The sequence below is a fragment of the Beta vulgaris genome, chromosome 9 (genome assembly GCF_026745355.1).
Source record: "Beta vulgaris subsp. vulgaris cultivar EL10 chromosome 9, EL10.2, whole genome shotgun sequence".
NCBI lineage: Eukaryota > Viridiplantae > Streptophyta > Magnoliopsida > Caryophyllales > Amaranthaceae > Beta > Beta vulgaris.
Genome location: NC_079210.1, coordinates 3,973,633 through 4,117,217, shown reverse-complemented (window position 1 = coordinate 4,117,217; position 143,585 = coordinate 3,973,633). Strand labels below are relative to the sequence as shown.

Here is a 143,585-nt window from a genome sequence, read left to right as displayed (position 1 = left end):
TATATATATATTTATATATATATAGGGATATTCCATTTGGTAGCATTGAATTTTTGGCTTATCCATTTGGTGCCACTGTTATTTTAAAATTCCACATGATACCACTCTAATTTAATATTAATCTTCATCATACCATTTTTTATGTAAAATGTTAGTTAATGGTTGAACAAGAATACAATTTTGTTTGGGTTTGCATGTTTCTATTTACAGTTGCAAAAATTTAATAAATTAAGATTTTAGGGTGTCGTTTTAACCCTTAAAGTTCTATTTTTCAGTCAAAATTTTCATAAAAATGATCATTATTCTATGTCTTTTTATTGTCAAATATGACTCAACTTTGACCTTAACGACTAAAACGATTATTTAAAACTTAACGCAATTAAACATGTAAATCGAAGTAAAACTCTAGCCTATTCTAACTTAAATTAACACTTTACTAGTTGAATGCTACAATAGAGAATAAAATCAAATTATAGGGGTACCATGTAGAATATCTGAAAAATAGTGGTATCAAATGGAAAAGCCAAAAGTACAATGGTACCAAATGGAATATATATATATATATAGACACACATATAAAATCAGTAATAGAATTGGTAATAAAAAAATACTTGAAAATTTACGATTATTGCTTATATAATTATAAGGCAATACGTGAAAAATATTTATAACGTGTTTATGTATATTTTAATTTTAAATTTTTTCTATATTTGGATGTGCATAGTTTTGATTGTCCTGTGCAGTTAACTATATAATTTATTGGATTATAGGTTTGATCGTGCAAATTAAGAAATTTCTGAAAAAGTTCGGGGAAGAAAAATTCTTATGTATTTACATATAATTGCAAATTGCTATAACATTTTGGCAACTTCCTATCAAACATTAAATAAATAATAGAAGTATGTAAAAGAGTGTTCATTAAATAAACTATAGACCTATTAATTAGTTTAGTAACTTAAACTGAATTCTCTAGGAAGCTTGCTAAGGGTGAATTGAGTAATCCAAAGCCTGCTAACGGTGAATTGATAACTACCATTTGACACAACTCTCAACTTAGAGTTAATCAACTTATTCTGAGCAATATATGTGTTATTGGTCTAGTTAAATTTTAAGAGAATAAAAATTATGAAACTAATTATTATAAAGAAGATATAAGTCATAATCATGCAACGAATGGGTAATAGGTCATTTTTAAATTATTCTTAATACAAGATCATAAAATTTAAAACTTAGGCTGATACTTACACCATGATCTTTGGCGAATCGACATGAAATATTAGAAATTCATAAAACAAAAAAAAAAAAAAAACCGTAAAATTTGCACGGGTCTTAGGATTTTCTTTTAAAATAATGCGGTTTAGTAAAACTAGATGTTGGTTCAGAAAAGTAGTGTGGCCACTGCCTCCTCTCTCCTCCTTTTTCTCTCTTCTCTCTCCTCTCCCACAAAACTCTAATTTTCAATCTAGGGGCTACCACTCTTTTGGACGGTGGTAAGCCCCTTTTCTGGTTTTATTACTAGCTTTTTACGTTTATGTTTCCAATAAATCTTGTCTCTCTCTAATGGAGAGTTTTCTACCCATATATTGGGTTATGTCTACCCATATATTGGGTTTTATCTCTCTCCATGTGAGAGTTTAGAGAATTTATTTTTGGGTTTTTCTGTATTTCAAGATGTTGATTTGTTATCAAAATTTGTGCGGAGTTGCAACAGATGTCAAGACTTCGTTTACAATCACTTGATTGAATCCGATTCTACTTCAAAACTACAAAAGATCGATAGACCCCTTGCAGAAGGCTGCATCAGACAGCGATGTGAAAGACAAGGGTTTTCAGAAGTGTTAGATCTACTCAACGATCGTGGTTTTATCATATTAGAATTGTATTTATTTCATTTGATATGTATTTGTTTAGTATTGACTTTTATTGTAGATGTCGTATGACTTTGAATCAATGAATTAATGTTACTTTCAAAAAAAAGATGTTGGTTCAGAAAAATAACTAGAATGAACTACTATACTTTATCTTCAAAAACTACTATATATAATGCATTAAGGGTGATATAATAAAAGAAACTTGAAATCCTTTATCTATACTAATATATTAAAAGGCGTTCCTAAGCAATGAACGATGCCATGCGGCGTCTTCACTTGGAGTATTTTATGCTACATAATCTACATACACTAAAAACATAGAAAATGCATTATGTAAGATTTGATCCAAAGATCACAAGCATATATACTAATGTCTTAACCACTAAATCAAGTGATATTTGATGTTATTATTTTAAAGTAAAATATTGATAAATATGAAAAATAAAATTATCTCATGCGCAGACTAAAAACTAATTACATATACATATCTCAACATTTGATCTATAAACGATTTTTTTTAAAAAATATATCAACCTTTGTCATTAGCAAGAATACAGAATTATACATGTGCATAATATATCTTGTATAAGTCTTCCATTTTCAATTTTTTTTTGTCTCAATTTGAATAAATAAATGATTATAGTACTATTAAATTCCTTAATATACTCATTTATTTATTTCAAAGTTAAATACTTGAAAATTTTAACCATGAATTCTCAACAATGTATGATAAAAGGTATAATGTGGAATATCGTTAGATCTATTTAGATTTTTTATTTCTTTTTATTCGATAATTAATTAATTCAAGTAAGGTCGCCCTCATGAGTTGGAAGTAAGAAGAGGGACTCCAACCCATCAAAACAAATCAAAAAGATCGAAAATGGATATTTTATACCCATAATCAAGAATCAAGATAGGAGGTGGGAGCTCCAACCATTGGCCGGGCTCCCACCATGACCTCTTAAGCTTAACAATCTTCTATATTTTTACTAATACATGTTTAAAATATATGAAATCGTTAAAGATTTTTTTTTTTTTTTTTTGAGATTGTGAGTGTTTCACAATCCTTTTTGTTTCTGTCTAGAAATTGAGGGTGATCACAAATGCTGATATGTGCTGAGAGACTTGATGTAGGCCCCAAGAAGGTATGTCTGAGCTCCGTTGTTCGTACGTCGGAATCCTGCAAAACAAGGTTAGCCTACCCCGGGGGTGGTCCCTGGATCGCCCCTCCGACGCTCAAGTCAGTTGATGATTGAGGTAGAGAGAGAAAGGGATCAATGTAGAGAGAGATGCTCTCGTTTTTGTAGCTTAGAATTGCGTACCTTTGTCTGATGAGACAACCCCCTATTTATAGAGGATAGGAGCCCCAATAAATGAGGGTAGTATTTTAGTCAGCTCCAGCTGGTGGAGGATTTGCTTCCCTATATGTAGGGGTATTTTAGTAACTTTGCCATAGGTGGGTTGGTCCAAGAAATGGGCCCAAACACTTTTGAAAGAAGCTTTAGAGTTTATCAAGCCAAAATTTACTAATGGTGAAAAATAGTACTTGAGTTGAACTTACTTGTAGTGGTTAAAAGAGTTCAAAAAAAAAAAAATAGCGTTTGGGATAAAGAAATCTAGAATAATTATTAAAAATAATATAGTCCTTTTTTTTTTGTAAGCCAACAACTTGTTTTATCAAATTGTAATTGTTTTAAAAGAGATTGATATTATATGCAGTGACTCATCAATGCCTAAACATCATAATGTGAAATTATTTTTGTGGATACTATACAAATGGGAAATTATTTTTATTTAGACACCATTTTTTAAAAAAAATTTCAAACCAAAATCCAAACCTATGCAGAGTATGCAAACACCATACCATAGAATTATTCTTTTGTTGAGCACTAAAACGAGATTTCGATGTTTTCCGACATCATTTCAAGAAATCATTGAAATTCACTACTTATTTTCGTTTTAGGTAGTACATTTATATCTTAAGAGTTCATATAACATAACCGATTATTTAATATTCCGTTGCCAGAGATGATTTTGGACATATGCGGAGTGCACGACCGCATAGGGCCCCAAATAAAAGGGGCTCCTATATATATATACTAGCCTTCATATGCACGCGATGCGTGCGTTAATTTCAAAATTTGTTATTCTATTAGATACTCCATTCGTACTTTATTTATGATTAAACTTAAATGTGAAAAATTCAACAGTTAGATGAATTTAGATATATTAATTCGCTAACGTAAAAAAATAAAAAGGTTTTGAGTGATTGTTAACATTAATTTTTTGTGAATGAATATTGAACAGAAAGAACAAAAATAATGAGTTGGTTTAACTAAATTAAAGAGTATCAAAGGTAGTGAATGTTCAGACTTTTCATGTGCACGTTATGTATGCCATCTTTTTTTATAAGGTATAAATATTTTGTCCATTTAATTTTCGATTGAAGTATTTGATGCATATACCATTTTAAACTTGTTTTAAATGGCAAGTTGGAATGAGAATTTTTAAATGATTTTCTTTTGTAATTTTTTTCATTCCATTAATTAGATCATTAAGGGTATTTTAGTCACTTCAAAAGAGGACACCACACCTCCTCTCTTGGCTTATATAATAGAGATATATTTTTTTTTTGGGTTGTAATTTTCCACTACAATAAGCAGAAAACAATCTAGAGCAGTGGTTAAAACATTTGGTCATCTATTGCGTGGTTAAAGTTAAATAGCCAACTAGTCAAATACTAAAACTCGTTAACATTGAATTTCATGTCTGGGCTAAATACACTCGAAATCTGGAATCTTGTATGTCTTAGGAAATCAATGCAACAACAAGTTGGCAATATCACCATGATCTTTTATGGTAATTTGTAAATTTTTCAGTTTTATTTCACTTCCATTATTTTTTGTAGAATAATCTTATTGATGAATGATTGAATAGTGTATTTCTTTTCTACAATGAATCAACTACTAAGGGCCCATTTTGTACAGAGCTGCCTTAATTTCTTATCTTCTTTAAAGGTGGTGTGTAGTGAACTTAGTGGTCACCATTCACCCACCATTCCTCATTCCTCATTCCTCAATCCTCAATCCTCAATCCTCAATCCTGAATCCTCAAAACTTTGATCCCTTTTTTCTCTCATTTCTCAATTTTGTCTCAAAAATGGACATTGGATCAGCTATGTCTGTTGTCCAAACACTATCTGCCGCATGTTCAAAGCTGAAAGAAATATGCTCCTACTTTGGCTATGAATCTCAACTTGCTGACCTCCAACGTACAGTTTCCACTGTCAAGGCTGTTCTTCGTGATGCAGAGACCAAGATAGAGCTCTCCAATGAAGCACAGTTATGGATTGAAGAGCTCAAGGATGCTATCTATAATGCTGATGATTTATTTGATAAGTTTGTCACTCTCACTGAACACAAGCAGAGGGAAGTCATGGAAGATGGTAAACTCTCTAAACAAGTGCGTCGCTTCTTTTCTCGTCACAATCCTTTTAGTTTTGCATATAATATGTCTCATGAAGTTAAGAAGATTAGGGAGGAGATTGATGCTATTGCTAGTAATCATACTAAGTTTGGCTTCTTAAGTCTTGACTCTCAGCCTATTAGGAAGAGAAGAGAGGATACTTGTTCTTATGTTTATGAGGATAATATTATTGGGAGGGAGGATGATGTGAACAAGATCATTGCTATCTTGCTAGATAGTAATAATGTTGAACGCAATGTTTCTTTCTTTTCTGTTGTCGGCATTGGAGGGTTGGGGAAAACGGCTCTTGCTCAGCTTGTGTTTAATGATGCAAGGGTCTTAAGTGCCTTTCCGTTAAGGCTCTGGACTTGTGTATCTGACCATGATCAGAAACAGTTGGATGTCGAAGGCATTCTTCGTAAGATTCTAGCTTCGATTACCGGTCACCAGCCTGATGGATCCACCAAGGAATTGGTGCAAAGGCAGGTTCGAGAGAAACTAGCAAGTGACAAATGCTTGCTTGTTTTAGATGATGTATGGACTGAGAACCGCAATCAGTGGCTTAACTTGGCCGAGTTCTTGTTAGGAGCCCAAATGGGAAGTTGGGTTCTAGTAACTACACGTTCACAGGAGACTGCAAGAATTATAGGAGATGGTTTTTCGCATAAGCTGCAAGGATTGTCAAATGAGAATTCATGGTATTTGTTCGAAAAGGTAGCCTTTGGATCGGAACAATCAGGCCATCATGATGATGACTTGGTTAAAATAGGGCAACAGATTGCTAAAGGGTGTGCTGGAGTCCCTCTCGCTCTCAGAGTAGTAGGGAGTCTTCTGTATGGTCAAGAGAAGAGTAAGTGGCTATCGGTTCACGAGATAGGGTTAGCCAACATAAGAGAATGCCAAGATGACATAATGCCTATATTGAAGCTAAGCTACAATAATCTAGAGTTCCCTCTACAGAGTTGCTTCAGTTATTGTGCTTTGTTTCCTAAAGATTATGTGATTCACAAGGAAATGTTAACTAGTCTGTGGTTGGCACAAGGTTACATTGTTTTATCAGATGAACATCAAAGCAGCAAAGAAGATGTTGCGGAGGAGTATTTTTCTATTTTGTTGCGCAGATGTTTTCTCCAAGACGTAAACAAAGATCAATTAGGTGAGATTAGAACATGTAAGATACATGATCTAATGCACGATCTTGCTCAGAAGGTAGCAGGAAAGGAGATTTGCGTAGGTGATTGTATCAACGAAAACATGCATAAAAAAGTTCGGCATCTAGTCCTTAAGAGAGGTGAATCTAAAAGAAATATTTTCACTAAGACCCGTATTCGTTCGTATCTCCAGATTCAGGTTGGATGGAGGTCCAACAGGCCCATGATGGACCAGCTCTATTTGGAGGAATTACTAGCGAATTTCACGTGCATGAGGGTATTGGACCTAAGCGGGTCAAACTTTAAAAGCTTGCCAGGCAGAATAGGTGAACTGCTACATTTAAGGTACTTAGATCTCTCACGTAATAAAGAGTTAGAAGTGATTCCCACGTCAATTAAGAAACTGTATAATCTGGAGACTTTAAACTTGAATTCCTGCGACAAATTGAAAGAGCTACCAAAACATATAAGCAAACTGGTTAAGCTTAGGGTTCTAGATATTGGGGCATGCAATCATCTGAATTATATGCCTGCTGGGTTGGGTATGTTAACCAACCTTCATAGCCTACCAGTGTTTGTGTTGCGTGAAGTTAGTTTAAATTGTAAGCAGTGGTTTGATCATCTGGAAGACTTAAAAGCCCTCAAGAAGCTGAAAGGTAGTCTACACTTGAGTATCCAACTCCCCCAAAACGCTAAGATAGATATTAAAAGGGAAGGCGGATACCTGAAGGACAAAGAACATCTTAAGCATATATATTTTTTTTTTAGTGTGGCAAAGGTTGACGGAAGGCTAATAGATAATGAAGAAGCATTAGTGGAAGACATGCAACCGCATTGTAATCTCAAGAGATTAGAAATGCGGGGATACCAGGGTGTCAGAATGCCAAGTTGGGCAAAGTCTCTGCAAAATCTTGTTGACCTAAAACTTTGTGAGTGTCGGGAGTTGAAGCACCTAACATGTCTTGGAAACATGCGTCATCTCAAAGTCCTTAAACTTGATAACTTGCCTAATTTGGAGTACATAATTGAAAATTGTAGTGCATCCCATTTGGCCCGAGCTGTACTGCCAAATGCAGAAGGCTTGTCAGTCCTTCCCTCCCTTGAACGGATTACATTTCAAAGTTTGCGAAAACTGAAAGGATGGGTAGCAGATGGTCATCAGCTTGAGTGTAGCAGCAGCATGGAGATGGAATCATCGCAATTACTGTGTCTTTCAGGATTAAAGTCATGGTACATCCATGAATGTCAGGAGCTTAAATCTATTCCGTCGTGTCCTGGTTTGGAAACTTTATCTCTTATAGGTTTCAGCGAAAGATTGAGAATACTAAAGATGGATGAACAAAGGGATTTACCCTCTCCTACTACCTCATCTTCACCTTTCGTATTGGATCCCATTCCCAAATTAAGAAATGTTACAACAGACAACTTGACATGGCTGAAATCACTCCCCATGGAGTCCTTTCAGAAGGTCGAAAGTATGTCAATATGGGAGGACAAGAAGTTGGAGGGTTTGGGAGAAGTTGAGCAAGTGCTGCGTAGCTGCTCGTCTTCCTTACGTTACTTGGACATAGGTGATTGTGACAATCTAAGGAGTGTTATTTTTGTCTGATATCTTGTCCTTAGTGACTGTTATTTTGTCTGATCCTAGGAGATCATCATGGCAATCTGTGCCAATGATCAGCAGCCAGCAATCATCAGTAATTATTAGTTTTTTGTCCTTAGTACAGCTGTCATAAAAGAGCTGTTACTCTTGTCTTTTTGTAAGGCCTCTAGGGCAATGTTTGCTGATATTTAAGCTCAGCTTTAGCTCTGTAAACGGCACCACAAAATGAGAGAAATGAAAGAATGCTGCTGAATTCATTCTCATTTATGATAAGTTCTTAAATGTTTTCACAATCTAAGGAGTGTATGTGGAGGATTAGAGCATCTCACTTCCTTGGAGGATTTAAGGATAGACGGATGCCCTAATCTGAAGCTATCAGAAGAAGAAGAGAAAGAAGATGGTGACAGCATTAGCATGCCATGGCGATCCTTTCGTCACTCCCTCCACTCCTTGTCTTTGAGAGATCTTCCACAGCTCATAGATCTACCTAGTTGGATACAACACCTGACTGCTCTCAAAGAATTCACGATTCACAGTTGCAACGAATTGAATTCCTTGCCATCTTGGATGTCCAAACTCACCTCTCTCACGACACTTCAAATCCGGTATTCTTCAGAACGCCTCCACGAGAGATGCCAGAATACCACTGGCGAGGATTGGTCCTACATTAAACACATCCCTAGGATTACTATTAATCACAAAGATGTAAGAAAATAAATATCCTGATTGGCTCTAACATTTTCATTGTAATCCTCCTCAAAATTGTAATTTAAATTATGTATCTAATTTGTTATCATCTCTACTTATATGGGATGGCAACCTGGCTTGCACTGAAGCACTTTTATGATTATTATTATAATATCAAGTTATTTAATATTTGGTGTGCATATTTCACTTCAGATCTGCTCTTTGTCAAGTAAGAAACATATGTTGTCTGTCTATTACCTTGTCTTACAGTATGAATAACTGAAATGAATGATACAAAATAATAGCTTTTATTTGCTCGTGAACAAATTTCCCACCAAATTTGCAGCATAGCTGCTGTTTTTGTGTTTGAGGTCTGACTCTATGTAGTTTGAAGCTGCTTAATATCTCTAAGATTGGTCAAATTTACAGCAACATTAAGCACCTCATTCGGCAACGATGTACAATTTTTTTCCTAATCTATCTCTAGAGAACTTGAAATCCAGACACTTTAATTTGTGCAAAATGTGATGTTTGTCTTTTCACCTTTTCAGATTCATGGCTCGTAAAGGCTTAATCGATCATGGGAAAGCTGGACTCATTTCAAGGCTCATTGATGTTATTCCTCCTCTTAATTTTAGCTCAAGTACCCATATGTGATACTCGACTCAGATATTGGTATGCAGTTCATCTTGGATATAGATTATGGAGGTTTAGTTACACCATTCGTCATTCAAACCATGTCCTTTTGGGTACTTAATAGTGAGTGTTTATAAACATTTTCTTGCTAATGGTTTTCTAGCCAGAACCCAGAAGTAGTTATACTGGCATAGTTCTACAAAATCACGGGTTTACATCTATACAATACAGTGTTATTTACTAGTTCAATTTCGAACAAAGAAGTTGTGTCATCTAGATTTGTTTATGTAATTAATGTTGCACCTCTTTATTTCTCCTGTTTACCAAATGCGACGAAATGCAGATATTTGATATTATTGCCGGAGACTGTTTAATCTATCAGCCTTTGTCAGAAAACAAAGTCTGTAATCTATCCACCACCTCTCATATGGTATCTGATACAAAAGACAGAAGGCAATGGCTTGCAACTGTTAATTTGTCTAATCCTTAGGCTTTTAAGTTGATCAGTTTACCCATGAAACTATTCAGTCTATGATTCAGTAAATAGAGTCAAGTGATTTGTTGACATATTTAGATGTAGGCTGTCAAATGTCCTTAAAATTATAAAGATGGTTCCTTAAGTTTACCCTTGTAACTATGCATGACTTCAAAACCATTTGGTTGTGCTATATTGTTTTTTAGCTCTTCATTTTTTATTAGTTAGATGCAAATCACGTTGATGAACCAAAAATTGGAGAGTGGAGTTTGTTGGTTACACTCCCTTGTCTCCCACAAGTGATAACACCTTGTTAATCTCATTCCCATTCATTAAGATTGAAAGTGAAGAAAAAAAGACCCAAACTATTTTATCCTTGAAATTCAATACAGTATCACTTTTTTTTTTACCTTTGTTGTGTATGTCAAATTTATTTCGATTTAAACTGTTGTTATTGTGTATAACTTTCACATTTGTGACTTACTTGGTTTTTTCCCTTTTGAATTCTCAAGCTTTTCTCGATATCCGCTGCTAACGGACTATTGAAATGGTATTACTACTTTTGACAAAGTACTTATATTGTAAGTTTGTATTGATTATGCCATATAGGACTCAAGAAGGGAGAATAATTGAGGGCATTAAAGTTTGCAGGTATATTAGTTGTTCTTAAATTAAAATTTTCACATATGACGTCAAATTCCTTGTCTAATTTTTTTGAAGAATCTCACGCACGTTAGCCACGATCCATTTCATACATCCAATACAAGCCGCTTCTCCGATCACGATCATATCCATGTTTTTTTCTATGTGTCAGAGCCTTCACATGCATTCACGATTCACCTCATTCTGTCATTCATAATTTCCCCTTTAACCTTTTCAGACAAAAAAAAAAAAAAAAAGTGTCTTAGTATTACCAATTCTAAAATAGAACTTATTGTGTAAAAGTTCCAATATATAAGAGCTTAAAGATTATATATTACAATGTATTAATAAAGATTTTCAAATCACCTGAGCTGGAAGGTAAAATCTGGTTAGAGTAGCGCAGGAAATGGATTTTAATTAGATTAAGGGAGTAGTCAACTTATATATGGGGGTGGAACAACCTACCCTCTGGCCTCTAGTTCAAAAACTCAGAAGAGCTGATTGTAGTACCTGACTGCCAATATGGGTTGTAGGTGTACTTTCCTGAGGGCGTAAAAACTTAATATGTACACTCTTCTCAGTACAATTTAATCCTTATATCTTCAACCAATTGTGAAACTGACCAAAAGCCTGAAGAAACTTAATATCCAGAATCATCTTAAACAAAAATTTGTCCAGATTATTCAAAGTTTCAGACCAAAAGACAGAATCATCCAGAAGTATATTTTGTCCTGATTATTCAGAGTTTCAGACCATCTTTCGACTTTGAACTGGCCTGGTAAATGCAGCTTTAGGCTATTTTAGCTGCTCGGCCTAGCCTAAAGTTTACAGGTTTGGGGTTTGGGTAGAGCCCAAAAGGGAGCATGATCAGCTTACCTTTCACTTGTGGCATCAATTGGATAGTTTTTATTACTAAATCATCTTTTTGATTCGGGTGTACGATGGACTTACATGGCTGCTTAACCCTTCAAACCAATCCTTGGCATTCATTTTAGCAGAAAATGGTTTTAATGTTTGGATTGTCAACTCTCGTGTTACCACATAGAGCCTCGGCCACATCACATTAATTAAGCTCTAATCACTGGGCTCTCTCTCTCTTTCCTATTCACAAAATCTCACAATCTATCTTCCTTCATGATTTCGTAGGTCGCTTTTTTTCCTTAATGCTTCAATCATTTTGTAGGCATATTGGGATTGGTCAAGGGATGAGCTTAGGGCATATGATCTTCTAGCAATAGTCCAATATGTATATGATCAATCTGGTGAGCAGAAGCTGCATTATGTCGGGCATTCACAGGTGAATTTTACTTGGGTTAATTGGTTAGAACAGCACCAACTTTGGACCAAGTGCAAGAAACAGCACAACTTTAAACGGGTGCAAAGCATAGCACCAACTTAAAGGTGGGGTGCAGGAAATAGCATAAATGATGCCGGAGAACGGAGATTCCACCGGAACTAGGGAATCTCTATTATTTTAATGTTTTTGTTAATTCCCTCCCCTTTTTTTAGTAAGTCACGTGTTCTCCTTGTTTTTCCCTCTTCTTCTTTAACTTCCAACTCCATTTTCAATCCCCTTTTCTCAATTATCAGAAATCCTAAATTCTCAATCTCATTTAATAAAAATCCCCAATTCTCTCTCTTCTCTTCTTCTTTAACTGTCAACCTTCATCATGGTTGAAAGACATGGGAAAGTTTACTGCCACCATGGCTTGCCAGCCATGGCGCAAACTGTGAGCAAGAGAAATGGGAACCATGGCAGACGGTTCCATGGGTGTTCAAAGTGGAAGGTTAGTTTGAATTTTTTGCAAAAAACACAAAAGCACAGAAAAAAAAATACGATTGAGCAAAATCAAACACAACCATCACACACATTCACTTCAAGTACAAACATTTTTTCAAGCAATTAATCTTCCACACATGTTTCAGCCCCCTTTAATTTTATCTAACTTAACCCTAATTATCACACATTAGAGAATTACCCAAATTAAAAAAAAAAAACAATGTAAGCAAACTCACCAACTTGAAGTTCAGATTTTGCTTCGCGCGTAGATGTTCAATTGATCTTCGTCTTCCTTGTCTAAAATGGCGATTTCCAGAGAAGTTCATGGGTGCAGAAAATAGCTTGGAGAAAGAAGAAGAGAGAGAGAAACAGAAAAGAAATGGAAAGGAGGGAAAAACAAGGGGTCACGTGACTTGCTAAAAAAAAGGGAGGGAATTAACAAAAACATTAAAATAATAGAGATTCCCTAGTTCCGGTGGAATCTCTGTTCTCCGGCATCATTTATGCTATTTCCTACACCCCACCTTTAAGTTAGTGCTACGCATTGCACCCGTTTAAAGTTGTGCGGTTTCTTGCACTTGGTCCAAAGTTGGTGCTGTTCTAGCCAATTAACCCATTTTACTTCATTGTACTGTTAATCACTATCTGTGACACCCTAACCCCTTGTAACCTGCAAGTTGTTATCAAATGCTCATCTAGGGCCAGAAAGTGACGCCACAAACCACCACGTCCTTCTAGCGCATTTTGTCTTCGCTTGTGTACAACCCTTGCTAGCACGCTTAAGAAGGTGCACCTTGTTGGTATCAGTAGTACCATCAAGTATTCTTAAGCAATCATGGTTATTGCACTATTCTTTTTTTTCCCCCATTTTCTATATAAAGCTTAGGATTCTTTTTAAAGCAGTCTATGATCTACAGGGAACCTTAATACCCCTGACTGCGTTTTCCCAGAAGAAGTTGTTGAACATGGTGAGATCAGCCGGCTTGCTCTGTCCAATCGCTTATCTTAGTCGAATGACTTCCCCACTTGCTAAGAGTGCTGCTGAAAACTTCGTCACTGAAGTAAAGACATTATATCCTTAACTTTTCCCTTTTCTTCTTGGTTATTAGTTTATTACTGAAAACTTGCTGTATTATCTCTCTTTTCTGCGGATTCTGTACTGGTCCGACCTGCATGAATTTGTACCCCGTGGGTGAGATATGCTTTGGAATTTCTCGATTTAGTAGTGACTGCTGACTAATTATTTCTGTGATTCTGTCTCATCATCCTATAGATTTATATGCATATGCTGGAATCTGGATGTCTGACTTAACCTGAAATCCTGTATCAAATTCACTGAAATGTTTTTTATCCTGGTGCTGATTGAACAGAAAGGCTGTAATGAAGTTTCTGAATGATATATGCAGGAAGCAGGGAATCGACTGCACTGATTTTGTTGACATCTTTTACTGGTATCATAAGTCATCCTCGGACTCTATTCCAGTAGTACTTTTGTTAGCAAGCTTAACGGAATTAGTGTCTTCCTGCTGCTGCTTTTCAGAGATCTTCGCCAAATCATCTGAACTTTTCACCTCAGGATCCATGTGACCAATTACAAACAAAGGTTATTTTCCTGTGACATAAATAAAATCTAAAAAGGCACCTCCAGCATCTACTTTGATGCCAAACTGGTTTAGAATGAATTTACTATACCTGAAAGTATTGCATCCATAGTAGCATCTAATCTGTGATGGACACGACATTCAAATCTAGATATCATTTCAACAGCACATGTAAATGTGGGAGAACCTTTTTCTCTCAAGAACTGTCTTCTGCACTTCTCTTTGCCTTGCTTCTTCATCGCCCAAGGTGACACTCTTCAAGATAAAAAAAAAGATATAGAATTGAAAGACAACACAATGAATGTCGAAGTTCATTAAATGAAAATCACACACTGCACAACAATAGTCAATAGTCAATAGGGAGAAGAAATTTAGTAACACACCTCAATGCCACTAACCAGCAGCTGAAGAGAAGGATTTTTCATAATGTTATCTATGGTCATACCATGTGCCATTCCAACAAGTTGAACTTCCCTTCGAGCAATAGTACTAGCAGCCAAAGCTTCAAGCTCTGTTCCAATTTCTTCAATGATATTTGTCTCAGGCATGTGATTTTCGACAGCTCCAATCATCACCTATACATCAAGTACACAGGAGGAGAAAGTTTAAGATTAAAAGTTGAAAAATGTAAATTATTGGCTAGATATCGAGCTATTTAACACCCACATTATGCTGCATATTGACATTAGGCACTTGCATCCTCCTTGCACAACCTATACCCGAATGTCGGACATCACCATCACCTCCAATCTCATTTGATGTGTCGACAATTACCACCCGTTTGTTGTGCTCATTTGCCAGCATTCTTGCAATCTCTTTGCAAGAAATATTTCTTACAATATTATGTTTGGATTTTGTAGACAAGATGACCTACAAGTAGTACAACTTCATTTTCATAGGAACTTGTAATGAAATCAATCACTATAGCTCATCACATATAAATGATAGTTGCATGATCCATTACATTATTGTATTTATGCAAACAAATTGCAATCCCATACCACGCATAGTAGGGTATAACCTTCAAAGATAAATCAAGACAGAGGAATCTTTCAATTTCTAAGTAGAAAACTCATACCTCTAATAACCATTCATGTCGCATAAGTAATTTTGATATCACACAATAAGTAAGTTTGATAATGATTAGTCACAAACCATAGAAACATTAAAAAAGGAACTACCTGATCAAGGTCGTTTTACCAACTCCAGGAGGTCCTATAACCAAAATTGATCCCCCCCTGTTAAGGGAGGAAAGTTAGTTAATAAGCTGTTAAGCTTAGCTGGCAGTTATAGCTAGTATTCAGTTACAAATCAGTTAGCTCAGCTGATTACAATTGTATAAAAATAACTGAATGTATGTTTTGTATACTCATTAATGACAAAACATATCTCTCTTCCTCTCCTTCTCTCTCTATCTTCTAAATTCTTTCTCTCTGTTCTTAGCTAACATCTTGCAGAGACTTTGATCCTGCAACATTGGTATCAGAGCATCCGATCAAAAACTCATTCAAATTGATTCATTTTCAGTTCATAAGAATCTCTATGAGATTGCGATTCTATTGAGCTAAAAATTTCGATCATCATATCATTTTTTCTCAGTCAGAATTAACACCCTATTCTGTCGAAAATGAAGAAACTGTTGTTTCTCATTAATTCTCTGATCATATGAATCTTTGTGATCTTCTGATCTTGTTGAACAAGAAATTACAGAATTCTGTTGCATAAATTGCAGTCAATTTACACCCTATGTGTTTCAGAAATTTGAGAATTTCTTTTGTAATTGAGTGCTTAAAACTGGCACCTGCAACTAGAAGTCGTGTCCTATGGATGAACAAATTAAATCCTTAGAGCAGAAATTTCATGCTCAATCACAGAAGGTGGATGATCAGTCCAAGAAGATTGATGATCTGATGACAGTAGTTCTGGAGTTGAAGAACCAAATGATTGAGAATGCTACTCTAAGTGGTGATGGAGGTCAGGGGAGTCCTAGAACTCCTAAAGCAACAGGACCTAAATCGTTGGGGTATGTTCCTAAACTGGAGTTTCCAAAGTTTAATGGATCTCATTGTAGATTGTGGATTAAAAAATGTAGCAAATACTTTCACCTGTGCAAAATAGCTGATGATCAAAAGGTTGATTTCGCATCACTTTTTATGATTGACAAGGCTGAAAAATGGGTAACTAGTTACCTTTCTGTGAGGAAGAATGTAGATTGGGCTGAATTTGTGGTGGACTTATCCGCAAGATTTAAAGATGATACAACATTTAATGTTGTTGAACAGTTTAATAAACTACACCAGATTGATTCATTAGAGACTTACATTGATGAGTTTGAAGACTTAAGTTCTGTGATCTTACAACATCATCATTCAATACCTGATGAATACATTTTGGAGAGCTTTGTAGGAGGTCTAAAACCTGGAGTTAAGCCCTTTGTGAAGGCTTTAAAGCCTACAACAATTTAAGCAGCAGTAGAGATTGCTAGGCTACAAGAGGAAACTCTTAAATCTCTTCAGCCAAAATCAACAAAATTCCCTCCATTCTCACCTAAACCTCTGCCTCCTTTACTACCTACACCAAGCCTGCCAACTCACGATTCTACTCCCTTGTCAACATCCAAGCTAAATCCTAAAAATGCTAAGAATTTTAAGTAAATTCCAGCTGATGTGAGAGCTGAGAAGATAGCTAAAGGCCTTTGCTACTATTGAAATCAGCCATACAGTAGAAATCATAAATGTCAGTTTAAAGAACCTCAGTTGTTTCCAGTGGAAATTGCTGCAAATACTGGGCAACAAGCTGACACTGATGAAGAAAGTGAGCATGAGGTTGATATTGAGCCTTTGATTTCTGTTAATGCTCTCTCTGGCAATCAGAATTTTCAGACTATGAGAGTACAGGGCAAGGTGAAGGATAAACTCTTCCATATTTTAGTGGATTCAGGTTCTACTCACAATTTTTTAGACCCGACTCTAGCTAAGAAACTGGGGTGTAATATTGAGTCCATTCCTTCTCAAGCATTAGCAGTGGCTGATGGCAATCATTTACAATGTCAACATGTTTGTAAGTGCTTTCAGTGGAGTATGCAAGGTCAACAATTTGAAGCTGATGTTTTGTTGATCTCATTGGGGGGTTGTGATATGGTGCTTGGAGTACAATGGTTAACTACTCTTGGCCCTATTTCTTAGGATTTTAAAGCATTAATGATGGATTTCATGCTGAATGGTAATCAGTTTGTTCTGAAAGGAATTCATCTTCAGAAGGTTAAGGTGGTTGAAGGATCACCATCATCAAAATTGATGCAGCATGCTGTTCAGTTATGTGTCTTACAGGTGAGGGACTTATCTTTCATGTCTATGGAGACAGATATGCCTACCAATCCTTCTATTCATTCAGGTTCTACTGACCTGGATAAGTTAAAACAACAGTACCAGGACCTTTTTGCAGATCCTCTTCTTCTTCCTCTACATAGGGGAGTGTTTGATCACACAATTCCTCTGGATCCTGGTTGCAAACCAGTGAACATAAGACCTTATAGGTATCCACTTAAGCAAAGAGACATTATTGAACAGTTGGTCCAGGAGATGTTAGATAAGGGTATTATACAAAATAGCTCCAGTCCTTTTGCTTCTCCAGTTGTTTTGGTGGGGAAGAAAGATGGAACATGGAGGCTCTGTGTTGATTACAGAGATTTGAACTCTAAAACTATCAAAAATAAGTTCCCTATTCCAGTGATAGATGAACTTATTGATGAATTGGCTGGAGCTACAATTTTTAGTAAGCTGGACCTTAGGGCTGGATATCATTAGCTGAGAGTACATGTTAATGATATTTACAAAACAGCCTTTAAGACACACACAGGTCATTATGAGTTTCTTGTAATGCCTTTTGGCCTTACAAATGCCCCTGCTTCTTTCCAAGGGTGGATGAACAATGTGTTCAAACCATTGTTAAGAAAGTGTGTGCTAGTCTTCTTTGATGACATCCTAGTGTATAGCAAAGATAAGGATACTCATTGGACTGATCTGGCTGCAGTTTTTGAATTAATGAGGGCCAATTCAATGTTCATCAAAGAGAGCAAATGCAGTTTTGCAATAGATAAAGTTGAGTATTTAGGCCATTATATCTCAGCTATGGGTGTTGAGACTGATCCTAATAAGGTGAAGGCCATAGACAACTGGCCTACTCCCAAATCTGTAAAGGAGTTGAGAAGTTTTTTAGGTTTGGCTGGGTATTACAGGAAATTTGTAAGGCATTATTCACTCATCAACAAGCCCCTTACTGATTTGTTGAAGAAGGGAGCTTTTACTTGGTCTGAAGAGGCTGGTCAAGCTTTTGCTACTCTTAAAAAAGCTTTAGTCACTGCTCCTGTCCTTGCTGTACCTGACTTCACTCAACAATTTGTAGTAAAGACAGATGCTTCAAAAGGGGGTATTGGTGCTGTGTTGATGCAAAATAATCACCCTATAGCTTTTATTAGTAGAACATTGGGTTCTAGGTGGCAAAAGTTGTCTGTCTATGAAAAAGAGTTGCTATCTATGGTGTTTGCAGTGCAAAAATGGGAGCAATACTTGGTTGGTACTCATTTTGTGATACATACAGATCAAAAGAGCTTGAAGTGGCTCTTACAACAGAAGATCTCAACACCATTTCAGCATTTCTGGTTGTCTAAGCTCATGGGCTTTAATTATGAAATCAGGTATAAAAGTGGGAAAGAAAACCAAGTGGCAGATGCCTTGTCTAGAGTGCAAGGGTCAGATTTGTTGTGTATGGCCATTTCCATTGTCTCTTCAAACCTAACTGAGCTTTTGCAAGCTAGTTATCTACTGGATGACAGTTTGAAAGATGTTGTGCATCAACTACAACAGTCTCAACATGTAGATAAATTCAGTCTTTAAGAGGGGCTCCTAAGGAAAAATGGAAAGTTAGTAGTGGGTCCAGATACTTCTTTGAAGACTAAGATCATCACCTGGTTACATTCTTCTCCAGAGAGTGGTCATTCTGGTCGAGATTTGACTATTAAAAGAGTCAAGAACTTGTTCCAGTGGAAAGGATTGAGCAAAGATGTGAAGCAATTTGTGAGAACTTCCAAGGTTTGCCAGGCATCTAAGTATGATCCTTCTGCTAGTCCTGGGTTGTTACAACCTTTGCCAATTCCAGAAGCCATCTGGGTGGATGTTTCAATGGATTTCATTACTGGATTGCCAAAATCCAGTGGTTATGAGGTGATTTTTGTAGTGGTTGATAGGTTGAGTAAATATGCTCACTTCATTCCTTTAGCTCATCCATATTCAGCTTTGCAAGTAGCCCAAGCCTATTTGGATAATTTTTTCAAGCTTCATGGGTGGCCAAGAAGTATAGTCAGTGATAGGGATGTTATCTTCCTAAGTCAATTTTGGCAAGGTTTGTTTAGCTTGCATGGTACAGAGTTCCTATTATCTCCCTCTTACCATCCTGAGGCAGATGGTCAGACAAAAGTTGTGAACAGATGTGTGGAGACATACTTGAGATGTATGACTAGTGAACATCCCAAGGAGTGGCATGCTTGGCTTCCACTGGCAGAATGGTGGTACAACACTCACTTCCACTCTCACTACTACAAAAAAGGCCAAAGATAACTGTTAAATAAGGCTTTACATAACAGTTTTGAGGTGTTATCCAAGTCAATGTAATGTAAAGTATACATAACACCTGACAAAAGTGTTATGTTTGCCAGAGAAAACATAACAGTCATCTATAATACACGTTATGCCACTAGATAACACATTTTGTAAATAAGTGTTATGTTTGCTATTTATATGACAAATTGAAAGAAGAAAAATTTAACACTTATCTTGAATAACTGTTATGTTTTCCTATTACATATGTAACATATATTACCTATAACTGTTATCTATGATATTTTTTTTAAAAAAAAAAATTATCATTTCACGCATATATTATTGGTCGTAGGCAGCACGCAGCACAACAATGCCGTACAATATAATTTCTTTTTTTCACAAGACAGTACAATACTTGTATCCGTTGTATAATTAACACTCAATCCATAAGATCTTACAACCAATAAATTGAATTGATATTCCAAACTTCCAAAATTCTTTATATCACAAAATAATTCAACTAATAATCATAAATCTAAACTTCTAAAATAACTACTATATATACATATCAATATTCATCTAAATCATAAACAAGATCAAATTCATCCTATAGCCACATCCACGATATCAATATCCAAATCCAAAAATATATTGTATGTCCAAAAGTGGATTAAAGTTTAAAAAAATTAGGCGAAAAGTTAGAACTCATTCATCATTTGTGCTTCGTGTTGATGCAAATGGCGGGTGCTTGGGTGCTTCAGCTCTGTCAAAGTAAAATCCACCAGAGACCAACTTTTCTTTTGGTTGTAAAGCCAACCATATTATGGTGTCCGCGCCTTCTCCCCAAGTTCGAAATTTCCCAGAAAACCTAGTATATATAATTATGACTTATGAGCAACTCAATATATTAGATGATAAAACTATAATTTGATCAATTTGATTGTGGTAACACTAAATTTTATAAACCATATGATCCACATCTATTTTCACATTGAACTACCTTATCATAAAAGGAAAGAATAGCAGATTAAATCGGGTTTTACATAATTCTCCTCATCCCCATTCTACTCCCTCACCACCATAAACAATGTCACCACATTCCGCATAGAAAGAAAGATCACCATTACAATTACTATCCACATGTGTTGAGCTGAGAATTGCTGAATATTGTCGAGGAACAAGAACGCAACTCAAACACTATTAATTGAACTTCTCATTCCAATCCATAAAATTACGACTAATTAGCATCCTAGAGCTTCTAACGAGGGTTAATGGTTGATTACTTTAGGTTTTTAAGCCTTCAACATTACTTTCCACCATGCATAAGATTTATGCATTTGAAGATAAATACTAATAGCACATTATACATGCATTTATTTATATTTTGGTAACATCTTGTTGTGAATTAACACAACTGGACCCCAAATTAGAGGAAGAAGAAAGAATTTCGATTCATATTATGGAAAACAGAAAGCTATGATAGTTTATCAAGCAATTAAGTGGCCTGATTCAATTCCAAAAGGTAAACAAAACTAAGATAATAACTCAATAATCTGGATGCCTTACTCCTTCCATACTCTTGCATATACCAATATTTCATTTTCACTTCCCTCTAGTAAACAACTATCTTTTTTCCCAAGCTATCGTTATAAGACTAGATATAGAAAACCGACACTACACCATGCTAGTAGGCTAGTTCGTTACTGATATGCAGACATTTGAAAAGCAGTTGAGCAGAAGCAGATGAACTTCCTAAAAAGTAGAACTGTCCTCAATGTCTAACAGCACTTGAAGGTTCCATACCTGTTTTCTTGTCCATGGATACAAGTAACAAGGACATGTACTACATACAAATTTTAGTGTCAACATATATTTTTCAATTATCAATCCAGAAGGCAAATGCTAGAGTCTAGCACACTAAAAACATTGTCAAAATTAAGATGCAAATCATATAAAGTCGCAAGAAAGCAGATAAAACAAAAAAGGCTTTTAATGTGTCAGAACCAACTCATTCCTTCTAGAGTTAGTAAAGATAGGATGCAGAAATGGCTTAAAGCAAAGTAGTTCAAAAGTGTGAATGCTGTACATAGAAGCTCCATAAAATCACTTGGTATCGGTTATTAGCCAACTAACGTGCAATAGCACTCAATCCGATTCAAGGAAAATATACAACTCATATAAGCTATTACCTTTCTGAAAATTCTGGCGAACTTTTCGCAACTCCGGGTGTCTCAGCCCAACCTGGATACATAGCATAGAATCCAATTCCCTTATCCTTGTACATTTCAGCCCATTTTTCTATTAATGCAACCTAAAACAGAAAAATGACGCACATTATGTGATCCTTGCAAGATAAGGACTAGCTATTGGTTCCAATTATTAGCTTGTACAAATACAACATATCATCCAGCATCTAAGCTTTAGAGTTCATCGCCTAAGCTGTAGGACCAGCATACTAGGAATTCTTAGATGGCATAAGATACATCTCATTGAGATGAGATTAACAAAAGTCTTTCAGAGGCCAAAAGAAATGAACAAGAAAGCTCTTTATTTATGACTAACTATATAAAACAAAGGGCGCCTTTTCTCATTATGTGAACGATACATCTAGCTTTTTAGGTTCTCGGACAAGTGATGAACATGATGCAAGAGAGTACTATATCATCACTAGAGAATTTTATAGATGGAACATTGGAGCACTACAGGAAACATACACACGTATGATCATAATACTGAAGATCAATGTCACATGGGATAACTTGAGCAAAATCATACACCATAATAAAAACACTTTGTATATGGAAGTTCACATATGAAGAATTGAAGCATTTAACCAACTAACACCATTCACCATGAAGAGAACAATGACATCAAAACAAAGATACAACTGTTAGACTATCAAATTAGCATATTAACTACTCATATGCCAGAAAAAAGAGAAACGCTGACAATAAAAGTTTAACTGACCTGCACTCTCTTGTTTCGAGCGTACTGCATCACCCCATCAAATTTTCCCTCATTGAATTTTATGAGAAAGAAATAATCAGAAGCTATAGCTGGTTCATGTTCATAAAATAGAACCTAATATACCTTAACAATCAGTCACCTGCAAATCATTTGTCAAAGGAGCAGTGTACATTCCACCAGAAGAAACTGTAATCACTCGCGCATCAAGTGCAGCCTTCTCTAATAGGGGTAACATGGACTCTGTGATGATATAAGTTCCCAGCACGTTTACAGAAAAATTCAGCTCGAAGCTAGTAATAAAAGCAATTGAAAAACATATTAATTAAAGATACAACTAAAATTTATGTACGTGTATACACTAGCACATATACATCTAGACAAATGGAAATGCTTTATGGGGAAGCGGGATAGGGGGGTCTGCAAGGACAAAATGATGTTAGCATGAAGGAAATTGATTCCGTGACTTCTATTGATTTACCAAGAGAGTATGTATACAAAGTTACATGCTGACGTTTGCTATCATACAGCTAATTAATTGCTAAATTAGAGGGATTAGCTTTGACTATTCTAAGCTGAGAGCTACAAGTTAGGAAACTAGATATATACAAATAATATTGACATGATATAGAATATATCCTAAGATATATTCTAACACAGCATTTGTGCTATCTAGAAGAAGCCAAAAATTTACCCTTCAGAAGTTGTGACACGGTTAGTCTCAAGACTGCCAACATTATTGACCTATAGGCTATAGCAGTTATGCAGATCAGACAAGTAACATTTAGTAAAGTCATAGGTAGTAAAAGGAAATGGTTGTAATGCAAGTAACACCAAATAAAGTATGATTTTGAACACATAGATAAATCATAATTTACCTAAGAATCAAGCTTACCAAAACATGAAGAGGAGCACCCTTTGAAGAACATTTGGCAGTGAGCGCCTTGATTTCACTCACACAAGACAGATCACATACCTATACAAATAATTTTGAAAACCAATTGCAATCAGCAGAAAAACTACTAGTGCCAAGCAATAAGTTAGCAAACAAGAAATCTCAAGGAGAACATAAATAGCAGATATGTTTCTGAAAAAAGATCATATATTGACTGTGGCATTCCACAATAATGGTTACACAATGAATGATCTACACCTCCAAGTAGACATTCTTGTTTTCGGTTTCCTGATACATCAGGCAAGTTTCTAATGAATGAGTGTGGGTCAAAATATTGTGTCTTATATGAGTCATCACAAGATGGACGATATGCTTCTTGTTCACCAGGGCGTATCTGATGAATAGCTAACAAGAAGCTTGAATTATCAGAATCCATCCTTGCTTCTTTAGATGGTCGCGAATGGATTATTTCCTTAATTATAAAAATTCATCAAGGAATGGCATTTTCAAAATTTCAAAAATTCTTGTCATTTTCAGAAAATCAATATAGTAATTAAATACTTTAATTCCAAATTACCAATCTAAGAAACAAGAAAATTGATTCAATTAACAAAAGTTGAATAATAAAGCCACCAAAATCAATTTCTTTATGTTTTAGGGATAAACAAGGACTTGAAAATTAAGAATTACCTGTAAATTGAAACGGTTTACTAGGTAGATTGGAATTGCGAATTTTGATGAACATCGTCGGAGATGAGCGCCGAAGGTAGAAACGTCGTCGGGCGAAACCTTGAGGGGGGACCGGAGGTAGCAACCTTGAGGGGGAACCGGAGGTAGCAACCGTGATGGGAACCGGAGGTGGAAATTAAAAGCAAATAACCTCTGCACTACCAGTACCAGAGGAATACTTGTTGATATTAGAAGAAAAAGGGTTTACACAGCCGTAGTAACTGACAGCTTGAAAAGGGCGGGTATTGAGAAAAGATTCAAGGATACGTAATAAGTGCTCCTAATTTTTAGCCGTGACAGTTTTTTTTTAATTTAATAATTTTCACAAAAAAATTAAAGCATTGCTTAATAATTTCATAGCAAAGATAACACACATCAATATAAATGTTAAGTAATATATTATCACTGTAAAAAAAAAAAGGTAATATATTATCAATACAACCTAAGATAAAAGTTACACGGTTAAAACGTTAATTTAGACATAACATAATGTTTGCTTAAATAAGAGTTAATTTAGGGGTGTTATGTTTGCCCATTTTTGTAGTAGTGTCTGTCACTCAGATGACTCCTTATGAGGTAGTTTATGGACAATCTCCTCCATTATATCTACTATATCTTCCAGGGGAATCTAAGATAGATGAGGTGGATAGAAGTCTGCAAAGAAGGGAAGAAATGATGGCTATTCTTAAATTTCATTTAGGCAAGGCTCAGGCCAGGATGAAACTTCAGGCTGATAAACACAGATCAGAAAGAGCTTTCAGGTTGGGTGATTGGGTGTGGTTAAAGCTACAGCCATATAGGCAGCAATCTGTGCAACAAAGGAGCAATCAAAAGATATCTCCTAAGTATTATGGGCCTTACCAGATTCAAGCAACAATTGGTAAAGTTGCTTACAAGCTGAAACTGCCTGCTACAGCTAGAATCCATGATGTCTTTCATGTTTCTCAACTGAAGGCTTTTCATGGAAATTTGCCTATTGCCACCCACATTCCTCACTGGTTTCATGGGCAAGATGCTAGTAGTGCTCTCAGACCTCAAGTATTGCTGGATAGAAGAGTTGTCAAGGTTCATAATCAAGCTCAAGTCCAGTATCTGATTCAATGGGAGGGAGCTACTGAGTCTGATGCTTCTTGGGAAGTAGCAGCTGATTTTGAGGCTAAATTTCCTAATTTTGATTGTTCAGTTCATTGATTTGAGGTCAAATCCTTTTAAGGGGGAAGGAATGTTAAGGGAGGAAAGTTAGTTAATAAGCTGTTAAGCTTAGCTGGCAGTTATAGCTAGTATTCAGTTACAAATCAGTTAGCTCAGCTGATTATAATTGTATAAAAATAACTGAATGTATGTTTTGTATACTCATTAATGACAAAACATATCTCTCTTCCTCTCCTTCTCTCTCTATCTTCTAAATTATTTCTCTCTGTTCTTAGCTAACATCTTGCAGAGACTTTGATCCTACAATACCCCCCCCCCCCTCAAGTCACAGATGTTATTAGCACTCCCAGAACCGCTCTACCCACCCGACAAGTAAGCCCTATTATTTGCATCTTACGATTCCGAATGGCACTTATACGATGCAGTAAACGATCGATACCTGATCGATTGACATCTTAAAAATTAACCACCTGAACAATGCAACTTACTCATAAAATTCAATCATAGCGGCAAAGATTCAAGACGTTCATATGTAATTGCAATCAAAGAAGAGCATGACATTATAGCCAATAATAGCAAAGTTTTAGTTGCACTAAACGAAGAACAAAACCATGGTGGTTTGCGTGGTTCCGGTGGTGCTGTGCGTGGCTTCAGTGGTGGTTTGCGTGGTTTCGGTGGTGGTTGTGGGAATGGAGGTTGTGGTTGTCGAAAAGAAAGAAAAAAGGGAAGGGTAAAGTTGGAAATATTTGGAGGGACCGGGCGATTTTAAGTAATTTTGGGCCAAGTTTAACAATCCCCTAGGCATTACTATTTACCGTCCGTATACTTAAAATTGCCCGTATTTTTTTCAAAATTTTCCTAAACTAATCCTATATATACTCACTCTCTCTCTCCTCCTCTCACTCTCATTCTCACTTTCTCTCACCTCACCCCAACTACCACTTGAACCACCACCACTATCACCGGAACCACCTCAATTTTTTTTTTCGTTTTCTCGGTGTAGGAAACGGAAAAAAAAATTCACGGTGGTGGTTCCGATGTGGTGGTGGTTCCGGTGTGGTGGTGGTTTCGGTGGTGGTGGTGGTTGAACTTTAAAGTGAGGTGAGAGAAAGTGAGAATGAGAGTGAGAGGAGGGGAGAGAGAGAGAGTGAATATAGGGGGTAGTTTAGGAAAATTTTGAAAAAAATACGGGCGATTTTTAGTAAATACGGACGGTAAATAGTAAAGGGCAAATTAATTATATTCTCATGGCTTATTCTCTTCGGCATAAAACAACTGAATTGAAATGAACTGAACTGAATTAAATTATAACTCATTAATAGTAATGATAATTATTTAGGAACTGAACGGAACTGGATTGAAAATAAATTGGAGTGAACAAGCCTTACTCTACACAAGAAAACACAACACTCAAGTTATTTCTCATTCTACACACCAAAACGATACAAAACTCACCCTTGTCTTAACTATTTACATTTTCAACCTCCCCCCCCCCCCCCCCAAAAAAAAAAAAACCTAACTCAATCAAAAGCAATCACCAAATTAACTAACCAAAATTAATCCAATCCCTAAGCTCAACAAGAAGAATAAGCATTTTTTAAAATTCTACCCACTATCAAATCCCACCACATTTTCAACATGTAAAGCATGATTAGTTTCATGATGAGTCTCACAACAACATGATTAATTTATTAAATAGTTTTTTTGTCAAACACAACCTTTTATATACTCTTTTTTGCAAAAGATAACCTTTTAAAAAAAATTGGGCAACTTCAAACCTTGATGAAATTTTTTTTTGTCAAAAAGAACCTTGACCGATATTCCGACGGTTGACTCTCCGGAAACCGGTGTTGACCTTATTTAAATGATCATGTGGCCCGCACATGATTTCTTTTCTCCCTAATTTTACCCATTTCCCTCCCTTTCCCCCCCTCCCCCTAATCACCCTCCCATCTTTTCTTCCATCCCTTATGCATCTTTACTCTCAACCCCAATTCCTCACCTTCTCTCTTTGTAATTATTGTCGAGCAAAATTCACCTGTAATCGTGAGATGCCATGATCTCATCTTGCTATTTCAAAGGATTGGTTCTGAATTCTGAACCTCCAAAAACTCTCATTCCAACTCCATTGTGAAGTCCTCAAGTCCATCTCCACCAGCACCACCTTTCCTCCGCCGTCAGATTCTCTCTCATCAACTGCGACATCCATAGCCAACCTCATCTTCTCCATAGAAGACCCAAAAACCCTGCTCTCATCCCTATATTTCATCTTCTCTGAACCTCTTGTCAATCAAACCCTAAAACTCCTCTTGAACCATGGCCCAAAAGGCCTTTAATTCTCCACCATCCTCGAAAATCACCTGCATTACTCCCACTCTCTCCGCTGGTTTACGCGACTTCACCACCTGCAATACCCTTCCTGATATACTCTGTAAATCCAAAAGCGTTGAGAAAGCTCATGTTTTGTTTAAGTAGTTTAAAGGGAAATTAACTTTAGCCTTAGGAAAAAGACGATCTGAATTTGCAAACTCAAGAGAGAAGATGAGGAATTGGGGTTGGGAGTAAAAATGCAGAAGGGAGGGAAGGAAATATGGGAGGGAAGAAACTATGGGAGGGTGATTAAGGGGGAAAAGGGTGGGAAATAAGTAAAATTAGGGAGAAAAGAAATCATGTGAGGGGAACATGATTGTTTAAGTAAGGTCAACGCCAGTTTCCGGCGAGTCAACGTCGGAATGTCGGTCAAGGTTGTTTTTGACAAAAAAAATTTCATTAAGGTTTGAAGTTGCCCAAAAATTTTTAAAAGGTTGTCTTTCGCAAAAAAGTATATATAAAAGGTTGTCTTTGACGAAAAACTCTTTATTAAAATAAGGGTTCCAAATCATGCAAAACCAAACAAATGTATGTCATCGAGTAATCGTTTATAAATAACCAATAACATTCATAAGCTCGAAATTACATAATAAAAAACAACTACACACAAGTAATCATGAACTTAGCATCAATTCATTCAAATTAAGTTTAAAATTTTCAATGAAAAACATTATAACCACACCTAGGGTGCTAAAATAAGCTAAGAGTTAGAGAGGGAGTTCAAATTAAATTGGAGACTTAGCTTCTTAGCAATGTCACACCTTCTTTAGAAAACATCCTCAAGAGAAAGATAACACCCTAAAGAAGGTATTTTTAATGTTACATAATAAAGTATATGATAATAATGTAAGCATCTTGTATAGTATCGTTATCTTTAATTGTCTTGTGCACTAAACTTTTGAATTGAAATAGATTTATAGAATATTATTTAATAAGTAGTTAATAGTCGAGCTTAGCACTAACATAGTTATATGGTTAAACATTTGGCGGAAAAAACATATATATTAAAGGATATTGACAAAAAAAAATTAAGGACCAATTTTGAATTCAGGACCCGCTAAAACCAACTGATCTGCGTAAGATTCAAATGGATCCAAGGGGTCTGGGGTGATTCTAGTTTCATTTCTGGTTAGACCCGTCCAAACCCGAACCATTGACATGAATGACATCCATATATGTGAGTCCTACCACCCAAAAACCTAAGTCATGGCATTATGGTTCACGACTCTCCCCCCAATTCATCATTGACCAACTTGATAAATAAAGGAAGAAACTACAAATGTGGAGGAGCCATCGGCTGGAGTATCAACACTCATTTGGGAACCTTAATCGTATCAAGTGCTCAATACATCTGTGGTTCCTAGCCGCCTTGCAAGCATATAAATTTATATTCTCCGCCATATAGTTAAAAAAAACGGCGAGTTTGTAATAGCCCAAATTTTAAACAGGTTTTATTAAAGGATAATTTTATTTTATTAGATTAATTGTATACTACTCCCTCCATTCCAAAATATAGTTCACATTTCCATTTTGGGTGTCCCAAAATATAGTTTCCATTTCCATATTTAGTTTCACATTTGTCCGTAATTTGTCTAGAAAAACCGTGTCCCATCATTTATTTGCTTCTTGAATTTTGTTGTTTATTCAACCAAAATGTTACAATTAATGCTATTTTACCAATTATTCTCCATTCTCTCACCTAAAATCATCTTTTTCCATACAACATTTATTTAAATACACAAAAAATCTTTACTATTTCTCATAGATTTTACTTGCATAAATTAGCGTAAAAAAAGGGAAATGAGAGCTATATTTTCATTTGGGACAGAGGGAGTAAACTATAGTAAAACATCTTTGATGAAGGTGAAACTCATTTTAATTGTAAAGAAAATTTTTGTTGTCAAATTTCCATCTTCCTTGCAGGCCAAAATTTTTCCTTCACGGGTCACTTCGTCACTCCATCATGTTCCTTGAGTTATTCTCGCTTATTTTTCATAGAGTGTTTTAATAAGATTTCGTGAGTTTTTCATAAACTTGAGTGTGTTTACACAATTCTCTTGATTGCTGGTGGCCTTGCCTTCATGCATCAAAACACTTAGGTTATTCATTGTGGTGGCTTTGCCTTTAACATTAAATAAGCTAAGAACTATCTTGTTCTTGGTTTTTCTTTAATTTGTTCGAACATTGTGATTGAATTACATAACTTCCGCAATTGTTGTTTGATCTTAGAAGATTAAATACATCAGTTTACCCTTATTGTTGATCAAGTTATGAAAAGATTTAGTTTTTAGAAGATATCAAGAAGATTTTCTCACAAATTCTTGTACATGTTGCTCAACCCTAGTTGAATCTGAATCTCTAGAAGAAGATGATGAAAAAAGTATGGGCAAAAAGTGAGGATATTGAACAGGAAGTTCATGATCCAGTAGAATAAATAAATTTAGGGGATAATGAGAATTCACGTGTTACTTACATAAGTAAGCTTCTCACTAATGAAGAAAGACATGAAATAATTGAAATTGTAAAAGAATTTAAAGATTGTTTTGCTTGGAAGCATCATGAAATGCCTGGTATTGATAGGATAATAATATAACATAAATTACTTATCAAAGAAGGATATAAGCATGTGGCCCAAAGTCCTAAAAGACTGGCGCCAGAACTAACATAACCTATACAAAAGGAGATAAACATATGTTGACTGGATTTCTAATATAGTCCCAGGATTTAAGAAAAATGACAAGATAAGAATCTGCATCGACTTTAGGAATTTAAATAAAGCAACACCTAAAAATCAGTATCTTATGCCTGTAGCTGATCTTCTAATAGACGCAACTTCAGGATATGAATACATATCTTCTATGGATGGTACGCAGGATATCACCAGTTAAGGATTGCACAAGAGGATTATAATAAAACAACTTTTAGATGTCCAAAATCACCAGGTTTGTTTGAATACGTAGCAATGTCATTTGGTTATTTAAAAAATGCTGGTGCTACATACTAACGAGCCATGGACGTAATTTTTAAAGATACGATTGGTAAGATTATTGAAGTTTATGTGGATGACATACTCGTAAAGTCAAATGATTTTCTAAGACATAAGGAACATTTGGTTAAATCATTTACGAGAATGAGAGAATATCACCTAAAAATGAATCCACTTAAGTGTGCATTTGGAGTTAAGCCTAGTAACTTTTTAGAATTTCTCATCCATACGGAATGGAAATTGATCGACCAAAATAAGACAAAAGCAGTATTGGTAGCTAAGCCACCTTCCAATAAGAAGGAACTGCAAAGATTCCTTGGACAAGTTAATTATGTTAGAAGATTCATGGCCAATCTAGCTAGGAAAACTAAAAAGTGTTCACCTTTATTGAGCTAGACTAAAACATGAATCAGATTTCAAATGGAATGAGGAGCATCAAAAGGCTTTTGATAAAATCAAACAAGATTTAGCAAGTCCTCCTGTATTAATCCCTCCAAGGCAAAATGGAAAATCATTTAGGTTGTATCTATCAGCCTGTGAAGATTCCATTGGTAGTCTCCTTACTCAAGAAAACGAGAAGGGACATGGCATGCCATTTTCTATCTAAGTAGAATCCTGCATGGCGCAGAGCGAAAATATACCATGGCAGAAAAATGGTATTTGTGCTTATATGATGCATCCATCAAGCTCATACATTATTTCATGGCCTTTACAGTGGAAGTGTTGTCTCCAACATATGTCATAAAATATATGATATCCCAACCTTTCATAAAAGGTAGGTTGAGCAAATGGAGCCTACATCTACTACAAATCATATTGGAATATAAATACGAGTGAAAGGATCAAACACATCAATACACAACAACGTGCAATTTACTTACTTTCTAGCGTAGCCTTAGCCTAGCCTAGCCAACCCCCTTATGGGGTTATAGTTTAGATTCTTAGTTCTAGAGCATGTACTAAGTGACAAGTTTGTTCATCTTCAGTTTTAGCCGGAACTCATGAAGGTAATCATCTTTGTGTTTTCCCTTTAATTGTCCAGCCTGGATTATCCTTGTGTATTATAAAAAGTTGTTCTAGAATTTTGTGATTTAATGGGAATGATTGGCTCTAATTAATATATTAATTATTGCGCATCTGCTTGTTCTATTAATGTTTTTCGCCTGAATTAATTAGGCGTTGTAGTTTCATTGATTAAATTACAACAAATACGTTAGCAAGATTTTATCAAATTAAAACCGATAACCCCCCCCCCCCCCGGTGAAATGAAATATATGGGGTATAAGGGGTATCCTTTCACGTGGCAGCGTGGCAACTCTCCTTCTACGTTGATTCGTGAGAGATTGGATCGTATGTTGGCAAATGAGGACTGGTGTAATTTTTTCCCTTCCTGGGAGATTATTCATCTTCCACGATATAGGTCGGATCATGCACCATTGTTACTGAAAACGGGGGTAAATGATGCTTTTTGTAGGGGTCAAAAGTTGTTTAAATTCGAGGCGCTTTGGTTGTCAAAGGAGGAATGTGGTAAGATTGTGGAGGATGCGTGGGGTGACGGAGTTGGGGAGGATATGGTCACTCGGCTGGACCTGGTCTCTCGACGTCTCTCAGATTGGGCTGTGGCTACGTTCGGTAATTTAAAGAAAAGGAAAAAGGAGGCGCTGCAATTGTTGAATAGGCTTCAGCAGAGATCTCCTGATGCTACCACTCTCGAGCAATGTAAGGAGGTGTCTACTAACCTGGATGAGATACATAAGCTTGTGGAGTCTTACTGGCATTGTTAGGGCAAGGGCGAATGAGCTTTGGGATGGAGATAAAAATACAAAATATTTTCATCACAAGGTGAGCCAGAGGAAGCGGCGCAACACAATTAAGGGCCTGCTTGATGAGAATGGGGTTTGGAAGAAAGGAAAAGATGAGATGAGTGAGATTGTGTCTAACTATTTTCAGAATCTTTTCAATTCGGGCAATCCTACGGAGATGGAGGCAGCACTGGAAGGACTGCCGTGTAGTGTGACTGAGTCGATGAATGTGGAGTTGATGGTTCCCCCGACTGGGGAAGATATTCGCTTGGCGCTCTTTTCTATGCACCCAAATAAGGCCCCTGGGGTAGATGGTCTTCATGCGTTATTTTTTCAGAAATTTTGGCACATTATGGGGAGAGATATTATCTCGTTTATGGTGCAGTGGTGGAATGGTGATGTTGATTTGAGCTCGATTAACAAAACGTGTATAGTCTTGATTCCCAAGTGTGCCACGCCACTTTCCATGAAGGATTTTCGGCCGATAAGCTTGTGTAATGTATTGTACAAGATCTTGTCGAAAACGCTAGCCAATAAACTTAAATGTTTTTTGCCGACTATTATCTCTCCTAATCAGAGTGCTTTTGTCCCCCGTCGTCTGATAACGGATAATGCACTTGTGGCTTTCGAGATTTTCCATGCAATGAAGCGCAAAGATGTTACTCATTCTGGGGTGTGTGCGTTGAAACTAGATATGAGTAAAGCATATGATCGGGTAGAGTGGTGCTTTCTGGAGAAAGTAATGGAAAGGATGGGGTTTTGTGCAGAATGGATTGTTCGTGTTATGGCTTGCATATCAAGTGTGTCGTTCACTTTTAAGATTAATGGTGTGGTCCAAGGATCCCTGATTCCTTCACGTGGGCTTCGTCAAGGTGACCCTATATCCCCCTATCTATTCCTTTTGTGTGCTGATGCTTTTTCTACTCTTATTACTAAGGCGGCGAATGAGAAAAAAAATACATGGAGCACAAATCTGCAGGAGTGCCCCGAGGATCTCACATCTCTTTTTTGCTGATGATAGTATATTGTTTACTAACGCTTCTGTGCATGAATGTTCTGTGGTGGCTGATATAATCAGTAAATACGAGAGAGCATCGGGACAACAAGTTAACCTAAGCAAAACAGAAGTTGTATTCAGCAAGAATGTGGGGAGTGATGTCAGAAATGATATTGTGAATGTTCTTGGGGTTAAAGAAGTGGAAAAGCAAGAGAAGTATCTGGGTCTTCCCACGATTATTGGGAGATCAAAGAAAGTGACATTTGCCTGTATTAAGGAGCGCATCTGGAAGAAGTTGCAGGGTTGGAAGGAGAAGTTACTTTCTCGCCCGAGGAAGGAAGTGCTTATCAAAGCTGTTGTTCAAGCCATTCCAACCTACATGATGAGTGTATTTTGCTTACCTAGTGGTCTCATTGATGAGATACATTCACTGATTGCTCGTTTCTGGTGGGGTTCTAAAGAGGGTGAGCGAAAGATGCATTGGCATAGATGGGAGGCCCTATGTATGCCAAAATCGATGGGTGGACTTGGGTTTAGAGACCTACATTGCTTTAACCAAGCCCTACTAGCAAAACAAGCATGGCGGCTGTGCAACAATTCTTGTTCTTTGCTTTCTTTACTGTTGAAGGCTCGATATTACAAGAAAGTGGAGTTTATTGATGCGAGGAGGGGCTACAATCTCAGTTTCACATGGAGAAGTATATGGGGGTCAAAATCTCTCTTGCTTGAGGGCCTGAAGTGGTGTGTAGGGTCGGGCAACAGTATTCGAGTGTGGGACGACGCATGGCTAATGGGTGAGGGGGCGCATCTCACGCCTACCCCACGCTTAGATAGCGATAAGGAAATGCGAGTGAGCGCATTGATGGACTATGAGGGGGGAGGGTGGAATGTGGAGCTTGTACATCAAACTTTTGTGGAAGAGGAGTGGGATATGGTTCTTAAAATTCCCCTTTCCCGGTTTTGGCCTGATGATCATTTGTATTGGTGGCCTACATAAAACGGCATGTTTTCCGTTAAGTCTTGCTACTGGCTAGCTCGCCTTGGTCACATCCGGATGTGGCAGCTGCATCACGGTGAGCGAGAGCTCGAGGTATGGAGGAGGGTGTGGAGTATTCCGGGGCCACCCAAAATGGTCCACTTTATATGGCGAGCTTGTAAAGGTAGTCTGGGTGTTCAAGAAAGGCTTTTTCATCGTCATATACGTGACTCTCCTAATTGTCCTATATGTGGGGAACATCAAGAAACCATCTGTCATGCCATCTTCGATTGCACCCAGGCAAGGGCCATATGGCAGGTTAGCGCATTCTCGGCGTTTATTGCTGAGGTGCCTCGTTCCTTTTTTGATGGAAGTTTTGAATGGCTTGTTAATAAGGTGTCGAGGGATGAACTGAGTGTGGTGTGTGCATTAATGTGGGCTATTTGGTTTTGTCGTAATACGTTCATCTTTGACTCTCAAACTTTGGGTGGAGTAGAGGTGGCAAGTAACTTTGTTAAAATGGTGCGGGAGTATGGCGATTATGCTGGGAAGGTGTTTCGACAAATGCCGAGTGGGGTCCCAAGCCCGACGAACTGGACTCCCCTGCTGCTGGGTGGTTGAAAGTGAACTTCGATGCTCATCTGAGTGATAATGGCGAGATTGGAATGGGGGCTGTGATGCGAGACAGTTCTGGCGTGGTGAAATTTGCGGCTACCAAGCGAGTTGGGGCAAGGTGGGATGCAACGCTTGCCGAGGCTATGGCTGCGCGTTTTGTTGTGGAGGTGACGTTGCGACTTGGATATGACCATGTCATCTTTGAAGGTGATGCTTTGGTTGTGGTGCAGGCTGTGAAGAATAATGTGGATGGGATGGCTCCTCTTTTTAGAGTTTTTTATGACATTCGTAGGTTTATTCAGAATTTTGTTGCTTTTTCTTTTTTGCATGTTAAACGAGCAGGTAATGTTGTGGCCCATTTGTTAGCTCGTTGGGATTGTTCCCGTAATTCTGAGATTGTATGGCTGGATAACTTTCCCCAAAGTATCACTACTTTGGTGGACATTGATTTAATATAAGGTCCCAGGTTTCTACTCAAAAAAAAAAAAACCCCGATAACCCCCGAGGACCAAGACTCATGTGGCGCTCAGTATCTAACTATTGGGTGTGCATTGACTTGTTTGCAAAGTCAACCAACTGAATTTGCACCAACAATAATAAACTATATGATAATAATGTAAGCATCTTGTATAGTATCATGTTTCTTTAGGGTGCATTCTTTTCACCTTATTGGACCTGAACTTATCTGAACTGAACTGAACTTATTGGACATGAACTAAACTTATTAGACCTGATTGGACCTGATTCAACTTATTGGACCTGATTGAACCTTATTGGAACTTATTGGACCTGGTTGAAACTTATTGATCTGATTGGAACTTATTAGACCTTATTGGACCTGATTGAAACTTATTACAACTTATTAAACTTGATTGAAACTTATTACACCTTATTGGACCTAACTGGAACTTATTTGACCTTATTAGACAAAATTATTGATGAGTTATAACATAAATATTACCCCTAACGTACTACCCCTCAAAATTTATTATGAAATAATAATTATTAAAATTTACCCTTTAAAAAAAAATTTTATTATTAATTATCTCTTACGATAAACAATTTAACAAAAAAAATATACTATTTATATACTTGCCTATCTAAACTTTCACCACTAATATATCTAATATCTTGTTAATAGTAATATGAATAATAAAATAATAGACAATAATACAAGTATAATACGTACTATACATTGTGCTACTTTAATTCAAAAAAATTAATAATAACATAATCAGCTAATAGTAATATGAATAATAAAATAATTGACAATAATACAAATATTTAATAAAATAATAGACAATAATACAAATCATTTAGGTTGTATCAACACTCATTCGGGAACCTTAATCGTATCAGGTGCTCAACACATCTTTGGTTCCTAGCCGCCTTGAAAGTATAAGCTTATGTTCTCGGCCATGTAGTTAAAGAAGCGGCAAGTATGTAATAGCCTAAATTTTAAGCAGGTTTTATTAAAAGATAACTAGTTATTAGGCCCGGACTATGTCCCGGGTAAGAAAAAAATTTCATTTATTAATATAATACTTTATGATAATAACACTAAATACGACTTAGGGCCTGTTCTCTCCAGCTTATTTTCAGTTCACTTCAGTTCAGATCAGTTCAGTTCAGCTCTTGACAATACTTCTACTCTCACATATCACTATTCATTCCAGTTCAGTTCAATTCAATTTAGTTTAGTTCAGTTCAGTTCAGTTCAGTTCAGCTGTTTTATGCCGAAAAGAACAGGCCCTTAGCGGCTTAGCCTAGTGATTAAAACTTTAGTATATGTACTTGAGGTCTCGAGATCAAATCCTATACTATTCAATTTCTTAATTTTTTTATTGTACATGGATTATATTTTATTAGGTTATTGTATATTAAACTATAGTAAAACATAAAAAGGTGAAATTTACTTTCTAAAGAGAACTTTTGTTGTCAAATTTGAAATTTCCATCTTTCTTGAAGGCCAAAATTTTTACTTCACGGGTCAGTCCATCCTGTTCCTCGGGTTGTTCTTGCTGATTTTCGTCGGCGATCATTCTGCCGCGTTCCACCGTCCTCCGGCGTCACCGCTCCTCTGTTTTCCGACTTTTTGTGCTTCGTTTCTCCGGTGGCTGCGGTGTTCGGCAGTGTTTTGGTGTCGGTGGTGGTGTTTCACATTCTGGTATTTGTCCGATTTCACATATTGTTGTTCTTGGAAATCTGAAATTGATTATGCTTGTTTTGTTCCTTTGATATTTAAGGGAAGCAACATCTACTTTATGTTTACTCAATATACAAATAAGGTGTACTCATCTTCCTCTTCTTTATTGCATAAGGCCTCCTTCATAATCGATCCGTATATGACTAACCATTAGTATTTTATCATGTATAATCTCCTTTTTAGGAGTGTTAATATTTTTTTTCCCATTAACTCTGTACTAGGTTTAATATTTTATAGCTATTGTGAGTTGTGACTACCGACTAGTCTGCCTCTAAAACTGAGTTGTGACCTTGATTCAAGAAATATGCTTTAATTTGATTCCTATATTCACGTTGGACCAAATGTGGCATTACTCTTGAGCAATCTCTTGCCCTTATTATTTAATGTTCCCATGTTTAGAGATTTTTGTCCTGTAATAAACACTTTTGTACTTCTATGTATTATTAATTATGATGCCTCACTTTAATTTGTTATGTTCACTTTACGTTGTCACTAAATCACTATTATAAAGGTGGTGTGCAGTGAACTTAGTAGTCACCATTCACCACTCACTCACCCACTATACCTGAATCCTCAAAACTTTGATCTCTTTTTTCTCTCATTTCTCAACTTTGTCTCAAAAATGGACATTGGATCAGCTATGTCTGTTGTCCAGACTCTATTTACATCATGTTCAGAACTTAAAGAAATATGCTCCTACTTTGGTTACGAATCTCAACTTGCTGACCTACAACGTACAGTTTCCACTGTCAAGGCTGTTCTTCTTGATGCAGAGACCAAGCTAGAGCTCTCCAATGAAGCACAGTTGTGGATTGAAGAACTCAAGGATGCTATCTACAATGCTGATGATCTATTCGATAAGTTCGTCACTCTCACTGAGCAAAAGCAGAGGCATGTCATGGAGGGTGGTAAAGCCTCTAAGAAGGTTCGTCGCTTCTTTTCTCGTCATAATCCTTTTAGTTTTGCATACAATATGTCTCAAGAGGTTCAGAAGATTAGGGAGGAGATTGATGCTATTGCCAGTAATCATACTAAGTTTGGCTTCTTAAGTCTTGACTCTCAACCTATGAAGAAGAGAAGGGAGGATACTTGCTCTTATGTTTATGAGGATGATATTATTGGGAGGGAGGATGATGTAGACGAGATTGTAGGTGTCTTGCTAGATAGTAATAATGTTGAACGCAATGTTTCTTTCCTTTCTGTTGTCGGCGTAGGAGGGTTGGGGAAAACTGCTCTTGCTCAGCTTGTGTTTAATGATGCAAGGGTCTTAAGTGCCTTTCCATTGAGGCTGTGGACTTGTGTATCTGATCATGATCAGAAGCAGTTAGATGTCGAAGGGATTCTTCGTAAGATTCTAGCTTCGATTACTGGTCACCAGCCTGATGGATCCACCAAGGAATGGGTGCAAAGCCAGATTCGAGAGAAACTAGCGAGCAACAAATGCTTGCTTGTTTTAGATGATGTATGGACCGAGAACCGCAATCACTGGCTTAATTTGGTCCAGTTCTTGTTAGGAGCTCAAATGCAGAGTTGGGTTTTAGTAACTACACGTTCACAGGAGACTGCAAGAATTATAGGAGATGGTTTTTCGCATAAGCTGCAAGGACTGTCAAATGAGAATTCTTGGCATTTGTTTAAAAAAGTAGCCTTTGGATCGGAACAATCAGGTCATCATGATGATGAGTTGGTTAAAATAGGGCAAGAGATTGTTAAAGGGTGTGCTGGAGTCCCTCTCGCTCTCAGAGTAATAGGGAGTCTTCTGTATGGTCAAGAGAAGAGTAAGTGGCTATCCGTTCAGGCGATAGGGTTAGCCAACATAAGAAAATGCCAAGATGACATAATGCCTATATTGAAGCTAAGCTACAATAATCTAGAGTCCCCTCTACAGAGTTGCTTCAGTTTTTGTGCTTTGTTTTCTAAAGATTTTGAGATTGAGAAGGAAATGTTGATTAACATGTGGTTGGCACAAGGCTACATTGTTTTATCAGATGAACATCAAAGCAGCAAAGAAGTTGTTGCGGAGGAGTATTTTTCTATTTTGTTGCGTCGATGCTTTTTTCAAGACGTATATAAAGATGAATTAGGTGAGCTTAGAACATGTAAGATACATGATTTGATGCACGATATTGCTCAGAAGGTAGCAGGAAAGGAGATTTGTAAAAGTGATTGTATCAACGAAAACTTGCACAAAAAAGCTCGGCATCTAGTCCTTGAGAGAGGTAATAAAAGAAATATTTTCACTAAGACCCGTATTCGTTCATATGTCCAGGCAGAATTGAATAAGCTCAACCGGCCCATGATGGACCAGCTCTATTTGGAGGAATTACTAGCGAATTTCACGTGCATGAGGGTATTGGACCTGAGTTGGTCAAACATTGAAATCTTGCCAAGCAGAATAGGTGAACTGCTACATTTAAGGTATTTAGATCTCTCATGGAATGAAAAATTAGAAGTGCTTCCCACTTCAATTAAGAAACTGTATAATCTGGAGACATTAAACTTGACTTGCTGTATGAAATTGAAAGAGCTGCCAAAAGATATAAGCAAACTGGTTAAGCTTAGGGTTCTAGATATTGAGGGATGTAATCTGAATTATATGCCTACTGGGTTGGGTAAGTTAACCAACCTTCATAGCCTACCAGTGTTTGTGTTGCGTGAAGCTAGTTCAAATTGTAAGCAGTGGTTTGATCATCTGGAAGACTTAAAAGCTCTCAAGAAGCTGAAAGGTGAACTAGGCATCTGTATCCAACTCCCCAAAAATGCTAAGGTAGATATTAAAAGGGAAGGAGGATACATGAAGGACAAGGAACATCTTAAGGGTATTTGTTTTTCTTTTAGTGTGTCAGAGGTTGACAGAAGGCTAATAGATAATGAAGAAGCATTAATGGAAGACATGCAGCCGCATTGTAATCTCAAGATATTACAATTGCAGAAATACCATGGTGTCAGAATGCCAAGTTGGGCAAAGTCTCTGCAAAATCTTGTTGACCTAAAACTTTGTGAGTGCCGGGAGTTGAAGCACCTAGCATGTCTTGGAAACATGCGTCATCTCAAAGTCCTTGAACTTGACAACTTGCCTAATTTGGAGTACATAATTGAAAATTGTAGTGCATCCCATTTGGCCCGAGCTGTACTGCCAAATGCAGAAGGCTTGTCAGTCCTTCCCTCCCTTGAACGGGTTACCCTTCGTAGGTTGCCAAAACTGAAAGGATGGGTAGCAGATGGTCGTCAGCTTACGTGTAGCAGCAACATGGAGATGGAATCATCGCAATTACTGTGTCTTTCAAGATTAAAGTCATGGTACATCTATGAATGCCAGGAGCTTAAATCTATTCCGTCATGTCCCGGTTTGGAAACTTTATCTCTTATAGGTTTCAACGAAAGATTGAGAATACTAAAGATGGATAAGCAAAGGGATTTACCCTCTCCTACTACCTCATCTTCACCTTTCGTATTGGATCTCATTCCCAAATTAAGAGATGTTTCAACAGACAACATGACATGGCTGAAATCACTCCCCTTGGAGTCCTTTCAGAAGGTCAAAACTATGTCAATATTGTGGGACAACAAGTTGGAGAGTTTGGGAGAAGTTGAGCAAGTGCTGCGTAGCTGCTCGTCTTCCTTATGTTACTTGAAAATAGGTCATTGTGACAATCTAAAGAGTGTATGTGGAGGATTAGAGCATCTCACTTCCTTGGAGAGTTTAAGGATAGACGGATGCCCTAATCTGAAGCTATCAGAAGAAAAGAGAAAGAAGATGGTGACAGCATTAGCATGCCATGGCCATCATTTCGCAACTCCCTCCACTTCTTGTCATTGGTAAATCTTCCACAACTGATGGATCTTCCTAATTGGATACAGCACCTTACTGCTCTCAAAGAATTCACGATTCAGAGTTGCAAAGAACTGAATTCCTTGCCATCTTGGATGTCCAAACTCACCTCTCTCAGGAATCTTAAAATCTTTAACTGTTCAGAACGCCTCCATGAGAGATACCAGAATACCACTGGCGAGGATTGGTCCTACGTCAAACACATCCCTGAGATTTTAGTGATTTGAAAACTGTAAGAAAATAAATATCCTGATTAACTCTTCTATTTTCATTGTAATCCTCATCAATTGTAATTTAATGTGTATCTAATTTGTATCTTCTCAACTTTTATGGGATGGCAACCTCGCTTTCATTTAAGCACAATTCTGATTATTATTACATATTAAGTTCTTGATATTTTTTGTGCATAGTTCACTTCAGATCTGCTCTTTGTCAATCTTTGAGTATAAACTACTGAACTGAATGATAAAAAGTAATAGCTTTTATTTGCATGTAAAAAAATTTCCCATCCAAATTTGCAGCATAGCTGCTGTTTTTGTGTGTGAGGTCTGACTCATATGTAGTCTGATTCTGCTTAATACTCTAAGATTGGTCAAATTTACAGCAACATCAAGTACCTCATTCAGCAACGATGTACAATTTTTTTTTTTCCTTATTTGTCTCCGGAGAATTTGAAATCTAGACACTTTGTGCAAGATGTGCTGTTTGTCTTTGCACCTTTTCAGGTTCAGAGCTCATAAAGGCTTAATTGATCATGAGAAAGCTGGTCTCATTTCAAGCTCATCCATGTTATTCCTCCTCTTAATTTTACCTCAAGTACCCATATGTGATACTCGACTCAGATATTGGTATGTGGTTCATCTCAGATATAGATTGTTTTTGCGGTATATATTGATGACCAATTGGTTGTGCTAGGTTGTTTTTTAGCTCTTCATTTTTATAGTATCAATTTGCAGTACCTAGTTATGTTATGGTGTACTAGTTAGATTCAATATACTCCATTTTGATAGCCATAAATCTATAACTTGTAAAGCAGCAGATGCCATAACTCTACATAATTGGAGAGTAGAGTTTGTTGGTTACACTCCCTTGTCTCTCGTAAGTGATAACACCTTGTTAATCTCATTCCCACACATTAAAATTGAAAGTGAAGAAAAAAAGATCCAGACTATTTTATCCTTGAATTAAATTCAATACAATATCATCTTTTTTACCTTTGTTGTGTATGTCAAATTTATTTCGGGTTTGAGCTTCTGTTATTGTGTATAATTTTCAATTTTATGGCTTAATTGTTTGGATTTTTTTCCTTGTGAATTCTCAAGCTTTATTCTATATCTGCTGCTGAATGTCTATTGATATGGTATTACTACTTTTGACACATTACTTATATTGTAAGTCTGTATTGATTACGTCATATATGATTCAAGAAGGGAGAATAATTGGGTGCATTTAAGTTTGGATGTATAGGAGTTGTTTCATATATTATGATGAAGAATACTTCTCAAATTATAAGTTTCAAATATGACGTCAAATCCCCTTGTATCTGATTTTTTTTTTTGAAAAATTGCACACCAAGTTAGCCACGATCCATTCCATACATCCGATACAAGCTACTTAATTCTGTGATTACGGCCTAATGCGTGTTTTTTTTTCTATGTCTCACTTGTCAGAGCCTTCATGTGCATTCATGGTTCACCTCATTCATGAAATCCCCTTTAACCTTTTGAGACAAATAAAAAAAACAGTGTGTTTGTATCATCAATCCTGAAATAGAGCTTCTTGTGTAAAAAAGTTCTTATATGAGCTTAAAGATTATAGATTACAATGGAACAATAAAGATTCTTAAATCAGTAAAAACTGGTAAGAGTAGAGCCGGAAATGGATTTTAATTAGATTACGGGAGTAGTCAACTTATTTGTGGGTGGAACAGCCTATCCTCTGGTGCAGAAACTCGGAGGAGCTGATTGTAGTACATGACTGCCAATATAGGTTGTAGGTGTACTTTCCTGAGGGCGTAAACTTTATGTCACTCTCTTCTTAGTACAATTTAACTTCACTCAATACTGAAACTGACCAAAAGCCTAAAGAAACTAAATATCCAGAATCATCTTAACCAACATTTTGTCCTGATTATTTAGAGTTTCAAACATCTTTGGGCTTTGAACTGGCCTGGTAAACGCAGCTTTAGGCTATTTGGCTTCTCGGCCTAGCCTAAAGTTTACAGGTTTGGGGTTTGGGCAGAGCCCAAAAGGGAGCATGATCAGCTTATCTTTCACTTGTGGTATCAATTGGATAGTTTTTACTAAATCATCTTTTTGATCCGGATGTATGATGGAGTTACATGGCTGCTTAACCCTCCAGATCAATCCTTGGCATTCATTTTAGCAGAAAATGGTTTTGATGTTTGGATCGTCAACTCTCGTGACACCACATATAGCCTCGGCCATATCACATTAAGCTCTAATCACTCGGTTCTCTCTCTTTGCTATTCACAAAATCTCACAATCTCACAATCTATCTTCCTTCGTGATTTCATAGGTCGCTTTTTTTCCTCCCTTAATACTTCAATCATTTTGTAGGCATATTGGGATTGGTCATGGGATGAGCTTATGGCATATGATCTTCTACCAATATGTATATGATTAATCTGGTGAGCAGAAGCTGCATTATGTCGGGCATTCACAGCCATCACAGGTGAATTTTACTACATTGTACTGTTAATCACTATCTGTAACACCCTAACCCCTTGTAATCTGCAAGTTGTTATCAAATGCTCATCTAGGACCATAAACTGACGCCACAAACCACCTTCTAGCGCATTTTGTCTTCACTTGTGCAAACCCTGCGAGCACGCTTAAGAAGGTGCACCTTGTTGGTATAGGTGGTACCATCAAGTATTCTTAAGCAATTATGGTTATTGCACTATTCTTTTTTCCCCCATTTTCCATATAAAGCTCAGGATTCTTTTTAAAGCAGTCTATGATCTACAGGGAACATTAATAGCCCTGACTGCGTTTTCCCAGAAGAGGTTGTTAAACATGGTGAGATCAACCGGCTTGCTTTGTCCAATCACTTATCTTAGTCGAATGACTTCCCCGCTAGCTAAGAGTGCTGCTGAAAACTTCGTCACTGAAGTAAAGACATTATATCCTGAACTTTTCCCTTTTCTTCTGGGTTATTAGTTTATTACTGAAAACTCACTGTAGTATCTTTCTCTTTTCTGCAGATTTTGTACTGGTCCGGCCTGCATGAATTTGTACCCCGTGGGTGAGATATGCTTTGGAATTTCTCGATTTAGTAGTGACGGCTGACTAATTATTTCTGTGATTCTGTCTCATCATGCTATAGATTTACATGCATATGCTGGATGTCTGACTTAACCTGAAATCATGTATCAAATTTTATCCTGTTGCTGATTGAACAAAAAGGCTGAATGAAGCTTCTGAAGGATATATGCAGGAAGTAGGGAATCGACTGCACTGATTTTGTTGACATCTTTTACTGGTATCATAAGTCATCCTCGGACTCTGTTCCAGTAGTACTTCTGTTAGCAAGCTTAACGAAATCAGTGTCTTCCTTCTGCTGCTTTTGTGAGATCTTCGCCAAATCATCTGAGCTTTTCACCTCAGGATCCATGTGACGGATTTCAAACAAAGGAGATTTTCCTGTTACATAAATAAAATATAAAAAGGCACCTCCAGCATCTACTTTGATGTCAAACTGGTTTAGAAAGAATGTACTATACCTGAAAGTATTGCATCCACAGTAGCATCTAATCTGTGATGGACACGACATTCAGTTCTAGATATCATTTCAACAGCACATGTAAATGTGGGAGAACCATTTTCTCTCAAGAACTGTCTTCTGCACTTCTCTTCGCCTTGCTTCTTCATCGCCCAAGGTGACGCTCTTCAAGACAAAAAAGAAAAGTATAGAATTCAAAGCCAACACAATGAATGTCGAAGTTCATTAAATGGAAATCACATACTGCACAACAATAGGGAGAAGAAATTTAGTGACACACCTCAATGCCACCAACGAGCAGCTGAAGAGAAGGATTTTTCGACAGCTCCAATCATCACCTATACAAGTCCAGAGAGGAGAAAGTTTAAGATTAAAAGTTGAAAAATGTAAATTATTGGCTACGTATCGAGCTATTTAACACCTACATTATGCTGCATATTGACATTAGGCACTTGCATCCTCCTTGCACAACCTATACCCGAATGTCGGACATTACCCACATTCGCTCTCCTTAATAAACAATTCATAAAAATTACCTACTTCTATATTTAATTATGATTTTTTTATGGGATATTTAATTATAATTTAATACCACTAAGGTCCGACACATGATTTTTTTTTTAATACTTGTTCCCAAAAGAAATGGGCACTCTATTATTAAGGGACGGAAGGAGTATTTTTTAACGCAAAAGTTAACAAGCATCCCGGGGCGTTAGATAAGATAATTAAAAATGGAAATATTAAATGAATCTAAATACTAATTATACCGATTGACGCGTGATTTTGGAACATATTCCAAAATTTATACCATTTCAAGAAATATATTTAGTGTTTATCAAACGCCCCTGAGCTGTCCGTTTACGAGATCTTTTTTTATATTAATAGTTGTTTAGTTATTATATAAATTATTTTTCATTGTTGGTGTTGGGCTCATTTATCGTATATGCACTGTTTTTAGTGTAGAGATATGATGTTACGGTGGGACTATTCTTTTATTTTATAACATAAAATTAAAATTTTAAAATATAAAACACCTACTATTGTCACTATTGCATAAGGCCTCCTTGATAATCGATCCGTATATGACTAACCATTAGTATTTTATCATGTATAATCTCCTTTTGAGGAGTCTTAGTATTTATTGTTTCCATTAACTCTGTACTGGGTTTAATATTTTATAGCTATTGTGACTACCGACTAGTCTGCATCTATAACTGAAATGTATACCTCTTGCATTTTAAAAAAATTAGAGGATCTTGATTCAAGAAATATGCTTTGATTTGATTCCCATATTAACGTTGGACCAAATGTGGCATTACTCTTGAGTAATCTCTTACCCTTATTATTTAATGTTCCCATGTTCAGAGACTTTTGTCCTGTAATTAACACTTGTTTGTACTTCTATGTATTATTAATTATGATGGCTCACTTAAATTTGTTATGTTCCCCAATGGCATGGTTCACTTTACGTTGTCACTAACTCACCAAGTCACTATTATAAAGGTGGTATGCAGTGAACTTAGTAGTCACCATTCACCACTCAGTCACCCACTATACCTGAATCCTCAAAACTTTGATCCCTTTTTTCTCTCATTTCTCAACTTTGTCTCAAAAATGGACATTGGATCAGCTATGTCTGTTGTCCAAACTCTATTTACAGCATGTTCAGAACTTAAAGAAATATGCTCCTACTTTGGCTACGAATCTCAACTTGCTGACCTCCAACGTACAGTTTCCACTGTCAAGGCTGTGCTTCTTGATGCAGAGACCAAGCTAGAGCTCTCCAATGAAGCACAGTTGTGGATTGAAGAACTCAAGGATGCTATCTATAATGCTGATGATCTATTCGATAAGTTCGTCACTCTCACTGAGCAAAAGCAGAGGCATGTCATGGAGGGTGGTAAAGCCTCTAAGAAGGTTCGTCGCTTCTTTTCTCGTCATAATCCTTTTAGTTTTGCATACAATATGTCTCAAGAGGTTAAGAAGATTAGGGAGGAGATTGATGCTATTGCCATCAATCATACTAAGTTTGGCTTCTTAAGTCTTGACTCTCAACCTATGAAGAAGAGAAGGGAGGATACTTGTTCTTATGTTTATGAGGATAATATTATTGGGAGGGAGAATGATGTAGACGAGATCGTAGGTGTCTTGCTAGATAGTAATAATGTTGAACGCAATGTTTCTTTCCTTTCTGTTGTCGGCGTAGGAGGGTTGGGGAAAACAGCTCTTGCTCAGCTTGTGTTTAATGATGCAAGGGTCTTAGGTGCCTTTCCATTGAGGTTATGGACTTGTGTATCTGATCATGATCAGAAGCAGTTAGATGTCGAAGGGATTCTTCGTAAGATTCTAGCTTCGATTACTGGTCACCAGCCTGATGGATCCACCAAGGAATGGGTGCAAAGCCAGGTTCGAGAGAAACTAGCGAGCAACAAATGCTTGCTTGTTTTAGATGATGTTTGGACCGAGAACCGCAATCACTGGCTTAATTTGGTCCAGTTCTTGTTAGGAGCTCAAATGCAAAGTTGGGTTTTAGTAACTACACGTTCACAGGAGACTGCAAGAATTATAGGAGATGTTTTTTCGCATAAGCTGCAAGGACTGTCAAATGAGAATTCTTGGCGTTTGTTTAAAAAAGTAGCCTTTGGATCGGAACAATCAGGCCATCATGATGATGATTTGGTTAAAATGGGGCAAGAGATTGCTAAAGGGTGTGCTGGAGTCCCTCTCGCTTTGAGAGTAGTAGGGAGTCTTCTGTATGGGCAAGAGAATAGTAAGTGGCTATCGGTTCAGGAGATAGGGTTAGCCAACGTAAGAGAATGCCAAGATGACATAATGCCTATATTGAAGCTAAGCTACAATAATCTGGAGTCCCCTCTACAGAGTTGCTTCAGTTATTGTTCTTTGTTTCCTAAAGATTTTCGTATTGAGAAGGAAATGTTGATTAGCATGTGGTTGGCACAAGGCTACATTGTTTTATCAGATGAACATCAAAGCTGCAAAGAAGTTGTTGCGAAGGAGTATTTTTCTATTTTGTTGCGCAGATGTTTTTTCCAAGATGTGTCAAAAGATGAATTAGGTGAGATTAGTACATGTAAGATACATGATTTGATGCACGATATTGCTCAGAAGGTAGCAGGAAAGGAGATTTGCGTAAGTGATTGTATCAACGAAAACATGCATAAAAAAGTTCGGCATCTAGTCCTTAAGAGAAGTGAATCTAAAAGAAATATTTTTACTAAGACCCATATTCGTTCGTATCTCCAGGTTGGATGGAGGTTCAACAGGCCCATGATGGATCAGCTCTATTTGGAAGCATTGATATCGAATTTCACGTGCATAAGGGTATTGGACCTGAGTAGGTCAAACATTAAAAGCTTGCCAAGCAGAATAGGCGAACTGCTACATTTAAGGTACTTAGATCTCTCAGGTAATATGGAATTAGAAGTGCTTCCCACGTCAATTAAAAAATTGTATAATCTGGAGACCTTAAGCTTGACTTACTGCGAGAAATTGAAAGAGCTCCCAAAACATATAAGCAAACTGGTTAAGCTTAGGGTTCTAGATATTACGGGATGTCATAATATGAATTATATGCCTGCTGGGTTGGGTATGTTAACCAACCTTCATAGCCTACCAGAGTTTGTGTTGCGTGAAGCTAGTTCAAATTGTAAGCAGTGGTTTGATCATTTGGAAGACTTAAAAGCTCTCAAGAAGCTGAATGGTAGTCTACACTTTAGAATCCAATTCCCCAAAAATGCTCAGATAGATAGTAAAAGGGAAGGTGGATACCTGAAGGACAAGGAACATCTTAAGTGTGCTTATTTTACTTTCCGTGTAACAGGGGTTGACGGAAGGCTAAAAGATAATGAAGAAGCATTAATGGAAGACATGCAGCCGCATTGTAATCTCAAGATATTATATATGTGGCGATACCATGGTGTCAGAATGCCAAGTTGGGCAAAGTCACTGCAAAATCTTGTTGACTTAAAACTTTCTGAGTGTCGGGAGTTGAAGCACCTGGCATGTCTTGGAAACATGCGTCATCTGAAAGTCCTTAGACTTCTTGTGTTGCCTAATTTGGAGTACATAATTGAAAATTGTAGTGCATCACATTTGGCCCGAGCTGTACTGCCAAATGCAGAAGGCTTGTCAGTCCTTCCCTCCCTTGAACGGATTGATTTTTATGATTTGCCAAAACTGAAAGGATGGGTAGCAGATGGTCATCAGCTTGATTGTAGCAGCAGCATGGAGATGGAATCATTGCAATTACTGTGTCTTTCAGGATTAAAGTCATGGAAAATCAATAATTGCCGGGAGCTAAAATTTATTCCGTCGTGTCCCGGTTTGGTACGTTTATCTTTTAAAGGTTTCAGCGAAAGACTCAGAATAATAAAGATGGATGGGCAAAGGGATTTACCCTCTCCTACTACCATTCCCAAATTAAGAAAGGTTACAACAGACAACATGACATGGCTGAAATCACTCCCCATGGAGTCTTTTCAGAAGGTTGAAAGTATGTCAATAAAGGAGGACAAGAAGTTGGAGGGTTTGGGAGAAGTTGAGCAAGTGCTGCGTAGCTGCTCGTCTTCCTTGCGTGGCTTGCACATTAGTTGTTGTGACAATCTAAGTAGTGTATGTGGAGGATTAGAGCATCTCACTTCCTTGGAGAGTTTAAAGATAGTTGGATGCCCTAATCTGAAGTTATCAGAAGAAGAAGAGAAAGAAGATGGTGACGTCATTAGCATACCATGGCGATCATTTCGTCACTCCCTCCACTTGTTGTATTTCAAAGATCTTCCACAACTGATGGATCTGCCTAATTGGATACAACACCTGACTGCGCTCGATAACTTCATGATTGTGAATTGCAAAGAATTGAATTCATTGCCATCTTGGATGTCCAAACTCACCTCTCTCACTGATCTTCGAATGTTGGTGAATTCAAAACGCCTCCATGAGAGATGCCAAAATACCACTGGCGAGGATTGGTCCTACATCAAACACATCCCTCTGATTATTATTGATTGGAAAAATGTAAGAAAACAAATATCCTGATTAACTCTTGTATTTTCATTGTAATCCTCCTACATTGTAATTATTATGTATCTAATTTGTATCTTCTCAACTTATATGGGATGGCAACCTCGCTTTCATTTAAGGATAATTCTGATTATTATTACATATTAAGTTATTGATATTTGTTGTGCATAGTTCACTTCAGATATGCTCTTTGTCAAACTTTCTACTAAGAAAATTATGTAGTTTGTTACCTTGTCTTTGAGTATAAACTACTGAAGTGAATGATACAAATTTCCCATCCAAATTTGCAGCTTAGCTGCTGTTCTTTTTGTGTGAGGTCTGACTCATATGTAGTTTGAAGCTGCTTAATATCTCTAAGATTGGTCAAGTTTACAGCAACATCAAGTAACTCATTCAGCAACGATGTACAATTTTTTTTTCCTTATTTGTCTCTGGAGAACTTGAAATCTAGACACTTTGTGCAAAATGTGTTGTTTATCTTTTCACCTTTTCAGGTTCATGGCTCATAAAGACTTAATTGATCATGGGAAAGTTGGTCTCAGTTCAAGGCTCATTGATGTTATTCCTCCTCTTAATTTTACCTCAAGTACCCATATGTGATACTCGACTCAGATATTGGTATGCGGTTCATCTCGGATATAGATTATGGAGGTTTAGTTACACCAATCATCATTCAAACCATTTCTTTTGGGTACTTAATAGTGAGTGTTTATAAGCATTTTCCTGCTAATGGTTTTCTAGCTAACCCAGAAGCAGTTATATACTTTGCATAGTTCTACAAAATCACGGGTTCACATCTATACAATACAGTTTTATTTACTAGTTCAATTTCGAACAAAGAAGTTGTGTCATCTAGATTTGTTTATGTAATTAATGTTGCCCCTCTTTATTTCTCATGTTTACTAATTGCGACGAAATGCAGACATTTGATATTATTACCGGAGACTGTTTAATCTATCAGCCTTTGTCAAAAAACAAAGTCTGTAATCTATTCACCACCTCTCATATGGTATCTGATACAGATGACAGAAGGCAATGGCTTGCAACTGTTAATTTGTCTAATCCTTGCGCTTTTAAGTTGATCAGTTTACCCTTGTAACTATTCAGGCTATGATTCAGTAAATAGAGTCAACTGATTTGTTAACATATTCAGAAGTAGACTGTCAAATGTCCTTAAAATTATAAATATGGTTCCTTAAATTTTACATAATTTGACAGTGATTTGACAAAAATGAAACATTTTTTACCCTCTCCTGAATATACATGTTCACTTCTCTATGCATGACTTCAAAACCTTGTCTAGGCTGCCAGTCATTGATTAGGTGTTATTCTTTTTTAGCTCTTCATTTTTATAGTATCAATTTGCAGTACCTAATTATGTTATGGTGTATTAGTTAGATGCAAATCATGTTGATGAACCAGAAAAATTGATTCCTTATACTCCACTTTGATAGCCATAAATCTATAACTTGTAAAGCAGCAGATGCCATAACTCTACATAATTGGAGAGTGGAGTTTGTTGGTTACACTCCCTTATCTCTCATAAGTCATAACACCTTGTTAATCTCATTCCCACACATTAAAATTGAAAGTGAAGAAAAAAAGACCCACACTATTTTATCCTTGAAATTCAATACAATATCTATCTTTTTTTACTTTTGTTGTGTACAAATTTATTTCGGGTTTAAGTTGTTATTGTGTATCACTTTCACATTTGTGACTGACTTGGTTTTTTTTCCTTCTGAATTCTCAAGTTTTTCTCGATATCTGCTGCTGACTGACTATTGAAATGGTATTACTACTTTTGACAAAGTACTTATATTGTAAGTTTATATTGATTATTGCCGTATATGACTCAAGAAGGGAGAATAATCGAGGGCATTTATATGAGTTTTTTCATATAAATATGATGAAGAAATACTTCTCAAATTATAAATTTCACATATGACGTCAAATTCCTTATAAGAACTTGTTGAGTAAAAGTTCCTATAAGAGCTTAAAGATTATACTCAATAATGTAACAATAAAGATTTTCAAATCATCTGAGCTGGAGGATTTTAATTAGATTAAGGAAGTAGTCAACTTATATATGTGGGTGGAACAACCTATCCTCTAGTTCAGAAACTCGGAGGAGCTGATTGTAGTACCTGACTGCCAATATGGGTTGTAGATGTACTTTCCTGAGGGCGTAAACGTTTAATATGTACACTCTTCTCAGTACAATTTAATCCTTTTATCTTCACTCAATAGTGAAACTTACCAAAAGCCTGAAGAAACTAAATATCCAGAAATCATTGAGTAGCAACAAAGATACTCAATAGTGAAACTTACCAAAAGCCTGAAGAAACTATTCTATTGGGCACATAAGACACCTAGATTTTATTATCTGAAATATACAAGTCTACCAAAATCTCCTCTGCGCAATAGTCAAACAATCAAACTAGATCCCAAATTCATTGAAAGATTTTGATTTTTGAAAGAAATGGAAGTACCTCTAAAGCATCAAGTTGTTCCAACGCGGGTTTCCTTTGAGGTGCATCATGCGAATTGCCTTCACCATTTCTGCCGTGGTATTTGACTGCAGTGGTGCAATGAGGAGCTTTTAAGATAAATTGCTGGAAACCCAGATTTTGGTTACATTAGTGGTCAAATAAAAAAAACTACCTTCATAACAAATAATATACGAATTTGGTGAAATTTGGCGACACCATGGATCCATGGGTTCAGCTTCGTTTCTGAACTGGGCTACGATTGCATCTGCTGTTCCAATATCATCTGTAGCATCTATTACATCCTCAAGTCCCATTACCAAATTAGCATCTATTACTTGCAGTAAATCAGCTTCTAGTATCTAAAACATGGAAAACTGATGCAAGTACGGTATTACATATTTCCTTGCACAACCTATACCCGAATGTAGGATATCACCATCACCTCCAATCTCATTTGATGTGTCGACAATTACCACCCGTTTGTTGTGCTCATCTGCCAGCATTCTTGCAATCTCTCTGTAAGAAAAATTTCTTACAATATTATGTTTGGCATTTGTAGACAAAATGACCTACAAGTAGTACAATTTCATCACATATAAATGATAGTTACATGATCCATTACATTATTGTATTTATGCAAACAAATTGCAATCACATACCACGCACAGTAGGAGGGTATGACTTCCAAAGATAAACCAAGGCAGAGGAAGCTTTCGATTTCTAAGCAGAACATTCATACCTCTAACCATTTATGTCGCATAAGTAATTTTGATATTACACAATAAGTAATTCTGATAACGTGTCACAAACCATAGAAACATTTAAAAAAGGAACTACCTGATCAAGGTGGTTTTGCCAACTCCAGGAGGTCCTATAACAAAAATTGATCCTCCTCCCCTCAATCAAATCATGGATGATCTCAGCACTCCCAGACGTGCACTACCCACCCGACAAGTAAGCCCAATTATCTGCATCTTACGATTCCGAATGGCACTTATAGGATGCAGTGAACGATCGATACCTGATCGGTTGTCATCTGAAAAATCACCCACCTGAATAATGCAGTTTACTCACAAAATTCAATCATAACAGCAAAGATTGAAGACTTTCATATCTAATTGCAATCAAAGAAGAGTATGACATTATAGCCAATAACAGCAAAGTTTCAGTTAGATTAAGCGAAAAACATTAGAGCTTAAACAATGATATCCTTGGTGTAAATCATATTCCCCCAAAAAAACTAAGTCAATCAAAAGCAATCACCAAATTAACTAACCAAAATTAAGTCAATCCCTAAGCTCAACAAGAAAAATAAGCATTTTTTAAAAATTCTACCAACTATCAAATCCCACCACATTTTCAACATGTAAAGTATGATTAGTTTCATGATGAGTCTCACAACAACATGATCAAGTTATTAAAATAAGGGTTCCAAATCATGGAAAACCAAACAAATGTGTGTCATCTAGTAAGCATTTATGAATAACTAACAACATTCAGAAGCTCGAAATTACATAATAAAGAACAACTACAAACAACTAATCATGAACTCAACATCAATTCATTCAAATTAAGTTTAAAAATTTCAATGAAAAACATTATAACCACACCTAAGGTGCTAAACTAAGATAACAGAGGGAGTTCAAATTAAATTGAAGACTTCTTCGCAATGTCACACCTTCTTCAGAAAACATCCTCAAGAGAAAGATAACAATTTCAGACACTTGCAAATTTTGTAACTCTTCACCAGAATCCACCAATCATATGGTTAGAGATTGCTCTTTTTCGAGCAAAATCTAGAAATCAAGTACCTTAGGCCTTAATACAGCCCCATATACAAACATTAGTTCTTGCGAGTAGAAACTGGAAATCAAGTTACTTTTGTTTCAACTATGTTGGACGTATGACCTCACGAAAATGAAATCCTATTCCGCAATGCATCTACGTCCTTAAGTTGCATGAAGACTCAGTCAACATATGGTGTCATTCTTTCAGAAACACTCGGGATGGTTGTGGGTCCAAGAACCGATCAAGTCCTTGTTGGATCCGCACCATTTTAAAGCGTGTGGGTCCAAGTTTTTCAGATTCAAACTCGCCCCAAGTCTGACCTATGTACACATTTATAATTTGCGAAAAAATGTTGAAATTACACATTTTTACATGCTCACAAATAAGTAATGATGAAATGGAGAAGATTATACAAATGAAGTTTTTAAATATTATTGTTACATAATAAAGTATATGATAATAATGTAAGAATCTTGTATAGTATCGTGTATTTTCAATAGTTTTGTGCACTAAACTTTTGAATAGAAATAGATTTATAGAATATTTTCTTGAGTTATAAGTTTATTACTTTATTGTTCAATAAGTAGTTAATAGTCGAGCTTAGCACTAATATTGTTATATGGTTAAATATTTGGCGGAAAAAACATACATATTAAAGGATATTGATCTTTACTATATAAGCCAAGGGGGCTACGGTGTCCCCTTTTAGAAAGTCTTTTATGTCCTTAGTTTAATATATAATTGGATATTCAAATCTTCTACAATATATCATTTCCTAATTTAAAGATGAGATCAAAATTCTAATGATAAATTAAATTAAATAAGCATTAATAAAGTAACTTGACACAATTAGAAAAATGGTTATTTAATTAAAAAAAAATTACAAATTTAAATTGATTACAAGACCTTATATCTAAATGTTCATTACAAATTCTAATCACTTTACATTAGTTTGTACAACAATAATTATAAATCACACTTCTAAGATTATATATAGATAAAATTTATTAATAACAAACCCAAACCATCGACGCATGCATCACGTGCATAGAAGACTAGTAGTAATAAAAATTAAGGACCCATTTTGAATCCAGGACCCGCTAGAACCAACTGGTCTGGGTAAAATTCAAATGGATCCAAGGGGTCTGGGGTGATTCCACGTCCACTTCTTGTTAGACCTGTCCAAATCCGAACAATTGACCTGAATGACATCCATATATGTGAGTCCTACCTAGGGATGGCAATGGGTGGGATTTAGGTCGGGTGAGCCATCACCCGCATCCATCACCCGGTTAGATTGACTCTCATCCATCCGTCACCCGCTTTACTCATCACCCGAAATCCATCCATCCATCCGTCACCCGATTTACCCATCACCCGAAATCCATCCATCCATCACAACCGGGTGATTCGGGTGGGTCGGGTGATTAACGGATGAAAAATCTAAATATCAAATTTAGATTATAACTATTAAAAAAATAATGTACTCAATTTCCACCTAAACTTTCCGAAATCATAAATGAATATGCCGATGTTTTTAGCATAAAGAAAAGGTGACGTCGCACTATACAAGTTTTAAGAAGTCGTTTTCACAATAATAAAGTCTCGACAACAATACTTCAACAATACGAGTTTCAAAAATACGAGTTTGAACAAAAAAAATTAAACGGATGGATAATGGGTCGGGTGCTTAAACAGGTGGTGGATCGGGTGATGGGTGAGAAATGGTCACCCGCATCCTACCCGCATCCGTCACCAGGTTCATCCGTCACCCGGTCTTCATCCGTTTATTACGGTTTTCCACCCTTTTATTTATACAGGATGGAGCGGTTAGTGGATAGGATAATGCCATCTCTAGTCCTACCACCCAAAAACCTAAGTCATGTCATTATGGTTCGACGCTCTCCCCCAAGTCATCCTTACCAGCTTGATAAATAAAAGAAGAAACCACAAATATGGAGCAGCCATCGGTTAGAGTATCAACACCCATTCGGGAACCTTAATCGTATCAAGTGCTTAACACATCTTTGGTTTCTACTTTCTAGCCATCTTGCAAGCATATAAGCTTATGTTCTCCGCCATGCAGTCAAAGAAGTAGCGGGTTTGCAATAGCCCAAACTTTAAGCAGGTTTCATTAGGTTAATTGTATATTAAACTTGAGTAAAACATTTTTATTTATTTATTTTATTAGGAAATTAAATCAACCAAGGGCTGACTCTACAAGGCTACTAGCTTACTAGCCTGTAGAAAACACTAACACATTAATTGGTAAGGCATGTATAGCATGTTAAGGAAATACCTCATATCGAACCCCTAACCTTTACTCACTTGAGCTAACTTGAATCCTTTATTAAAACATCCTTGATAAAGGTGAATTTTAATTTCTAAAGAGAATTTTTGTTGTCAAATTTCCATCTTCCTTGAATGCCAAAAATTTTCCTTCACGGGTTACTCCATCCTGTTCCTCGGGTTGTTCCGGCGTCACTGCTCCTCTGTTTTCCGACTTTTGTGCTTCGTTTCTCCGGTGGCAGTGTTTTGGTGTCGGTGGTGGTGTTTCACATCCTGGTATTTGTCCAATTTCATATATTATTGTTCTTGGAAATCTGAAATTGATTTTGATTGTTTTGTTCCTTTGATATTTAAGAGAAGCAACATCTATCTAATTTATGTTTACTCAATATATAAGATGTACTCATCTTCCTTGATAATCGATCCGTATATGACTAACCATTAGTATTTTATCATGTATAATCTCCTTTTGAGGAGTCTTAATATTTTTTTTTTCATTAACTCTTTACTTGGTTTAATATTTTATAGCTATTGTGAGTACCGACTAGTCTACCTCTAAAACTGAGGTGTATATTTCTTGCATTTAAAAAATATTACAGGATCTTGATTCAAGGGATATGCTTTGATTTGATTCTCATATTCACGTTGGACCAAATGTGGAGTAATTAATGACATTCTGGCATTACTCTTTGAGCAATCTCTTGCCCTTATTATTTAATGTTCCCATGTTTAGAGATTTTTGTCCTTTAATAAACACTTGTGTAGTTCTATGTATTATTAATTGGAAAATGTTTGAGTAACTCTTAGGGTTGTCAACCCTCTTAGATACATTAGAATAAAATATTAATATGTATGTAATAAATGAGGAGAGAAGAGATAAAAAATAATGTTTTAATGTATTCCTAACCAATGAAAATTCAATAATAGGAGGGTTGGCAACCTTTAGAGCATGAGCAATGGGGTTGGTTTTGGTTGGTCTAGCAAAAAGTAAAGCTAGCTTTACTTAGCTTTACCATTGGAGCAATTGGCCCTTGGAGTTGGTTGATCTGGAATTCTAGACCAACCATGCCTTGGATGGTGTCCATAACAACAAATGGGGTGTTGCCACATGTATCAATATTGCTTTATTGTTGCTGTTTTTTTTTTACAAGATTGTTTTTTTTTTTTGTTTTAAAGTAAATAAAATCAGCTTATAATTTTTAAAAAAAAATTACATTACAACTATAAAAAAAATTATCTATAAATTGAGCCTAAATTTGATATATTTTATCATATTTTTTCACAACCTACTTTTGTTTCTAATAACTTTCTCCTACCTAAAATTATTCAAAATGTATATAAATTATTTAATATATCACTAATTAAAACATGAATAAAAATTATCTACTCTATATAAGAATAAGAACATTTTCAATAGGAAAGAGATTTTTGTCCTTTAATAAACACTTGTGTAGTACTCCCTCCGTCCCAAAATATAGTTCCCATTTCCCTTTTTTCACGGTAATTTATGCAAGTAGAATATAAGAGCGATAATAAAGATTTTTTTGTTTATTTCAATAAATGTTGTATGGGAAAAAATGATTTTAGGAGAGATAATGGAGAATAATTGGTGAAAGATCATTAATTCTAACATTTTGGTTGAATAAACAAAGGAAAAAACAAAATTCAAGAAGCAAATAAATGATGGGACACGGTTTTTATAGACAAATTACGGAAAAATGTAAAACTAAATATGGAAATGGGAACTATATTTTGGGACACCCAATATGAAAATGGGAACTATATTTTGGGACGGAGGGAGTATTATGTATTATTAATTATGATGCCTCACTTGTTATGTTCCCCAATGGCGTGGTTGACTTTACGTTGTCACTAACTCACTAAATCACTAGTATAAAGGTGGTGTGCAGTCAAGTTAGTAGTCACCATTGATTAATCACCCACTATACTTGAATCCTCACAACTTTGATCCCTTTTGTTTCAACTTTGTCTCAAAAATGGACATTGGATCAGCTATGTCTGTTGTCGAAACTCTATTTACAGCATGTTCAAAACTGAAAGAAATATGCTCCTACTTTGGCTACGAATCTCAACTTGCTGACCTCCAACGTACAGTTTCTACTGTCAAGGCTGTGCTTCTTGATGCAGAGACCAAGCTAGAGCTCTCCAATGAAGCACAGTTATGGATTGAAGAGCTCAAAGATGCTATCTATAATGCTGATGATCTATTTGATAGGTTTGTCACTCTCACTGAACAGAAGCAGAGGGAAGTCATGGAAGATGGTAAAGTCTCTAAACAAGTGTCTCGCTTCTTTTCTCGTCACAATCCTTTTAGTTTTGCATATAATATGTCTCATGAAGTTAAGAAGATTAGGGAGGAGATTGATGCTATTGCTAGTAATCATACTAAGTTTGGCTTCTTAAGTCTTGACTCTCAGCCTATTAGGAAGAGAAGAGAGGATACTTGTTCTTATGTTTATGAGGATAATATTATTGGGAGGGAGGATGATGTAGACGAGATCGTAGGTGTCTTGCTAGATAGTAATAATGTTGAACGCAATGTTTCTTTCCTTTCTGTTGTCGGCGTAGGAGGGTTGGGGAAAACTGCTCTTGCTCAGCTTGTTTTTAACGATGCAAGGGTCTTAAGTGCCTTTCCGTCGAGGCTGTGGACTTGTGTATCTGATCATGATCAGAAACAGTTGGATGTCGAAGGGATTCTTCGTAAGATCCTAGCTTCCGTTACTGGTCACCAGCCTGATGGATCCACCAAAGAATGGGTGCAAAGCCAGGTTCGAGAGAAACTAGCAAGTGACAAATGCTTGCTTGTTTTAGATGATGTATGGACTGAGAACCGCAATCACTGGCTTAAATTGGTGGAATACTTGTTAGGAGCCCGAATGGGAAGTTGGGTTCTAGTAACTACACGTTCACAGGAGACTACAAGAATTATAGGAGATGGTATTTCGCATAAGCTGCAAGGACTGTCAAATGAGAATTCTTGGCATTTGTTTAAAAAAGTAGCCTTTGGATCGGAACAATCAGGTCATCATGATGATGACTTGGTTAAAATAGGGCAAGAGATTGTTAAAGGGTGTGCTGGAGTCCCTCTCGCTCTCAGAGTAGTAGGGAGTCTTATGTATGGTCAAGAGAAGAGTAAGTGGTTGTCCATTCAGGAAATAGGTTTAGCCAACATAAGAGAATGCCAAGATGACATAATGCCAATATTGAAGCTAAGCTACAATAATCTGGAGTCCCCTCTACAATGTTGCTTCAGTTATTGTGCTTTGTTTCCTAAAGATTATGTGATTCAGAAGGAAATGTTGATTAGTATGTGGTTGGCACAAGGCTATATTGTTTTATCAAATGAATATCAAAGTAAAGAAGTTGTTGCGGAGGAGTATTTTTCTATTTTGTCGCGTAGATGTTTTTTCCAAGATGTGTCAAAAGATCAATTAGGTGAGATTAATACATGTAAGATACATGATTTGATGCACGATATTGCTCAGAAGGTAGCAGGAAAGGAGATTTGCATAAGTGATTGTATCAATGAAAACATGCATAAAAAAGTTCGGCATCTTGTCCTTGAGAGAGGTGAATCTAAAAGAAATATTTTCACTAAGACCCGTATTCGTTCGTATGTCCAGGTAGAATTGTATAAGTCCGAGAGGCCCAGGATGGACCAGCTCTATTTGGAGGAATTACTAGCGAATTTCACGTGCATGAGGGTATTGGACCTGAGTTGGTCAAACATTGAAAGCTTGCCAAGCAGAATAGGTGAACTGCTACATTTAAGGTACTTAGATCTCTCAGGTAATAAAGAATTAGAAGTGCTTCCCACGTCAATTAAGAAACTATATAATCTAGAGACCTTAAACTTGAATCGCTGCAAGAAATTGAAAGAGCTACCAAAACATATAAGCAAACTGGTTAAGCTTAGGGTTCTAGATATTGAGGTATGCAACAATCTGAATTATATGCCTGCTGGGTTGGGTATGTTAACAAACCTTCATAGCCTACCATTGCTTGTGTTGCGTGAAGCTAGTTCAAATTGTAAGCAGTGGTTTGATCATCTGGAAGACTTAAAAGCTCTCAAGAATCTGAAAGGTAGTCTAGGCATCTGTATCCAACTCCCCAAAAATGCTAAGATAGATATTAAAAGGGAAGGAGGATACCTGAAGGACAAATAACATCTTAAGCGTATTAATTTTCTTTTAGTGTAACAGAGGTTGACAGAAGGCTAATAGATAATGAAGATGCATTAATGGAAGACATGCGGCCGCATTGTAATCTCAAGATATTACAAATTTGGGGATACCATGGTGTCAGAATGCCAAGTTGGGCAAAGTCTCTGCAAAATCTTGTTAATATAGAACTTGTTAGCTGTGAGGAGTTGAAGCAACTGGCATGTCTTGGAAACCTGTGTCGTCTGAAAGTCCTTGGACTTCTCGACTTGCCTAATTTGGAGTACATAATTGAAAATAGTAGTGCATCACATATGGCCCGAGCTGTACTGCCAAATGCAGAAGGCTTGTCAGTCCTTCCCTCCCTTGAACGGATTGAGTTTAATAGTTTGCCAAAACTGAAAGGATGGGTAGCAGATGGTCATCAGCTTGATTGTAGCAGCAGCATGGAGATGAAATCATTGCTGTGTCTTTCAGGATTGAAGTCATGGGACATCAATGACTGCCCGGAGCTAAAATCTATTCCGTCGTGTCCCGGTTTGGTAAGTTTATGTTTTAATGGTTTCAGCGAAAGACTGAGAATAATAAAGATTGATAAACAAAGGGATTTACCCTCTCCTAGTACCTCATCTTCACCTTTCGTATTGGATCCCATTCCCAAATTAATAGATATTTCAACGGACAACATGAGATGGCTGAAATCACTCCCCATGGAGTCTTTTCAGAAGGTTGAAAGGATGGTAATATGGGGGGACAAGAAGTTGGAGGGTTTGGAAGAAGTTGAGCAAGTGCTGCGTAGCTGCTCGTCTTCCTTGCGTTACTTGGAAATACGTTTTTGTGACAATCTAAGGAGTGTATGTGGAGGATTTGAGCATCTCACTTCCTTGGAGAGTTTAATCATAGAAAGATGCCCTAATCTGAAGCTATCAGAAGAAGAAGAGAAAGAAGATGGTGATGGCATTAGCATGCCATGGCGATCCTTTCGTCACTCCCTCCACTATTTAACTTTACAATTTCTTCCACAGCTGATCGATCTGCCTAATTGGATACAGCATTTGACTGCTCTCAAAAAATTCAAGATTGTGTATTGCAAAGAATTGAATTCCTTGCCATCTTTGATGTCTAAACTCACCTCTCTCAGGGATCTTCGAATCTTGTTGAATTCAGAACGCCTCCATGAGAGATGCCAAAATACCACTGGCGAGGATTGGTCCTACATCAAACACATCCCTAAGATTACTATTAATGACAAAGATGTAAGAAAATAAATATCGTGATTGGATCTAACATTTTCATTGTAATCCTCCTCAATTGTACTTTAATACTTCTACTTATATGGGATGGCAACCAGGCTTTCATTGAAGCACTTTTATGATTATTAATTATTATTCCATGTTAAGTTATTAATATTTGTTCTTTATAGTTCACTTCAGATCTGCTCTTTGTCAATCTTTCTACAAAGAAAAATATGTACTCTGTCTATTACCTGTCTTTCAGTATGAACAACTGAAATGAATGATACAAAGTAAACAATTTTGCCATCCAAATTTTCCCATCCAAATTTGCAGCATAGCTGCTGTTTTTGTGTGCGTGAGGTCTGACTCATATGTAGTTTGAAGCTGCTTAATATCTCTAACATTGGTCAAATTTTACAGCAATGATGTACAATTTTTTTCCCTTATTTGTCTCTGGAGAATTTGAAAGCTAGACACTTTGTGCAAAATTTGATGTTTGTCTTTTGACCTTTTCAGGTTCATGGCTCATAAAGGCTTAATTGATCACGGGAAAGCTGGTTACATTTCAAGGCTCATTGATACTCAACTTGGATATTGGTATGCGGTTCATTTCGGACATAAATCATGCAGGTTTAGTAATAGCAACTGTCATTCGAACTATTTCCTTGTGGGTACTCAACAGTGAGTGCTTATAAGCATTTTCTTGCTCATGGTTTTTCTTTCCGAAACCCAGAAGCAGTTATATACTTCCATAGTTCTACAAAATCGCAGGCTTACATGTATACAGTTAGTTATTCATTAGTTCAATTTCGAACAAAGAAGTTGCCTCTTCTGGATCTGCATTAATGTTGCACATCTTTAATTATTTTTGTTTACCAAAAGCGACGAAATGTGGAATTTGATATTATTGTCGGAGACTGTTTAATATATCAGCCTTTGTCAAAAAATAAAGTCTGTAATCTATCCACCACCTCTCATATGGTATCTGATACAGATGACAGAAGGCAATGGCTTGCAACTGTTAATTTCTCTAATCATTAGGCTTTTAAGTTGATCAGTTTACCCTTGTAACTATTCAGGCTATGTTTAGTTCACCTGAAATTTTCTGATCTGAACTTATCTGATCTGATCTGAACTTATTTTTTCTGATCTGATCTGAACTTATTTTTTCTGATCTGATCTGATCTGAACTTATTTTTTCTGATTTGATCATCTGATCTGATTAGATCTGAAATAAGCAAAAATAAGGTGAACTGAACATAGCCTCAGTCTATGATTCAGTAAATAGAGTCAAGTGATTTGTTAACATATTCAGAAGTAGGCTGTCAAATGTCCTTAGAATTATAAAGATGGTTCCTTAAGTTTACCCTTGTAACTATGCATGACTTCAAAACCTTGTTTTTGCGGTATATATTGATCACCAGTTGGTTGTGCTAGGTTGTTTTTTAGCTCTTCATTTTTATAGTATCAATTTGCAGTACCTAGTTCTATTATGGTGTATTAGTTAAATGCAAATCATGTTGATGAACCAGAAATTGGAGAGTGGAGTTTGTTGGTTACAGTCCCTTGTCTCTCACAAGTGATAACACCTTGTTAATCTCATTCCCACACATTAAAATTGAAAGTGAAGAAAAAAAGACCCAAACTATTTTATCCTTGAAATTCAATACAGTATCAATTTTTTTTACCTTTGTTGTGTATGTCAAATTTATTTTGATTTAAACTGTTGTTATTGTGTATAACTTTCACATTTGTGACTTACTTGGTTTTTTTCCCTTTTGAATTCTCAAGCTTTTCTCGATATCTGCTGCTGACGGACTATTGAAATGGTATTACTACTTTTGACAAAGTACTTATATTGTAAGGGGCGTTTGGTTCGTTGAGAGGAAAGGGAAAGGTTATGAGAAAGGGTTATAAGAGGAATGGAAAGAGTTTCCCTTGGATTAAAAATGTTGTTTGGTTAGGAACATCAAATAAAATAGAAAATTATTATTATTATTTAATAATAATAATAACAAATAAAAATATTAAATAATAAATAATAAAATAATAAATAATAAATAATGAATAATGAATAATGAATAATAAATCATAAATAATAAATGATAAATAACAAATAACAAATAACAAATAACAAATAACAAACAACAAGTAACAAGTAACAAGTAACAAGTAACAAGTAACAAGTAACAAGTAACAAGTAACAAGTAACAAGTAATAAATAATAAATAATAAATAATAAATAATAAATAATAAATAATAAATAATAAATAATAAATAATAAATAATAAATAATAAATAATCAATAATAAATAAACAATAATAAATAATAAATAATAAAAAATAAATAAACAATAATAAATAATAAATCATAAAAAATAAATAACAAATAATAAATAATCAATAATAAATAAACAATAATAAATAATAAATAATAAAAAAAATAAACAATAATAAATAAACAATAATAAATAATAAATAATAAAAAAAATAAACAATAATAAATAAACAATAATAAATAAACAATAATAAATAATAAATAATAAATAATAAATAATAAATAATAAATAATAAATAATAAATAATAAATAATAAATAATAAATAATAAATAATAAATAATAAATAATAAATAATAAATAATAAATAATAAATAATATAAATAATAAATAATAAGTAATAAAAATAATAAATAATAAATAATAAATAATAAATAATAAATAATAATAATAATAATAAATAATAAATAATAAATAATAAATAATAAATAATAAATAATAAATAATAAATAATAAATAATAAATAATAAATAATCAATAATCAATAATAAATAATAAATAATCAATAATAAATAAACAATAATAAATAATATATAATAAAAAAATAAACAATAATAAATAAACAATAATAAATAATAAATAACAAATAATAAATAATAAATAATAAATAATAAATAATGAATAATAAATAATAAATAATTAATAATTAATAATAAATAATAAATAATAAGTAATAAGTAATAAATAATAAATAATAAATAATAAATAATAAATAATAAATAATAAATAATAAATAATAAATAATAAATAATAAATAATAAATAATAATAATAAATAATAAATAATAAATAATAAATAATAAATAATAAATAATAAATAATAAATAATAAATAATAAATAATAAATAATAAATAATAAATAATAAATAATAAATAATACTCCCTCTGTTTTTTTTATCATTCCTACTTTTCTGTGCGCGTCTTCCAATGCACATTTTAAAACTTAAATATCTTTCATTATATATTAGTAAAAATTATAACGATTAAATATGAATAAAGTACTAATTGAGACGAATCAAACAAGACCCCGCATGGCTATGTTTTTTCTTATAAATTGAGAACATTTGAGAAGATTCTCTCTATGCATGAATAGTGTCAAGATTCCAAGTGAGAAAGATAAAAAAAACAGAGGGAGTAAATAATAAATAATAAATAATAAATAATAAATAATAAATAATAAATAATAAATAATAAATAATAAATAAGAAATAATAAATAATAAATAATAATAATAATAATAATATATAATAAATAATAAATAATAAATAATAAATAATAAATAATAAATAATAAATAATAAATAATAAATAATAAATAATAAATAATAAATAATAAATAATAAATAATAAATAATAAATAATAAATAATAAATAATAAATAATAAATAATTAATAATAAATATTAAATATTAAATATTAAATATTAAATATTAATAAAATAATTTCAATAATAATTATAATAATAATTATAATAATTAAATTGATAATAATATATAATAATAATAATAATAATACATAATATCATAATAATAAATAATATCATAATAATAAATAATAATAATATATAATAATAATAATAATGAATAATAATAAATAGTAATATTAATGATAAATAATAATAATGATAATAATAGTAATTATTATTATTAAATAATAATAATAATAAATAAATTATTATTATTATTATTAAATAATAATAATAAAAATAAATAATAATAATAATAATATTATATTATTATTAATATGGTAGAGGGATATGGGGTAATCCCAAACCTTGGGGGTGGTGGAGAATCAATCTAAGGGAAAGGAGGGTAATCCTAATAAGAAAAAGGGGTAAAGGGTTTGAAAAAACACACTAACCAAACACTCACAAAGGGAGACAAGGAACTCAATTCCCTTTCCCTTTCTTGAAACCCTCCAACCAAACGCCCCCTAAGTTTGTATTGATTATGCCATATATGACTCAAGAAGGGAGAATAATTGAGGGCATTTAAGTTTGGAGGTATATGAGTTGTTTCATATAATATAATGAAGAAATACTTCTTAAATTATTAATTTCACATATGACGTCAAATTCCTTATGTCTAGTTTTTTTAAGAATCTCACGCACGTTAGCCACGATCCACTTCATACATCCAATACAAGCCGCTTCTCCGATCACGATCATATCCATGTTTTTTTCTATGTGTCAGAGCCTTCACGTGCATTCATGATTCACCTCATTCTGTCATTCATAATTTCCCCTTTAACCTTTTCAGACAAAAAAAAAAAAAACAGTGTCTTAGTATCACCAAGTCTAAAATACAAATTATTGTGTAAAAGTTCCAATATATAAGAGCTTAAAGATTATACATTACAATGTATTAATAAAGATTTTCAAATCACCTGGGCTGGAAGGTAAAATCTGGTAAGAGTAGAGCGGGAAATGGATTTTAATTAGATTAAGGGAGTAGTCAACTTATATATGTGGGTGGAACAACCTACCCTCTAGTTCAGAAACTCGGAGGTAGGGATGGGCATGGGTCCAGGACCCTACCCGAACCCTGCTGGACCGGACCCTAATTTTAAGGTCTGGGTCCAACATTTTCAGACCCTAAGGGTCCGGGTTCGGGTCCAGTGAATTTTTTAGGGTCCGGGTCTTAATATTTTGGACTCAAACCCGACCCTTAGATCCTAAACGTATTTAATATATACATTTTAACTTTTTTGTAAAAAAAAAAATTGATTTTCTAAAAGACTAAAACCTAAACTAAACACCAAAACACCCATTCTGAACTCTTATGTAAGTTGTGTTTAATTTGTTTCGTTTTTTTCAGTTTGTATGTTTGTGTTTGTTTCGTTTTTTTCTGTTTATATGTTTGTAAATTGTGTTTGTTTTGTTTTTTTCCAGTTTATAAGTTTGTGCTTGTTTCGTTTTTTTCAATTTATATGTTTGTGTTTGTTTCATACGATTTTTTGTGTTTGTTTCATGCGAATTTCAGATAATTATTGATATTAATAATGCTGAAAATTTGGCAAAATAAAGAATTTAGGCCTGGACCCTCCAAACCCTCTCGACCCTCTAGAGCCTTTTTTTCAGACCCTTAGGGTCCGGGTCCGGGTATGGGTCTGCAAAAAAAATTTAGGGTCCGGGTCTAGGGTCCAGCTGGACCCAGACCCGACCCGACCCGACCCTTGCCCATCCCTACTCGGAGGAGCTGATTGTGGTACATGACTGCCAATATGGGTTGTAGGTGTACTTTCCTGAGGGCGTAAACGCTTAATATGTACACTCTTCTCAGTACAATTTAATCCTTATATCTTTACTCAATTGTGGAACTGACCAAAAGCCTGAAGAAACTAAATATCCAGAATCATCTTAAACAAAAATTTTTCCAGATTATTCAAAGTTTCAGACCAAAAGACAGAATCGTCCAGAAGTATATTTTGTCCTGATTATTCAGAGTTTCAGACCATCTTAGGGCTTTGAACTGGCCTGGTAATGCAGCTTTAGGCTATTTTGGCTGCTCGGCCTAGACTAAAGTTTACAGGTTTGGGTAGATCCCAAAAGGGAGCATGATCAGCTTACCTTTCACTTGTGGCATCAATTGGATAGTTCTTTACTAAATCATCTTTTTGATTCGGGTGTACGATGGAGTTACATGGCTGCTTAACCCTCTAGACCAATCCTTGGCATTCATTTTAGCAGAAAATGGTTTTAATGTTTGGATTGTCAACTCTCATGTCACCACATATAGCCTCGGCCACATCACATTAAGCTCTAATCACTCGGTTCTCTCTCTTTCGTATTCACAAAGTCTCACAATCTATCTTCCTTCATGATTTCGTAGGTCGCTTTTTTTTCCTCCCTTAATGCTTCAATCATTTTGTAGGCATATTGGGATTGGTCATGGGATGAGCTTATGGCATATCATCTTCTAGCAATAGTCCAATATATGATCAATCTGGTGAGCAGAAGCTGCATTATGTCGGGCATTCAACGGTGAATTTTACTACATTGTAGTGTTAATCACTATCTGTAACACCCTAACCCCTTGTAACCTGCAAGTTGTTATCAAATGCTCATCTAGGACCAGAAACTGACGCCACATCGGCCACAAACCACCATGTCCTTCTAGCGCATTTTGTATTCGCTTGTGCAAACCCTGCGAGCACGCTTAAGAAGGTGCACCTTGTTGGTATAGGAAGTACCATCAAGTATTCTTAAGCAATCATGGTTATTGCACTATTCTTTTTTTCTCTCATTTTCCATATAAAGCTCAGGATTCTTTTTAAAGCAGTGTATGATCTACAGGGAACATTAATAGCCCTGACTGTGTTTTCCCAGAAGAAGTTGTTGAACATGGTGAGATCAGCCGGCTTGCTTTGTCTAATCGCTTATCTTGGTCGAATGACTTCCCCACTAGCTAAGAGTGCTGCTGAAAACTTCGTCATTGAATTAAAGACATTATATCCTTAACTGTTCCCTTCTCTTCTTGGTTATTAGTTTATTACTGAAAATTCACTGTAGTATCTCTCTTTTCTGCAGATTCTGTACTGTTCCGGCCTGCATGAATTTGTACCCCATGGGTGAGATATGCTTTGGAATTTCTCGATTTGGTAGTGACTACTGACTAATTATTTATGTGATTCTTTCTCATCATCCTATAGATTTATATGCATATGCTGGATGATTGACTTAACCTGAAATCCTGTATCAAATTCACTGAAATGTTTTCTATCCTGGTGCTGATTGAACAGAGAGGCTGTAATGAAGCTTCTGAAGGATATATGTAGGAAGCAGGGAATCGGCTGCACTGATTTTGTTGACATCTTTTACTAGTATCATAAGTCATCCTCGGACTTTGTTCCAGTAGTACTTCTGTTAGCAAGCTTAACGAAATCAGTGTCTCCCTGCTACTGCTTTTGTGAGATCTTCGCCAAATCATCTGAGCTTTTCACCTCAGGATCCATGTGACGAATTTCAAACAAAGGAGATTTTCCTGTTACATAAATAAAATATAAAAAGGCACCTCCAGCATCTACCTTGATGTCAAACTAGTTTAGAAAGAATTTACTATACCTGAATGTATTGCATCCACAGTAGCATCTAATCTGTGATGGACACGACATTCAGTTCTAGATATCATTTCAACAGCACATGTAAATGTGGGAGAACCTTTTTCTCTCAAGAACTGTCTTCTGCACTTCTCTTCGCCTTGCTTCTTCATCGCCCAAGGTGACGCTCTTCAAGACAAAAAAAAAAGGTATAGAATTTAAAGACAACACAATGAATGTCGAAGTTCATTAAATGAAAATCACATACTGCACAACAATAGTCAATAGTCAATAGGGAGAAGAAATTTAGTAACACACCTCAATGCCACCAACGAGCAGCTGAAGAGAAGGATTTTTCATAATGTTATCTATGGTCATACCATGTGCCGTTCCAACAAGTTGAACTTCCCTTCGAGCAATAGTACTAGCAGCCAAAGCTTCAAGCTCTGTTCCAATTTCTTCAATGATATTTGTCTCAGGCATGTGATTTTCGACAGCTCCAATCATCACCTATACAAGTCCAGTGAGGAGAAAGTTTAAGATTAAAAGTTGAAAAATGTAAATAATTGGCTAGATATCGAGCTACTTAACACCCACATTATGCTGCATATTGACATTAGGCACTTGCATCCTCCTTGCACAACCTATACCCGAATGTCGGACATCACCATCACCTCCAATCTCATTTGATTTGTCGACAATTACCACCCGTTTGTTGTGCTCATTTGCCAGCATTCCTGCAATCTCTCTGCAAGAAAGATTTCTTACAATATTATGTTTGGATTTTGTAGACAAGATGACCTACATGTAGTACAATTTCATAGGAACTTGTAATGCAATCAATCACTATAGCTCATCACATATAAATGATAATTGCATGACCCATTACATTATTGTATTTATGCAAACAAATTGCAATCACATACCACGCATAGTAGGAGGGTATGACCTTCAAAGATAAATCAAGACAGAGGAAGCTTTCAATTTCTAAGCAGAAAACTCATACCTCTAATAACCATTCATGTCGCATAAGTAATTTTGATATCACACAATAAGTAAGTTTGATAATGATTAGTCACAAACCATAGAAACATTAAAAAAGGAACTACCTGATCAAGGTCGTTTTACCAACTCCAGGACCCCCCCCCCCCAATCAAGTCACAGATGTTATCAGCATCCCCAGAACCGCTCTACCCACCCGACAAGTAAGGCCCAATTATTTGCATCTTACGATTCCGAATGGCACTTATACGATGCAGTAAACGATCGATACCTGAACAATGCAGCTTACTCATAAAATTCAATCATAGCGGCAAAGATTCAAGACGTTCACATGTAATTGCAATCAAAGAAGAGCATGACATTATAGCCAATAACAGCAAAGTTTTAGTTGCACTAAACGAAGAACAAAACCATGGTGGTTTGCGTGGTTCCGGTGGCGGTGTGCGTGGCTTCAGTGGTGGTTTGCATGGTTTCGGTGGTGGTTGTGGGAATGGAGGTTGTGGTTGTAGAAAAGAAAAGAAAAAAGGGAAGGGTAAAGTTGGAAATATTTGGAGGGACCGGGCGATTTTGAGTAATTTTGGGCCAAGTTTAACAATCCCCTGGGCATTACTATTTACCGTCCGTATACTTAAAATTGCCCGTATTTTTTTCAAGATTTTCCTAAACTAATCCTATATATACTCACGCTCTCTCTCCTCCTCTCACTCTCATTCTCACTTTCTCTCACCTAACCCCAACTACCACTTGAACCACCACCATCAGAACCACCACCATCATAATCACCACCACCAAACCACCACCACTATCACCGGAACAACCTCGATTTTTTTTCGTTTTCTTGGTGTAGGAAACGGAAAAAAAAATCACGGTGGTGGTTTCAATGGTGGTTCCGATGTGGTGGTGGTGGTGGTTGAACTTTGAAGTGAGGTGAGAGAAAGTGAGAATGAGAGTGAGAGGAGGGGAGAGAGAGAGAGTGAATATACATAGGGGGTAGTTTAGGAAAATTTTGAAAAAAATACGGGCGATTTTTAGTAAATACGGACGGTAAATAGTAAAGGGCAAGTTAATTATATTCTCATGGCTTATTCTCTTCGGCATAAAACAACTGAATTGAAATGAACTGAGCTGAATTAAATTATAACTCATTAATAGTAATGATAATTATTTAGGAACTGAACTGAACTGGATTGAAAATAAATTGGAGAGAACAAGCCTTATTCTACACAAGAAAACGCAACACTACTCAAGTTATTTCTCATTCTACACACCAAAACGATACAAAACTCACCCTTGTCTTAACTATTTACATTTTCAACCCCCCCCCCCCCCCAAAAAAAAAAAAACTAACTCAATCAAAAGCAATCACCAAATTAACTAACCAAAATTAATCCAATCCCTAAGCTCAACAAGAAGAATAAGCATTTTTTTAGAATTCTACCCACTATCAAATCCCACCACATTTTCAACATGTAAAGCATGATTAGCTTCATGATGAGTCTCACAACAACATGATTAATTTATTAAAGAGTTTTTTGTCAAACACAACTTTTTATATACTCTTTTTTGCGAAAGATAACCTTTTAAAAAAATTTGGACAACTTCAAGCCTTGATGAAATTTTTTTTGTCAAAAAGAACCTTGACCGATATTCCGACGGTTGACTCGCCGGAAACCGGTGTTGACCTTACTTAAATGATCATGTGCCCCGCACATGATTTCTTTTCTCCCTAATTTTACCCATTTCCCTCCCTTTCCCCCCTCCCCTTAATCAACCTCCCATCTTTTCTTCCATCCCTTATGCATCTTTACTCTCAACCCCAATTCCTCACCTTCTCTCTTTGTAATTGTTGTCGAGCAAAATTCACCTGTAATTGTGAGATGCCATGATCTTATCTTGCTATTTCAAAGGATTGGTTCTGAATTCTGAACCTCCAAAAACTCCCATTCCAACTCCATTGTGGAGTCCTCAAGTCCATCTCCACCAGCACCACCTTTCCTCCGCCGCCAGATTCTCTCTCATCAACTGCGACATCCATAGCCAACCTCATCTTCTCCATAGAAGACCCAAAAACCCTGCTCTCATCCCTAGATTTCATCTTCTCTGAACCTCTTGTCAATCAAACCCTAAAACTCCTCTTGAACCATGGCCCAAAAGGCCTTTAATTCTCCACCATCCTCGAAAATCATCTGCATTACTCCCACTTTCTTTGCTGGTTTACGCGACTTCACCACCTGCAATACCCTTCCTGATATACTCTGTAAATCCAAAAGCGTTGAGAAAGCTCATGTTTTGTTTAAGTAGTTTAAGGGAAATCAACTTTAGCCTTAGAAAAAAGACGATCTGAATTTGCAAACTCAAGAGAGAAGATGAGGAATTGGGGTTGGGAGTAAAAATGCAGAAGGGAGGGAAGGAAATAGGAGGAAGAAAATATGGGAGGGTGATTAAGGGGAAAAGGTGGGAAATAAGTAAAATTACGGAGAAAAGAAATCATTGTGGGAACATGATTGTTTAAGTAAGGTCAACGCCAGTTTCCGGCGAGTCAACGTCGGAATGTCGGTCAAGTTGTTTTTGACAAAAAAAATTTCATTAAGGTTTGAAGTTGCCCAAAATTTTTAAAAGGTTGTATTTCGCAAAAAAGTATATATAAAAGGTTGTCTTTGACGAAAAACTCTTTATTAAAATAAGGGTTCGAAATCATGCAAAACCAAACAAATGTATGTCATCGAGTAATCATTTATAAATAACCAATAACATTCATAAGCTCGAAATTACATAATAAAAAACAACTACAAACAACTAATCATGAACTTAGCATCAATTCATTCAAATTAAATTTAAAATTTTCAATGAAAAACATTATAACCACACCTAGGGTGCTAAAATAAGCTAAGAGTTAGAGAGGGAGTTCAAATTAAATTGTAGACTTCTTAGCAATCTCACACCTTCTTTAGAAAACATCCTCAAGAGAAAGATAACAATTTTGGACACTTGCAAATTTTGTAACTCTTCACCAGAATCCACCAATCATATGGTTAGAGATTGCTCTTTTTCGAGCAAAATCTAGAAATCAAGTACCTTAGGCCTTAATACAGCCCCATATACAAATATTTGCTTTTTGCGAGTAAAATTTGGAAATCTAGCACCTAAGGCCTTAATAGTTAATACAGAATCAGCCCCCAATACAAACAGGAAAAAACTTGGTTAACCCACCGGGTAGACTACCCACCCCATAATATAAGGTTGTGGTAACTATGATAGTGGAATCCAACTAGACTTAAATACTAATATTTTAATTGTCTATTAGTAGCGGGTAGTCTACCCGGTGGGTTACTCAAGCAATGTCCATACAAACATTACTTCTTGGGTCGAAAACTTCATTTGCTGCTTTCTTTCCCAAGGTGACGATGGGCTCCTAAATACATTTACTTTTGTTTCAACTATGTCGGACGTATGACTTCACGAAAATGAAATCCTATTCCACAAGGACATTGATTGGGCGACCCTAAGGGTTGGCAACCCTCTTATTATTGAATTTTCATTGGTTAGGAATACATTACAACATTATTTTTATATCTCTTCTCTCCTCATTTATTACATACATATCAATATTTTATTCCTATGTGTCTAAGAGGGTTGGCAACCCTAAGGGTTACCCAAACATTTTCCATTCCACAATGCCTCTTTCGATCCCTACTACGTCCTTAAGTTGCATGAAGACTCAGTCAACATATAGTGTCATTCTTTCAGAAACACTCGGGATGGTTGTGAGTCCAAGAACCGATCAAGATCTTGTTGGATTTGCCCCATTTTAAAGCGTGTGGGTCCAGTTTTTTCATATTCAAACCCTCCCCAGATCTGACCTATGTACCCATTTATAATTTGCAAAAAAAAAAAAATGTTGAAATTACATATTTTTACATGCTCACAAATAAGTAATGATGAAATGGAGAAGATTAAAGAAATGATTTTTTTAAAATATTATTGTTACATTGTAAAGTACTCCCTCCGTCCCAAAATATAGTTCTCATTTCCCTTTTTTCACGGTAATTTATGCAAGTAGAATCTAAGAGGGATAGTAAAGATTTTTTGTTTACTTAAATAAATGTTGTATGGGAAAAGATGATTTTAGGAGAGAGAATGAAAAATAATTGGTGAAAGAACATTAATTGTAACTTTTTGGTTGAATAAACAAAGGAAAAAAAAAATTCAAGAAGCAAACAAATGATGAGACACAGTTTTTCTAGACAAATTACGGAAAAATGTGGAACTAAATATGGAAATGAGAACTATATTTTGGGACACTCAAAAAGGAAATGGGAATTATATTTTGGGACGGAGGGAGTATATGATAATAATGTAAGCATCTTGTATAGTACTACCTCCGTTTCCTAAAGATCTTCCCTCTTTCCATTTAAGTGTGTTTCCAAAAGATTTTCCCTCTTTTACTTTCTTTCTTATTTGGAATTTTTTTTCCCTTTTTACCTTCTCATCATGTCTCTATCATATGGTCCACCATTACATTATTAATTCAATTTTACTCAATTTTTTTCTCCTACTTTAACCCCTTTTTATTTGTTTATTTATATTAACCCCTTTTTATTTGTTTATTTATATTAACCCCTTTCTCTCTCCTACTTTACCCATCCCATACCCCACACAGATGGATCTTCCTTTGTATCTGTAGGAATAGTAAAAAGGAAGATCTTTAGTAAACAGAGATAGTATCGTGTATTTTTAATAGTCATGTGCACTAAACTTTTGAATTGAAATAGATGTATAGAGTATTTTTTTGAGTTATAAATTTATTACTTTATTATTCAATAAGTACTTAATAGTCGAGCTTAGCACTAATATTGTTATATGGTTAAACATTTGGCGGAAAAAACGTACATATTAAAGGATATTGATCTCTACTATATAAGCTCAGAGGGGAACTACGATCTCCCCCTATAAAAAGTCCTTTATGTCCTTAGTTTAATATATAATTAGATATTCAAATCTTCTACAATATATCATTTCCTAATTTAAAGATGAGATCAAAATTCTAATGATAAATTAAATTAATAAGCATTAATAAAGTAACTTGACACTATTAGAAAAATGGTTATTTAATTAAAAAAAATTACAAAATTAAATTGATTACAAGACCTTATATCTAAATGTTCATTACAAATTCGAATCACTTTACATTAGTTTGTACAACAATAATTATAAATCACACTTCTAAAATTATATTTAGATGAAATTTATTAAGAACATACCCAAACCATCGACACACGCATCGCGTGCATAGAAGACTAGTAGTAATAAAAATTACGGACCCACTTTGAATCCAGAACCCGCTAGAACCAACTGGTCTGCGTAAGATTCAAATGGATCCAAGGGGTCTGGGGTGATTCCAAGTCCACTTTTTGGGCCCCACTTTCACTTTACTCTTTCACATTAAAAATTGTTGTATGGTGATGACATGTGGGACCTACAAAAATTACAAGTGGTTGTAGTTTTCCAATGAAAAAGGTTGTAGCGTAGGAATGTTGTAGTTTGGAAATCTGATGTGGCACACAAAACTACAAATAATTGTAGCTTGCTATTGTGGGTGCTCTTAAGTCATGGCATTATGGTTCACGACTCTCCCACCAAGTCATCATTGACCAACTTGATAAATAAAAGAAGAAACTACAAATGTGGAGGAGCCATCGGTTGAACCGTTGGAGTATCAACACACTCATTCGGGAACCTTAATCGTACAAGGTGCTCAGTAGTGCTGTCAGTTTGGTTGAAAACTGATGGTTAAACTGCAAACGGTTGATCAACTGAACTGAATAAACTGAACTGAATTGACCCATAACTGAAAAGTTAAAAACCGATAAGTCAATCAGATTAAAGTAAACTGCAATTAACTGAACTGAAACTGAACTGAAACTCAACCGAAAACATACCAAACTGAAATTAACTGGACGAAAAACCGATTTAAACTAACTGAACTGAACTGAAAATGAACTGAATTTAACTGAAAGCTGTTTCAAACTGTTTTTAACTGAACTGAATCAAACTGAATGAAACTGTTTTTAACTGAACTGAATCAAACTGTTGTTAACTGAACTGAATCAAACTGAATAAAACTGTTTTTAACTGAACTGAATCAAACTGTTTTTAACCGAACTGCATAAGGTTTGGTCGTAAATAGTGGTGTCAGAAACAGATCTGACCGCTGGATCAACCTGATTCTGACCTGACCTGACTTGAACCTGGTTCGACCTGTGACTACTGTGAGGGTCAGTTAGTGTGTCAGAATCAGATCTGACCGATGGTCAACCTGATTCTGACCTGTGAGGGTCAGTCCTTAGACCTGACCGAAACCTGACCTGGGATTACCCAGACCTGACCGGCACCCGGCAAGATATATATCCTGACCTGTTCAGACAGACCTGCTCTCAAACCCGAACCCGACCGCAATCAACAAGATATTATTAAAATTCAATTTTTTTTATATCTACAAAATAATTTAAATATGTTAATTTATAAAATTGCTTACAATTAATAATTAATTAAATAAAAAATTAAAAATTAAATTACATTTAATTTGACTATTTGTGGGTTACACTTTCAAGATCATGTATTTGTTTATATTTTTATTTTCATTTATTTTTGAATTATTTTTGTACATTATTCTCTTGTTTTAATTTTACATCTATTGATGTATATTATTAAAGTCACAACGTCAACATGTAAATTATTTTTACTAAAATTAAATTGAACAAAAATTGAGTTGAAACTTGACAAATTTTAATCAAAAATTGAACTTGACTAACCAAAGCTGTTTAGTAACCAAATTAATTTATTGTTATCTACATCAAATTGTACTTGAATTTACAAGTCAATTATTTTTACTTTGATTTTTATTAAACTTATTAAACCTAAGATAACATCAACTTACAAAACTATTTCTAGATCCCAAACCAGCGATTTTAAATCGCTTAATCAAGTACTTGTTAACTACTGGTTTTATGCAAATCTTGTTCAATTAACAAACACCACCAACAATCTTTATCATTTCTGAAAAAGCAAGAGATTCTACATGCAATATCATAATACAGTTAAATTAATAAAATATAAAAATAAGAAAAAGTCAGTAAATAAACAAATAAATTAACAAAAATAAGAAGAAAAAGACAGAAACGAAAAAATAAAATAAAAACAAGAAAAATGAATTACAAAATTCTGAATTATTCAACGCAAAAAAATAATATTATACGAATTAAAAATCTAAAAACTAATATTTAAATAAGCTAAATTAATAAACGAATTGCGAAAATAATGTATATTGACAAGCTAAATCAAAAATCTAAAACAACATTCAGCCTTGTTAAGATTTCGACAATTAAAAATCTAAAAAATAATATATAAACAAGCAAAAATGATTTACAACAATGAACAAACTAAATTAAAAATAGACAAAATTTCCCCTCAAAAAAAAAATAGACAATGAAGACCGGCGAATGATGAGAGAATGAAGACCGACCGGCGAGATCTGGAAACTAAATCTGAAGCCATTGATATCGAACAAACGAACGATAAGCTTGAACGTTCGCGTGAAAGAGAGAAGAAGAGACGTTGCGTGCTTGAACGACCGCGAAGCTTGAACGTCGGTGGCGAAGAGAGGTGCGTGAGAGAGAAAGTTGAAGGAGATCTACCATGAGAGGGAGGGAGTACGAGTAAGGCAGAAGGAAATCTCAGAGAGGGAGAATGATGAGGAGGCTATTACTGAGGAATGATGATAGGAGGGAAGGGGGAGGGTTTAGGGTTAGAAAGGGATGTAGTTCAATGGTTGGATTTTGATCTTTTCAAATCAATGGTCTTAATTCATAATCTTTGACATTATATTTTGACCAATGAGAATTGAGAGTGGTCAATCACATGGATTGCTAACTTAATCAATGGTTGGATTTTCATCTTTATAAAATCAATGGTTTTTCCCTCAAAAAAAATTTAATAGCCTAAACTACTAATAAACTAGTATTGTATTTTGATATTATTATGATTTGAGTATTCTAATTTCTAGTTCTAATATTATTAGTTTACTAACTTTAGAAATTAGTAGTATTACAAAATTAAAAGAAATTAGAAACTTTCAAATTTAATTAGTATTAAGATTTTTAAGAAATTAGTTTTCTAAATTTAATTAGTATTGTCACTTGTTATAGTAAACATATCAAGAGTCGTTATACTAATTTATAATCAATAGAGTATTAAACGGGTTTTATAATGATTTTAATACCAAAATTATACTAAAATGATTAAACACATTGATAAAATTATTTGTTTATACTTTATCATATATAGTCACAACATAAAGCATATATACCGTGTTATGTTGTTATTGCTATTGCTATTCTTAACATTGTTGCTACTTATTACTATTAGTATTTATATTGTTATTGTTAAGAATCCGTAAATAGTTATACTAGTTATATATGTTGCTTGTGGTCATTGTTACAAAACTAAATTTATTGAAATATTACTTATATACAACTATTACGTACTCAATTGAAGTTTTAATTATAGTCATTTACGTGAACTATATTATAACAATATACTTATATTGATGCGTGATTGTATCTATGAGGTTTAAGCCATAGGTTTGTTTTAATCGACGGTTGGGATGAAATGATATCTTATTTGTTGGGTTTTACATAATATCAAGATATAATCAATGAGATAGATAAAGATATTATACTTTAATCTATTAAGTTTACATTAATTATTATTGTTGTTGTTATATGAAGCTTGGAATTGATCATCTACTCGTTATTATTGTCATTGGTATATATAATATATATATATATATATAATATAATATATTTATATATAAATAATATTATATATATATATAAAAAAATATATGAAGAGTCGTTCTACTCCTTTACTCATTAGAGTGGTTTTACTCAATTGATTAGTCCAAATACGAGTTCACTATGAGAATACACTAAACATCATGGTAAACAATATAGTGTTTTTATTAGTTTTTTCGTTATCATCCATATATCTATCGCACGCATACGTAGGGGATAATGATTTGGGGGTATAATACATTATCATTATTATTGTGCAACTTATGAACCCTCGTTATAATCACCTAGGCCTCATATGAACCGTCGTTGTAAACATATGAATGTATGATTGTCATTTGTTATAGCATTATTATAACATATTAAGAGTCGTTATACTAATCTATAATCAATAGAGTATTAGATTGTTCTACAATTATTTTGATATAAATCTAGTAATTGATCGTATATTTGTTGTTAATATATAATTCTCATTATGTTATCGGTAGTTAAGTTATTAGAGCATATTAAGAGTTGATGCTCCTCATACTCGTTAATAATCAAATAATCAATCACGTATTCGCTATAATGTTCCAATATTATAACCGTCCTAATACATTTAAGCCTACTGATAAAATAGTTTCTTTATAGTCACATATATATACAAAGTTAAGAGAATTTGAAACTGAAATTCTCAATATCAACCGAATGTTGAACCTTTAATAAAATAAATTTACATAAAATATGGCAACTTCAAAATGCGCTTTCGTAGACAAATATAGATACGTCTCTTGTGCTACGTTGTATTCGACAAGTTTAATCTATGCATGTGAGAAAAGTCCAATTGAGTTGGAATTTCCTGCAATGAATAATGACTTGACCCGAAGTGAGACCCGAAGTGAAAATATGTACACGGCATACGATATCAAGTTTTACCCGAGTCAATGCGGTTTCCTTAAGAAACTGAAATTAACTGAATCACTGAAAATAACTGTTTAACTGATAGTAATCCGTAAAAAGTCAACTGTTTAAACCAAAACTGTATGGGTCAAACCAAAAGACAACTGTAAACTGAACTGAACTTAACTGAAAATTGAATTAACTGTATGGATTGAAACTGAAACCGAAAAGTTTAAACTGAATCGGTTAAGATCGAAAAAATGAACTGAATTAACTGAACTGAAGTCAACTGAACTGTTTGGTTTGAACCAGAACTGAACTGGTTAACTGAATTGACACTACTAGTGCTCAGCACATCTTTGGTTCCTAGTCGTCTTGCAAGCATTTATATTCTCCGCCATGCAGTCAAAGAAACAACGAGTTTGTAATAGCTCAAATTAAACAGGTTTCATTAAAGAGTAATTATATTTTATTAGGTTAATTGTAGGATTTTTTGGTAAAAACACCCTTATGTTTGGTGATTTTTAGAACAATCCCCCTTATGTTTTTTGTTTTGAAATGCACCCCCAAACGTTTTATAAAAATTTTGGTTGCACCCCCAAAACCTAACGTCCGTCAAATTCAGACGTTTGTGGGGCCCATCTAAGATATTTTAACAACCACTTTATCCCCAAATCAGGACATTCCCTCTCTCACAATGGTCATTTTCCAACACCCCCAAATTGAAGCTGGTAATCCAAATTTTCGAACAGAAAATTGCAATTCCACTCTCAATTGACAATTCTGGACATCCTTCAAATCAAGTAAGTGTTACATTCATTCTAGCATTAAATTTGGTAATTTTGCGATTCTAGGTTTATTTGCTACAATTAATTTGGTTAATTGTTCAATTAGGTTATAGCAACCAAATGCAATTGTCGAATTCCTGCTAAGATTTTGAGGTCATGGATGCATGACAATCCTGGGAGGAGTTTCTATGCCTGCGAATTCTCAGATGTTCATACTGGAAGAAGGGTTGAATTCTTTGGAGGGTTGACAAGAACCATGAGGAGTGCAAAGTGGTCATTTAATTGTTGGTGTGAGAAGAGGTTGTGACACTAAGTAACGTTTTTAAAGAGTGAAATAGCAAGGATTCAAGACACTAAGCCAAAGGTTAAAATTTTCTGACTGAAGCAAGTGAGAGAGAATGAATTCAAAGAACGAAGGAATGAATGAGAAAGATGAAGAGGTTAGTTGAAGGGTTCTATTACCCAAGGATACAAATGTCATTTCACGCAACATTTAGGAGGGGAAATGGAAAAAAGGGCCCCACAAACGTCTGAATTTGACGGAAGTTAGGTTTTGGGGTGCCCAAAATTTTTATAAAACTTTGGGTGCATTTCAAAAAAAAAAAACATAAGGGGGATTGTTCTAAAAATCACCAAACATAAGGGTGTTTTTACCAAAAAATCCTTAATTGTATAGTAAACTATAGACTATAGTAAAAACGTCTTTGATAAAGGTGAATTTTAATTTTTAAGGAGAATTTTTGTTGTGAAATTTCCATCTTCCTTGAAGGCCAAAATTTTTCCTTCACGGGTCACTCTATCCTGTTCCTCGGGTTGTTCTTGCTGATTTTCGTCGGCGATAATTCTGCCGCGTTCCACCGTTCTCCGGCGTCACTGCTCCTCTGTTTTCCTACTTTTGTGCTTCGTTCTCTGGTGGTGGTGGTCTGCTGGCTGCGGTGTTCGGCAGTGTTTTGGTGTCGGTGGTGGTGTTTCACATTCTGGTATTTGTCCGATTTCATATATTGTTGTTCTTGGAAATCTGAAATTGATTATGCTTGTTTTGTTCCTTTGATAGTTAAGAGAAGCAACATCTATCTAATTTATGTTTACTCAATATATAAATAAGGTGTGCTCATCTTCCTCTTCTTTATTGCATAAGGCCTCCTTCAAATCGATCCGTATATGACTAACCATTAGGGGGTGTTTGGTTCACTAGTTTTAGGTATGAGGTATGGATTTGGAATGAACAAAGCCCATACCTAGTGTTTGTTTAATGTATTTCTAAATTTTAAACCCATACCTCAAACCCATAAGGTATGGGGTTTAGAAACCCACGGGGGGAGGTGGGTATGGCTCATACCTTACCTCTAGGTATCAAATGAAAGAAGATTTTTCATTCCTAAATGAAACCAACCACAAGGTATTAAGTATCAAGTTCCAAATACATACCACTTATTCCAAACACATACCATTATATGAACCAAATACCCCCTTAGTATTTTATCATGTATAATCTCCTTTTGAGGAGTGTTAATATTTTTTTTCCATTAACTCTGTACTGGGTTTGATATTTTATAGTTATTGTGAGTTGTGAGTACCGACTAGTCTGCCTCTAAAACTGAGTTGTGACCTTGATTCAAGAGATATTAACGTTGGATCAAATCTGGCATTACTCTTGAGTAATCTCTTGCCCTTATTATTTAATGTTCCCATGTTTTGAGATTTTTGTCCTGTAATAAACACTTTTGTACTTCTGTGTATTATTAATTATGATGCCTCACTTTAATTTGTTATGTTCCCCAATGCGATGGTTCACTTTACATTGTCACTAACTCACTAAGTCACTATTATAAAGGTGGTATGCAGTGAACTTAGTAGTCACCATTCACCACTCACTCACCCACTATACCTGAATCCTCAAAACTTTGATCCCTTTTTTCTCTCATTTCTCAACTTTGTCTCAAAAATGGACATTGGATTAGCTATGTCTGTTGTCGAAACTCTATTTACAGCATGTTCAGAACTGAAAGAAATATGCTCCTACTTTGGCTACGAATCTCAACTTGCTGACCTCCAACGTACAGTTTCCACTGTCAAGGCTGTGCTTCGTGATGCAGAGACCAGGCTAGAGCTCTCCAATGAAGCACAGTTGTGGATTGAAGAACTCAAGGACGCTATCTACAATGCTGATGATCTATTCGATAAGTTCGTCACTCTCACTGAGGAAAAGCAGAGGCATGTCATGGAGGGTGGTAAAGCCTCTAAGAAGGTTCGTCGCTTCTTTTCTCGTCATAATCCTTTTAGTTTTGCATACAATATGTCTCAAGAGGTTAAGAAGATTAGGGAGGAGATTGATGCTATTGCCATCAATCATACTAAGTTTGGCTTCTTAAGTCTTGACTCTCAGCCTATTAGGAAGAGAAGAGAGGATACTTGTTCTTATGTTTATGAGAATATTATAATTGGGAGGGAGGATGATGTGAACAAGATCATAACTATGTTGCTAGATAGTAATGATGTTGAACGCAATGTTTCTTTCCTTTCTGTTGTCGGCGTAGGAGGGTTGGGAAAAACAGCTCTTGCTCAGCTTGTATTTAATGATGCAAGGGTCTTAAGTGCCTTTCCATTGAGGCTCTGGACTTGTGTATCTGACCATGATCAGAAACAGTTGGATGTCGAAGGGATTCTTCGTAAGATCCTAGCTTCGGTTACTGGTCATCATCCTGATGGATCCACCAAGGAATGGGTGCAAAGCCAGGTTCAAGAGAAACTAGCGAGTGACAAATGCTTGCTTGTTCTGGATGATGTATGGACTGAGAACCGCAATCAGTGGCTTAACTTGGCCGAGTTCTTGTTAGGAGCTCAAATGCGAAGTTGGGTTCTAGTAACTACACGTTCACAGGAGACTGCAAGAATTATTGGAGATGGTTTTTCACATAAGCTGCAAGGACTGTCAAATGAGAATTCTTGGCGTTTGTTTAAAAAAGTAGCCTTTGGATCGGAACAATCAGGCCATCATGATGATGACTTGGTTAAAATAGGGCAAGAGATTGCTAAAGGGTGTGCTGGAGTCCCTCTCGCTCTCAGAGTAGTAGGGAGTCTTCTGTATGGTCAAGAGAAGAGTAAGTGGCTATCCATTCAGGCGATGGGGTTAGCCAACTTAAGAGAATGCCAAGATGACGTAATGCCTATATTGAAACTAAGCTACAATAATCTAGAGTCCCCTCTACAGAGTTGCTTTAGTTATTGTGCTGTGTTTCCTAAAGATTTTGAGATTGATAAGAAAATGTTGATTAGGATGTGGTTGGCACAAGGATACATTGTTTTGTCAGATGAAGATCAAAGCAGCAAAGAAGATGTTGCGGAGGAGTATTTTTCTATTTTGATGCGCAGATGTTTTTTTCAATGCAGAATAAAGTATCAAACAGGTGAGATTAGTACATTTAAGATACATGATTTGATGCACGATATTGCTCAGAAGGTAGCAGGAAAGGAGATTTGCATAAGTGATTGTATCAACGAAAACATGCATAAAAAAGTTCGGCATCTAGCCCTTAAGAGAGGTGAATCTAAAAGAAATAATTTCACTAAGACCCGTATTCGTTCGTATGTCCAGGCAGAATGTAATAGGTTCAACAGGCTCAGGATGGACCAGCTCTATTTGGAGGAATTACTTGCGCATTTCACGTGCATGAGGGTATTGGACCTGAGTTGGTCAAACATTAAAAGCTTGCCAAGCAGAATAGGTGAACTGCTACATTTAAGGTACTTAGATCTCTCAGGTAATCAAGAATTAGAAGTGCTACCCACGTCAATTAAGAAACTGTATAATCTGGAGACCTTATACTTGACTTTCTGCGAGAAATTGAAAGAGCTACCAAGACATATAAGCAAACTGGTTAAGCTTAGGGTTCTAGATATTGGGGGATGCAGTAATCTGAATTATATGCCTGCTGGGTTGGGTATGTTAACCAACCTTCATAGCCTATCAGAGTTTGTGTTGTGTGAAGCTAGTTCAAATTGTAAGCAGTGGTTTGATCATTTGGAAGACTTAAAAGCTCTCAAGAAGCTGAAAGGTAATCTAGGCATCCGTATCCAACTCCCCAAAAATGCTAAGATATATAGTAAAAGGGAAGGAGGATACCTGAAGGACAAGGAACATCTTAAGTGTGTTTATTTTACTTTCGGTGTAACAGAGGTTGACGGAAGGCTAATAGATAATGAAGAAGCATTAATGGAAGACATGCAGCCGCATTGTAATCTCAAGATATTAGAAATGGGGGGATACCATGGGGTCAGAATGCCAAGTTGGGCAAAGTCTCTGCAAAATCTTGTTGACCTAGAACTTGATGAGTGTTGGGAGTTGAAGCACCTGGCATGTCTTGGAAACATGCGTCATCTGAAATTCCTTACACTTCACAACTTGCCTAATTTGGAGCACATAATTGAAAATCGTAGTGCATCACATTTGGTGTCAGTTGTACTGCCAAATGCAGAAGGCTTGTCAGTCCTTCCCTCCCTTGAACGGATTGAATTTAATAGTTTGCCAAAACTTAAAGGATGGGTAGCAGATGGTCATCAGCTTGATTGTAGCAGCACCATGGAGATGGAATCATTGCAAGTACTGTGTCTTTCAGGATTAAAGTCATTGAAAATCTATGGCTGCCCGGAGCTCAAATCTATTCCGTCGTGTCCCAGTTTGGTAATTTTATCTCTTAGAGGTTTCAGTGAAAGACTGAGAATAATAAAGACGGATAAGCAAAGGGATTTACCCTTTTCTACTACCTCATCTTCACCTTTCGTATTGGATCCCATTCCCAAATTGATAGATGTTTCAACAGACAACATGACATGGCTGAAATCACTCCCCATGGAGTCTTTTCAGAAGGTTGAAATTATGTCAATAGAGCATGACAAGAAGTTGGAGGATTTGGGAGAAGTTGAGCAAGTGCTGCGTAGCTGCTCGTCTTCCTTGTGTTACTTGGAAATAGGTTATTGTGACAATCTAAGGAGTGTATGTGGAGGATTAGAGTATCTCACTTCCTTGGAGAGTTTAAGGATAGAAGGATGCCCTAATCTGAAGCTATCAGAAGAAGAAGAGAAAGAAGATGGTGACAGCATTAGCATGCCATGGCGATCCTTTCATCAGTCCCTTCACTACTTATATTTGAAAAATCTTCCACAGCTCATAGATCTGCCTAGTTGGATACAACACCTGACTGCTCTCAAAAAATTCACGATTGAGAATTGCAATAAATTGAATTCCTTGCCATCTTTGATGTCCAAACTCACCTCTCTCAGGGATCTTCAAATCTATTTCTGTTCAGAACGGCTCCGAGAGAGATGCCAGAATACCACTGGCAAGGATTGGTCCTACATCAAACACATCCCTGAGATTATTATTGATTGGAAAAATGTAAGAAATTAAAGATGCTGATTAACTCTTCTATTTTCATTGTAATCCTCCTCAATTGTAATTTAATGTGTATCTAATTTGTATCTTCTCAACTTTTATACATCCAAACAACTTGTTAGGCGTGGAGTTTGTGGGTTTGAGCTGCTGCTATTGTGTATAATTTTCAATTTTATGGCTTAATTGTTTGGATTTTTTTACTTGTGAATTCTCAAGCTTTATTCTATATCTGCTGCTGAATGTCTATTGAAATGGTATTACTACTTTTGACACATTACTTATATTGTAAGTCTGTATTGATTACGTCATATATGATTCAAGAAGGGAGAATAATTGGGTGCATTTAAGTTTGGGTGTATAGGAGTTGTTTCATATATTATGATGAAGAATACTCAAATTATAAGTTTCAAATATGACGTCAAATCCCCTTATATCTGAATTTTTTTGAAAAATTTCGCACCAAGTTAGCCACGATCCATTCCATACATCCGATACAAGCTACTTAATTATGTGATCACGACCTAATGCGTGTTTTTTTTTCTATGACTCGTCAGAGTCTTCATGTGCATTCAGGGTCCACCTCATTCATAATTTCCCCTAAAACCTTCACGCAATACTGAAACTGACCAAAAGCCTGAAGAAACTAAAAATCCAGAATCATATTAAACAAAATTATTGGCACTCCAAGGTTTCTAGTCCTAGTTTTTTTCTTTTTTCAACACACTACTGGTAGGGCAACAACAACGTTGATTGTCACTAAGACTCATAATTTGTGACTTGCTTTTTTTCCTTGTGAATTCTCAAGCTTTTCTCTATATCTGATGCTGAATGACTATTGAAATGGTATTACTACTTTTGACATAGTACTTATATTGTAAGTTTACATTAATTACGCCATATATGACTCAAGAAGGGAGAATACTTGGGGCGGTTTGGATGTATAGTTGTTTCATATATTATGATGAAGAATACTTCTTAAATTACAGGTTTTAAATCTCTTATATCTGAATTTTTTTGAAAAATTTCACAAGTTAGCTGCGATCCATTCCATACATCCGATACAAAGCTGCTTCTGCGATCACGACCTAATTCGTGTTTTTTTTGAACTGGCCTGGTAAGCTCGGCTTTAGGCTATTTTGGCTATTCGGCCTAGCCTAAAGTTTACAGGTTTGGGGTGTGGGCAGAGCCCAGAAGGGAGCATGATCAGCTTACCTTTCACTTGTGGCATCAATTGGATAGTTTTTTTTACTAAATCATCTTTTTGATTCGGATGTACGATGGAGTTACATGGCTGCTTAACCCTCCAGACCAGTCCTTGGCATTCATTTTAGCAGAAAATGGTTTTGATGTTTGGATTGTCAACTCTCGTGGCTGGTGGCACCACATATAGCCTCGGCCACATCACATTAAGCTCTAATCACTCGGTTCTCTCTCTTTCCTATTCACAAAATCTCACAATCTATCTTCCTTCATGATTTTGTAGGTCGCTTTTTTTCCTCCCTTAATGCTTCAATTATTTTGTAGGCATATTGGGATCGGTCATGGGATGAGCTTATGGCATATGATCTTCTAGCAATAGTCCAACATGTATATGATCAATCTGGTGAGCAGAAGCTGCATTATGTTGGGCATTCACAGGTGAATTTTACTACATTGTGTTGTAAATCACTATCTGTAACACCCTAACCCCTTGCAACGTGCAAGTTGTTATCAAATGCTCTGTGCTCATCTAGGACCAGAAACTGACGCCACAAACCACCACGTCCTTCTAGCGCATTTTGTCTTCACTTGTGCAAACCTGCGAGATGCTTAAGAAGCTGCACCTTGTTGGTATAGTTACTACCATCAAGTCTTCTTAAGCAATCATGGTTATTGCACTATTCTTTTCCCCCCTCATTTTCCACATAAAGCTCAGAATTCTTTTTAAAGAAGTGTATGATCTACAGGGAACATTAATAGCCTTGACTGCGTTTTCCCAAAAGAAATTATTGAACATGGTGAGATCAGCCGGCTTGTTTTGTCCAATCACTTATCTTACTCGAATGACTTCCCCACTAGCTAAGAGTGCAGCTGAAAACTTCGTCACTGAAGTAAAGACATCATATCCTTAACTTTTTCCTTTTCTTCTCAGTTATTAGTTTATTACTGTAAACTTACTGAGTATCTTTCTATTCTCTGCAGAATCTGTACTGGTCCGGCCTGCATGAATTTGTACCCCGTGGGTGTGATATGCTTTGGAATTTCTCGATTTAGTAGTGACTAATTATGTCTGTGATTCTGTCTAATCATCCTATAGATTCATATGCATATTCTGGATGTCTGACTTAAACTGAAATCCTGTATCAAATTCACTGCAATGTTTTCTCTTCTGGTGCTGATTGAACAGAGAGGCTGTAATGAAGCTTTTGAAGGATATATGCAGGAAGCAGGGAATCGACTGCACTGGTAGTGATATATGTTGTCCATATCAATAATATGCACTTATATAAATTAAGGATATTGTAGGTGCAAATTGTTGTCTGAGCACATCGACTGTTTCTACGTTTCTGAAACATCAACCTCAGCCAACCGCTACAAAAAATATGATCCAATTTTCACAAAATATGTGCCTCTTGATGAACTTTAATGCTATCATGCTTTTGATGATATCAGGGATATGTTTAAGATTTTGATTTTTGAAAGAAATGGAAGTACCTCTAAAGCATCAAGTTGTTCCAACGCGGGTTTCCTTTAAGGTGTATTGTCTTCAATCTCAATGTCAAACACATCTTTTGAAGGAAGCTTTGACATTGGGCCAAAAGATTCCACCCCAAGAATCATGCGAATTGCCTTCACCATTTCTGCCATGGTATTCGACTGCAGTGATACAATGAGGAGCTTTTAAGATAAATTGCTGGAAACCCAGATTTTGGTTACATTAGTGGTCAAATAAGAAAAACTACCTTGATAACAAATATAGGAATTTGGTGAAATTTGGCGACACCAGGGATCCATGGGTTCAGCTTCGTTTCTGAACTGGACGCTATGATTGCATCTGCTGTTCCAATATCATCTGTAGCATCTATTACATCCTCAAGTCCCATTACTTCTGCTACTTGCAGTAAATCAGCTTCTAGTATCTAAAACATGGAAAACTGATGTAAGTACAGTATTACATATTTCCTTGCACAACCTATACCTGAATATCAGATATCACCATCACCTCCAATCTCATTTGATGTGTCGACAATTACCACCCGTTTGTTGTGCTCATCTGCCAGCATTCTTGCAATCTCTCTGCAAGAAAGATTTCTTACAAATATTATGTTTGGAATTTGTAGAGAAGATGACCTACAAGTAGTACAATTTCATAGGAACTTGTAATGCAATCAATTACTACATTTCATCATATATAAATGATAGTTGCATGATACATTACATTATTGTATTTATGCAAACAAATTGCAATTCCATACCACAACACAGTTTGAGGTTATTACCCCCAAAGATAAATCAAGGCAGAAGAAGTTTTCAATTTCTAAGCAGAACACTCATACCATGTATTTTTGTTGTTCCACCATCCTTCGGCAGTGTTTTGGTGGTGGTGTTTCACATTCTGGTATTTGTCTGATTTCACATATTGTTGTTCTTGGAAATCTGAAATTGATTTTGCTTGTTTTATTCCTTTGATAGTTAAGAGAAACAACATCTAATTTGTTGTTCAATTTCGTTAATAGATTCACCTCATTGTTATTCAATAGCAAAACCAGCTATTATAAAAGTTTGTTGAACTTGCAAATTAAATCTTTCCTCTTTATTTAATGGATGGAAGCTTAGAATGTGTATTGAAGCTTCTTGAGTTAGTTTATAAAATCTGATTTTTATAAATTATGTTGTTTGATAAAATTCTTTATGAATCTGTTAGTTAGAGTTAGAAATTGATGTTGTGCGTTGGATTAGTACTTACGGCCCGTTTGGTAGTTGGTCATAAATGGTGGTAATGAGAATGAATTTGTGTGTAAATTTGTGAAAAATATCATTGTCCATTCCCATGGTAATGCTAATTTATCCTAAAGTGTCCACTTTCCTTCTTGAATTTTTATTCCCATCCAATACCACTTTGTAAGGTGGTAATGAGTGGTAATGAAAATTGCTTCCCCTTAGAGACAAAAACACAAGTTTATGAGTGAAATTGATTGCTCATGGAGAAAATATGTCTCCCCATGGAGATTTTAAGGGTGATTCCCTAATAAAATTACACTTAAAATTCATTCCCATTACCGCAATTTATTAACGTCTACCAAACGGACCGTAAGTAGAATGTTGTGCATATAAGTGTTTTTTGGGTTAGTTCTTGGAAAAGATTAGAAAAGTATAAGCAAGTTAAATTTGTATCTGAATTGTTGTAAGGATGGATGATAATTGTCATTATTGTTGAGGGGTCGCAATCCCATAACTCCAGGATCGATATGTAAGATTATGTTTCCGCTTCAAGATAATTTAATGTAGGCTTATTTAAGTGTTAATTAAGATTTGTGTGTCTGAAGTGTGATTAGCTAGCAGCTTGAAAGTGCGAGCTCTTACAGAATCACTTAATAAGACATATAAATTTAAAAACAGATTGCCTCAACATAGTTTTCTTATTTATAAATCATATTATATGTGATTCCTTAATCAGTAGCATCTTGAAAGACTTTAAAACTTGTATTATGCCATTAGTATCAATTTCTTGTATTAAAAGTAGTAGAGATGAAGTTTCTTAGGCTCATTATCTAGCCATTAGTGTTATTTTTTTTGGTTAAATTCACTATTGTAAAAAAAACAAAAACAAAAAAGAAATTTCCTCACGGACAATCCTACATAGATGTTAGGTTAAATATTATTTGTCACTTTGATGCAAAGTGAAAATATTTGGGAAAATCTCTATCGTTCTCCTTAGTTTTACATTTTCTCATGGATAGCCCTATGTTTTTTTATCACAAATGACCCGTACTTTTTGCATTTTCTCATTGATAGCCCCGTGTTTTTTAATTATCACAAATTACTTTTAGTTTTTGCATTTTCTCAATTTGCATAATTCTTAATCGTGACACTAATGAATTACACTATGATGTTTAAAAATACCATGTTTTTCTAAGTTAAATGTAGCATGAATTTCCATGATTAGCTCAAGAATTCTTTAGCTAATCATGGATTTCCATGAAAATCACTTAATTCTTTATCTAATTAGGAAAACAAGCTACATCTAACTTAGAAAAAATGGTATTTCCAAACATCATAGTGTAACATATTAGTCTCATGCTTAATGATTATGCAAAATGAGAAAAATGCAAAAACTAAGAGTTATTTGTATTGATTAAAAAGAACAGAGTTACCAATGAAAAATACAAAAACTAAGGGCGGTTTATATTTTATAACATGGTGTACAAAAAATACTAAATACAATGAAAAGAGGGAAAAATTGACAGAAATAATCTCAACTACGAGCGTTTCGCTCAAAATAATCCCAGTTCCCAACTTTGGGTTATTCTAGAACAATCCAAACTATTTGAGGTACCTTTCCAAAATAATCCAAACTTTTATCTTTCTTCCTTTCAATGATCCCTTTTGGGTCTATTATATATAGGATAATTAAAAGTTTGGATTATTTTGAGAAAGTACTCCCAATAATTTTGATTATTCTAAAATAACTCGTAATTGCGATTATTTTAAGCAGAACGTGATAGTTTGGATTATTCTCGTCAATTTTTGCTAAAAGGAGTTAAACACCCAACCTACCCCTTTGTTATTTAACCCCAATGATATACTACTACCCACAGCACTACACGCTACAGCAACAGCCAGCCCTCTCATCGCTCCTCCTCCTCCTCGCGCGACGCCGGCGACTCCCCTCATCCACCGCACGCTGCCGGCGACTTCCCTCATCCATCGCACGCTGCCGCCGAAAATATCAAGTATCCTCCCCGCAGCCGTGGCCCTCCTCGCCGGAATCAGGCGGCCACCAGGTACGTTTGTTGAACCTTTCAATTTTTTTGGAAAACGTAAAATTGAATAAAAATTTGATTGTTTTCATGTATTTTTGCCCATGAGTGAAGGTGTTTTGAGTTGCCCATCAATGTGATTTGACTCTTTGTGAAAGGTAGTAGTTTTTTTTTTTTGTTTAGATATTTGAATGATTAAACTTGAATTGAAGGGTAGATAATTCTATGATTACATATTGCACTTGCTACCTTCTACTTATGCTTGAATGTTCTTGCTATGTATGGATGTTTGTGTATAGCATGTTTCTGTATGTAGTACTTTTTGGAGGTTGGCAAAATTCCAACTAGAGCCTTTGTTTCAATGGTTTTTAAGTATGATCGACTACGGATTGATTGTTAAATGTTAAGTGTATTTAGATTATAATTGCTTGACATGGTTCTAGAAAAAGGACCATTACAATCATTTACAGGATTCAATTGTGTTCAGTCATTTGGGATTTAAAATCATTACAAGGAGAGTTCATTTTTTGTTATTAGATAATTTGTTTATATATAGAAGTCAAGCACTAATTGTGTGATTGAGTCATTGAGTGTGGTGGTAAACATCCCTAAATTTGTTTTCAATATCAATATCTATTACTCTTTTATCTACCATTTCTTATTTTATCGGTTTTGATTAGGGGGTATTACAAATAAGTAATTTATTGAACTAGTTACACAGCCACAACTCCCCCTCAAAATCGTGAATGCTACCTTCATGATAAGCTAAGTTTTATCTGAGCATGGCTTCTCTGTTTTGTTCTTTGTTGGCTTGGTTTGTGCATTTCAAAAGTCACTTGAGTGATGGAGCGAATAATTGCACATATTGTTGTGAAAATTTGAATTGTAAGTGAGAGTGGTGTTTTAGTTTATTGATTTGTTATCCAAGTTTCTTATGTTCAAAAGTGTATCTCGACTGGAGCTTCATGAGTTGTTTCTGCTACAATTATGATTCTTTCTTCTTTTACCTTGTTGGCTCTCCTCTCATGTAACTTTGCAAGGAGTACATGTTAACAAGGAATGTAATAGATGCGGTGACTTGAACTTAACCGACGTGTTTTCTTCCTCTTGCGGATTTTAATTACACATACATATACAATGAATTAATTATTCTATTATTTTGGTTATAGATTTTCAGGTAACAAACTTCAGCTCATTGTGGATAGGAGCTTTTGTCTTATGGATGAGATTGGATTCATTGGAGATAATCATCCGGAAGATGTTAGATGGCTTTGTTCCTTGTCGGAGTCGGAACTTGTAAGTAGCGGAAGTTGTTCTTATGCTGCACCTATTATAATCCAACTTGGACCACTTCTTATGGCTTCATATTCTGCATGTCCCAAATCCATGATTTCATATGTTATCAGAATGTATAAAATCTTTTGAACTTGTTTCAATAAGGAAAAAAAAACTTGTTTCTCTTCTACAAAATCTTCCCTCTTGTACCGTTCATGTGCTGCAAGTGAGGATAGTTGTCAGTTGTCACTCCTTGTTTAGCCAACCTTCTTGTTCTTATTGTATCTTATTGTCATGTTTATCCACATTCCTAATCCCGAAGGTCTTGGTGTCAATTATAAAAGATTCACACAGACATAAACATGTTATGGTGCGTCACCTTATGGCTATTGGTTTTGAGTGCCAGCATGGGAAGTATTATAAGCATTTTTCCCTTTAAGAAGCATCACTAGCCACTAGAGTGTCCTTCCAATTCCATATAATCTGCACATATCAATTGCCATTGGACAAAAGGTGATAAATAAAATGGAAAAAAAAACTACTTAAGGTGTGGCATTTGTGAAATTATATCATTGCTTCCCCTTCTCACACTGTTTTCAAGCTTTGCAATTTGAAACACCCTATTGTTAGTCTCATATTCCAAAGTTTGCTAGCAATGTGTTCGCTTGCCTTGTTGCATTGATTATGTAATATAAAGGTTCATCAATAGTATCCAGGCTCTTTTTTCTTTAGACACTGGACATTTCCTCCCCCGGGTGGACGTGTTACCAGTAAAGCCTCTTCTTATTTGGGGACATCTTATTAGTGCCAAGTATTTTTTGAAGTGTTGAACCGAGGAAAGAAAAGTTAATGTAGCAATAAAGCTGTATCACTAAATCCTTTAGTTCTTCTGAGGTAGAAAAGAACTGCATAACAGATGTCTGTGCTGTCACTTTTGCCACCCCTCTGTGACAGACAAGGTCTTTAGCTGTTTGCATTTGTTATTGCTCACCTACATAAGCTCAAATGTCATTGGTGGATAGATTACTCACTTGTTTAGTTGAGATGGTTGGGTAGTGCTGTAGTGGGTCTGACACCAGAATAAATTAGTGAAGAATTTGAAGCTGTTTTATGTATGTGACAGATGGGTCTAACTGTAGCCAACAAGGTACAGGTTTTTATCTTCAAGAGGAATAAATCAATTGTCATAATAGTTTCTGTTTATACTTTATTACTTTCTGTGATTCCTTTATGTTTCCTATTTCTGAATTCTAGAAGCATTGAGGTGTCCATAATTTATTTCAGTTTTCATCGCAGCACTTCACTGCAACACAATTCTCATATTAGGTGTCATCTTGGTGTGTGTTGGGGGGAGGGGAGGTGGGATGCTTCTACCCTTAACTCTGCGTATTCATTAAGGTTTTGCCACATTTTGGTGGTTTCAATCATGTAAAGATGGGATCTGTCCATGTTAGTTCCATAGAAAGGTTTTGTGTTGTAAGACTTGTAACATGATATTTTTCACTGGATGATAATTTCTGTGTATCATCTGCCATAAATTGTTATATACAATGTCCATTCACAAGATGTAAGTTTCTGCCACATTTTGTTGGTTCCAATTATGTAAAGATTGGATCTGTCCATCTTAGTTCTATAGAGAGGTTTTGTGTTGTAAAATCGTATTTTTTACTGGATGATTTATGTGTATCATCTGCCATTAAATTGTTATATACAATGTCCATTGACAAAATGTAAGTTTCTGCCACATTTTGTTGGTTACAATCATGTAAAGATTGGATCTGTCCATCTTACTTCTATAGAAAGGTTTTTTGTTGTAACATCATATTTTTTAGTGGATGGTAATTTTGTGTATCATCTGCCATTAGATCGTTATATACAGTGTCCATTGAAGATGTAAAGAAATACTTTGCTTATGTTTACCAAATATCTTTCCGGAATTGTATTACTGACATGATTGCTATACAATGTTGACAGGACATGCTGATTAGCCTGAAGAAGCTTGCCCTTCAACGAGCTCGAGCTGTTGGGCATGAAAGTCTAGCCCAGAAATTTGATTTAAAAATGCTTCGAGCACTTGGTATGTTCCATCTCTTGTGTTATCATAATGGCATAAGCAGTTGGCATGTTCTGATACTGAAATTTTGTTATTTGATCTTTGTCCTCTTTGATGTTTTTGATGAATGGTGTTATGTCTTATGTGGTGCTATACCTTTTTTATTAATAAATTTGGTTCACTTGGAAATTCTTACTTACTCCCTTTGTTTTTCTTAATATGGAGTTTGCTTTTTAACTCGGACCAAGGGAAAAGTGAATAAGGTAGAGATGAGGAGAGAAAACTTAAGAATAAAATAAAAAGGTAGAGAGAAGGAGAGTAAAAGTAAGAGAGAGATGCATTAATTAGGTGGGTCAACCTTCCATATAAGGAAAAGGGTCAAATGTTTATTGGAAAAAACAATCCTAAATGGCAAGAAAAATAGAGGGAGTATAATCAACTACGTCTTTAATTTTTTTCTTACTTGCATCGTTTCCCATTTTGGGAAATTGCATATTACTTGCACCATATCCATTTTGGACAATATATTCTCTCTTCTACTCTTCCAGCGCACAGGGTCCCTTCATTTTATCTCTCTGTATCTTTCTTCTCTCCCATTTTTCTTGTGCCACCAGCCCATTGTTAAAAAAAATGGAGGAAGTATTTTCCTCTATAGTTATTTTTCTCCCTATCCACATCTGTTTCTGATTTACCTTGCTTTCTTAATGCTAAAAAGATACTTGGTCAAATTAAGAAATCTCACACTTATCTGATACTGCACCTTCTGGAGTTCTAGGTGAGTGCTTGAGTAAGAATTTGGAAGGTCGGTTTGCATTTTTGAGCTTTTTGTTGTGCTAGTTTGAAAGTCTGATGCGCCAAATTCTAGAACTATGTTGCTTTCAATGAATATAAGTATATAACTTGAATGAAGAAAATTGAAATTTGCATTGCGGTCCAGCTTATCTATTCTCCCTTCTCTGTTCTTCTGCAGGGTTTGTTTTGATGCAGGACCTAAAAGAAAAGGTAAATGACTCGCAATTGACAGGATCGATTGCATCAGAAGATCTGTTTGATGGGTCTAATCTGTTGAAACTGGATTTGGAGGACAGAGTAGAGACAGGAGAGCAAGCAAAGGCAAGGTATAATTGTAGGAACATTTCTGTATCTATAATTGGCACTTCATCATGCTTCATTTCTTCTTAAAGAAGCATCTTTACTCTTCTCTGCCATCACACTTCTCTGTGGTCTGCACTTATATATCAAAATCCTCTGTTTTTTAGTACCTTTTGAGGCTCTGTTTCTTATTATCTGATGAAGCCTAGAGGAAGTGACAAACTGTAACATATATCATGCTTTCTCTTTTTGTCCTTGTCCCTTCTACATTAGAAAGAATCAAAACTTAGGGTCTTATCGGATTTTTATAGGTTCTATGTTAAATAGGACTTGTTTCTGCTACGAGAGCTTCGCGGTTGGATTTGTATGTACGATCTGTGCTTGTTCTCAATGTTATTCTAAGAAGAAGTTTTTCAATATTTGTACATATTCTTCTACTTGTCTTCTGAAACTATGTCATTTCCCTCTTCTTGCGTTTTTTCTGTTTTTCTTGAGTTCTTGTAGAGCCTTTCTTGTCTTTTAATAGTTTCTTGATTTCTTCTGTGCATGCTCTAAGAGAAGCTAATTGGTGGTCTTATCACAGAGGTTAAATTTACGTCGGGACTTTTTTTACAGAATGTTCTAGCTTGTCTCTGACTACCACCAAAGATTATTTAGGCACTTTGCTTTGGAAACATGACTCTTTTTGCCTAGGGAGAGGTCTTTGCTTTCTGACCTGTAATAAATTGTGTTTGCTATTTCTATTAAAAGACATTTTTCAGTTTAAGGCAGGACTGTGTTGCAATGATGGCTTCTTAGGGAAAGAGGAACATTGTGCTGAAGAAGAATTCACACAGGACAATAATTAGAGAATTGGTCTTTCTAGATAAAAAGAGCAACTGATGAAATATTATACTCATGATTAGTCTTCCTAGATAAAAGAGAATAAAGTCTAAAATATTTTCAGTTCTGGCCTGTAATGTACTCTCTTGGTTTTAGTATATGGTTTTTGGCAGTGTTTAGGTCTGCTCAATGGATATTTGCAATTTATGTTTTATTTCGGCATGCTGTCTCATTTGTTTATCTGGCTTTTTTCTGGATAAAGCAAGGTGGCCCCTAATTTGAAGAGAAAGAATCCCGATAACTCTCATGACTCTGATTAACAAGAAACTGGAGGCTTTGGTAATTTTCTGATGATACACTATTTGATATGTGAATTCGTAGATTTGGTGTTGCTATTCGCTATTTGATCTTATATGTGGCCTTATTTATATGTTCGTGTATACCAGGTGCATATTGTGTTGTCATAGCCAAGTGCGTCGTAGAGAGGCGTACAGCAGAAGACTACGAGTTCTTTTCGATGATAATTAGTCGTAACTTACAACCCATGTAAACTATTCTCGTTGGATCAGTCTCCATCCTAAGATGGAAGAAGAAGAGGTTCCTTGATACGTACATGATTCTAAGCATAAGATGGTTTTAGAGTGAAAGTTTTGTAAATTCTTTTGTCCTAGGATTTTTTTTTTTTGACATCAGGTCCTAGGAAATATTGTAGTTTTAGAAAGTAGTACAAAGATATTAAACTTTTCTGTTTCATACTGTTTGTAGCTGTGTTGCATACGGCCATAGATTTCTGATGTGTGTGATTAGGTTATAAGTCACAATAGTCTCTAAATTGATTTGACAGACTTTTTTTAAGTCAAGTGTTGGTTGGTGGATTGATCTATGTGAATATTGATGATAATTTGATTGTTGTATGTCGTTTTTAAGTAAGTTTAGTTGTCTCTTAAAAGTGGCTTAATTGTCTTTAATGACTTCATGAGTTCGTTACTTAAGGTGGTCATCTTAATCGTTATATGTAGTCTTCGTGGATATGACCGTGCTATGGCCCATAACTAGTTTTAAACACTAAAAAACATTAGCTAACATTATTTATCTATGGTTTATGATAGTAAGAATAAAAAAATTCCAAGTTTGCAAGACTCCAGAGTCGAGAGCTTTAACATTCTCTAGCACATTGCTTGTACAGATAATGAGTTGGTTTACTTCTAGAAGCTAAATGAATATTTTGTGCACATAGTCGAATTAACATGGGAATATTTTACGTTATATTAGCATGTTTACAGCATGGTTAGCAATTGTAGTTTGGACAGTAAAAAAAAGAAGCAATTGTAGTTTGGGATGGAAATTTCAAAGGAATATAAGATTTTACCGAATAAAAAATAAATGAAACCCAAAATACATGGAAGGAAAAGTAAGTTTTTTGTAGTTTGGGATGGAAATTTCAAAGGAATATAAGATTTTACCGAATAAAAAATAAATGAAACCCAAAATACATGGAAGGAAAAGTAAGTTTTTTGTAGTTTGGGATGGAAATTTCAAAGGAATATAAGATTTTACCGAATAAAAAATAAATGAAACCCAAAATACATGGAAGGAAAAGTAAGTGACATGGAGGCTCAACTATATACCGGCCTAATAGGTGATAGAGAAGGGACCTCTGGTTTCTTGAGACTCCAATTTGAATCTTAACTAGGAGAATAAAAAGCTACTAGTGTAAACTTTTTCTAGAATCCTTAATCAATAATTGACATTTGCTGACCTTCTCCTGTAAAGTGTTACCATTAACTCCAATTTTTTACCATCTCATGGTTGTTAATGATTTAACAAGCCCTTCAAACTTTTTTAAAAGGCATGATTATAAATTATAATTACGTCTTTTTTATATTTGAAGGGACTTTTTAAGGAAATTAAGGGGTCTCATTTTGATAATCAACACAATGTAAGGCCTTTATATTGTTCAAGACAGCCTTGGTGACAGAAGGAGTGGGTGACAAATGGAGTGGGTGACGAATCGTCTGCATTTAAGTGGTGCTTTAAGCCTTTACTCCATTCATCACCATCTATCAATTTATTTGTTTTGTTTAACTAATATATATATATATATATATATATATATGTATATATATATATATTCTTGGTTGTATTCATTAGCCTCTATTATATTTAATTTTATTCAGAATTATACTATAATGTCAATCTAATAAAGCGTGTTTAACACTATAAAAAAAATATGCGAGTTTATTATCACATAAATACTAATTAAAGGTGATGCGTAATTTAAACAATTACCATGCAAGTTATCCAGATTTATTTTATTAGGCATAATCATACTTTATTAGGTTGGGATTAGCAAAATACAAGTTGGTGATCATAAATAATGTAAAAAAAGTATTATAAAATCAAAAATAAATTAAATGTCTATATCATGCTAAAACTAGGTTGGTAATAATAATAATCCAAAGAAAAAGAGAAAGATAAACATGAAAAATATTTTATATTTAACAATTAATAATCCAAAAACAGACCGGTAATAACAATTACTAATCATTTATTAGTTACAATCTTTTCACTCTTCTTATATTATGTAATAGTTATTGCCTGTTTTTCTAGGGAATTCATTTTAGGATTTTTTTGAAAGTATCTACGATTTTCATATATTCATATAGATATTATTGATGCTCGAAAATGCAACCTTTTAAGATCCCTTGTATATTACTCTTGAGACGTTTAGGGTATTAAAATCCCGTGTATCTTCCTCCTAAGACCTCTTTTAAGACCTCGAGGGTTACATCTCTTTCGATAAACATTATTAGATGACTAGAAATGCAACTTATATTATCCATTGTATAAACTTCATGAGATTTTTTCGTTGAAGATTATACAGCTTATATTGTGCATCTCGGACACTAAAATAGGAAAATAAATCCAAATTTTATAAATGATATAGAAATGACTAGGTAATACTCAAGCAATACTCAATCTTTCCAACTAATGTGTATCCAATATTTTGGACATTCATAAATTAAGACATTGATTCTCGACGTAGTTATTCACATAGTTCATTTAAAAAAAAAAATTTAATGTTCAATGTAAATATTCAATTTTATCATGACAAACCTGTCTTTAGATTTTCATATTATTATCAACAAATTTTGATATGTTCAAGAGGAAATGTAAGAGGAAGACATGCGTTAGTGACTTTATTTGTGTATATATGGTATGAATTTGAACATCCTTTTTAATAGACTTTATTTCAAACTTACCACACCTCCTATATTGTTCTAATTATCCACCAAAACTCCTAATTTTCTTCATAGATCATTAAGAAGCATCCCGAGAATACCTTAAAAATACTAGTAAACAGATTAACAAGCCTCTTATAGTTAGAAGAATCCCATAATTCCTCTGATTTTATAATACTTGCATCACACAGGTTGAACACATTTTCTCAATGAGAGATTATAGATAGTAAATCGTCAAATTTATTAAAATACTAATAGTCCAATCCTTCCCTCTAATTGGCATTTAAGTTATTCTAATTAATTTGTCTGTTTACCTAATTTAATCAAAAAAATTTCCCTTCAAAAAGTAAATCCTAATATCTATACTAATTCATTAAAAGACGTGCCTAAATCGGAAACGGTGCCACGTGGCACTTTTCCTAAGAGAGTTTTACTGCATGTAAAACACAACAATAAAAAAATTTAGAAATTACATAGTATAAGGTTTGATCCCAGAACCTCAAGAATATACGCTAAAGTCTTAACCACTAGACCAAATAATATTTAGTGTTATCATATTAAAGTATAGTATTAATAAATGAAAATTTTCCTTATCCGGAACGTAGCTCGGGCCTAATAACTAGTCTTCCATCAAATCACGTGCTCAATCTAAATGATGCAAGTAATACAAAAGGGAAGAAGTATGGGGCTTTGATAAACGAGTGAAAAAAAACTTTCCAATATGTTTTTTACGCAAAATACTCAACACCTTTCAATTTCTCCATAGTTACGACTAGCATTTTTTGCACGCGATGCGTGCGTGAATTATTTTAGCGATTATTATTAAATGTCATCTAAATGTAATTTTGAAGGAGGTAATTTACAATCATCATTAGTTCTAAATAAATATCATGTGGTGTAAATACAAAATATAAAAATTACTTGATGAAGATTGTTTTCTTGGTATTTTTATTACTTGTTAATGGATATTGGTATATTGTTATTGCATTTCAAAGTCTAGGTAAAATTAAAATTTTATGTTTTTGATTTTGTAATTGATTTGAAAACTGCTTTAGTTATGTTAATTTGTTCTTCAATCATAAACTTTTTTCTTTCAATACACATATTTTTATGAAAGTTTATTTTAGCTACTTTGAACTTTCTTTGATATTACATATTTTAAATTAGGAAGGGCTATGATTGAGAAAAATCTCAAAAGTTTAATAGGAAATCTTTTTTATTGAATGAAGGGTTAGAAAGTCTTTTCAAAGGGGACACCATAGCTCCCTCTTGGCTTATACTCCCTCCGTCCTCTATTAGTTTACCCCTTTCTTTTGCACAGAATATTAGGAGAAATAATATTGTGGGTCATAGAAAGAAAGAGAAACTATCATTTTATATTAAAGTTGAATGTATGTGATGAAAAGTTTGTGGTCCCATTCCAAAAATAGCAAAAAAAAAGAAAGGTTTAAACTAATAAGGGACACCCTTAAAAAGAATACGGGTAAACTAATAGAGGACAGAGAGAGTATGATAGAGATAAATACCATGTATAAGATACTTCCTCGTTGTTCACTTGCAACATCTCCTATTTTAGAAAGTTGCATATTATGTACAACATCAATATTTTTGGCAAATATATTCTCTTTTTCTCTCCCTTAGTACATAAAATCCTTTTTTTAATCACTTTTTATATCTTTCATCTCATTGCACTATCTCTAATAGGGATGCGCATGGGTCCAAGACCCTACCCGGATCCTATTGGACCCGATCCTAATTTAAGGGTATGGGTCCAACTTTTTCAGCCCCTAAGGGCAGGGCCGTTCCTGATAATTTTTGGGCCCTAGGCGGACCTAAAAACAAAGGCCCCTATATGAGTCGATCCTAATATTTTATAGGCCATATAATTAAAACCTTCGTACCTAAAACTATAATCTATATTTTGTTAATGATACCAATAAAAATAAGCACATAATATTATTAAAAATTGTACAAAATAGCACAAATTTCACTAATATTTAAAAAGTGTATCAATTTTTATTTAACTGGTCATAGTTAATTTCTTTTTTTGGGCCCCACACGATCGTGTGCCCTGGGCGGTGGCACTCCTTGCCTACCCTCAGAACCGGCCCTGCCTAAGGGTCCGGGTCCAAGTAAATTTTTTAGGATCCGGGTCTTAAAATTTTGGACCCAGACCCTACCTAGACCCGACCCTTAGACCATAAACTAATTTAATATATACATTTTAACTTTTTTTTTAAAAAAACAAACTGATTTTGTAAGAGACTAAAACCTAAACTAAAACACCAAAACACCCATTCTAAACTCTTATGTAAGTTGTGTTTGTTTCGTTTTTTTCAGTTTGTATGTTTGTGTTTTTGTTTCGTTTTTTTTTAGTTAATATGTTTGTGAATTGTGTTTATTTCGTTTTTTTTTCAGTTTATAAGTTTGTGTTTGTGTTTGAGTTTGTTTCGTTTTTTTCAATTTATATGTTTTTGTTTGTTTCATGCGATTTTTTGTGTTTGTTTCATGCGAATTTCAGATGATTATTGATATTAATAATGTTGAAAATTTGGCAAAGTAAAAAATTTAGGTCTGGACCCTCCAGACCCTCTAGACCCTCCAGACCCTAAGGGTCCGGGTCAGGGTCCAATTTTTTCAGACCCTTAGGATCCGTGTCCGGGTCTGCAAAAATATTTAGGGTCCGGGTCTAGGGTCCAGCTGGACCCGACCCAGACCCTACCCTTGCCCATCCCTAATCTCTAATCTCCTTGCGCCATACTCCCTCTATCTTCTTTTAGTTGCTACATTTTGTCATTAGACATGTCTCTTTTAAGTTGTTATATTTGCCAAATAATTCTATTTTTAGTAGTGGTACCAACATATTATTTACCTTTATACTTGTGTTTTTGTCTTCATCATACAAAAAGACAACTACTTTATACTTTTAACTTTATTACTCTAATTTTCAATGATCTCCACATATTTTCTTAATTTGTATACTAAAATAAATGTAGCAACTAAAAAAAGACAGAAAGTAATACTTCAATATCATGAGGTATAAATTAGGCAAAACCGCTGAAAATATCCCCAAGAACCTAAGCACATTACAAAAAATTTGTCAACCCAGTACTCAGTAGGCCACACTTGCCTAACTCGTACTATAAATCTTACTACATGAACAAGTTCATGACCCCTACTTATTCTCTGCCTTGTCCAACACTTGAGAGTTTGAGACTCAAAACATCACACCGAATCTAAAAAGAAAAAAACCCAGTAAAACTAATGATCACGCAATCAAACAATTGAAAGGAAAACAAAACAAAAAAAACCCACCAATTTGAGATACAAGAAACAGTATTTCATCATAGAATTAGACAGAGAGTTTTTTTTTTTCAAGTATATAGTAAATCAATCTAAGTTATGAGGAAGAGAGAGAGAGAAAACCCATGTTTGATATGTGGGCACTACCACAAGTATGAAGAAGGTGAAGTTTGTGGGATTTGTGGGCACCGTATGGCTGACACTTCTGAGAGAAGTTCAATTCAAGTTGGTGCTTTTCCTTCTGAGATCTTGCCTGATTTTCTCTATCTTGGTAGCTATGATAACGCTTCTAGGTCTGAACTTCTTAAAGCTCAGGGAATTTCTCGAATTCTCAATGTAAATTTCTTTCTTTTACCTTCTTCTCATTGGTTTTTTTATTGCAAGTTTACTGCTTTTTTGTGTTTTGTTGGTTAAGTTTTCTGATTGATTTGATGGGTAAGTTTTATTTGGAAGAATTATTTGATGGGTGATTTTGAAGTTTGATATTGTTGATTTATTTGGGTACTAGGGTGCATAATTTAAGTTTCTTTTTGTGATTTGCTGTAGAATTTATGGTTCAAAGTAGAAATAAGATACTACTTTGTTTGTAACTGTTGGGATTTAAGCCATTTGAGGAATTTGGGCGTGTATGTAGTTTTCGGGGTCGCAGTGTTGAATATGTTAATGATGTGTTTAGGCTGCAGTTGGCAGTAGTTGAGATTTGAGGTGGTTTTTGGTAGATTGATATGCAATTCGGTATTCGCTGCTTATGGTTGAAATATATGCCATTCCTTAGTTTACCATTATGAATTAAGAGGAATAATCTCTTGGATAAAGATATGTTGCCCAAGGTTTGGATACAAAATTTCGACCTGTAAACTACACTTAAAATTGTTCTCATTAATCTGCAATGTAAATGCACAACTTTTTTTGAAGAGCTATGGGAATACTTATTTCAATAGTTGCCTTATTTTACTCCATTTACCTAGTTATAGAAGGGGAAAGCTTTTATCTATGACTTTCTTGCACCAACAAACTCTTAATATACATTTGGTGTTACCAGAGTGATCTAAATTCACAACTAAAATGGCATACTCAATGAATGTTTTGAATTTAAGGATGCGTATGGTTTTGTTTAGGGTGTACTTGAGTTGTGGACAAAGCAAATGGGGAGCTGGTTGAGTATATTCAAGGGTAGTCTCCACTCTCCAGGAAGGTGCATATATACCATTTTTATTCCTGAGGTGAAAACAGTGGTCATCTTAGGGGGTGAGGGCTGAATATGATAATGAATGTGAATGAAATGTACGTCTGTATGATACCCATCTAAACAAAAATGGTAATGCAACTAATAGAAGATAGGCAGTAACAATTAAGAGACACAAAAAAAAAAAAAAAACCTTGATTTCTGGGGGCCACTCAATTTACTACCCCTACCTAAGAAACTCTGATTTGGATTTTCAAAACATTCATTATGGTCGGGTTAGTACACTTGTACTTAACTCAAGTAAGGCTCTTGAGCTGTCATATAACCTCATCAATAACAGAAATAAGGCTACTTGCAGCAAAACCTTTTGAAATTAGTTGCAATTTTCTAGCTCTCAAATGGATCCTGATCATATTCCTTGATCTTTAGATCTGTAAATTCAGTGTTGAAGTTCTTAAGCTAAAGCAATTGAAATGATAAAATTAAGGCTCTCTACAGATTGGTTAGACTTAAAGTCCTTAACCTTGTGAGTTTGAGCTTGAGTGAGATAGTAATTTTGTATGCTGAACTGAACCCTTATTTATAAAGCTTAAAAACAATCTAGTCTATGGAGGACACTATCTGGTCCGCTCCATATTAAATCATAAGTCACTAATTCAAAGTCTGAAAGCAAGCAAATATCATGCAGGCTTAAATATAGGCTGATATCTTATTCCTTCTAGAAATTAATTTGTTAGATGCTAATGTGCATGGAAGTTTTCATGTCTAAGTTTTAAATTTTATATATAGCAATATTTTTCTAATGGACAATAGGTCTCTGTTTAAGGTTTATCCTTATGACTTGAAACATAAATAAGTTTCTAATGGACAGTAACCTTTTGGAAAAATTGACAGGAACGGTCCAAACTATGGGCGTTTCGCCATTTTCAATCCCAACTTTTGATTATTTTTCAGTGGTCCCAACTTTGAGGTATTGTTTACCGAAATGGTCCCACCAGGTTAATGACCTGCCAAAACAAGTTAAACCACCAGCTTCTATTCTTCATCTCACCAGCGCGCCGCCAATAATAGTTGTTGGCAAATTGAAAACTTCCCCAAATATATGAAGCCCCATTAACGCATCAAAACCAGATTCCTTAAGGCGTTTGTATTCTCTGAAACTTCTAAATTAGTGGGGGAGGAGATAGATTTTCAATCTTATATGATCTCACAAAAACCTCTACAAAAACCTTATGATTGGCTACCATTTTTGCAATTTAAGTATATGAAAGAATTAAACTATTAGTGAAATTCATTAGACAATTTAACCCGTATAATAACATATTTTAAATAATGAAGAGTGAGAACTTAAATACAAGTCCTTGCCAAGAAATCAGAATTGGGCTAGCTTTGACATGAGAGTAGCAACATAGTAGCAACCATTAGTAGCAGTAACAACAGGTCGGGTGCACAACCAAGACGAAGCTCCGCATACCACCAGCACCGGCGGCGAGCATGACACCAGCAGCAACTGCGCAGCCCCGGCGGCAGCAACACTAGCTCACGGGAAGCTTGGTAGCAGCGAATTTGAGGAAGGGAGCAAGGCAGCAAGCAGAAGTACAGTAGCAGAGGAGAGAGAATTGGATAGATTGGTGACGGATTAAAGATCAAAAAGTTGAAAATTTTGGATTGAAATATCGGAGCAGGGAACTTGAGTAATGCAGGGAAGTCAGAATGTTTTAGTGGCAAATTGTTACAGAAAATAAAAGATGTTCTAAAAAAATTCGGGATAGAAAAATCAGTGCATTCTGATTTGAATTTGATTTTGGTTGTTTGTGAATTATGATGTTAAATTCTGGTCATTTTTAGTTACATTGTCTTGGAGATTTTCATTTCAAGCAAAGATGTTTAGTTGATTAGTATTCCACTATGATTTGAGTTTGGCTAATGACAATTTTTACAGTAGAGGAGGTTTGAAGAGAAAGAGATGGAGGATGTTAAGGTTGAAGTTTCAGGCAATATGCAGGGGAAGGGCAGGGGGTTTCGGGGGTGGCTAGGGAAGGGGAAAGAGGAGGGCTTGCGGGGGAGAAACAGGAGGAAGGAGAGGGGAAACCCGGTAAAAGAATAAACTGGTTAAACCGGTAACCGGTCTACGGGGACCATTTTTGTAAACAATATCTCAAAGTTGGACCAATGAGAAATAATCAAAAGTTGGGATTGAAAATGGCGGAAAGCCAATAGTTGGGATTGTTCCCATCAATTTTTCCCAACCTTTTTGGACTACATTTCCACGATCTTTGTTGATTGTTTACTCACTATTGCCAAAATCCTATCTTGATTGATTATGTTTTGCTGATATAATATTAGAAGAAGATACCATTTAGTCTTTCATCAAAATAATAAACTTTATGAAACCCAAGTAGAGTGAACAATGACTTTTAACGATCACTCATAATACAAACATTCAGGTCCTAAATGATTTTGGGGACTGGAGAGTGAATTTATGTTTTTATTTCATGGTATTGTGGGTCAAACTTTATGCGTAACTTATTGTTGGCGGAGATGCCTTTTAGAATTTTTCTGCATATGCGAGTTATTGATCCAAAGTTGTGGCAGATAACCCAGGAGTTCAATTACTTAAGTTCTTGTCTCCTACTGACTCTTTTGTTTGAACTGCATTTGTGATTGAGATATTTTCTTGTTTTGTGCATGTAGACTGTCCCTTCTTGTCAAAATCTCTACAGAAATTCGTTTCTTTACCATTCCCTCCAAGACGACAAAAGCTTATCGTTTGATGATGCAATCCAATTTTTAGGTGAGTATACATCATAGTTGCTGTTTCTTAATCTACAGCATGTTTATAGCTTGTTCATGGTTTAGCTATATTGACAAAAAGTGTTTATGGTCAGAGCTGTCTGCCTCTGTTGAATAATTATTACTGAGAGGGTGTTGAATGTTGTTCTTATTAATTTAAACCAAAAATACTACAGAGAACTGTGAAGCTCAGTATTGACATATATTTATATTTAGGATAATGTTCTCCCTATTGTTGCTTAGAGTGATTTCTAGAACAATGGCCTCCCATTTAAATTAAGAATTGTTAACTTTATGCCTGTGCAAGACAGCAGCAACATGGTGTGCCATCGTATCTAAGCATTAGATCTTTACTTGGAAACTTGTTTCTGGAGGTTTATCAATCTTGGAAAAAAATTGCTGCAATGTTTAGAGGTTATGCAGGACAATTATGGATATCCTATATGGTCCTTCTTTACACTCATTCCAGTAGAATGGGTGTATGTCAGAAGCGGAGAGAGCTTGTAGATAGATATTTTTTATTTATTTTATTTTTAGGGAAGTTTTTCGAAAAGGGTAAGTAGCCAGAAAAGACTTGCACTGTCATAATGAGGCCATGTCTTACTAGTCACTCAGCAGTCAACGCTGCTGCAAAGGTTTTTTTTTTTAACATATTATTCTCTAATAGACACAGTCTTTTGTCTTTAAAAAGTTCTACGTTTCCAGAATACATAGCATTCCTTCCATCACCACTGTTTTGGATGTCTGAAAAGCTATTACAGTCAATAAATCAGCGTCAACATGGTCCATGAGTCTAAAGCTCCTATCCTTATTGGGTTAGCAGGATTGGATTTAGACATCTTAGTATCTTATTCCTATGGTAAGAAAGAGTCATCTTTAATTGACAATGCTATACTCCCTCAGTCCCGATTTGTAGGCACCATTTCCTTTTTAGGAGTCAAAGTTCACAAACTTTTACCATAAAGTCTCATTGATATGTAGAGAATTTATCATGTGGGGGGTCTTGTTAGATTCATCATAACGTATATTTTTTATCAACTTTTCATAATATAAACTTATACATAATAAAAGATACTGATGGTCGAGCATAAGTTTTGGAGATTGTGCAAGAGTAAACGGACCATACTTATTATAGAGACGGAGGGAATAGGTGACAACTATAGGCAATCCTGACTCACTCTTTTTAAAAACAAAAATAAAGATTCTGAAAACAAGAATGAGAAAAAAGGATAGATACAGAGGCTCAAAGGAAGCTGTATAAAGTATCAATAAATGGGGTTAATTGTGCTGTGTTGCTCTAGCAATTCTTCCATCGGAACTCCAATCCAAAATGGGGAATACCCTTTTCATTTGTTAATTGTCGCAACAATTGGATATGGCTCAGAATGCCAAATTTAGATCGATTCTAATATGCTACTTTAGCCATTTTTAAATTCCCTTTTACTCTAATAGCCAAACAATAGTGACTGAGAGACTTGGATTTGGACATAAAGGTTTTAGGGTCAAATTATGTAAGTCCTTCATTTGAGGGATTGGAATATGTGACTGAATTGGAATTTAAGTTTTTTTTTTGAGGGATTAGGCATTGAAAATTTGAATGTCTATCTATCTTTCTCTTCCTTCAAGATTGTAGAGAACTGTTGGCTAAATGTTGAGTCATTTTCCCCTTATTTTCACTGTTTTTTCATTTTAGAGAACATTTGGTCTTAATTTTTTAGTTCTCGACAAGAACTTCCATGTTTCTTTGTGAATTTCCTCTAGCAAAATTGATCACAAATTAGTGAAGATTGTTTGACTTATGCTGCAATATTATGCATCTTCTCAGGATGTAAATATATCTCAATTTGTTGCAAATTGAGTTGTATGTATCATGAACTTAGTCTCAGTAAATCTCTCTCGAGGCTTTAATTTTCCCCCGATCGTAACACTTCCCCTTTTGCTGCATAATAGAGTATTAGATAGTGGATTTACAAGAAGAAATACTATTCATTCGTAGTTGTTTCTTCGGATGATTTGGAGCATACCTTATGATGGCTTACTCTAGATGGTGTTTTTTTTTTTTTTTTTCGGTATACAGAACATTTATCTGCCAATTATAAGTTATGACGCATGAATTACTCTTATGCTCTCTCATCTGATTGTTTCTCTGCTTTTAAGTTTGTTTTCTGTAGGGAATATATATTCCTGTTGAATGCACGTTTATCTATATGCGTAAATATGAATACTAATTTTTTCATGTATGACAGAACAATGTGAGAGGGAGAAGGCTCGTGTTCTTGTACATTGCATGTCAGGAAAGAGTAGGTCTGTAGTCAGAACTTACACTTTTTGTTGTGTGAATACCCTGCTTGCTTATGTCACCTACACTACACGTCTGCACCCCAGGGCTTCTGAGGCTACACAGTGTGACACTTACAATAAGGGCCTCTATTTTAAAAAACTTAGTTGATAAGATATATGCAAATTGTGGTGACATGCAATAAAGATGCTGGTGATCAGTTTATTCTTTGAATACCCACATACCAGGAGCTGAAATGCAAACAAAAAATTAGAGGGTGCTTACTGCTGAGGTTTCACTCCTCAGCCCTATGCTTGTTGATATCTTTATCTAAATAAGGACTGAAATAATCATGGAGACCCCCTTTTGTTGGGCCCTAATTTATTCCACTCCTTTCCCTCTCCACTTCAGTACTCATTCTGAGTACATAATTGCATCCGTGATTTTTGATTCATATACTAAGTGTGAAGTTTCTGTTGCAGGTCACCAGCTGTAGTAATGTCATACTTGATGAAATGCAAAGGTTGGAGGCTTGCACAGAGTTACCAATGGGTGAAAGAGCGAAGAGCTTCTGTGGAGCTTACTCAAGGTTAGCTCGTATCCTAGTGCACTGGTTTCCTCTTTTGGATTGATTATGTCATGGTTTTGTACTTGAGCAGCATATACATATTCCATAACGCTTCTTTTAATAGTTCATGTTTGCTTTGAGGTGCACACAGTACAATTTAATTCATAAAATGTTGACGTGGACCATTAAAAGCGAGTGCCTTAAGATTAAGGAATGTAAAAGTGCGTTAGAGAATTTTTATCTCGTATTTTTCTGGTTAGCGAAAGTGAATCAGCGGTTTAAACTTGTTATGACAGACGTGAGAATGAACAAACAATTGAATGCAAAACAAAGAAATTCGCATACAGATTTACGTGGTTCACCAACGGAGTGTTGGCTACGTCCACGGGAAGAGAGAGAATAGTTTTATTGATGTGAGGAAAACAGAATTACAGATGTGATTAATGTTCTAATCGACAAAATAACGAATTAGGTTAAAGCTATTTATATAACCCGACTCGGAATCACCGTCCCGCGTCAAAACAAGATCCGCCCGGTCGTGCAGCACCCGCCCAGTCACCCAGGCCAAGCTGCCCGGTCGGGCGCGCAAGCAATTCTGACGGTCTTGCTGCCTGGTCACTCGCCCGGTCACCCGGGCCAAGTCACCTGGGCAGGAGAGCCCACCCGGTTGACCGGGCGAGCACTCCGTTGCTCCGTTTTTGCCACACTTTCACCAGATTCAAGGCATAGATCTTACAAAAATTATAGTTTTGCAGTTCTTTTAAAGCTCATGAATCTGTCTATCCAATCTTATATATATTGATCTTATAAATTATTTGGATACATTTCCTTTTAAACTAATTCCCCAAATTCCCCCTAGCGAAAAGCTAATGCTTGACCATTGTATAGGAAGGCTTCTCACGTCAGTCTTGTACAGAGTATCCATTACTGTATGGAACTAAGCTGCGTCTAGTAGTTGTGGACCAATTAGTCTTTCCACCATTATGGAATTTCAATGCTGACATTTTTTTTTTTTTAAATGTGTTTATTTAGTTGTCTCCCAGCAATTGCAGGAGTATGAACAAAAGATATTTGGGTCTAATGAGACCACATTTCCAGCAGAGACTTTCAGTTTTGGGTTTGCAAAGAATGATGCGGTTCCTGTACCAGCTTTCAACACAAGCACGGGTCCCTCCATCTTCGACCGTCCTTTAGATGTTCCTCCTCAACAGTTTGCCTTTGGAGCTGGTCAGACAGTAAATCAACCCAATTCCGGTGTCGGTGATGTTTCAATGGGCGGTGCTTGATACCATAACTAGATTATTCTCTTTTTTTTTTGTGATATCAAAGCTTCATTCAGACATCAAAGCATCTTGATATTTTCTTACATTTTGCTGCCCTTGTTTTTTGTCGGCCTTGTTTGATGTCGAAATCTTCTTCTGGTGTAAAGCTTGGGATTAGTCACTGATGCTTTTTTGTGATATCAAAGTATCAATATTGTTGGAAAAGCTTTCATTTATCCCTGCCTTTTACTTTTACCTTGTTGTAGTGCCTGGTCTGTCTAGTTGATCAATAATGTCTGTGTGACTAGTATTACTGTCTTTTGCATTAGGAAGTGCTGAATCCTCATCCTATGGAGTATAACATAAGCAAAAACTACTAAAATATATTAAACTAGTTGAAACTCAGATATTCAGTATCACCTCTAAAATCCTTTCGTATACTATGAATTTGGTATCCCTTGCTTCTTACTCTCTTCTAGACTTTCAAGGGCATGCATAGTATCATACTATTCCAAAACTTGAACTTACACAGTCCATAAGTTGTAAAAGATAATCATCTCATTTATGTACACAGCTGAAAAAATATGCACATTTGGTTGAAAGAAATTTGATCTTGATGTGTCACTGACTTATTTGTGGCACCCAATTTAACAAGCAAAACACACAAACTCAAATTACTTGCCTAAAGCCCTAAAGTGTCAAGCTGTGCACAAGGATTAGCTCGATGCCTTGTGTTCCTATGATCTATCTCAATACACACTCTTATGTGGTGCACAATCAGTTGATGACGTGACACGTTCATAAGAAGATAAGTAACTTGTATCTATCATACTGACTAAGCACCTTTGAATAATTCGATCTCAGATTCTTGAATTTCTAGCTTTTTTGTCTCTTTTTCTTTTCGTGGAGTAAGAGGCTCTGTAATATTTTTCTTTGATTGAGAATTTTGTCTTGGTGTGGAAAGATATGTATCCTTTGCTGTGATCTTCAGAGTAAAATAGATGTAGTACATAAAATTTTGGCATTTTCTGCCTTTTGTTTTTTTATGTGATTGAAGTTTTTGTTGTCTTGTCCATTTGTGTGATGCACGAGTATCTTCAAATGTATTCATCATATATATATTTAGGTGGTATATGAAGTTGATAAGTCATTACTTGAACACTTGCATTGAAAATGTTAGTACAATATGTTATTTTACTTTTGCCTAATCACTTAGCAGGATCTTTTATTTTTATTAATTTTTGTCTGGAAATTCCAACAGGCTATAATTTATTTTATTTTTATTGCAAATAAGGATCTTGAGCATATACCTAAAAATGTGTAGACATTATCTCTTTTCCTTCTATCAATGTTATTACAAAAAATAATGAAGAGAGAATTTTTATTTGAATTCATAAATAAGATTAATAACACATAGATATAAAAAAGAATATCTTTTGAAATTAAAAGAAATTATTTGTAAAAAAGAAAATCCTACTAGAACTGAACATGTCACCTAATCAAAAATATTTGACCAATATCCAACTCCTAATATTTTCAAACAAATTACAACTAAAGATTTACAAAATGAAGTTAACACCCTCAAATCACAAGTAAAAGAACTTAAAAGAACAACTATTGAAATTTAAAACTAAAGACTTAGAACTTCAAACTAGAATATCTTTATTAGAATCAAACCATACTAAAAAAAAGATCAACCTTCCACTTCAAACTTACTTCCTATTTAAATTTCATCTCAAAATCCTAGCGATATTCAAATAAATGTTATAGATAAAACACACAAACTCGAAATACTTGCCTAAAGTGCCAAACTGCGCACAAGGATTAGCTTTACGGCTTGTGTTCCTAGTTCCTACGATCTATCTCAATACACACTCTTCTGTGGCGCACAATCAAGTTGATAGTGTGACACATTCACAAGAAGATAAGTATCTTGTATATATAATACTTGATTAAGGTCTTAAGGCAATAAATTTTCTATACATAATGAAATAAGTGATTCCCTAAATGTTCCCTCCCAAAAAACAGTAACGTAAAATAATACTCCACGTTCCATTTTAATTTACTCACTTCACTTTTATCTTCTGTTTTTTGGGAGGGAACATTTAGGGAACATTTAGATTAAAAAGAAACGGTTTAAAAAGGAAATTGCATAGATTAAAGAGAAACGGAAAAAGTAAGATAAAAAGAACATGATAAGTAACTCCTATCACAGTGCAATATGTCACCTTTTGTATTAACTTCCCAGAAATAATATGACGAATAACCCCTAGATAAAATAGTATGGCAATCACTAATCGGACCTCAACTAATACTTCATGGCAGATGATACACAAGTCAATTATGGTGCAGGGCATTATACGGAAGATCAGATGCTGCTGCTGCTGCTGTTTTGGGTTCAGTTGACGCGGTAACCAGGGCCTTGGCAAGCAGCTGATCCAGTTCAAATACGACTATCGAAGAGATAATCAGGGAAGACGAGGCAACCGAAGTTGCTAGATATTACAACAGGGAGTACAGTACGCAGATGAAGTGTTCCAATAGTAGAATGAATCCAGGAAAGTAAAGAGTATATGATAAAGAGGTCGGTAAACATAACAGACGTGCTGCAAACAGCCAATTCACCAGCCTAACAATTACAATTTATTCAATAAAGACCATTTTACATATAATGCTGCATCAATTAGCAGAAACTCTAGACTGCATCCAACTATATGTGGTAACAAGACAATAACTATATGTGAAATCAAATAACCATTTACAGCTCAAGATATCTTTATTGCTATATGAAATGTACAATAAAATACAACACAGGAGATTTCCATAAGCACTTAATCAAATGCTTTATGATCTATATATGTCACGAGCTCACTAATCACGTTGCAATGCTCGTCTCAAGAGAAGATTTTGCAAGCCATAGTAAACCCGGATCATTCCGTTTTAATACCAAGTATCTTTCAGCCTTCCCCATTTCATCAGTGATAACTTCTTCACTGAAACCAATCAAGAAGAGAACTTCCATGGCAACTGCAAACAGTAGAAATACAAGTTCATTCTTATTTAATTTCCTCATTTTTTTTATAGCACCAAGAGAGAATTTATTGATACCCCCATGGGAATGCCCTCCTAATTCCATCAATACTATATATAACATGGAATCTCTGAATAGATGCATAGGCATGACTATCCCCAATATATGCAAGTCATATACCAAATAAAAAAAAAAGTAAAATTTTAACAGAGAACAAACCTTCATGATTTGCTATGCTCCTCTGGAGAAAAGGATTGGCCTGCAGTATTGGGGAATGGGGCAAAGAAAAGGTAGATGATTAAGTAATTGCAATCAAGTAAAATATTCAAGCCAGCTTTGCATTAAATCTTACATTTTTGTTTTTTCTTTCTCTCTTTGATCATGTGAGGAGGGATACTTGGTTGATGTTATATAATTCTAATCTATCCTAGATTTGCATTGCATGTCCAGGTCTTTCAGTCCAGTGACTAAGTATTCTATGGAAGCTGCCTTTCTGCTGTTCAAATAGATATGAGATGCCCACTTTTTAAAATACATTGTGATCAAACATTAAATCGAAAAGGTACAACTCCCTGCATGTGCATGACCTTTGATCTGATACTTAATTGGTGCAATGTGTTCAGTATCCCCATCAAAGTTGCCCTTAAATCTACAATGAAGTATATTATTGAAAGGTGGTGCTATTGACTGCCATCAACTTCCAGACAATAAATTTATAAGAAACAGAAACAAAGAGGTAAGTGTACTTAGAACAGATCAGTAAGGACTAAGGAATAACAATAATCTAAAAAAGAAAAGAAACCCCCTAACCTCATCCTCTCTTCAGCAGCAGCATCCAGCATTCCCAACTAAACAGTCTACCTTCCCTCCTCCTTTTGAGTACCTTCCCTCTCACTTATACATCTCCCTTACCTAGGTCTAGTTAACCCAAGATCGGGTTGGGTTCGTATTCAGGTTGATATTAAACAGGTTGAACATGGCTCAACCCAAACCCATTTACTGATGAGTTGAAAAACTCAACCCTAACCCGACCTATTTATTGAATGGGTTACCCACGTAACCCACATAAATATATATATATAGTGTTCGGTTCTAGTGAGAACCGTGAGTACCACTTGAAATGAGCAAAAACTTCCTAAAATGGGCAAAAAAAAGAAAAAGATGATTAGAGAACATTGAATTATCAAAAACGTAAAATAAGCAAAAATCTTAAAGGAGAAAAATGTAAAATCAGGCTAAAAAAGTTAAATGAGAAAAAACATAAAATGAGCAAAAACATTGTGAAATGATCAAAATCTTCTTAAAATGAGGAAAAATGAGTGATTCACACGGTTCTCAACTTCTCACCATAAGGAATGGTTCTCATATGTATATATATATATATATATATATATAATATATATATTATATATATATATATATAATATATATATATATATAGAATGAGAAATGAGAATGAATTTTACGCGATATAACTCTTATGAATAAGTGATGTAACTCCAAAAAATGAATATTAGAAGAAAAAAATTCGCTCAAAACTTTATAGGGGGTATAACTCTAATGAACTAAGTGTTGTAACTCTAATCCAATCGTGTGGTTGAGATTCATTCTCATTTCTCATGTGATCTTGTCTCTCTCTCTATATATATATATATTTATATATATATATATTTATATATATATCTTGGTTCCTACTATTAAATTTTAAATAAAACTAATAATATTTCAACAATAAATTCACCTAAAAGTATGCATGGCTATAGTTTAAACGGGTAAGTTGAGTAAATGGGTTGAAAATGTAAACCTTAACCTCACCCATTTATTTAAACGGGTAAGTCGAGTAAATGGATCGAAAATCTCAACCGAACCCGCTTACCTTAGGACGGATTCGGTAAACGAGTTGGCTCAATTTTCCCACCCACCCCCTACCTCCCTCCTCCCAATGTCTTTCTTCCTCATAGGGGACCATTGATGCACGTAAGAAATCTGTCCAAAATGAGGATCCTAGTTTTCTTGGGTGCTAGAAGAGGTTTCAAGAAGAAACCCAAATGACTAGAACCAAATAACACCATTAGTCTTCGGTTAGGGTTAAACTCTATCGACTGGACCCGATTTACCCAATTCTACAGAATAATATATGTTTAGAATATACTCCCTTCGTTCCCTAAAGTTCTACCTACTTTCTATTTAAGGGTGCTCCATGAAGTTCTTCCCATTTCTGGCAAACAAAAAATGTAACTCCATTACCTACTTGCTCCACCATATGAACCCACTATTTTTTACAATCTCTCAAAATCACAATCAATAACGTACTCACCTCCACACTCTCTCTCCTATTTAACAAATAATATATGACCCACTTGCATACTCTCTCTCCACTTTTTCTTGGTTTTTAGAGCTACAGTAATTGGTTAAAACATATTAGCATGTATATCATGTAAATTTATAATATGTCTGACTACGTATTTCATGTAAATATTATAACCACTTGCATACTCTCTCTCCACTTTTTCTTGGTTTTTAGAGCTACAGTAATTGGTTAGAACATATTAGCATGTATTTCATGTAAATTTATAATATGTCTGACTACGTATTTCATGTAAATATTATAACCACTTGCATACTCTCTCTCCTATTAGTTATATTACTATCCCATGCCTAGATTTAATTAATGCATAGGAGTTAGGACTACACAAGAAAATAAATTGAACTTCGATTATTTTTTAAAAAAAAGTATAGAAGATTTCTTGATGAGATTTTTATGGAAATAATCCCTTAAGTTCCTACTTATTAAAACAGATGATGTAAACAGTAATTTTTTTGGTTCCTTTTTCCTTTCTTTTCCTTCCATTTCTCTCTAAACATCTCATAAAAATGTGTTAAGCTGGTAAATATCAAAATATGTTAAATAGTCATAAGTTATCAAACTAGTAGATGTTCGAGCAAACAACATCAGCAGTTATTAGTTGTACACATGACAAATTCCTAGAATTAAGCCAAAGCTCATTGTGCCCTAAAAAGGGGACGACAAGAAGAGAAGTGAGCAGAATATCTGCAATAAGAACAAAGGAAATGTACCTTGCGGAGTTTTTTGTACTTCATCTCATTAGGATTTTCAGAAACATTTCTGCAACAAAAGATATCATTAGTCAACATAATTCCTGTGCAAGCATGAAAAGTTATATAAAAGTACAAGAGAGCTATGACATTCGAATTTTAATCGACTCACTTGTATTTTATTTACCGGCATTATTTTGGAAACAATCGTATTCAATGTCCTACAAATGAATGACAATCTTACCTGATTATTTTCAGCAGAGTCTGTAGGACCACCATGGCCTCTGAGGGGTTAAGTCCAGTACGCAGAAACTCAATGGCTTTGTTAAGTCGATTAAAGAACATGGCTGCAGGGTCTTGGATCCTCCTTATTTCATCATCTGGATCTGGCTCATCAGCCATGAAATCTGGCATTTGCAGCAGGGGCTCAACCTTATCATCAGGATCAGGCTGTGTTTGTCCTGCATTCTTCCCTTGACAATCATCTGGATCTGGTTCCACATGGACCTTTCTCTGTTGTAATTGATCTTCTTCAGTAACAGTCATTGGCACAGCTGTTATAGCATTTCCTAGATAATATCGTGCTTCAGAATCATCAGGATCAGGTACACTTATAGTTGTCACATTCCTTTTCTCAGTGATCTCGTTCTGCATTGTCAAAGACTTATCAGCCGGAGCTACCATTCCATTTTCAGAAACTTCTGAATCATCAGGATCAGGCTCCTCATGCACAGTTGCACCATCGAAGCTTCTACTTGCAGTAGATTCGGGGACAACAGCTCTCATCTCAGTGTCATCAGAGCTGGGCTTCACCATATATACACCATCAACAACTCCAGAATATGGCACATCACATTGATTCTGAATAAGCAGCTCTTCGTTCTTCAACGCATCAACTGGGATTAAAGTGCCATAAGCGTCACCTGTATGATTGTTAGAGTTTGGCACATCATGCGCAGAAGATCCTTGAGAGAGGGTGGAAGAATCTGTTAAACGATGATAAGCAGCAGCCACCGAAGCCGCACGAGCACCAGCAGACATAAGTGAAGTTTCTCCTCCAAGCTTCTGAGGCCAACTGCTATCCAAATCAAGGTCCATATCCAAATCATCATCTTCCGAAAACCGAGAATCAGCCAAGGTATGACTCCTTGATTTTGTCCAGTCTAAAGCAAAAGCTTCTTGATTCAGCTGCGGAGATCATATTATCGTAAGTGCAAGACTCTTATGAGGAAGCTGTTAGGCATCAGCGTCTTTATGGAGTATGAAAAGCAAGGTTACTTTACCTGCTTATCAAGAGCATAGAAGTTTGCATCATGTTCAGAGTAGACCATGTGAGCCTGTAATGAAAGTACACATCTAAGTTCCATGCATCAAGGTACCATACCAGAAAGTATGCAGCTTCAATTAAAATTTTATGTTGAAAAAGCAGTGGTAAGTAACTATACTACTACTGAAGCATGATCCTGTTCACTGGAAAGGTTGCACCATTAAAAAATTCAGAAACAGGAATCGAAGTCAAAAAGTATATTTCAGCACCAGAAGAAGGTATTTCAAGCTAAATATAGCTGGCGGCTGGCCAATATATTTCTATGTCCATACTTGTCAGGAATTTCTGTCTTCAAGGAAGATAATTTGTATCAAATTCTTATGATATCTATACCATGTGAAATCATATTTCCAAAGACCCAGGTGAGGCCTTGTAATTAGTGGAATTTACTAGCCCAATGCAGCCTCTTTCAACTAGCTTCTAAAAGAAGCCTATTTGGGAATATTTTGGCTGGTTAATACTTACAAATAATAAACAGAAGAAAAGGCTGGAACAGGCAGCAAAGTAGTAATTATCAGCACAATTGCATTCCTTCTCATGTGACTTCATTATTGTATCAATATTTCTCTGCTATCAATCGAATTATGTGTTAAGGTTGATCCTGTGCAAGTCGCCTGACCATTTTTCTGTTTGAATGGAAAACGAAAAACAAAAGACTAGAGAGGCCTGAAGAAAATAATTTGACTTTTCCCTCCCAATTGATGGCCAAATGATCTCTTATAGAGGTGTGCTGCACCTAAATATGATCTTCACATATGATTGATTCATGATCATCATCTTGAGCCTATATGAACCCAAGCTTGCAAGTCAGTAAGTTCCAACGTTCAATACATCAGCACAAGCCACCCATCAGCTTCACTAATGCAAGAAGGGCAGCTAAGTGATCTCACCGTCAGTAGTGGGATTAGTTAGTTACGTGAATTGTGCATAAGTGGAGTCAGTTTGAAAGGGCGTAGTTTTTTCAAATTAACAGGGAGTTCATTTGAAGAGTAGTGGAGAAGTAATCAAGAGATCAAGAGAATTTACATAACGCAATGGAGGGAAGAATTATTATTAAAAAAGAGAGAAGTTATTTTGGACTTTGGAGAGAGTTCACCGCTTCAATGTGAACATTCGTATTTGTCTTTAGTTCCAGAGAAATATATACAAATTTATCATCTGGTTACTAATTCCCCATTGCTCCTTTTAAATTTGTGAAGTTATTGATTGACATCTTAGCAGCAAGCTCCACTGAGAGCTTGCCAACCCAGGCTTAGAATGGCAAGTTTGAGCTCAACAATGTTCTCTAGACCCTCAATCCTGTTATAGCGGATTTCTAGGTAACTCGTTGAAAACGATCACAAGCAGAATTTTTTAAAGGGGAGGGGGGGGGTTCTCCCACTAGGGTGAAAGAGATTGACTAATAAAAACCGAACAATGATATAGTTGAACCAAATAAGGCCAGTTGGCAACCCAGCAACAACTGTGATATTTGAACCCAATACAGTAACTTCTTAAGTGGGCAAGTCAAGTATAATAAAATAAACAGGGAGCACAGAAATCCTCTCTAGACAAACTAGAAAGATAAAAAAGAATAAAGCAAAACTACAAATCTCCTCCTTTAAATGGGTCGTCCAGACCAAGTACTTTCAGCGACAGAACTGGGTATCTACTCAAGCCCCTCAGTTATGAGCTTCCCCTCAAGGTCCTTAGTCTAAACTCTAGAGTGCAAACACCTTCAAAAAATGACATGATGTCTTGGAACAAAAATATCTTGCTGTGGGATCTGATCAGAACACTGTCTATCACCTTTAACTACCTCTCGGATTGACCAACTTCAAGATGAGTATAATTAACATCATCCTCCTTGATTTAATTCATACTCCTTTCTCTTAAGGATATATCTCCTGGAAAGTTCTTACAACAATACTGCTTTTCAACTAGGTCATCAATCCATATTTAATGTAGATCAAGGTCGTACTACACATGCCACAACTGCTAATGTTTGTGTCCCTACCCAAATATTTAGGTTAGTTTAGCTTTATGGATTTAAATTATTATCAATTGCTTTCATGGGAACCACGCATGGGTTTTTGTCTTGTGATTGATTGATTAGTTAATGTGATTTTTATTAGGTGAGGCCTTGTGCTCCCAAAGTTAAATTAGTTAATTCATGAGCTATCATAGATCAACAATTAATTAATAGCTACAGTTTTTGTTTATTGTTAATATGTGTATAACAAGCTTGCTCGCTGGACAAGTACAACTGGTTTAGTTTCCTGAACTCTTATTCCAGTCCTAAAGCTCATCTTTCATATATTTTTACTTTGTCAAAATCACAAATATTAATGATCTTTCCATATCTTTCCAATTATGATGCAAAATCTTACCCCTCGAACCCTCGAACCACGCATATTTTAGTGACAGGTAATGCTAAGCATTCTTTAAAAAAAATTGAGTGAGAAAGCAATATGCCACTCAGTTTTGTCAAACTACTCACTTATGTACTACAGCACCTTTAGACCACTTTGCATTTCCAAAAAAGTTTTTAGCCCAGAAGTGATAAACTAAGTAAAACTTTAAGCGGGCCAATAACCCACATGTTCTAAAAGTGAGTAGCGTCCAAGGAACAGTACACTCCCAACTAATAGGAACTTCATATGAAAGAATCAGAAAAAGTATCACCTATAAGATGCACCAGAATAGGGATCTCCTCGGCTCAATCATAAATTGAAAAAGAGAATGGCTGAATCATAAATTGAAAAAGTGAATGGCTCAATCTAGAAGGTGCATTGCCTTGCAAGACTGAGCATCCTCAAGTGATTGATCAAGAAGGCCAAAATCAAGTCTATGATAAAGAGCCTCTAATGTTTATAGTTAGCCTAGACCACTCCATTCATTAGCAACCAAAATTAACAACCTCAATTAGCGAAGAAAGGGTACCCATGTCCCGCAAATCTCCAATCTCATTAGAGAACTTCAACTGAAGCAAGGCTGAGAGGAAACAAGCCTATAGTTGTCTAGCACAAAAAGAAAACTACACACAATACACCAAATATGTTATTAGAGCTGAAGAATATGCATTTTGAAATAATATTTATGATACAAAGAAAAGGATCACTCTAAATAGCTTCTTCATTTTTAACAGAAGTGTAGAGTAGACTGCAGACTGTAGACAATCCAGAAGCTACAATGAACACAGCTTAGTAATAAATAAAGCTCCTAGTTTAAGAGACAATATATGAACGGGTTTCGCAACTTGATGTCTACTTAGAGGTATAGAAGAAAATTAAGGTAACAAGAAACATCTCCGATTCGCTAAAAGGTTCAGAAAACTGTAACATCCACAGCTTCAAAGATAATTATCAAAGTTCTGTTTTGCAATGAATTAATAATTGATGAGAAAGCTTACAAGTTCATGCAGCAAAGTTTTCTTGATACTTTCATATTTTCTAAATCCCTTTAGGTCATCAGTCCGTAGACGAAGAGATATTTCCTCTCCCTGATTCTGCAATGGAAATAAGCATCAGATCAGAAACAAAAGAAAGACTAAGACACAAGATACAAAGAAAAAGACACGGGATAACAAAAGGAAAAGCCTTTTAGAAATGTTAACATCAACATACAGTAATCATATACCTTATTAAAACCTAAAAGGCATTTGGGGCTAACACCAACATAACCAACAGGAGCCATCTCTGTCATGATCCCCACTCGCCAACGATGCTGCAAGGAACCACAATCAAACATATTTTTTGTGAAAACTAATTCACAAGACGGTTAGAGAGAAAAGTAGTAAACACCTAACCAACAAATCACTACCTTGTTCATGATAGCAACAATTCCTGCGTCAGCTGCAAGCATATGCATTCTTTTCAATGCTTCTGAGGGTGGAGGATTTAACTAGTAAAAGGCAAAAGGAAAAGAGAAAATGTATAAGTTCCTCAAGCAAAATTCATTATTACTTCTGCGCATATGATTAAAGTACCAGTTGCTCTTTGAACCCTTGCAAGTTTTCAACCCTTTCTTTTGTTTGGTTGTCCTTAACTATAACCGCCCATAAGCAATAGAACAAAATAATATAGTAGAGCATAAGTACCTCTACTCCAGGTAATTCAAGTGTACGGAAATCACAGAAGATGTAAGCCCCTTGTGGTAGTTTCAATGGGAAACGGGAACCCTTGGACATCCGTTGCTTAATCCTCTTTTCCTCTTCCTCAAATCCAGCAATCCTCAGGTTTGCTTCGGCATCTTTAAGAACATCATCAATCTCACTCTTGGAGACTCCCATCATCCTTAACGGCTTACCCTAAAAACATATATACATATGAGGCCTAGTGCAACTCAGTATTTTGCACCTACGTTTCAACTATAGACAAATACAAAATCTTATATAAGATCGCCTTACCATAATTTATTGTAAGATGACGGTAACTTATTGTCTTAAAAGGGTCACTTATGATAGACGTGATCCAAGGTAGAAGGTGACCCATTATCTAAAAGTGGCCCTTTTAACCTATAAAATGACACCCTTAACTTACAAAGTGACCTTTCTAGGAAAGTTAGGTGATCTTACCATAATTTAATATAAGGAGTCTTACACAAGACTTACTAATAGAGACAAGATGAAATATCTTTTAGACCATCTAAACACAACAATTTCCACATTGTCAACTAGCCAGAACACTTTGGTATACAAATCTTGATTAATATGAAGTACATATTTCAAGAAGCAAATACTCCCTCCGTTTTTTTTAATTGCTACATTGTTGTATGCACAACAATTTAGGCAATGTCACTTTCAAGCTTTTGGGAGAGTACTTTTTTACCCATTTACTGTAAAATAATGGAGAAAATTAAAAAAATAGTACTTTCGGGTAGAAAAAGAAAAAAAAAACAAATATAATAGTAATACTTTATTCAGTTATTGTGGGCCAAGTACCCAAAATAAGGAAAAGTTAAACAATGTAGTAATTAAAAAAAGGGTTTTTTGTCAGAAACAACCTTTTAAGAGTGTCATTTTGTGAGAAACAACCTTATAAATTTTTTTTTGTGAGAAACAACCTTTAAATGCGATTTTCTTGTCAGATCAGACCCTTTGACCATTTTCCGGCATTGACTTGATTTTTCCGGCGAAGACTTTTTTTTTTTTACCCTCTTCCCTTTCTTTTTCCCTCCAATTACTTCCTCCCAACCCCACCCCAACCTCCAGCCTCACCCCATTCTCCATCCTCCATCCTCACCCTCTCGCCTTCTCCTTCGCACAAGAAGCCACCACATCGGCACTGGCCGGAAGCCTAGGGAAGAATCCCTATTTCAAACCTAAAGAAACCATTCTCTCTCTACTCTCTTTCAAATGCCAGCCCCCATTTGAATCTCTTGTGAACTTGCCATTTCATCTCTTTTCTCTCATTTCACCATGGTTGCACAAAAAATAAAAATAATTTATAAGGTTGTTTCAGACAAAATGGCACTTTTAAAAGGTTGTTTCTGACAAAAAACTCTTAAAAGAAAACACCCATATATGGAAAATGTAGCAATTAAATAAAACGGAGGGAGTACAAAAGTAAAGAAATGAGAACAGCACAATTCCAAAACAAGACTTACTAATAGAGAAAAGATAAAATATATTTTGGACCATCTAAACAAAAAAAAATTCCACATTATCATCTAGCCAGAACACTGTAGTAAACAAACCTTGATTAATATGAAGTACATATTTCAAGAAGCAAATACAAAAGTAAAGAAATGACAACAGCACAATTCCAAAACAAGAAAAAATATGTACACTCATTAGTTTAACGATAAAAGGATAAAAGTATACACCTCTATGATTCCGGCATCGTGTAGCATAAGATTAGAATGCTCGTCAGAGAACGGCATCAACAACCTCGAACTTTTAGTGGATTGCTGAGGAATAATCAACCGAATTGTATCAGCTTTAACACCAGTTAAAGTCTGCAGTTCCTCTCCCAACCTCTTCAGAGATGCCTCTGCATTTATTTCTAACACAAACTTCTTCTCCCTCCATATAACAGGAAAACTAATAATACTTCGACGCTGCACCATATCTCTCTCTGCATAAAAATGAAAATCATAGTAGCAAATCAGCGTAAAAATTACCTCCTATAACAGACAATCAATCAACGAAACAATTACTAGTTGATACGACAATGAAAAATGAAAAAAAGCACAATTGCACAAACCCTAAAATTTCAAGGTCTCCATAAAATTAAACCAAGAGATATTTGATTATCTTACAAAACCCTAATTCAAGCTAAATGAATATTACTTCTCATCAATTTCATCAAAGTAAAACAAATTATTAACAATACTCAGCTGATGAACAACAATCAGTTGAACACCATATGCAAAGAGGGGAAAAAATGTAGGTAATTTTACAAGAAATTATACACAATTGAAAGAAATGAGCAAATCGAGAAGTTAGAGAATTGTACCTGTAGTTAAAATTCTGCAAGATTTACAATTCAGGAAAGTCAAAATTGAGGGAAAAAGAAGTTGAATGATATTATATATAGTGTTTGGTTTTTTTTGGGGTATGTTAATATTTTAAGAATTCAACGGTTGAGACGGTGATGATTTGATGAATGATGATAGTGCGGATGTCATTTAGCATAAAATTCTAGATTGTACTAAATAGGACAAGAGGTGTATCTTGGTCTCATGTTTGTAGGGATGGTAATAGTGTGGTTTTGGCGAGTAGAGTTTTGGAAGAAAAAAAAGAGGTTTGGATTATTTTTAGAGTTTTGACTAGTTAAAAAATCTAAAAGGGGTGTTTGGTAAAAGAGGGTTTTAGAATGAAAACTCTCAAAATGAAAAAGCTCCTATTATGAGCTTTTTCTTTAGAGGATTAGGTAGGAATGTGTTTAATGACTTTTATGCCTCTAATAATAATACTACACATATGTATTAAAATGTCTATAAATGTTATTTTACACAAATAAATGGCAATAAGCTTTTAGTAATTAGTTAATTTTTACCAAACACTTTTATAAAAAAAGTTGTCAAATCAGTAGTCAAATCTGCTAAACTAAAAGTTAAAACTCTTACAGCAAACTCTAAACTCTAACAGCTAAACTCTAAGCTCTAAACTCTATTTGCCAAACAGGGCCTAATCTTACTAGAGTTGTACTTTTTGGTGTTGAACAAAAGTGAGAATGTCAGTTTCTGCGGAAGTTGCACCTTATGTACTTATGTACACGTTGTCCCTCCATTAATATATTCCACAACACTTTTCCTTTCGGAAAAAAAAAAATTGTACTGAAGAGTTGGTGTTTCTGCTAAGAAATAGAGGGTGATCATAAGTGTTGATGTGTGCTGAGAAACTTGATATGGGCCCCAAGAAGGTACGCCTGAGCTCCGTTATCCGTACATCGGAATCCTGCAAAAGGTAAGGTTAGCCTACCCCGGGGGTGGTCCCGGGATCGCCCCTCCGACGCTCAAGTCAGTAAATGATTGAGGTAGAGAGAGAAAGGGATCAATGTGGAGAGAGATGCTCTGGGTTTGACAGCTTAGAGTTGCTTGCCTTTGTCTGATGAGACAACCCCAATTTATAGAGGATATGAGCCCCAATAAATGAGGGTATTTTGGTCACCTCCAGCTGGTGGAGGGATGGCTTCCCTAGATGTAGGGGCATTTTAGTAACTTTGTCATAGGTGGGCTGGTCCAAGAAATGGGCCCAAACAGTTGGAATTGGGTCATTGGGGTTGGTGGTGAAATCTCGTTCAATTCATGTCCGAGATGTACTAAAGTTGTAAATTTAATCTGGCATTATCATAGGAATAACAATATCACTGATTTATTTTTATTTTTGTATAAGGAAAGAACAACTAGGACTATCTTAGAGAATAGGACCAGCCTACAATATCAAGTCTTGTATACTAATTATATAAATAAGACTTTACCAACTAATCCTGATGACAATATCTATTTACATTCATTTTTTATAAGTTCTATTCACTTTTGTTGCATTCTTATTTGACAAAACTTTTTTCTTCTTTTATTGTTTATTGCTTCTTAACAATACGAGATTTACTTTAACTCTTTTCTCCTTAAAAAAACTAAAAGCACATTGGGTGGTCCTTTTTTAAAAATTTCTTCATTATAGGAGTTTAGATAAGTGGCCAAGTGGGTAGAATTTAGGAAACCCGAAGTAATAGATGTTTATAGTCGTAATTTTCCTCTCTATAAATTGATTTCTTATAATATAATATGAATAATTATACGCAGTCGTAAAACTTAAATCTACAGTTGAAGTTATTAATTACACAAAATTGCTAAGAGAATTAAAACGACACATGTCAATCCCTTAATGAATTTTTTTTATGCTTAAAACTTTTCATTTTTTGTATGAAGCTTAGGAAAAACTTTGTAAATTTGCAAACAATACAATAGGGTTTAGAAAGTTATTAAAATTAGATTTTCCTCTCGGGAGGAAAAGAAGAGAATTTTTTAGAGAAGGTAATAAGGGTTTTGGGGGTGCAATAAGTGAATATAGGCTACATATTTCTATATTAAACTTTATTATAATAATCATTGCATTTAATAATATCTGATGCATAAATTAAAGAATGAGGTTCTAAATAATATTTTACGCCCCTTACACCTCTCTTATATTATCATTTTTTCCCCTAAATGTGGGGTTAAGTCTAGAGATAGTCATATACACATATTTATTATTACACCCTTATAATGTTTAATTCTAAGAAAATAGAATCCATGTGTTGATTTAAAACAAAATGTTTAGATTTTAGAGTGCTTAAATGAAATATATGAATGATAGAATATTGAGCATGATCAGTATAAATTTTGGTATAGTTCACCTTTGGAGTTACCAATATATTGTATTGACTTACTCATCAAAAGGATTTCTTTGGTTAAACCCACAAGGTAAGTTTTTGTGTTCTGTTTTGCAGCCAACCAAAAAGAACCAGCGGACTTAGTAACCGTTATACGAAGTTATTTCATATTGTAGCAAGTATAATTGTTAATGAATAAAATGTATTATAATTTCATTGGTCTTTTAATGTTAAGTACTTTAATTGATCTTTTATTGTTTAGTTAATTACTTTCAAGGTACAAACTAAAATATATGCTTCTATTTTTTTTTTATACTTGCACCATCGAAAGCTGGCACATGAAATTAGGAACGGATAGTGATAGGTAGAGATAAAAAAAATGGACCATATGTGCTACGAGAGAGAAAGAGAGAATATTTCGTTAAAATTAGATATGGTGCAAGTAAAAAAGAAAAGGAAGATGTACAATACATTTGATGTACCTAGAGAGTAGGGGTAGTGCTTGTCGAGTGAGTCGGTCACGAGTTGACTTGTGCTCGACTCGACTCGTTAAGGAATTGAGTCGAGTTATTTCTCATCGAACTTGAAACTCTCTAGCTCGACTCAACTCGTTAAGGTTTCTACTAGTCAAGTTCAAGTTGCTGGTGAACATATATACTTGATTAGTCTTCAGAATTATTTGCAATAAAGTTTCCTCTATTTTTTCTTAATCTATTACCTCGTATGTGTATTTAATGTAAAGCTCTAAATTTCCATAGTAATTTCATGTAACTTAAAAATAATCATTTTAATAGTTTATATCCTAAATATAGTTGACATTTGAAATACTGTAATTTATACAATGATTAAAAAATTATTGAGCAACTCACAAGCTTATTGAGTTGCGTTTAGGAAAGCTCAACTTGACTCGTTATGTATTGAGTTGAGCCATCTCAAGTCGAACATTGATCGAGTTTTGACCGAGTTGAGTTTGAATTGCTCATGAACTACCCAACTCAGTTAGTACCGACGCTCCTAATAGTAAAAGGCTTCCTTTTAGATTTTACATGCGTGCTTTATCATGATTTTTATATTGCTAAAGTGTAGCTTTATGGTCAATGCAAATATCCATGCCTTAATCTCTTATTTTCAGTTGATAACCAATTAAATTAGAACCTAGGACCATCTTAGAGGGCCTGCAAAGAAACCAGCCGCACAGGATCTCAACGTAAAAAAGACCCTAAATTTTCAACTTTTAAATATTTTTATATTAAAAAATGCTTATTTCTTTGTCGCTTCTGTAAAAAAAATCTAAAATTTAGAATATTTGCTTATCAAAATTGTATATTATAGCCTAAAATATGTACAACATATTATTTTAATAATATAAAGGCCTATTTTTTTTTTTTTTGAATAGATATAAAAGCCTGCTTTTTTATTTTAAGAACAGGACCCTAAAATTTTCAGGACAACCCTGTTAGGACCCAAGATTTATACAAAGTTACACATGCTATTTTTTCAAAAAAAAAAAGGTGAGAGTCGGGAAAGTGGATCTTTATTGAAAAAGGAAAGTCTATTTACTGCCAAATCAATGATATTTTAGGGATAAATCTAGTTTATTATGATGTCCATATTTCTTTGCCTATATCAAACTGTTTGGCCTTCCTAAAACTTCTCCCTAACCTTTCTTGAACACCAAAAAAAAAAAAAAGATGATAGATAGGCAAGCTCTTTTTTACCCACAAAATTTGTTGGCATTAATTTTTCAAGCTAATTATTACCATCACATAATCAAACATCATTTTAGCCTTCAATAATAAAAATAATATATCTACAAATCGTAGAAGTTAATTAGGCATTACCATTACCTTACATAGCTCAAATTAATAAATCAAATCATGACGTTCACAAAGAAGATGTTGATATTGGTCGTTGTTGTTGCATGGTGTTTGATGGTTGAAGTATTGTGCATATATCCAAGGAATAATAATAATTTTATAAGCTATGGAGCTCTGCGTAGAGATAGAGATTTCGGGTGCAGAAAGATAAATGGAATATGTAAAAGACCACCGTTAAAACCAGTCAATGTATATAAAAGAGGTTGTGAGGAGGAAAACCGTTGTCAGAGGTCATCCGGGATGGATCCAAATAATTAGGGTTTATGATTTACGAATGCATGCATGCATGCATGTCATCATTTGTAATGATTGTGCATCTTTTACTAATTATTTATTACTATGTTGTTATGTACTACTATAAGGTAAGGAGAATTTGTACTCCCAATTGTCGTTAATAGAGTTTCATATTAAAATAATTACAACTAGACTAATAACTTTGAAGTATTGAACTAGTATTTTTTGGCCCGGGCGATGTCTCATGCAGTTATAATTATTAAATATATTACCATTTTATACTTCTATATTTTATAATTGATTTTATTAGATTTTCGTAATTTTCTTTCTAGTGTGAAATTGAAAAATGGATGTTGTGGCATGATCAATTGTTTTTTTTTTAAAAAAAAATTCCAAGGAGATGGATATAAAGTAAAAATGTCAATGCAATTGGGGTAAAAGAATGTTCTTACCTTAATGAAAGTGTTACAGATCAAAAAATTTGTCTGTGTCTTTGTAGTTACATATAATTATCAAGAATTTATTATGTTGTACTTTGAAACATTAAACATTGAAATTGTAGTGGATTAGTGGTTAAATTCTCACATTTCATTTCAAAGGTCACAGGTTCAACTCCTCGTAACTATACATTGTTGATATTTTTTAATAAGATCATAAACATGTGTATTAGGAGCTTGAGAAGAGTGCCACATGATACCGTTCTGTTGATAGGAATAACTTTTAATATATTTGTATAGATATGCAATATATTACTTCTATATAGTTCTATAATGACTTGTTGTTCTGATCTTATATTAGAATTCTTGAATGCTATGCTAAAAATGAAGTTCAATATGTTCCCATGAAATGTCTCGTTATATTATATGAAGCATTAAGACTCTGCTAATTTGATCCTTTACATAGTTGCAACTTTATTTATTATTCTATAGATGGTAGAGTGAGACCAAGTACTACAAGTATCAAAACAATAAAGAAGGGAAGGGTAATACTCAAAACTTTGGCTCCATTATTGATCATAAAAGTGCACAATAGTTGAGCCTTCTAAAATAAAGATATCTCTCATACTTTGAGTTTTATCTCTTTTTCCCATATGAAGTGTCACGTAGGATAATGCAATGTCAATGTGTTTAGACTTTTGAACTAGAAGTTTAAACACTAATTATATGCTTTAGCTATATATATATATATATATAATTGTATACCCCATCCAAAATATTGTTTTCATTGATATATGGTAATTATTATAGAAAACTAGTCTTTACAGTCGTGCAAAATGTCGTAAATTTTTTTGTTTAATAAAATATTTATATTACAACATTTTCTCACGAATTTTTTTTGTAATAATAATATTATGTTCCAGTTTTATTACATAGATGATTATAGTTCATGATCGTGCTAAAAACTGATAGATAATAAGATGATAAATTGTATATTAAATTATATTTTCTCTAAAAATCATGTAGTAATAATTTATAAATAATTAATGTAATATTAAAGACATTAAAATATTAACACAAAATTAATAAGTGTAATTAATTAATGATGTAATTTAGTAAAATAGAAGGGAAAAACATTACTCACTTGGATAAATATAAAAAAGTATGACTTATGTGACAAAATAGACTATATATTTATATATATTTTGAATTTTCGTGCTCTTTTAGAAACTTAGAAATGTCTTTCGAGCACCAAATCAAATCTTTTACATCGGTAGAAAATGTATTCTGGAACGAAATAGAATAGCTTCATACTTTACATTTAAATTAAAGAGATACATTTTAAACATTAAGTAACACTAGTGCAAACAACATTATATGACACAAGACAACAAGTGCGGTTTTAAGAAATTTCGATCCGTTAATCGTCAAATATTTGGACCTCATAGCTGCGCTAAGTTACTGATCTGGTCATGTAGTAAACCAGATCAGTTAACAAAAAACGGCTTCGATTGTCTGTTAACTGATCCGGTTCACTAAACCATATCATTTTATTCAATTCTCTTTAACCTGCCTTTCCCCCCTTCATTTCTTTTCTCCCTCCTCCTCTTTGACATAGTTATAAGTTGCTATCATTATGTTTTAATTTATTAGTAAAACGAATTTACTTAGTTTTGCTGTCTTTTTTTTTATATTGAGTTTTTTTCCCCTTTGAATATAGCAAATTTCTTTTTCTTTTCCCCTACTTTTCAAGAAAAAGTGCAACTGAAGAATGATTAAATAGGTCAAATTTTCAGTACAAATTTAAGAACGATATAAATTTAATTTACTTCTTCCTTATTTATATATACTTCTTATAAATCTCTATGTATGAGTAAAAAGAGACTTGAGGTATTATTGTGTTATAAGATATTGAAGTCTTAAACTAGAAAAATTGAGCAGTAAAGATTAGAACTAATGTAAGACTTCTTTTTGCTGCTTATTTTTTTGTTGTGGCATTGGAGTGGTGGTAAATGATCTCCTTTATCAAACATGAAATTGTGGGTTCAAGCATTGATATTTACATGATTGATTGCTTTTTTGTTTATGAGAAAATTATGTGTGTGTTTAGTGACAAATTAAAGCGTCATGTCATCTATGAAGTAAAGGGTGATACATTGTGTAGACACATAATTGTATCTCGTTATTTTATTAGCCAATTCAATGATGGAACATACCATCATCCTAAATGGTCTTTCCAAAGGAAAACAATCCAAAAAGCTAAGCCCAAATCATTTTAAGAACATGAAGTCTATTTGTTTTCCCAAATTTCTTTCTAAATGCAGAATTAAGTGCCCTAAAAAAGTACAATTAAATATTCATGATAATTAATTGTAGTTGCAAGCCACTTTTCAAAAAAACTAATTAACTATTCCTGATAATTGATTATTTTTCTAATAAATATTTTCTAAATTAGTACAAGGTATTATGAAAAATAAGATTTTATCTTTTAGATAATGGATTTCCGAATTCAAATGATAATATTTAATCAAAGATAAAATAATCTTTTAATTTCAGATATATAATAAAATTCAGTCATAATTGTGGTTGCGTTCCGCACATCCTAATGCGTCCTGCGCAACATAAAGACAACCAGTAAAACTCAAAGTACATTGTGATGCGTGCCGCACAATGCATATCGATCTTATCTCATTTTCTTGCTTTTCCCTATAAATAAACCTCGTTTTGTTCGATTTCGGGACATGACTTTCCTACTAATCCAGACGGAAATACTTCCCAAAAACTCTCTCAAATACTTCAAATAAATATTTGAAAAACACAACTTTCAACCTTCATTCAATTCAAGCTTCTAGATTACTCCTCTTATGGATTGTTATTCAAGACCCATGTGACAAAAGTATAATTTCAATTCTATATTAAATTTCTTGAAGCTACTAACAATTTTTTCTTGAGGTAGATCCTAAACAAATCATGTCTTCTTGTAATTCTAATCTTTACTCTTTTCCTTGATATTTCCATATATTTTTATTCATATGCATGCATGCTTAGATGTTTATGCTTATTGATAGATATTTTCGCTAATAAAAACCTAAATAAATGTTCTTATGACTAATAAGATAACTTTGACAATTAAATTAGGTTCCTAGTAATTTGATTGCTTAATGAACATATAACAAAAATTAATCTTTTACTTGCTTAATAAACCAATATATATTAATTTTTAAAATGCATGAACATATTGTTTGGTTGTTTATTTGCATAAAACTAGAACATGAATCTTATTAAGTAGAGGCCAAGAATGGGCAAATTTTATTCCTTGACCAATTATGAAGTCATGACAAGGAAATCTAGATTGGATGAGTCCCTAAGACGTTCCTATGATTTTCCTATCCAATTAGGTTTATGAGGTTCCTTTAAAGTCTTGTTAGCGACTACTTTTTTTTTTAAAAAATAAATAAATCTAAAAACCTTTATAATGAGTAGTCAAATCCGCGCTCATCCCGCGCAGACAATAAAAATATGCCTACAATTTAGTGACTTCAAGGGAGAATTCTATCTAATGTTTGGGGAGGGGGTGAAATTCAAAAAATGCAATTTATACTTGTTTTATTCCTTTAAATAACATGACAGTTTGCATATGCATGGCTCTTCAGGGTTATGTCCTCGTAGTATTACCACATATGTTCTATGCGTGGGGCCACCCTAGGAGATTTGCGCTTTGTCCTTTCAAAAAGTTTCCTGAGCGATAGTGTCGGGTCTTAGCATAAGCAAACCCATCCACCATGTCATTGCTCTCTTGTTCATGACTTGAGGCTAGAGTGCATCTACACGTACGTAGCCATCTTTTGAAGCGATGATACGAAGCGTGGGGTAATTTCTTAGTCATGGATCCTTTTTAAGCAACCTAAGCTTGACCATAGTATCAAATAAAGATTTTGACTTTATGTTGGAACTACATGCTAATATACTATATATTGCCTATTTGACATTATTAATTGCTTGTTTGCTATGTTCAACCTGCTTTCCCTTTGAAGTAGTCTAGAAATATTGAAGATGACCAACAATTCGTCGAAATCGAAAAAATCATCGAGTAACATGCACAGTGCGAGAAACAATCATTCATGGCACGTACGTTACTTGAGCTACACGCATCATCATGTAGCTCCCATCACAATTATTGTGCAAAGTGTAGTTGCCATTTTGACGAATTATTTGTTGATTTGATTCGTTGCATTCGTCGTCTTCCATGATAATCTAGGCCATCTTTTCAAAATAAAAAGGCTCACCTTATTCAAAGATAAAAATTAATTTCATGCATATCATCTAATTAAAATTAATTATGTTAGAAAAAGAGTCTCGCAAAGGCAGAAATAGATAACTTTCAAGGCTGTGCCGTGATAAGAGATCACTGACTTGAAAGCAATTACGGCCCGACAATGGTGGTTATCGATCTTGGCCGAAATGCTCCCCAAGGTTTACACAGCAGCTAAGAATGCCCACTAGCAAACTGAGCTTTAGAGAATAGCACGAAAACCCAGGAATAGAGAAGAGAAGGGAAGAGAGAAGAGTGTTTGTTTTTTGTGTGTATTTGACTGAACAGAAGGCTCTAATTTTATAGGGAAAAATCTGGCCAAAAACGGGAAACAATCAAGACAGAATTAATTGGGCGGATAATTAGGGATTGCCAACGGTAAAACGTTACAGAATTCCAACAGCCACACACGCGTAGCTCCCGGGTCCAAAACTTTAGTTAAGTTAAGTTTATTCCCCAAAGCCCAAAGCCCATGGCCCGTGGCCCTGGCCCGGTCCGGGCGGGCGCGCGCGCGTGTGTGATAGCAAGCCCAAACCAAACTATCATCCAACCACAAAAGCATCTCTAGTCACAACTCAATAGATGGAAGGAGGGAAGTATATAAACATGAAGAACTTCCCCTCCCACAGCAATGTGGGACAAACAAAGAAATGAGCCAAGGCTTTTCCAAGCCTTAACTCCAACAATCCCCACACAAAGGCTCAGAAAAGCAAAAGAAATTCCTGGGTAAGGAAAGGAAAGTACTTAAGCACCAATATCTTTCGATTTGAATTGATGCATAGTGAAATGAGGCAACAACTTACTATCTAGTGAGTGAATTATCTTGAACTCACCAGAGTTCCGTTGAGACCCCACAACACATACCTACCTTAAGATCGTGCAATCTCCGCGATACATCACAAGCGCTTTATAGCCATGCGCATCCTTGGGTCTAATAAGTGCTCTAGAAAGACAGCCCAGTCTTTCATAGAAGGCGGCTTAACCTCCACAACGTATGTAGTCCATCAAGTGTTTCTCAATAACACCACCCCGGAGGGATATGGAACTATTAAGAGCAAAATGCTCAACCTCTCAATGTATATCCATCAAGTGCGTCTCAGAAGCACCACCAATAGGCTATGGATAAAAGCACTACCATGTGTCATAGGGATGGGAAATGTAGTGCAAGTTAAGATTTCATGGCTTCGTTTGACCACAAACGGGTATCCACCATAAGATCTCAACTAATGGGCTTTAGCCCCATCCCCCTCGACGACTCTAGGACAACTCTCCTAGATAACCCCTTAGTAAAGGGGTCTGCAAGATTTCTTTCGGACCTCACATAGTCCAAAGAAATCACCCCATTTTTCAGGAGTTGTTTGACGACTCCATGTCTGATCCGTATGTGTCTCTTCTTACCATTGTAGACACTGTTCTTAGCAACACCAATGGCTGCTTGAGAATCACAAGTGAAGAGAGACAGGTGCACACCTGTCCTCCCCCTAAAGGAACATCAGACAACAAGTTTCTCAACCATTCAGCTTCTTGCCCTGCCAACTCGAGGGCAATGAACTCAGACTCCATGGTGGAACGTGCTATACAAGTCTGTTTCGAAGACTTCCACGATATAGCACCACCACCAAGGGTAAACACATAGCCACTAGTTGAACTAATCTCATCATTACCAGATACCCAGTTTGCATCACAAAATCCTTCAAGAACAGCAGGAAATTTAGAATAGTGCAAACAAAAATCAACAGTTCCTTTTAGGTATCTGAGAAGACGATAGAGCACTCCAGTGTTCATTACTAGGGTTATGTGTATATCTACTAAGTCTACTCACTGCATAAGCTATGTCAGGTCGAGTACAGTTCATGAGGTACATCAAACTACCTATGATTTTCGCATATTCACTTTGAGAGACACTTTCACCTAAGTTCTTTGGTCAAATGAATACTAGAATCATACACTGGAACAACATCAAAGGAATTAAACTTTTTAAGCACCTTTTCCACATAATGAGACTGGCTAAGGGAAATGCGACCGGAGACTCTCTTAAGTCTGACTCCTAAAATCACATCTGCTTCCCCAAATCTTTCATCTCAAATTTTGAAGACAAGAAAAGTTTAGTATCATTAACCACCTTTAAGTTGTTACCAAAAATCAGCATGTCATCCACATAAAGACATATAATCACACAATCTGATCCTATCAATTTTGAATAAACACAAAATCAGAATTGTTTACAATGAAACCATTTGACACCAAGTACTATCAAATTTTTCATACCATTGTTTTGGTGCTTGTTTGAGACCATATAAGGACTTCCTCAATTTGCACACTTTATCTTCTTGACCTAACACCACGAAACCCTCAGGTTGAGACATGTAAATCTCCTCCTCTAAGTCACCATTCAGGAAAGCAGTCTTAACATCCATCTGATGTATAACTAAGTCATGAATAGCAGCAAGAGCAAGCAGGGTCCTAATAGTGGCTATCTTAGTCACAGGAGAATAAGTGTCAAATAATCTAGTCCTTTCCTCTGAGTGAAGCCCCTGATGACAAGCCTAGCTTTAAACCTCTCGATAGTTCCATCAGGTCTCAACTTCTTTTTAAAGATCCATTTACTACTATGGTCTTTGATCCCTTAGGTAAGTCAGTTAACTCCCAAGTAGAGTTAGACACTATGGAATCTAACTCGTCTTAATGGCCTCTTTCCAAAAACTGGCATCCACAGATCTCATTGCCTCATCAAAGGTCTTTGGGTCCTCTTCTATCATGAAAGCATAAACTAGTTCATCACTCAACAAGTCAACACAAGAACTTTCAGATAGAAAAGCAGTAACAAAATCAGAACCAAAGTCTTTTGCTACTCTAGGTCTCTTACTTCTCCTAGGCTCATCTACGACAGAGAACTACTAGCATGCATGTCAACTGAACTACTACTCAAAGTCAAATCAGCAGGAGTATCACAAGTAGGTAGAACACATGCGTAGAACAAGTAGATAAATCAACAGCAGGAGAAGAACAAGAAGGCACAGATGCAACATCACCTTTTTTCAAAGGAAAAACATGTTCAAAAAACTCAGCATCTCTGTACTCACAGATAGACCTATCACTCAAAGACATGAATCTATATGCAGCATGAGCATAACCAATGAATACAGCATCAAAAGTCTTAGGTCCTATGTTTGACTTTTTATAGTCAGGAAGCCCAACTTTGGCTAGACACCCCCACACTCTCAGAAAACTCAAGTTTGGAGGATAACCCTTCCATAGCTCATAAGGGGTCTTATCTAATCTTTTGTGAGGAACTCGGTTAAGAACATGACAAGCTGAAAGAACAGCTTCCCCCCACATTTCATCAGGCAACCCAGAACTTACAAGCATAGCATTCATCATATTTTTCAAGGACCTATTTTTCCTTTCAGCTATACCATTTTGTTGGGGTACATAAGGAGCACTAAGTTCATGAATGATTCCCAATTTCTCACAATGGTCATTCCAAGAGAAGTTCTCATATTCTCTACCCCTATCAGACCTAACCCTCTTGATTTTCCTATCAAGTTGGTTTTCTACCTCGGCCTTATACTTCAAAAAAGCTTCCCCTGCCTCACTTTTGGTCTTAAGAAGGTATAACTTAGTGAACCTCGAGTAATCATCAACAAAGGAAATATACCAGAATTTTCCTCCTCTACTTCTAGTGTTCTGAAAGTCAGCTAAGTCTGTATGAACCAATTCTAGAAGTTGGGTGGTCCTTTGAGTCACAGGTTTTGCAAGGTTTCTTGGTAAATTTTGCTTCAACACAAATAGGACACTTAGAAAACTCGGTTGAGGACAGATTAGGAATCAATTCTAAGGTCCTTAGTCTCTTAATAGAAGCAACATTCACATGTCCTAATCTACCGTGCCATAAATTTAAAGACTCAGCAATATAAGCAGAACCACAAACAGTTTTATTAATAGCAGATACAGAAGAAGCAACATTTAAAATAAACAAACCCCCACTCAGATACCCTTTCCCCACAAATTCCCCACCACGAGTCATTACAACCTTGTCAGCCTCAAAAACAATTTTCAAACCAGCTTTGTTTAACAAGGCACCAGACACTAGGTTACGACGCATAGTAGGAACATACAAGACATTTGAAAGGGAGAGGGTTTTTCCAGAGGTAAGTTTTAGAGTGACCTTTCCATGTCCAAGCACTCCAAGCAGTTGCTGCATTCCCCATGTAGACGCACTCACCTTCTGTTGCATCCTGGAAGTCATGGAGCAGCTCCTTGTTCGAACAGAAATGCCTTGAAGCCCCGGTGTCCAGAATCCAGTCAGAACGATTCTCGACCAGATTTGCTTCAACCACCAGCAGCAATAACATCATCCGAAACAGCAAGGTTAGCTTGAGGAGTTTCTTTTTGGACAGAACCTTGGCGTTGAGGACATTGGTAAGCCTTATGATCAGGCTTTCCACACACATAGCACACAAAGGTCCTCTTTTGAATCTTACCACTTGGTTTGTTCACTTTTCCTTGCTTCTTACCCTTGTTGAATACCTTCTTGCCCTTACCCTTGAACTTATCAGAACTTGCGCAGCAACAGATTCCACCAGATTAGCTTTGGAAACATTGACAAGAGCCGAGTCCTGATTATCTTTGATCCGGTTGGCCTCTTCAATCCTCATATGGCTGATCAGTTCCTGAAGAGATAGGAACTCTTTCCTATGCTTCAGATTGTTACGGAACTCCCTCCAGGAAGGAGGAAATTTTTCCAGCAGAACATTAGCCTGGAAAACCTCACAGATTTTCATGTCCTCATTTAGAACATCAGCACATAAATTTTCGTAGACATGAACTTGGTCCATGACAGGTTTGTCATCAACCATTTGGAAAGACAGCCACTTTCCTACAACATATTTCTGTTTCCCAGCATCATCAGCCCCATATTTTTTCTGAAGGGCCTCCCAAATCAGTTTAGATGACTTATGAACCATAAACAAATCAAACAAATTATTAGTCATCAGATTAAGGAGATGGAAACGAACTGTTTTATTATCTTTTTCATATTTCAGAATTTTATCCTCATTCTGCTTAATGACAGCAGCAGAAGGAGAAGATGAATCAGCAGAAGCCGTAATGGCAGTGGGACAGTCATTGAACAGGACATAGTCAATATCCAGTTGCTCGAAAAACATAAGAAGTTTCTGAGCCCAGCGTTTGTAGTTATTTCCATCAAGGGACTCAAGTTTGGACAGATGAGCCATTGATTTGGTTGAACTTTCTGCCATTGCAAATATTAGTAATTGCTTTCAAATTGTTAGAAAAAGAGTTTCGCAAAGGCAGAAATAGATAACTTTCAAGGCTGTGCCGTGATAGGAGATCACTGACTTGAAAGCAATTACGGCCCGACAATGGTGGTTATCGATCTTGGCCGGAATGCTCCCCAAGGTTTACACAGCAACTAAGAATGCCACCACTAGCAAACTGAGCTTTAGAGAATAGCACGAAAACCAAACGTTACAGAATTCCAACAGCCACACACGCGTAGCTCCCGGGTCCAAAACTTTAGTTAAGTTAAGTTTATTCCCCAAGGCCCAAGGCCCAAGGCCCATGGCCCATGGCCCTGGCCCGGTCCGGGCGGGCGGCGCGCGCGTGTGTGATAGCAAGCCCAAACCAAACATATCATCCAACCACAAAAGCATCTCTAGTCACAACTCAATAGATGGAAGGAGGGAGGAAGTATATAAACATGAAGAACTTCCCTCCCACAAGCAATGTGGGACAAACAAGAAAATGAGCCAAGGCTTTTCCAAGCCTTAACTCCAACAAATTATATTCTTTTCAGCCCATCTAGATACTTCCTCCGTCCCGCAAAGATACGAACACTTGTTCGGACATGTATTTTAAGATGATAAGTTGTAGTATGGTTATCAAATATTATTTTATTTTAAAAGTAGATGTGATAGGAGTTGGTGAGATATATTTTTTTTATTTGAGGGGAGAGAAAGTTAGGTAAATTTGTATTAATAAAAGATAGAGTGTGGGGAGAAAAAGAGTGTAAAAGAAATAATATATTATAACGGGATCCAGTGGCGGAGCCAGGATTCTCAAAGTGGGGGGACAAAATTCGATCGTTAAGCATTCTGAAAAAAAAATTAGAAAAAAAACAATACAACACAAATTGTTTAATACTTAATGTTTTACATACAAAATTCCAAAATTGCAAACTAACAATTTCCTATTAAATTGATAAACATTAATCAATTACATATCAAAGTATTCCTCTTCAAACCAAACTATTCAATATTTCAATAATAAATCAACTCATATTTATAATTTCCTAATTAAAAATTCCAAATTGCAAACTAACAATTTCCTAAATCATGAGTTCATGACCAATTCCAAACCAACAACAAATCAATTTATCAATCAACAACCATACATCCACAATCACAAATTAACATTTCACAAATCACAAGTATCATAATTTAGTACTCCCTCTGTTTTTTTTTATCTTTCTCACTTTCCGTTTTAGTGTGTTTTTTTTTAATCTTCTCACTTTGAATCTATCTATTTAAGGTATTAAAATGTTCCTATATTACCCTCATCTATTACCTAATATTTACATCTAATACCCTAACTAAAATAATAAATTAATCTATAGTGGGTCCTATTAGGTTCAGACTTTTCAGTCTCTCTCTTCTATCTCACGTTATTTTCTAGATCCTTCATTACTCTCAACCACCCATTAATTATCTCATTCAATGAATTGTCCAACCAGTCAACCACCCTAGATCTAAAACTCTTCTTCTTATCTCATGTTCATATTCTAGATCCTTCATCTCTCTCTCTCTCTCTCTCTCTCTCTCTCTCATACCCTAGATCTAAAACTGATCTTCAACCTCATACTCCCAACGTCTCTCGCTCTCTCTCTCATAATTCACTCTCACTCTCTCTCAAACCCTAGATCGAAAACTGTTCTTCATCTTCTCTCTCACACAAATTTTAAAGGTTATCAATTTCTTGCAAAATTCAAACACCTAAATTTTCTGGGTTTGCTTTGTATAAATATCATGGCTGAAAAGTCGAATTTAGAGATTTGTGAGGAATTTCAAAGTGTTCCAAACTCAGAGATCCCTGAAAGTCCTTCAAACGACTCTTTGAACGATGAAGAACTCTTTGTTCCAGACTCAGAGAGCCCTGAAACTCCTTCAAACGAGTCCTTCAACATTGAAGAAGACGAAGAGCTAATTGTTCCAGATACTCCTGACAGAGAAGTTGTTAGATCTGAGGTCGAACTTGAAGAATTTCCATTACCGTCGCCGGAGGAAATTTACAACAATTTGAAAATCTATTTCCAGGCGGTGAAACTTAAACATTGTCAACCTTCGAGGGAGTTACCTTAACTTTCCTTTTTTTTGTGTTTTGCCAATTAATTTTTATGCATGATTGAATGTGGTTTTGCTGCTGGTAGATCTTAGGGTTTTCATGTTTTTATGATTTTTGCGTTGTCGGTTACCCTAATTTTTTTTGCTACTGAATTTTTTTTTTTTTTTGTTCGTCTGATTTTTGTTCCTCTGTTTCTAGGATTTTCATGTTTGTAGACTTTTTGGAGTACTGAATTTTTTTATGTTCCTCTGTTTTTAGGATTTTTGCTTACCCTAATTTTTTGCTACTGAGTTTTTGTTTGTTTTTTTTGTTCGTCTGATTTTGTTCCTCTGTTTTTAGGGTTTCATGTTTTTATGATTTTTGCATTGTCTGTTACCCTAAATTTTTTTGCTACTGAGTTTTTGTTTGTTTTTTTTTTGTTCGTCTGATTTTTTTTCCTCTGTTTTTAGGGTTTCATGTTTTTATGATTTTTGCGTTGTCTGTTACCCTAATTTTTTTTGCTACTGAATTTTTGTTTGTTTTTTTGTTCGTCTGATTTTTTTTCCTCTGTTTTTAGGGTTTCATGTTTTTATGATTTTTGCGTTGTCTGTTACCCTAATTTTTTTTGCTACTGAATTTTTGTTTGTTTTTTTGTTCGTCTGATTTTTGATCTTAGGGTTTTTGTATTTTTGTTCCTCTGATTTTTGTTCCTCTGATTTCTGTTCCTCTGATTTTGTTCCTCTGATTTCTGTTCCTCTGTTTGCTGCTGGTGTTAGTGTTATTAGTGTAAGTTTATTAGGGTTTCATTTTTTATATGTTAGGTTTCATGTTTATGATCTTAAGGTTTTCAATTTTTAGTTTTATGATCTAGTGTTTTCGTTTTAATCTTAGTTTTGTGATTTCTGTTCCTCTGATTTTTGTTCCTCTAATTTTTGTTCATTTTTGCTGCTGTGTTAGTGTTATTAGTGTAATGTTATTAGGTTTTCATGTTTTTATGATAGTTAGGTTTTCATGTTTTATGATCTTAAGGTTTTCATTTTTATGTTTTATGATCTTAGTGTTTTCATGTTTTATGATCTTGGGTTTTTGTGATTTTTGTTCTTCTGATTTTTGTTCCTCTGATTTTTGTTCCTTGTTTTGCTGCTGGTGTTAGTGTTATTAGTGTAATGTTATAGGGTTTTCATGTTTATGATATATAGTAGGGTTTTCATGTTTTTATGATCTTAAGGTTTTCATTTTTATGTTTTTATGATC

General features: G+C 35.2%; 13 protein-coding genes and 2 pseudogenes across 26 annotated transcripts; 10 read left to right on the top strand and 5 right to left on the bottom strand.

Moving 5' to 3' along the window:
• The first annotated feature begins 4,887 nt into the window (after window positions 1-4,887).
• Window positions 4,888-9,777, top strand: LOC104902744 (putative disease resistance protein RGA4). The gene is made up of 2 exons (XM_057391938.1): window positions 4,888-8,795; window positions 9,329-9,777. Exon 1 carries the CDS (start codon window positions 5,031-5,033, stop codon window positions 8,094-8,096), a length of 3,066 nt encoding a protein of 1,021 aa, XP_057247921.1. The 5' UTR covers window positions 4,888-5,030; the 3' UTR covers window positions 8,097-8,795; window positions 9,329-9,777.
• A 10,178-nt stretch (window positions 9,778-19,955) lies between these two features.
• LOC125493382 (uncharacterized) lies at window positions 19,956-24,331 on the bottom strand. Of its 7 annotated transcripts, none has more exons than XM_057392009.1 (6): window positions 24,058-24,331; window positions 23,167-23,448; window positions 22,615-22,765; window positions 22,476-22,499; window positions 21,698-21,819; window positions 19,956-20,376 (listed from the first exon to the last, which is right to left on the bottom strand). In XM_057392009.1, the coding sequence occupies exons 3-6, from the start codon at window positions 22,708-22,710 to the stop codon at window positions 20,214-20,216; spliced, it is 405 nt and encodes a 134-aa protein (XP_057247992.1). In that variant the 5' UTR covers window positions 22,711-22,765; window positions 23,167-23,448; window positions 24,058-24,331; the 3' UTR covers window positions 19,956-20,213. The 7 variants fall into 7 exon arrangements, 6 of the variants coding, with proteins under 6 accessions (XP_057247992.1, XP_057247993.1, XP_048492633.1 ...); XM_057392010.1 differs by having other exon boundaries at window positions 23,351-23,448; XM_048636676.2 differs by having other exon boundaries at window positions 23,368-23,448.
• A 7,547-nt stretch (window positions 24,332-31,878) lies between these two features.
• Window positions 31,879-32,388, top strand: LOC125493828 (uncharacterized). The gene has a single exon (XM_048637353.1). It carries the CDS (start codon window positions 31,879-31,881, stop codon window positions 32,386-32,388), a length of 510 nt encoding a protein of 169 aa, XP_048493310.1.
• Window positions 32,389-34,532: 2,144 nt separating this feature from the next.
• LOC125493829 (uncharacterized) lies at window positions 34,533-35,452 on the top strand. Its single transcript, XM_048637354.1, has 2 exons — window positions 34,533-34,884; window positions 34,932-35,452. The coding sequence occupies exons 1-2, from the start codon at window positions 34,533-34,535 to the stop codon at window positions 35,450-35,452; spliced, it is 873 nt and encodes a 290-aa protein (XP_048493311.1).
• A 1,477-nt stretch (window positions 35,453-36,929) lies between these two features.
• LOC125493830 (putative disease resistance protein RGA1) lies at window positions 36,930-45,347 on the top strand. Of its 6 annotated transcripts, none has more exons than XM_057391843.1 (5): window positions 36,930-37,161; window positions 37,974-41,880; window positions 43,612-43,726; window positions 44,023-44,166; window positions 44,259-45,347. In XM_057391843.1, exon 2 carries the CDS (start codon window positions 38,099-38,101, stop codon window positions 41,021-41,023), a length of 2,925 nt encoding a protein of 974 aa, XP_057247826.1. In that variant the 5' UTR covers window positions 36,930-37,161; window positions 37,974-38,098; the 3' UTR covers window positions 41,024-41,880; window positions 43,612-43,726; window positions 44,023-44,166; window positions 44,259-45,347. The 6 variants fall into 6 exon arrangements, with proteins under 6 accessions (XP_057247826.1, XP_057247825.1, XP_057247824.1 ...); XM_057391842.1 differs by having other exon boundaries at window positions 37,955-41,880; XM_057391841.1 differs by having other exon boundaries at window positions 37,941-41,880.
• LOC130590051 (uncharacterized) lies at window positions 44,540-46,370 on the bottom strand. The gene is made up of 4 exons (XM_057391936.1): window positions 46,334-46,370; window positions 45,057-45,114; window positions 44,778-44,941; window positions 44,540-44,697 (listed from the first exon to the last, which is right to left on the bottom strand). Exons 1-4 carry the CDS (start codon window positions 46,368-46,370, stop codon window positions 44,540-44,542), a joined length of 417 nt encoding a protein of 138 aa, XP_057247919.1.
• Window positions 46,371-46,390: 20 nt separating this feature from the next.
• LOC130590050 (putative disease resistance protein RGA1) lies at window positions 46,391-50,416 on the top strand. The gene is made up of 3 exons (XM_057391935.1): window positions 46,391-49,707; window positions 50,150-50,200; window positions 50,311-50,416. The coding sequence occupies exons 1-3, from the start codon at window positions 46,391-46,393 to the stop codon at window positions 50,414-50,416; spliced, it is 3,474 nt and encodes a 1,157-aa protein (XP_057247918.1).
• Window positions 50,417-55,969: 5,553 nt separating this feature from the next.
• On the top strand, window positions 55,970-64,143 carry LOC125493204 (putative disease resistance protein RGA3). Of its 2 annotated transcripts, XM_048636298.2 has the most exons (3): window positions 55,970-56,661; window positions 58,501-62,228; window positions 62,318-64,143. In XM_048636298.2, exon 2 carries the CDS (start codon window positions 58,659-58,661, stop codon window positions 60,570-60,572), a length of 1,914 nt encoding a protein of 637 aa, XP_048492255.1. In that variant the 5' UTR covers window positions 55,970-56,661; window positions 58,501-58,658; the 3' UTR covers window positions 60,573-62,228; window positions 62,318-64,143. The 2 variants fall into 2 exon arrangements, with proteins under 2 accessions (XP_048492255.1, XP_048492254.1); XM_048636297.2 differs by lacking the exon at window positions 55,970-56,661 and having other exon boundaries at window positions 56,672-62,228; window positions 62,318-64,142.
• A 4,817-nt stretch (window positions 64,144-68,960) lies between these two features.
• On the bottom strand, window positions 68,961-72,270 carry LOC125493831 (protein SEEDLING PLASTID DEVELOPMENT 1-like; annotated as a pseudogene).
• A 9,139-nt stretch (window positions 72,271-81,409) lies between these two features.
• Window positions 81,410-88,466, top strand: LOC109136112 (triacylglycerol lipase 2-like; annotated as a pseudogene).
• LOC125493203 (putative disease resistance protein RGA1) lies at window positions 81,684-86,283 on the top strand. The gene has a single exon (XM_048636296.2). The coding sequence runs from the start codon at window positions 82,637-82,639 to the stop codon at window positions 86,096-86,098; it is 3,462 nt and encodes a 1,153-aa protein (XP_048492253.1). The 5' UTR covers window positions 81,684-82,636; the 3' UTR covers window positions 86,099-86,283.
• Window positions 88,467-88,708: 242 nt separating the features above from the next.
• On the bottom strand, window positions 88,709-89,333 carry LOC130590003 (protein SEEDLING PLASTID DEVELOPMENT 1-like). Its single transcript, XM_057391844.1, has 2 exons — window positions 89,026-89,333; window positions 88,709-88,939 (listed from the first exon to the last, which is right to left on the bottom strand). The coding sequence occupies exons 1-2, from the start codon at window positions 89,164-89,166 to the stop codon at window positions 88,814-88,816; spliced, it is 267 nt and encodes an 88-aa protein (XP_057247827.1). The 5' UTR covers window positions 89,167-89,333; the 3' UTR covers window positions 88,709-88,813.
• Window positions 89,334-91,867: 2,534 nt separating this feature from the next.
• LOC104902739 (uncharacterized) lies at window positions 91,868-98,199 on the top strand. Its single transcript, XM_010690637.4, has 6 exons — window positions 91,868-92,067; window positions 93,213-93,339; window positions 95,293-95,395; window positions 96,342-96,489; window positions 97,548-97,624; window positions 97,732-98,199. Exons 2-5 carry the CDS (start codon window positions 93,262-93,264, stop codon window positions 97,603-97,605), a joined length of 387 nt encoding a protein of 128 aa, XP_010688939.2. The 5' UTR covers window positions 91,868-92,067; window positions 93,213-93,261; the 3' UTR covers window positions 97,606-97,624; window positions 97,732-98,199.
• Window positions 98,200-103,618: 5,419 nt separating this feature from the next.
• Window positions 103,619-112,153, top strand: LOC104902737 (protein-tyrosine-phosphatase IBR5). The gene is made up of 5 exons (XM_010690636.4): window positions 103,619-104,166; window positions 107,711-107,810; window positions 110,056-110,113; window positions 110,570-110,676; window positions 111,688-112,153. Exons 1-5 carry the CDS (start codon window positions 103,930-103,932, stop codon window positions 111,939-111,941), a joined length of 756 nt encoding a protein of 251 aa, XP_010688938.2. The 5' UTR covers window positions 103,619-103,929; the 3' UTR covers window positions 111,942-112,153.
• A 2,297-nt stretch (window positions 112,154-114,450) lies between these two features.
• LOC104902736 (hypothetical protein) lies at window positions 114,451-125,940 on the bottom strand. Of its 2 annotated transcripts, XR_007269512.2 has the most exons (12): window positions 125,770-125,940; window positions 125,138-125,388; window positions 123,411-123,620; window positions 123,134-123,214; window positions 122,951-123,037; window positions 122,724-122,819; window positions 119,289-119,342; window positions 118,250-119,193; window positions 118,027-118,075; window positions 115,759-116,083; window positions 115,168-115,207; window positions 114,879-114,944 (listed from the first exon to the last, which is right to left on the bottom strand). XR_007269512.2 is itself a non-coding variant. In XM_010690633.4 (11 exons), exons 2-11 carry the CDS (start codon window positions 125,378-125,380, stop codon window positions 114,793-114,795), a joined length of 1,956 nt encoding a protein of 651 aa, XP_010688935.2. In that variant the 5' UTR covers window positions 125,381-125,388; window positions 125,770-125,940; the 3' UTR covers window positions 114,451-114,792. The 2 variants fall into 2 exon arrangements, 1 of the variants encoding a protein (XP_010688935.2); XM_010690633.4 differs by lacking the exon at window positions 115,759-116,083 and having other exon boundaries at window positions 114,451-114,944.
• Between the last annotated feature and the right edge of the window lie 17,645 nt (window positions 125,941-143,585).

Excerpts from the sequence above, each read along its gene's own strand:
- LOC104902744 (XM_057391938.1), top strand. The coding sequence starts at position 5,031 with ATGGACATTGGATCAGCTATGTCTGTTGTCCAAACACTATCTGCCGCA.
- LOC125493382 (XM_048636676.2), bottom strand. Across the intron at positions 21,820-22,475 it reads CTCGAAACAAGAGAGTGCAG|GTTGCATTAATAGAAAAATG; the intron begins GTCAGTTAAACT and ends TTTCTGTTTTAG. Across the intron at positions 20,377-21,697 it reads TCGCCAGAATTTTCAGAAAG|GTTTTCTGGGAAATTTCGAA; the intron begins GTAATAGCTTAT and ends TATATATACTAG.
- LOC125493828 (XM_048637353.1), top strand. The coding sequence starts at position 31,879 with ATGGGGTATAAGGGGTATCCTTTCACGTGGCAGCGTGGCAACTCTCCT.
- LOC125493829 (XM_048637354.1), top strand. The coding sequence starts at position 34,533 with ATGGTCCACTTTATATGGCGAGCTTGTAAAGGTAGTCTGGGTGTTCAA. Across the intron at positions 34,885-34,931 it reads GGGTGGAGTAGAGGTGGCAA|GTGTTTCGACAAATGCCGAG; the intron begins GTAACTTTGTTA and ends TATGCTGGGAAG.
- LOC125493830 (XM_057391840.1), top strand. The coding sequence starts at position 37,823 with ATGGACATTGGATCAGCTATGTCTGTTGTCCAGACTCTATTTACATCA.
- LOC130590051 (XM_057391936.1), bottom strand. The coding sequence starts at position 46,370 with ATGAGAGAAAAAAGGGATCAAAGTTTTGAGGATTCAG. Across the intron at positions 45,115-46,333 it reads TCAAAGTTTTGAGGATTCAG|GTGATGATTGGAGCTGTCGA; the intron begins GTATAGTGGGTG and ends GGACTTGTATAG. Across the intron at positions 44,942-45,056 it reads TGCTCGTTGGTGGCATTGAG|AGCGTCACCTTGGGCGATGA; the intron begins GTGTGTCACTAA and ends TTTGTCTTGAAG.
- LOC130590050 (XM_057391935.1), top strand. The coding sequence starts at position 46,391 with ATGGACATTGGATCAGCTATGTCTGTTGTCCAAACTCTATTTACAGCA. Across the intron at positions 49,708-50,149 it reads TCTCTCACTGATCTTCGAAT|TTTGAAGCTGCTTAATATCT; the intron begins GTTGGTGAATTC and ends ACTCATATGTAG. Across the intron at positions 50,201-50,310 it reads CAAGTTTACAGCAACATCAA|GTTCATGGCTCATAAAGACT; the intron begins GTAACTCATTCA and ends TCACCTTTTCAG.
- LOC125493204 (XM_048636297.2), top strand. The coding sequence starts at position 58,383 with ATGGACATTGGATCAGCTATGTCTGTTGTCGAAACTCTATTTACAGCA.
- LOC125493203 (XM_048636296.2), top strand. The coding sequence starts at position 82,637 with ATGGACATTGGATTAGCTATGTCTGTTGTCGAAACTCTATTTACAGCA.
- LOC130590003 (XM_057391844.1), bottom strand. The coding sequence starts at position 89,166 with ATGGGACTTGAGGATGTAATAGATGCTACAGATGATATTGGAACAGCA. Across the intron at positions 88,940-89,025 it reads TTCCTATATTTGTTATCAAG|TCGAATACCATGGCAGAAAT; the intron begins GTAGTTTTTCTT and ends GTATCACTGCAG.
- LOC104902739 (XM_010690637.4), top strand. The coding sequence starts at position 93,262 with ATGGATGAGATTGGATTCATTGGAGATAATCATCCGGAAGATGTTAGA. Across the intron at positions 95,396-96,341 it reads AAAAATGCTTCGAGCACTTG|GGTTTGTTTTGATGCAGGAC; the intron begins GTATGTTCCATC and ends GTTCTTCTGCAG. Across the intron at positions 96,490-97,547 it reads GGAGAGCAAGCAAAGGCAAG|CAAGGTGGCCCCTAATTTGA; the intron begins GTATAATTGTAG and ends TTCTGGATAAAG.
- LOC104902737 (XM_010690636.4), top strand. The coding sequence starts at position 103,930 with ATGAGGAAGAGAGAGAGAGAAAACCCATGTTTGATATGTGGGCACTAC. Across the intron at positions 107,811-110,055 it reads TGATGCAATCCAATTTTTAG|AACAATGTGAGAGGGAGAAG; the intron begins GTGAGTATACAT and ends CATGTATGACAG. Across the intron at positions 110,677-111,687 it reads TTCTGTGGAGCTTACTCAAG|TTGTCTCCCAGCAATTGCAG; the intron begins GTTAGCTCGTAT and ends GTGTTTATTTAG.
- LOC104902736 (XM_010690633.4), bottom strand. The coding sequence starts at position 125,380 with ATGGTGCAGCGTCGAAGTATTATTAGTTTTCCTGTTATATGGAGGGAG. Across the intron at positions 122,820-122,950 it reads GCCTTTTAGGTTTTAATAAG|AATCAGGGAGAGGAAATATC; the intron begins GTATATGATTAC and ends TTTCCATTGCAG. Across the intron at positions 119,194-119,288 it reads TCTATGCTCTTGATAAGCAG|CTGAATCAAGAAGCTTTTGC; the intron begins GTAAAGTAACCT and ends TGATCTCCGCAG.